Source organism: Macaca nemestrina, chromosome X (assembly GCF_043159975.1).
Source record: "Macaca nemestrina isolate mMacNem1 chromosome X, mMacNem.hap1, whole genome shotgun sequence".
Taxonomy (NCBI): domain Eukaryota; kingdom Metazoa; phylum Chordata; class Mammalia; order Primates; family Cercopithecidae; genus Macaca; species Macaca nemestrina.
The window spans coordinates 74,384,058-74,510,307 of record NC_092145.1 but is presented as its reverse complement, the minus strand read 5'-3'; the positions used below and the strand labels follow the sequence as shown (position 1 = coordinate 74,510,307).

At 36.5% G+C, this 126,250-nt stretch overlaps 1 protein-coding gene across 2 annotated transcripts; it reads left to right on the top strand.

Moving 5' to 3' along the window:
- Window positions 1-29,440: 29,440 nt before the first annotated feature.
- TENT5D (terminal nucleotidyltransferase 5D) lies at window positions 29,441-117,679 on the top strand. 2 transcript variants are annotated; one of them, XM_011712385.2, is made up of 4 exons: window positions 29,441-29,706; window positions 36,435-36,503; window positions 108,320-108,439; window positions 112,216-117,679. In XM_011712385.2, the coding sequence occupies exon 4, from the start codon at window positions 112,234-112,236 to the stop codon at window positions 113,401-113,403; it is 1,170 nt and encodes a 389-aa protein (XP_011710687.1). In that variant the 5' UTR covers window positions 29,441-29,706; window positions 36,435-36,503; window positions 108,320-108,439; window positions 112,216-112,233; the 3' UTR covers window positions 113,404-117,679. The 2 variants fall into 2 exon arrangements, with proteins under 2 accessions (XP_011710687.1, XP_011710677.1); XM_011712375.2 differs by lacking the exons at window positions 29,441-29,706; window positions 36,435-36,503 and adding an exon at window positions 92,941-93,062.
- Window positions 117,680-126,250: the final 8,571 nt, after the last annotated feature.

Sequence of the window (126,250 nt, the reverse complement as noted above, 5' to 3'; positions counted from 1 at the left end):
TTGGTTTAAAGGGCTGGCTTTTGAGTTGATTGTATCATTATTAGAAAACAAGAATGGCTTGCTTAATTTACCAAAGCTAAATAATAAATTAAGCTATCTTGTTCATCTCTCAGTTGCTTCATGGCTCTAATTCAATTCCTAAAGATTCTATGTATTTTATGACCTCTGAAAAAAGATAAATGACCTCTGAAAAAAGGTCAAATGTACTTTTTAAACCTTGTTTCTGTGTTTCTTTAGGACATTTACAAAAACGATGGAAGGTTCCTTTTTATTTATTTATTTTTTTAAAGTGTAAACACATGATACAATTTAAAGAGGTTAACTTTTGGATTGATAATATTGCTATTAGAAAACAAGAATGGGGCCGGGCGCGGTGGCTCAAGCCTGTAATCCCAGCACTTTGGGAGGCCGAGACGGGTGGATTACGAGGTCAGGAGATGGAGACCATCCTGGCTAACACGGTGAAACCCCGTCTCTACTAAAAAGACAAAAAAAAAAAAAAAAACTAGCCAGGCGAGGTGGTGGGCGCCTGTAGTCCCAGCTACTTGGGAGGCTGAGGCAGGAGAATGGCGTAAACCCGGGAGGCGGAGCTTGCAGTGAGCTGAGATCCGGCCACTGCACTCCAGCCTGGGTGACAGAGCGAGACTCCATCTCAAAAAAAAAAAAAAAAAAAGAAAAAGAAAACAAGAATGGTTTCTTAATTTACCAAAACTAAAGTTATCTTGTTCATTTCTCACTGGCTTCATGGCTTTAATTCAATGCCTTATTTATGGATAATGACAGGAATAAATTTACTGCCCTGAGTAGTTTCCAGGCTATAAATTCTAGATATACCTAGAATTGTAAATAAAATAAGTGCATATGTATACATTTCTGGGTAATTTTAATATAAAATATAGCTTAAATTTGTAAGATTTAACAATTTCAGCTTGGTGACTAAGTTATATGTCCTTATATATAAACACACATATATGTATATGTACACACACACACACGGTTTGCCAAGGTTTCTCAATTTGGGGCCAGATAATTCTCTGTGGGGCTGTCCTATAAATTCTAGGAAATTTAGCAGCATCCCTGGCCTTTATCCAGTAGATGTCAGAAGCACCTGCTCCTCTCAGTTGTAACAACCAATAACGTCTCCAAACATTGCCAAAAGTCACTTGGAGTGGGGGAGGGAAAATCCAACTCTGCTGAAAATCATCACTGATATAGATGAAATATCATTTTTCCTTTGTCTTCATTTTCTAAATTATCTCCCCAATATAATTGCTGTCTCTGTAGAAAAAGTCACTAAAGTTAAAAGCTGAATTATGATACTGACAGAGCAGGAGCACCAACATCTCAGACAAATACTGCCACTTTAAGTTCTAGCTCCCTTTCTAGCCTCATGCATTTCAAGGAAATCACTTCTAACTACAACCAGAAAGAGTAGACAGTAAAACACAGATAAGACAGCTTGGGCACAGAGGGAGGTCAGGGGAAAGTCTCTTCATAACTGCCAAACTTCACCCTCATACAATGGGCTCCAGTAAAACAGTGGCCCTTAATAAGCACATTTCTTTCCCTTCAGGTACACTAAGATAGGGAAGCTAAAAGCAGACTCAGTGGGGTATGCCTGCAGCTGAAAAAGGACATATAGGAACAGACACAAAATTCTCCCTCCCAGATAAACACAACAAAGAGACAAGAAGGAGTCCGAGCCTCTGACAAACTCTCCCACCCTAAATCCTTAAAAAAACTCTTTTAATGATCGCCATTCAAAGACTTGGAATCAACCCAAATGTCCATCAGTGACAGATTGGATTAAGAAAATGTGGCACATATACACCATGGAATACTATGCAGCCATCAAAAAGGATGAGTTTGTGTCCTTTGTAGGGACATGGATGCAGCTGGAAACCATCATTCTTAGCAAACTATCACAAGAACAGAAAACCAAACACCGCATGTTCTCACTCATAGGTGGGAACTGAACAATGAGATCACTTGGACTCAGGAAGGGGAACATCACACACCGGGGCCTATCATGGGGATGGGGGAGGGGGGAGGGATTGCATTGGGAGTTATACCTGATGTAAATGACGAGTTGATGGGTGCAGCACACCAACATGGCACAAGTATACATATGTAACAAACCTGCATGTTATGCACATGTACCCTACAACTTAAAGTATAATAATAAATAAATAAATAAATAAATAAATAAATAAATAAAAACTCTTAATCTCTAAGAGTTTAAGTTTAACCTAACTCAGCCAGAAGCCCCTCTTATGTTTGTTTTCTCTAAAATAAACCTGTCCTTGACTGTCAAGCCACCTTTCATGTTTCTTTCCTCTTTCTTTAATTCTTACATTTGGTGGCAAAACTCAGGATGGGTGTTGGGGGCAGAGGCTCTCTTGCAACCCAGGAAGCAGTGGGTAATGGCAGCTCATCCTGAGTTAACTCCTGGATCCTGAGGGTCTCTGGTCGCCCACCCCACCTTTACTCTCACTTCACTTTTTGAGCGATTTGCATGAGGAGGACAACTGACCTGAAGGGAACTGTGAGTCTCGGGCCTGGGCTACTCCCCAGTGGGCTCTCAAAACCCTCAGGTCTCAGGAATCCACCTCTGACCACACACAATGGGTATTTCACTCCCTAACCCTTGCTCCCTCTTCCTCCCTCTTCTTTCTCTCTCTTCCTTGTGTGGCTCCAGTCTGGGAGGCCCTTTGCCAATTCCAACCAGAATATCCAACATCAGACACTAATTCAGCAGACTGATAAGATCTGCCTTCTCCTAACTCTTTCCCAGTACTGGAGAAAGTCTGGCCTGCCATCCAGGTCCTCGGAGGACTAATGGGACTAAGCTAGAGGAAATCTTGGGGATGCCCACTTCCTTCTCAGCTTAACCATCCTCTTTCAGAAAGAGAATTCCAAGTCTCTGTCTTTTGTCTGGGGACATCTAGAACAAAACAGACACCCTCGGCTTCCTCTTACCAGTCCACATGGGTGCCAAACAATCCGCATTCCTACATCCTCCCCATGGGGCTGTTGTCTTCACAACCTCACCAAACTTGGCTTACAGGAGACCCTAAATCCAAAGCATTTAATTTTCTACTGCAACATGGCTTGGCCCCAATACAGACTAGATAATAACAGCTGATGGCCCAAAAACAGTAGCTTTAACTTTCAAATTCTCAGGCACCTTAACCACTTTATCATCAGAAACAGCAAATGACAAGAGGTTCCCCATATTCAGGCTTTCTTCTACCTTAAATCCTGCCTCTCCTCTTCTCCACCCCTTCAAGAACTATTCCAACCAGTCAAACCTCTTCTGCCATTCTCCCTCTATGGGAAGTGGCTATGGTAAAAGGTATTGCTTGGGTTCATGTCCCCTTCTCTATGTCTGATTTGTGGCAGATTGAACAGCTTCTGGGATCTTTCTATAAAAATCCCTCTCATTATTGTAGGGAATTCCTGCACATAACCCAATCCTTTAATTTAAGTTGGCATAACATTTTTGTAATTCCAACCTCTACTCTCACCCTTAATAAAAAAGAGTGCTGAGCTTAATTAAAATGCATATCCAAGCTGTAAGTATATTTAAAAGGCCTTTATGTTTTTCTCTTCATAAATCTTGTTTTCCTGAAAAACGTTTTTTTGTTTTTGTTTTTGTTTTTCCCAGTTGAAATTACTTTTCTCCACTCTGTCTTGCCAGTCTTGGTGCATGCATAAAAGACCCTAGAATAACTTCTGGTGGCCTGGGTCTCCTTGGGAAAACAGAAAAGGTACTACAAATCCCATTTTGGGAAAAATCTCTGTTTTCCTTATGGAACCCCTGGAATTAGAGGTGAATAAGTACCTCTCAAAATCTGCCTTTGTCTTCCAGCTATGCTTGTTTATTAGGCCCTGAAAATTGTTTTCCTAGCCCTGTTCTTAAAGGGCCTCACCCAGAGGCCAATAATCCAGTTAGGAAATTAGCAAATGTAAATCTCATAACTACTGGATCTTCTTCTGGTTGTCTGTGTGGCTATATACGTGTTATGTGTGCAATGTCTATTAAAAAGAGCTCTAATTAATTGATTGGGCTAAGAATAATAAGCAGCTAAATCAAATATTTTTAAGCAAAAAGTAAAAGCTGTGGTAACTTTCAGTTCATGTAACTTTAATATTTAAAAATAAAAACAGTCTTAGGAATTATTGGTAAAATACCAATGTCTTTAAGGTGTAAAAATGTGGTCTACATTATGCAAGTCAAATACTAGGTTTGCTAAATGTTTTAAGATTGTAAATTGCTTCTTTAGTCTTTAAAAACTGTCAACTTCCCTGCTTCACAATTGGTAAGGCCAGAAACATATGGAAGATGGAAGTAACCATGCCCCTAACTATGCTGGAAGAAGTCAAACTTCATCTGCATTTAGCATATAATTAAAAAAAAAAAAAACAGGTTTTACATTAAAGTTGAAAATTGCTAAAAGTTACCATTATAAGATGTAATTAAAACTACTGAACATGGATTTGCATACAAGGTATATAAAAACAGTAAAAAGTGTTTTTAGTTAAAAATTATAAGAAGGCATAAAAATGTACATTTTGCTTAAGAATAAAAACTTGTCTTAAAATTAAATAAAATGGATGGTTTAAGCAGATTGTAAAAACATTGTTAAAAATTAATCCTGCAAAGAAAACTGTGTAAACATATTAACTAAATTCAAAGGGGTATTATATGTTTTTATTTCTGTAAATTAAACACTAAAAGCACCACAAGGTTTTCTTAAAATGCTAATATACTCTTTAGCAAAACTTGTCAAGGGTTATAATGGGTATGTAAAAATCTTACAAACTGGTTAAAATTAAATAAAATTGTCTAGAAGTTTTCATTAAAATTAGGGTTAACATTAATAGCAAACTAATGTAAGGGTAAAATTTAACTTTCTCTCTTAAACAGAATTTTCATGTAATACAAAAGGTTAATAAATGAATTTTGCTTTTCCAAATTTTTAACTCATCATTTTGGCAAAACAAAACCAAACAAACAAACAGAAAACTTATGGTAATCTAAAATTATATTTTAATATCAAGCATTTTAAATTTTAAACATATTTAACGGGCTTTTCAAAATCAAACTTTAGTCTCAAAATTGTCTTTCCTAACCCCTGCAGCATCTGGGAAAAAAGGTAAACAGGATTATTTAACATGTTTAGGTACATAAAATTGCCAAAATAATGTCTAATAGGTAATATTTTAGGGGATAGTATTAACATTTGTTCCGAAACTGTATGGAATGTCTAAGGTTCTAGTGTCTAAATATGTGCTATTAATCACAATTACGGTTGTTATGTTGAGTTATTGTAAATCACAAAAATGACCAAATTTCTTTGTCAGTTGTGTTTCTAACTGTATCCAACCTGGACGTTTTGTTATTTACAGACAACTGTTATTTTGTTTTAATTCTCTTCTAAAGATGTTTTTAAATGAAGCTGTGGAACAAGTGCTCTCAAATTTGGGCTTCTCATAACAAAAAAATACACAGAACTCATGAAAAGTTAAAATGTCTATAAATCTCAAGCAAAACAAAAGTTAATAAAATGGACTAAACTAATAAAAAACAAAAACAAGTTTTACCTTTTGCTTGGAACACTGCTAATCTTTATTTTATTTTTCAGAGTCAAGAAAACTTATCTTAAGCTAGCTACAGCCTTTTACAACTAAGTATACTCCTGTAAACAGAATTTAAAGTGTGTTTCTCTCTGCTAGTTCCTCCAGAATTTGAAAACTAGTTACAAGTATTCTTAAACAATATATTTGTTTGCATCAGTGCAATAAGAATCTATTTTCTTTTGTGGCTGGGCGCAATGGCTCACACCTGTAATTCCAGCACATTGGGAGGCTGAGGCCAGCGGATCACGAGGTCAGGAGATCAAGACCATCCTGGCCAACATGGTGAAGCCCTGTCTCTACTAAAATACAGAAAATTAGCAGAGTGTAGTGGTGCATGCCTGTAGCCCCAGATGCTCGAGAGGCTGAGGCAGGGGAGTCGCTTGAGCTCATGAGGCCGAGGTTGCAGTGAGCCAAGATCTCACCACTGTACTCCAGCCTGGCAACAGAGCAAGACTCTGTCTAAAAAAATAGGTGGGGAGGGGTGCTGTGGGAATCTATTTTCTTTTGTAACAGAACACAATTGGAAAAACTGGTTATTTTACCAAGGCTTTGACTAGAATGGTGTGCTCTCCTTTAAGGAATCAAACTTGACTTACGGAGCCAATAAAGCCCTTGGAAAACTGGCCTCATATTTTGTGTACACAGTCCCTGTACAAACTTTCTGATCTTTGGTAAGTAAAGAATATCAATTTCTGACAGGCCAGGAACCCCAAGTTATCTTAAAACCTCAAGAGGAGAGTAATTCACCCAACTCACAGGTATTTCATGGTAAAAATCCATCGCTAGGCTTGGCTTTTAAAAGTCTTACCTCAAATACTTCTATACAACAAAGTTCCATCAAAGACGATTTAAAAGGCCTATGTAGCAAGTAATTAATTATTCTTGCTGCACTGTATACAAACATTAAGCCAAGTATAATAAAGCAAACCAGTCTTACCACGATTTGTATTTTAATAAAAATGTGAAACTGAAGACAGAAAAGTATGTTTCAAAAACTAGCACACCTGTTGTTAAATTCTAGTCTTGCCTAATGTTTTTCAGTTTTTATTATTTTCTACAGTTTAAATTATATCCATTACAGAAATCAACTCCTGGATACATCACACTCAAGTAAAAGCCTAAAGAGCTAAGAAAGCAACCCCTAACAGCCCAGAAAAATGCCCTAAATATCAATGTAAAATCAATAAGAAATCTTATGCTGAAAATCATAAAAGATAAGTAACTAAGTTAAAATTACTCATCTTACTCAATCTCAACCCTGCCTGACCAAATACTTTCATCGTTTCTACCTCTCCATTTAATCCAAATATTAAAACCTTTTTAATGGAAATGTACTATGCCACCCTTGTGGGAACTGCTTTACTTACTCTACTATTTGCAGTAGAACTATATACTGCAGCACTATCAGAGTGGAATATCCGACAGATAATCTAAATTCCCATAGCATTTTGGTTAATTATTATCCTCATAGAAGGACTAACAGTTACTAACAAAAAATAACACATGGGTCTTTCCAAACATATGCCTCTGCCTCTCATTGGGAAAGAAATGCTGCTTCTAACTCAACCAATGGGGCCTAATAAGAAACACTGCTGAAAAGCCTAGGACTGATGTTTTAACCCTGCCTAATTAACCATTTTCAATTTTTTTTTAACTGACAGAATCATGGCCATTTTGCAGACAACTACCCCAAAACATCTACATATGGTATTGCTCCTGCAGTCAATCTGAGACCAAGAAACTCTCTGCACCCCCATCAGCAGGAAGTAACCCAAAAGAGCATGTTGCCCCTCATACTTTTATAACTATAGGGTCTGGATGGAGCAGGAGCACCATCATCTCAGACAAACACCATCACTTTCAGTTCCAGCTCCCATTCTAGCCTCATGCATTTCAAGGAAATCACTTCTCTTCTAACTACAAGCAGCCAGAAAGGGCAGACAGTAAAACAGATAAGACAGCTCAGGCACAGAGGGAGGTGGGTGGAAAGTCTCTTGGGTGACTGCCAATCTTCACCCTCTTTCAAAAGAAACTTTCATGTTTCCTCTTTTTTAATTCTTACAATACCAATTATTTTTGATGAGTTAATATAGTTAACATATTCTTTTATGTTTTTTAAAGAATTGTTTCAGCTGTGATTAAACCTGAAATTTACTGTAAACTTCAAATACTGAGGACTGAGTACTGAATACCTCTTATAACCCACTCTTGTTTAATAATTAGGATTATGGTATAAAATACTGGTCAAAAAATAGATCTTTTACAACAGTGCATTCTGTTCCATAACGCTTTTTCCCCCCTTCATCCTTAAAAGACTTAGAGCTACTTCTAGAAATATAGAGGCCTAAAGATTTAGAAAAACACTTTGAAATACTGAATAAACTATAACAGAAGTCCAAAAGAAGGAAAATCCACTGGGACAGAACAAAACAGGAAGAAGGAACTATTAGTAAGCAAGCACTGAAGCTCCTGAAACTCCCACAGTGTTGGAACGGAGCTTTTTTAATAATGATAGAACCCTTGAAGGTTACAACATTAGCACAACGGTAGGTAGAAAAATATCCTATCAGCCAGCAAGGGATTATAAGATAAGAAGATTAACTTTCTACGGGCCTTGGGTGGGAGCTGCAGGTGAAACAAAGGCTCCCCTACAAATTTATAGCCATAGCAATGTCTTCATGTGGAGTTGGGGTTCAAATGTGTATGCCTAGAAGGGTCTGGGAAACCCCATCCTGAAATATTAAAGTACTTCTAAGTTGGAGGAACATCCTCAACCCAGGAATTTTAGGATTCTCTTAGATTTCAATGAATAGACAGATAAAACCAAAAATTAAATAAAGTTGAGGAGAAAAATAGCAAACTGTAATACAGATTGCATACAGATTGTAATACAAACTGTAATACAAAATACGTAAAGGTTATATTCAAGGAGATGATGCATGAGACTCTTTGCATAACTGATGAAAGTAACCTTTAATATTTTAATTCAGGAAGCACAAAAAATGCCAAGCAGAATAAAAATAAATCCACATTAGATATATTACAGTAAGCCTCTGACTACCAAAAACTATAACAACTTTAAAAAGAGTCACAGCGAAAGTTCAGATAATTTACAAAAGATCTAAAATTAGACTCCATTTCCAAAGGAAGTACAATTGATTAATGTTGTCTAAGGTAGTCATGTTCTAATAAATTGCTGAGAATACCAAATTAGCAAATACTGAACCACTGCTTCTAGGGAAAATACAGGATTGGGGTCCTATGACCTAGGTGGTTACATTTTCATCAACTGATCAATATATAACCTTATCCTAAGATGGCTGAATAGTAACAGCTCCAGTCTGCAGCACCCAGAGTGAATGATGCAGAAGACAGGTAATTTCTGCATTTCCAACTGAGGTACCTGGTTCATCTCATTGGGACTGGTTGGACAGTGGGTGCAGCCCACTGACGGCGGGCCAAAGCAGGGCAGGGCATTGCCTCACCCAGGAAGTGCAAGGGGTCACGGGATTTCCCTTTCCTAGCCAAGGGAAGCCATGACAGACTGCACCGGGAAAATCGGGACACTCCCACCTTAATACTGTGCTTTTCCAATGGTCTTAGCAAATGGCACACCAGGAGATTATATCCCATGCCTAGCTCAGCAAGTCCCACGGTCACAGAGCCTGCTCAGTGCTAGTGCAGCACTCCAAGATTGAACTGCGAGGCAGCAGCCTGGCTGAGGGAGGGGCGTCCACCATTGCTGAGGCTTGAGTAGGTAAACAAACTGGTTGGGAAGCTCACACTGGGTGGAGCCCACCACAGCTCAACAAGGCTTGCCTGCCTCTGTAGAGTCCACCTCTGAGGGCAGGGCATAGCTGAACAAAAGGCAGCAGAAACTTCTGCAGACTTAAGCGTCCCTGTCTGACAGCTCTGAAGAGAGCAGTGGTTGTCCGAGCACAGTGTTTGAGCTCTGAGAATGGACAGACTGCCCCCTCAAGTGGGTTCCTGACTCCCTAACTGGGAGACACCTCCCAGACACACTCCAATAGGGGCTGACTGACACCTCATACAGCCGGGTGCCCCTCTGAGACAAAGCTTCCAGAGGAAGGATCAGGCAGTAATATTTGCTATTCTGCAACCTCCGCTGATGATACCAAGGCAAATAGGGTCTGGAGTGGACCTCCAGAAAACTCAAACAGACCTGCATCCAAGGGTCCTGACTGTTAGAAAGAAAACGAACAAACAGAAAGGAATAGCATCAACATCAACAAAAAAGACATCCACACCAAAACTCCATTTGTAGGTCACTATCATCAAAGACCAAAGGTAGATAAAATCACAAAGATGGGGAGAAACCAGAGCAGAAAAGCTGAAAATTCTAAATACCAGAGTGCTTCCTCCCATTGCAGCTCCTTGACAGCAACGGAACAAAGCTGGATAGAGAATGACTTTGACAAGTTGACAGAAGTAGGCTTCAGAAGGTCGGTAATAACAAACTCCTCCGAGCTAAAGGAGGATGTTCAAACCCATCGCAAGGAAGCTAAAAACCTTGAAAAAAGATTAGACGAATGGCTAACTAGAATAAACAGTGTAGAGAAGACCTTAAATGACCTGATGGAGCTGAAAACCATGGCACAAGAACTACGTGACACATGCATAAGCTTCAATAGCCAATTCGATCAAGTGGAAGAAAGGATATCAGTGATTGAAGATCAAGTTAATGAAATAAAGCAAGAAGACAAGGTGTTGGCAGAAGGCCCCCCAAAATCTGGCCATAAACTGGCCCCAAAACTGGCCATAAACAAAATCTCTGCAGCACTGTAACACGTTCATAACGGCCCTAACACCCAAGCTAGAAGGTTGTAGGTTTATGGGAATGAGGGCAAGGAACACCTGGCCCGCCCAAGATGGAAAACCGCTTAAAGGCATTCTTAAGCCACAAACAATAGCATGAGTGATCTGTGCCTTAAGGACATGTTCCTGCTGCAGTTAACCAGCCCAACCTATTCCTTTAATTCGGCCCATTCCTTCATTTCCCGTAAGGGATAATTTTAGTTAATTTAATATCTGTAGAAACAATGCTAATGACTGGCTTGCTGTTAATAAATATGTGGGTAAATCTCAGTTTGGAGCCCTCAGCTCTGAAGGCTGTGAGACCTCTGATTCCCCACTTCACACCTATATATTCCTGTGTGTGTGTCTTTAATTCCTCTAGCACCGCTGGGTTAGGGTCTCCCCAACCGAGCTGGTCTTGGCAAGTGGCGTCCATCATGGGGGCTCAAATCCAGGCTGAAGGGTCGCCAGAGTGACAGTTGGAATGGAAAACCGGCTGGAGGACACCCGAGTACTCTTAAAGCAATCCCCATGGTGAGTAAGAAGGGGAGCTCAGAAGCATCAGGGTAACAATGGGACAGGTGTGTGGTCTGGTTCGTTTCACCTTGGAACTTTTTCACACTGATGATGAGGAGGAACGAGAGTACAGCGAAGTAACAGAAGAAGTTACAGAGCATGTTTATTTGCCAGCTAAAGCTAAAGCAGCAAAGGAAGGATAGGTTCATCCCTACCCTTCTGAGCCCCCTCATTATTGTTCTGAAGAAAAACACCCTCCAGATCTTTCTTTTCCAGAGGACACTGGGCGAAAAGTAGTTGCCCCAGTGATTGTTCGAGCAGCACCTCGAGTGACCGCTCTTAGTTTTATTCAGGCAGGAATTCAGCTAGCTAGACGAGAGGGTGATTTAGAGGCTTGGTAATTCCCTGTTAGAATACACCCCCAAGATCAACAGGGAAATATCATAGCTACATTTGAGCCTTTTCCTTTTAAATTCTGGAAAGCACATTTAGTTGATTATATCAAGGCCTGTGATAGTATCGGAGGTAATCTGCATAAAGCTACTTTGTTGGCACAGGCAATGGCAGGACTGAGAGTGGATAAAGGAAATACTCCATTTTCTGGAGCTTGTTTTAACTGTGGGAAGCATGGTCATACTAAATAAGAATGTAGAAAAAATCAGCAAGTCAGGCAGCCAGATAAGGAAAAAAAGGGAAACTGCTGAGCCTGAAATATGTCCAAAATGTAAAAAAGGAAAACATTGGGCTAATCAATGTCACTCTAAGTTTGATAAAGATGGGAACATGATTTTGGGAAATGCCATGAGGGGCCCGTCCCGGGCCCCATTCTAAGTCAGGGCATTTCCAGATCAGGCCATTCCCTCACCCCTATACAATGTCTGTCCCCTGCCACAGCCAGTAGTGCCGCAGTAGATTTATGCTGCATAAAAACTGTGAGCCTTCTGCCTGGGGAATCCCTGCAAAAGGTCCCAACAGGAGTCTGTGAACTCTTGCCAGCGGGTATGACAGGATTACTTTTAGGAAAGACTACTTTAAGTTTAAAAGGGGTACAAATACATATGGGAGTCACTGATTCAGATTACAATGGGGAAATTCAAATCATTATATCTACTTCTGTTCCCTGGAAAGCAGAGCCAGGGGAGCGTATAGCACAGCTCCAGACAGTGTTGTATGTGGGAATGGAAAAAAGTGAAATTAAATGAACAGGAGGATTTGGAAGCACAAATAAACAAGGCAAAGCAGCTTATTGGGTACATCAAATTACTGATAAACATTCCACCTATGAAATAACTATTCAGGGAAAGAAATTTAAAGGTTTGGTAGATACAGGAGTGGACATTTCAATCATTTCTCTATAGCGCTGGCCATCCACGTGGCCAATTCAACCTGCTCAATTTAACATAGTTGGAGTTGGTAAAGCCCCTGAAGTATATCAAAGTAGTTATATTTTGCATTGTGAAGGGCCCAATGGACAACCTGGGACTATTCAACCAATTATAACTTCTGTACCTATAAATTTATGGGAGAGAGATTTATTCCAACAATGGGGAACACAAGTTCTAATTCCAGAACAATTATATAGCCCTCAAAGTCAACATATGATGCATGAAATGGGGTATGTCCCTGGTATGGGACTAGAAAACAATTTTTTGCAAGGTTTAAAAAGTTCCTGCCAAAGATTAGGATATCATTTTTGATGGCAGCCATTGTTAAGCCTCCAGAACCTATACCTTTAAAATGGTTAACAGATAAGCCAATTTGGATACAATGGCCGCTAAGCAAAGAGAAAGTGGAGGCTTTAGAGAAATTAAGTTACTGAACATTTAGAAAATGGGCACTTAGCTCCAACATTTTCCCCTTGGAATTCTCCAGTTTTCGTAATTAAGAAAAAATCAGGTAAATGGAGAATGTTAACTGACTTAAGAGTCATTAATTCAGTTATACAACCTATGGGAGCATTACAGCCAGGATTGCCTTCTCCTGACTAATAATTCCAAAAAAATTGGCCTTTAATAGTCATAGATTTAAAAGACTGTTTCTTTACTATCCTTTTAGCTGAGCAAGACTGTAAACGGTTTGCATTTATAATTCCTGCAGTAAACAACCTGCAGCCTGCTAAGTGTTTTCATTGTTTCACAGATGGGTCTAGTAATGGTAAACCTTCTTATTCTGGATCAAAAGGTAAAGTTTTCCAGACGCCCTATACGTCAGCTCAAAAAGCAGAGCTTGTAGTGGTAATTAAGGTATTGACTGCTTTTGATATGCCGATTAATGTGATTTCTGATTCTTCATACATGGTTCATTCCACACAGTTAATTGAAAATGTTCAGTTACAATTTCATACAGATGAACAACTGATGACTTTATTTACCTAATTGCAAACAGCAGTTAGAAGTAGAAAGCACCCTTTTTTCATCACTCATATTAGGGTTCATACACATCTTCCAGGACCTTTGACTGAAGGGAATCAAATGGCTGATCGTCTGCTTGCTAATGCAATATCTAATGCTAGACACTTTCACAATTTAACCCATGTTAATGCCTCTGGTCTCAAACGCAGATACAGCATTACCTGGAAAGAAGCTAAAGCTATTATCCAGCAATGCCCAACTTACCAAATGGTACATTCCTCAACTTTTACAGGAGGAGTTAATCCTCGAGGATTGGAACCTAACTCTCTTTGGCAAATGTATGCCACACGTGTTCCCTCATTTGGGAGACTAGCTTATGTACACATATGTGTGGACACCTTTTCTCACTTTGTCTGGGCTACATGCTAAACAGGAGAGTCTTCTGCCTACATTAAACGTCATTTTTTGCAGTGTTTTGCAGTGATGGGCATTCCAGCTTCTATTACAACAGATAATGCCCCAGGCTATACTAGCCAAGCTCTAGCTACATTTTTCTCTATGTGGAATATTAAACACATTACTGGTATCCCATACAATTCTCAAGGACAAGCCATAGTGGAAAGAATGAATCTTTCGCTGAAACATCAATTGCAAAAGCAGAAAGGAAAAAATAGAGAATATGGAACACCGCAGATACAACTGAATCTAGCATTATTAACTTTAAATTTTTTGAGCCTTCCCAAAGGTCAGATGGTATCAGCAACTGAAGAGCATCTACAGAAACCAGCTGCAAAGACAGAAGCAGAACAACTGATTTGGTGGAGAACTCCAATAACAAAAAGTTGGGAAATAGGTAAAATAATAACTTGGGGTAGAGGTTATGCTTGTATTTATCCAGGCCAAAATCTACAGCCGATTTGGATACCATCAAGACACCTGAAACCTTATCATGAGCCAGATTCCGAGGAAGAGATCCAGGAGGATCCCAAGGACCCCCTGGTTGCATCCATGTCAAGACTGACACTGAGGAGGACCCCAACTGTCACAAGCAACATCCATCAAACACAGCCAACCACCTGGGGACAGATCAAGAAGCTGTCACAGATGGCGGGAGAAAACCTGAGGAAAGCGGGACAGCCAGTCACAATAAATAATTTAATGGTAGCTATGATAGCGGTTACCACCACTGCCATGAGTATTCCTTCAATAAGGGCTGACACAGAGAACAATTATACTTACTGGGTATATTTATCAATCTTGGCTGGCAATAACGCCTGGATGCAATCACTCTATGACACAGTTACACATGCTTTCTGATCTCAGTATTTAACATAATAAATCTGCTCCTATAATTGAGGGATACCACCCTCAAAAACCTTTTTGTAAACAGGATTGGACCCAGTTAGAAAAAATCATCATACTTGTTTCGGAAGATTACACTGCAGAACAGGCAGAGGTGCTGCACGATTCCTATGGAATCCTTATTGATTGATCCCCTAAGGAGATGTTTAGCTTGCTACGTTCAGCTGATCTGAACAAAATGGTCAGATGGTAGAAATGTTAAGAAGTACAACAAAATTTCCTATTATCTGGAACCATGGCAGTATAGTGGCACCTCAACCTCAAATGATATGGCCCGCTCTAGGAGCTTAACATAAGGATTTAAAATTAAAAGAACACATGTACCCTAGAACTTAAAGTATAATAATAATAAATAAATTTTAAAAAATAAAAAAATTTAAAAAAAATAATATCATATAAATTTAAAAAAAAAAATTAAAAGAACAAATATTTAAAGCATCCCAGACACACCTGACCTTAATGCCAGGAACTGGAGTGCCTGAAGGATTTGCAGACAAATTAGCAGCTAGTAACCCATTAAAATGGATAAAAACACTTGGAAGCTCTATGATTTAATGATGATTGTGCTTTTAATCTGTGTTGTTTCTCTTTGTATAGTGTGCAGATGTGGATCCTGACTCCTGTGAGAAGTAGCTCACCATGACAAAGCAACCTTTGCATTTATCGATTTGCAAATAAAAGAAGGAGGACATGTTGGGAGCAGGCCCCCCAAAATCTAGCCATAAACAAAATCTCTGCAGCACTGTAACATGTTCATAATGGCCCTAACACACAAGCTGGAAGGTTGTGAATATGGGACTATGTGAAAAGACCAAATCTATGTCTGATTGGTGTACCTGAAAGTGACGGGGAGAATGGAAAAAAGCTGGAAAACACTCATCAGGATATTATCCCAGAGAACTTCCCCAACCTAGCAAGGAAGGCCAACATCAAATTCAGGAAATACAGGGACCACCACAAAGATACTCTGCAAGAAGAGTAACCTCAAGACACATAATTGTCAGAACCAGCAAGGCTGAAATGAAGGAAAAAATGTTAAGGGCAGCCAGAAAGGTCAGGTTACCCACAGAGGGAAGCCCACCAGACTAACAGCGGATCTCTCTGCAGAAACTCTACAAATCAGAAGAGAGTGGGGGCCAATATTCAACATTCTTAAAGAAAAAAAATTTCAACCCAGAATTTCATATCCTGCCAAACTAAGATTAATAAGTGAAGAAGAAATAAAATCCTTTACAGAGAAGCAAATGCTGAGAGATTCTGCAACCACCAGGCCTGTCTTACAAGAGCTCCTGAAGGAAGCACTAAACATGAAAAAAAAAGAGTACCAGCCACTGCAAAAACATGCCAAACTGTAAAGACCGTCAATGCTAGGAAGAAACTGCATGAACTAACAGGCAAAATAACCAGCTAACATCATAATGATAGGATCAAATTCACACATAACAATATTAACCTTAAATGTAAATGGGCTAAATGCCCCAATTTAAAGACACGGACTGACAAATTGGATACAGAGTAAAGATCCATCAGTGTGCTGTATTCAGGAGGCCCATCTCACATGCAGAGACACACATAGGCTCTAAATAAAGGGATGGAGGAATATCTACCAAGCAAATGGAAAGCAAAATTTAAAAAAAGCAGAGGTTGCAATCCTGGTCTCTGATAAAACAGACTTTAAACCAACAAAAATCAAAAGAAGCAAAGAACAACACTATATAACGGTAAAGGGGTCAATTCAACAAGAAGAGCTAACTATCCTAAATATATATGTACCCAATACAGGAGCACCCAGATTCATAAAGCAAGTCCTTAGAGACCTACAAAGAGACTTGGACTCCCACATAATAACAATGGGAGACTTCAATACACCACTGTAAATATTAGACAAATCAACGAGACAGAAGGTTAACAAGGATATCCAGGACTTGAACTCAGCTCTGGACCAAGTGGACCTAATAGACATCTACAGAACTCTCCACTCCAAATCAACAGAAAATACATTCTTCTCAGCACATCACATTTATTCCAAAATTGACCATATAGTTGGAAGTAAAGCACTCCTCAGCAAATGTAAAAGAGCAGAAATCACAACAAATTGTCTCTTACAGCACAGTGCAATCAAATTAGAACTCAAGATTAAGAAACTTACTCAAAACTGCACAAGTACATGGAAACTGAACAACCTGCTCCTGAATCACAACTGAGTAAATAATGAAATGAAGGCAGAAATAGATGTTCTTTGAAACCAATGAGAACAAAGGTACAACATACCCGAATCTCTGGGACACATTTAAAGCAGTGTGTAGAGGGAAATTTATAGCACTAAATGCCCACCAGAGAAAGAAGGAAAAATCTAAAATCGACACCCTAACATCACAATTAAGAGAACTAGAGAAGCAAGAGCAAACAAATTCAAAAGCTAGCAGAAGACAAGAAATAACTAAGATCAGAGCAGAACTGAAGGAGGTAGAGACACAAAAAGGCCTTCAAAAAATCAATGAAGCCAGGAGCTGGTGTGTTGGAAAGATCAAAAAAATTGATAGACTGCTAGCAAGACTAATAAAGAAGATAAGAGAGAAGAATCAAATAGACGCAATAAAAAAATGATAAAGGGGATCTCACCACCGAACCCAAAGAAATACAAACTACCATCAGAGAATACTATAAACGCCTCTCTACAAATAAACTAGAAAATCTAGAATAAATTGATAAATTCCTGGACACATAAACCCTACCAAGACAAAACCAGGAAGACGCTGAATCCCTGAAAATATCAATAACAGGCTCCGAAATTGAGACAATAATTAATAGCCTACCAATCAAAAAAAGTCCAGGACCAGACGGATTCACAGCCAAATTCTACCAGAGGTACAGAGAGGAGCTGGCACTATTCCTTCTGAAACCATTCCAGTCAACAGAAAAAGAGGGAATCCTCCGGAACTCATTTTTTGAGACCAGCATCATCCCAATACCAAAGCCTGGCAGAGACACACAAAAAAAGAGAATTTTAGACCAATATGCTTGATAAATATCGATGTGAAAATCCTCAATAAAATACTGGCAAACCAAATTCAGCAGCACATCAAAAAGCTTATCCACCAAGATCAAGCTGGCTTCATCCCCGGGATGCAATGCTGGATCAGCATATGCAAATCAATAAACGTAATCCATCACACAAACAGAACCAAAGACAAAAACCACATGATTATCTCAATAGATGCAAAAAAGGCCTTTGACAAAATTCAACAGCCCTTCATGCTAAAAACTCTCAATAAACTAGGTATTGATGAAACATATCTCAAAATAATAAAAGCTATTTATGACAAACCCACAGCCAATATCATACTGAAGAGGCAAAAACTGGAAGCATTCCTTTTGAAAACTGGCACAAGACAGGTATGCCCTCTCTCACCACTCCTATTCAACACAGTGTTGGAAGTTCTGGCCAGGTCAATCAGGCAGGCGAAATAAATAAAGGGTATTCAATTAGGAAAAGGGGAAGTCAAATTGTCCCTGTTTGCAGATGACATGATTGTATATTTAGAAAACCCCATCATCTCAGCCCAAAATCTCCTTAAGCTACTAAGCAACCTCGGCAAAGTCTCAGGATACAAAATCAATGTGCAAAAATCATAAGCATTCCTGTACACCAATAACAGACAAACAGAGAGCCAAATAATGAGTGAACTCCATTCGCAATCGCTACAAAGAGAATAAAACACCTAGGAATCCAACTTACAAGGGATGTGAAGGACCTCTTCAAGGAGAACTACAAACCACCGCTCAATGAAATAAAAGAGGACACAAACAAATGGAAGAACATTCCATGCTCATGGATAGGAACAACCAATATTGTGAAAATGGCCATACTGCCCAAGGTAATTTACAGATTCCAGGGTATCCCCATCAAGCTACCAATGACTTTCTTCACAGAATCAGAAAAAACTACTTTAAAGTACATATGGAACCAAAAAAGAGCCCGCATTGCCAAGACAATCCTAAGTGAAAAGAACAAAGCTGGAGGCATCACGCTACCTGACTTCAAACTATACTACAAGGCTACAGTAACCAAAACAGCATGGTACTGGTACCAAAACAGAGATATTGACCAATGGAATGGAACAGAGGCCTCAGAAATAACACCGCACATCTATACCTATCTGATCTTTGACAAACCTGACAAAAATAAGAAATGGGGAAAGGATTCCCTATTCAATAAGTGGTGCTGTGAAACTGGCTAGCTATATATAGAAAGCTGAAACTGGATCCCTTTCTTACACCTTATACAAAAATTAATTCAAGATGGATTAAAGACTTAAATGTTAGACCTAAAACCATAAAAAAAAAAACCTAGGAGAAAACCTAGGCAATACCATTCAGAATATACACATAGGCAAGGACTTCATGATGAAAACACCAAAAGCAATGGCAACAAAAACTAAAAAGACAAATGGGATCTAATTAACTAAAGGGCTTCTGCACAGCAAAAGAAACTACCATCAGAGTGAACAGGCAACCTACAGAATGGGAGAATATTTTTGCAATCTACCCATCCGACAAAGGGCTAACATCCAGAATCTACAAAGAACTTAAACAAATTTACAAGAAAAAATCAAACAACCCCATCAAAAAGTGGGCAAAGGATATGAACAGACACTTCTCAAAACAAGACATTTATGCAGCCAACAGACACATGAAAAAATGCTCATTATCACTCGCCATCAGAGAAATGCAAATCAAAACCACAATGAGATACCATCTCATGCCCATTAGAACTGCGATCATTAAAAAGCAAGGAAACAACAGATGCTGGAGAGCATGTGGAGAAATAGGAACACTTTTACTCTGTTTTTGGAAGTGTAAACTAGTTCAACCACTGTGGAAGACAGTGTGGCGATTCCTCAAGGATCTAGAGCTAGAAATACCATTCGTCCCAGCAATCCCATTACTGGGTATATACCCAAAGGGTTATAAATTATGCTACTATAAAAATACATGCACACATATGTTTATTGTGGCACTATTCACAATAGCAAAGACTTGGAACCAACCCGAATGTCCATAAATGATAGACTGGATTAAGAAAATGTGGCACATATACACCATGGAATACTACACAACCATAAAAAAGGATGAGTTCATGTCCTTTGTAGGGACTTGGATGAAGCTGGAAACCATCATTCTGAGGAAACCATCGCAAGGACAGAAAACCAAACACCACATGTTCTCACTCATAGGTGGGAACTGAACAATGTGAACACTTGGACACAGGGCGGGGAACATCACACACTGGGGCCTGTTGTGGGGTGAGGGTATGGGGGAGGGATAATATTAGGAGAAATACCTAACGTACATGACAAATTAATGGGTGCAGCAAACCAACATGGCACATGTATACATATGTAACAAACCTGCAAGTTGTGCACATGTACCCTAGAACTTAAGAGTATAGTAAATTATATATATATAACCTTATCTTATATGGGTTTCTGTTATAACACACCTTATTTAGTATATATTGTTGATTCATTAGCATTGACTTCACAGGCAACAGCACTATGATTCATGCCTGAAAGAAGCTTCTCTAATGCATGGATTTTCTCCATAAGACATGTCACAACCTTACTGCCCTTAGGAACACTAGGAAGCAGTTCAGCAGTATGTTTGAGGACCATTTTAAACAATAAAATTACCAACAAAAAGCACAAAAATACAAAAACATGTGGCACTAAGTAGTAAGCAAAAAAGACACTTGTTTATAGTATGCGGACTGAAGAAAGAAGAAAGAGCATTAAATGGTTGTCCTACCTCATCTGGGAACACGCACATTGGGCAAACTCAATTTTTACTGCTCTGTTTATGTCCTGGAATAACCATGAAATTGCCCCAACTATTGATTTTTCAGGTTACCAATTTTAGAAGGCAGGAAAATTTGCAAATAGAGTCTTAGGATAATGAATATCAACTGTATTTCACAAGAAACAAAACTATGTTTGACGTAATGAAAAGTTTAGTGAGCATAGATATTAGTAACCACATGGGTAAATCCAGAGAAATACTGATTATACAAGATAATCATAATGTTTAACTTTGGAAATAAGAAGGCAGAACTAGTATACACAATGAAAATACAATACAGACAATGGAGTGACTGAAGTTCAATATTTTAAAATCTTTGTATTATTCAGAAAGAAAACATTTCTGATTAAACTGACATTAAATAAACTACCCATGTTGAAATGTCAAGGGTACTGCTGAAGAAGTAGTGTGTAATTTCCAAAACAGTAAAGGAAAAAATGGGGTGAACCACTTAATAAATTCAAAAAGCAGCAAAAGAGAAGTGAATCACAAAGAAAATAGGCCACACAGAAATCGCACAATAAAAGGACAGAAATATCCCCAAGATGTCAGGATAAACTAAGAAAATATTAACACAAATTACAATGATGTGCTTTAAACAGGACTTTAAGACATGAAGGCATAGAAAGGTTAGAGGTAAAAAGACAGAAAAAGTTATGACAGACAAATACTGTCCTAAAATAAGCAGCTATATCTTTATTAGTATTAATCAAAACAGACTACGTAAAAGCAGTAGTATAATTTTAAAGAGGGGTCACTATAAAATGATAAAAAGTATATTCACAAATTGATGAAATAATTATAGATTTCCATGTACTTCTAGCATAGCTTCAAGGTGTCTTTGTGTATACATATTTTAAATTGACAGAAATTAACAAATCTTGGGAGATACTAATAAAATTCTTTAACAAAACTACATAAGGAGATAGAAGTATGAAAGATCCTATTAAGAAGCAGACTTTCATAATCATATAGAGAATCATAGCTAGTTCTGCCCCAATAATTTGAGAATACACATCTTCCTCAAGTATATGAAAACTCATCATGCATTGGGCCATAAAGCAATTCTGAAATAAGAGATACCAGACAAATCTACTATCTAACCATTGTTCAATAATTTACTAATTGACATGTGAATTCTCTTCATGTTACAAAAAGAATGGATAAATTTTAGTATACTTCTACAATGAAAAACTATATAGAAGCGAAAATGAATATCATGAATGAATCCCAAATGTCATTTTGATTAAAAAAGAAAATAGCAATATAATTCTATACATAAAATTTGTAAATATCTAATATATAGCTATATCTTAGGATCATGTGGTAAAACATAAAGAAACACATGGAAATCATAAACATCAATGTTTAGATAGTGGTAGCTTTGGTGGGAGAAGGAAGGTGAGTTGGTAATATTTTATTTCTTAAGCCTAGTGGTAGGTAACTGTTTGTTTTATTTCTTGTGGTTTTTAGGGAGATAAAGATTAAAATTACATAATTTTTAAAAATCATTAAAATAAAAGGTTAGATTAAGAGCTTGCGGTCCTTGTTCCATGAGACTGTATCTTTATTTTAAAAAGGAGGGTTGTTTGAAAATTAAAAGAAAAAAAAGCTCATATTAAATATAAACAGATGTTCCTCAACTTACAATGAGGTTATGTTTGGATAAACCCATTGTAAGTTAAAAATATCCTAAGTTGAAAATCCATTTAGCACCTAACCCACTGAACATCGTAGCTTAGCCTAGCCTTCAAATGTGCTCAGAATACTTACATTAGCCTACAGTTGGGCAAAGATCATCTAACACAAAGCCAATTATATAAGAAAGCGCTGGATATCTCATGTAATTTCTTGAATACTGTAATTTAGAGAATACTTATTTAAATATACTGTACAATATTCAATAAATTACATAAGATATTCAACACTTATTATATAAAGAATGGTTGAAATAATGGTTGTATGGGTACTCAAAATATGGTGTCTACTAAATTGCATATCACTTTCACACTATGGTAAAGTCAAAAAATTCAAAGTAAATCGCTGCTAGAATATGGACAACACCATCAGGAATGTCTAACAATATTATTACTGAACATGTTTGTGCTTGACATGAATTTAATATAAACTAGCAGCTTTTCAGGAATCTGTTTTCACATCTTCTTTTCCTAAACTTTAAGTATACTCTGTTAGAAACACAAATTTGAAGTTTATACAATGTCAGTAGCTACTTACTCTGAAATTCCTTTTATTTCACATATAACATTATATACTTTTATGTACTTTACTATAACTCCGTTTACATACCTAATTCTTCAACTAGACTATTGGTATCCAGGGAATAAGCATGAGTCCTAACCATGATTGTATCATTAGCCTAGTATAATGCTTAACAGAAGTGAAGTATTTGATATCTTTAAGTAAAGTAATAGTAGAAAAGTGTTTTTGCAGTGTTATATGAATTGTGAAGAAAAAAGCACAACTGATGTTGGGGAAGAGGACTCAGTTATACATTTAAATTTACGAACAAATTTATACCAAAAGAATGCTGTTTATTTGTGTTACATACTAGGATTCCACATACAATTTCATTCAGAATAAAAGGGCTCTGCTGCTGAAAGTTAGAAAACTAATGTCATAGATGTTCTGCAACATTTTTACTTCATGAACTGATATAATTAAAAGTACAAATATATCAGCACCAAAAATGTAGAAAGGAGTGTCTCAGAAGAAAGGGTAGCTCTTAAAACTGAGTACATTTAGCTTTGCAAAATAGATTACCCTTTTTAATTTTTCCCATTTTGACTTGATCATGAAACCTCATCACAGGCCAACATATTGCACAGTATTTCAAATTTGGTTCATAACTCAATTCAGTAGCTACACTGATGCTATTATTTTCCACATCAGCAATCTATTTTCTCCACTTCAATATAGAGAATACTCACTTACTGTAGTATACATAGAGGATAGTTATTTGAATAGCAGACACTTAAATTTAAGGGAATCTCATATCCTGGCTTTAGAAACTACCCCATAGTTAGAAGCAGCATTTAGACCTAGAGCTGTTTTCATTTCTAGCTTACCACAAAAGATTCATCATCAGAAAAATGCTGGTGTCATAAGCTAACTGGGCTACATATACACATATGAATGCATTTGGCAGTGGTGCTTCGGGCATCCTTTGTTGCAAAATGAATTCCTCTAACTCAAAAGTAATTTTCCCCATGACTCAATGGATTATTATTCCTATTGCTGCCACTGTTGCCAACATTAATGCTTTAATACCTTACTTAACCAATATTCTCAAGTACTATGGCATTTCACATAAAGACATTTTAAGCTGTGGTTCAGGTTCAATTTTAAATGCCTAAACTTCTCTTTTTAAAACCTTAAAATACCTTAAAAATGATTTATGCATCCTTTGAGTAATATACAACATGGTACACATTTTCCTAATCACTCAGAATCCATCTGATAATTGTTAATAACTGTTATTTTATGTAATTGATAGTTTTCTTTTTCCTTCTTTGATGTCAGGTTGTCAATTGTCACTTCTACTGTTTGTATACCTATGTCTTGTAGCCCTCTCTCTCTCTCTCTCTCTCTCTCTCTCTCTCTCTCTCTCTGTTGTTAATATGAAGGTCTAAGAAATAATTAAAGATGGTAGATTTTGGAAAAAAATAAGTCAGCAAGTTCTGATTTATAATGACAGGTGGGCCAGAGAGCTCACATAGCTAGAGACAGAACTAGGGCAGTAACTCAGTCCTCTCGTTCACAGTCACTATCTTTTCAATACCTGATCTAGGTAGTAGGATTCTTAACTGGAGGTATCTTACTTCCTTGGGTTAGATTTATCCAGCTCCTGTGAGGTTTAGCACATACCATTATGCTTGCATTTCAGTTAATATAAACAATAACCCTGACTCTGAGAAACTGATTTCAAAGGTCTCCACTAATGGCATCAGGTTTCTTTCCTTGTCCCAAAATCCATGCAAAAGCAAAAAACTACCTCACTTGGACTTTGAGATTGATAAATAAGGAAATCAATAAATAGCTGAACATTTAGATTTCAAATTTTCAAAAAGTATTAATTCCCTTCCTTCCAATTTTAGAAAATCAAAATTTTAAATATTACCTTTTAAATGGGAATATCTATGAAACAGACTTGTCTTCAAGAGAATCAAGGCTAGCCTTTCCCATAAAGTGATTGTGTAGATTCGTATCTTTTTCAAACTCCTTTTAAAGCAAAATCCCAAGTACAATATCAATATATAGAAAAAGTAGCTCTGCATAACCCATAGGACTCCATCAAACATAACTTAATTGTGCTGTACGTTCTAGAGACACTGCAGAAAATGAAGAGACTTCAGAGCCCAGCCTAGGTCCTTTACTCTATGCTTACAAGCGCTGTGGCTTTCATAGCTTTAATTTCCCCTTCCATAAAATGGAGATAATATCATTTGTCTCCCAGTGCTGCTTTGAGGATCACAGATAATGTATACAAAATCCTCAACACAAAATTTGGCATATAGTAGTTGTTCAATAAATGAGAGTTATTGTAATTACCTCCTCGTGACTTTGCTAAGTCACCTACATTAATTGGGTAATAACAAAAAGTCTGAATGTTTCTTTAAAACATTAATATAATTTATTTTATTTGTAGTTACACTGTTGACAGAGAAAGTATGGAAATCAGCTATGTCTTAGATTATTGCTTTGAAATCTAAATAAGAATCATTAGGGTTCAACATATTTATTGTACATATAGAAGGAAGCCTTGCTTTTAGAATTGAATGCAATTAGTTTCCTGAATAAAAATTGTGATACTCAGTTTACCATAGAAATTCATAGTAGAAATATGGCCCCCTGCCTCTCTGAAATGGATGGAGAAACACCAAGTGAAAATAAGTTATCTAAACACAGCATGGCAGAAGCTATTTTATTCCAAGTGTCAAAAGCAGGATTATGCAATCTCCTGGGTATACAGAAGTTAGATAAAAATCAGGTAAGAGAAAGGAAATAAAAATGTTTCACTAGCAGCTGCCCTAAAATAAGGCAGCGGTACCAATAATATAGATTGTTTATTCATGTATTTGACAACAAGTGGCATTTTGCATCCAACTTTCCTCCTTTTCAGCTCACAGCATCTTAAGCATTCTTTGTATATTTAGGGGAAGTAGAGTTTGGAATCAGAGAATAACAGGAGGATTATCAGAATTGAAAGGAACTTTACAGATAATTTGTCAGCCCCCTCATTTTGCTGATGTGAAAACTGAAGTCCAGAGATGAATAACCGAGAAAAAAATTGCTGAATACCGGAACATCGAGGAATTCAAGTCCAGCTCAACTCTTATTTTCCTCTTTGCATTTTAACTTTCATAGGGAATTGCTCAGAATTGGCCCTCAAATGGAGTCAAATGATGAACCATAAACAATCGTTATATTTAATACTTATTATAAAACACATTAGGCCATAAATTATAGGGCTACTGTCAAGTATATTTTAAAAGCAAAATTGAAATATTAATATCTCAGTCAAAATACAATACATTTGTCAGCATTATCAAAGCCTGCTTTTTTTTTATTAGTTCTGCTTTAGGATTTAGAGTGATTCAGAAGGTTCAAAATGGATAACACATCTTTAAGGTAGCTGGCAATCTGCCTGTAACACAGTCTCAGCTGTCTGGGTGACTACAGAAGGAGACAATACCAACCTAGAACATCCATCTCTCTACTTTCAGAATATCTACAGTACTTATTACCTACTTTGTTGGTTCTTAACTTTTCTCAGGTTAGAATCTCTTAGAGAAAGATGACAGCTGTAGACAGTCTTCTCAAGAAAATGCATATGCTACCATATAAACTTTTGCACACAATTTCAAAGAGTTCAGCAAGTCCACAATGGGATCAAGAACTGCTGTTCTACAATGAGAACATATACGCACAAGGAGGTGAACATCACACACCGGGGCCTGTCGGGGCGTGGGGGGCAAGAGAAGGGATAGCATTAGGAGAAATACCTAATGCAGATGACAGGTTGATGGGTGCAGCAAACCACCATAGCACATGTATACCCTATGTAACAAACCTGCACGTTCTGCATGTTATCACAGAATTTAAAGGATAATTTTATTTTAATTGCTGTTCTAACATTCATCTCAGTTAATATGTGCTTCCTTGTATTGTTATTTATTCCCACCCATGTGTGTCCTGGCTTCACTAGATCAAAAGCTGCTCAAAGTTGAAGATGTATCTTATAACCCTCTATATATCCATAGCGTAGGGGCATTGTTTAGCGATTCAAATATATGCTAATAACTAAATTTTAATAGAAGGTCACTTATTTTGTGTCCACTACGGGCCCAGCGCCATTCACGGAAATGAAGATACAAAGATTATAAATATAAAAGCCATCTTTCGAGAACTCACAGTCTAATGAGAGAGATAAATATATGATTATAATGGCAGGCTTAGGGAGGCTATGGATGGTAAAACATGGGGAAAAGAGGACAGGATAGAAACTGGTGGGCACTGAGACTCTCAAAGTCCTAGTTTTGGAGGGGATGGTAGTTTAGAAGATTAGGAAGATGGAAAACCTCCTGTAAATGAAGCACGCTTGAGCTAAGTACAAGAACAAAATGAGTTATGAGTTACCCAGAAGAGAGGTAAAACTGTAGAGAAGCAGAAAGAGAGAAAGCAAGCGAGACAGAGTGATCGCGTGTGTGTCAGAGAGACAGCGCTTGGACCAGAAAAGTATCCCTTATTTTTTTACTATTGTTTCATCCCTATAGTTAATCTAACCCTAGTCCCTAAATACCTTGTGTAAATATTGCTCCAAAGACAGAAGTCAAAATGATCATGCTAATCGAATTGTGTCAGCACAGTCTTCTTATACACTATAACAAAGGAATTTTTGCATTTATAAAGGTGACAAGTGTTACTCAAGATTCAGCTCGACTTATTTATGGAAGGCAGCTCTGAGTCCATATGTCATTCTCCTGTTCTATACTCCAAGAAAAAGGTCTGGACTGAACATATTCCACATAAATGAACCAAGAGACTTAATCACAGCCAGATGGTATGAGTCAAGTTAAACCTCCTTCTTTTTTTTTATGGTAGACTGAAGGGAAGTTAATCGTTCACTTTTGTTGGGTATTAAATTATTGATAACAGTACCATTAACTTTGATTACAGTCAGGCATTCCTTTCAGTTAAAGGAAATTGGTCAGTATAATAGTTACCTTGTTATCAGAAATTATGTAAGATAGATTTAGACCAAAAATAACTTGATTGGAATAGGAAACAAAAACACGTTTAGAGCTATTACCTCAAATACTTCTAAAGGTTCTAGGAAAAGGGATAATGATTTGTAATTTATTTCCTCATACTTAAAAGCATATTCAAAACTTTACAATGTAATAAGCACTTCCATTTCATCTTCACAACAGCTTTATAAGGTTGGCAGGTCAGTTATGCATTACAGATAGTAAGCTTTGCAGGAGAGGCTATATGACTTGTCTTAACTCACAGGCTTAAGAGAAACTGGGATTAGAAATTGATTTGACTCATATTCCAGTGCTCTTCCCTTTATTATGCTGATACAACTACACTTCCTTTATTATCCTTTAAACTATAGTGATAAGTAGGCCTTTTAGTCATCTACTATGTTGATGAAATGCCCTATCAGTGCCCCTCCTCAAGGGTTCATATTTTATTCTCGGCCAGTCCAGCATATGATATAATGTTAACAATATTCTCAGTATGGTTTACGTAATTCTTTCACCAAATGTCTTTCTATATTTTATGCTTACCAACGAATGAAGCCAAAAGAGCTTTAACATGAGCTATCAAACAACTACTATTACTCGCATTTTTTTATTTTGCCAAGTTTCATTCATTGGGAGTATACCAAGCTATTCTATTTTCCACAATACCAACTCCTTGAAGAAGAGGAATTACAGCAACATTTCGATTGAGAAAAACAATTTCATCCTTCAATTCAGGGCTTTACACAGCTTGGTTCTAAACTCCAACCTCATTTCTTAAGTGGGAACACAGGTGCAACTGATGAATTTTATAGCTTTAGGGAACTATATGAGTTTCCTCATGTGTTAAATATTATTATTAAGCAAGAAATCATCTTAGTTTGGAGGCTTGGTGTTAAGCACTTTACCTCCTTACTGGTCACCTCCATCCAGTAAAAGAAGTGAAGTTCAACAAAAGCTATCTGCCCTCGTACTGCAATCAAAACCCACACCTACACCCTAAACCTCTGGCAAACTGTCGCCTTGCCTCTGTTCTCGCACAGTTTCCCAACAATTTAAAAGAGGACGAATTCACTAAAGGACAGGTGACATAAGCTCTCAGAGTGGGAGGGCTCGCGCTCTAAATCTCAAACCAGTGCGGCGACTCCCCTGACCATTCCCTAAAGCAGTCCCATCTCCCCTGATTCTAGGATGGCAGCGAGTCCCAAGAAAAAAAAAAAAGGAAAACTAAAACCAAGCTGCTGGAGCCCACCAATCGGTGTCAGCGTTCTCACCCCTCCCCAGCTAGACCAAAAAGGTCACTACCAGGCACTTCCCAGGGTCCCAACCTCTGCCCTCCTCTCCTTTCCCTATGCCCTAAGAGCAGCTTTACAAACAGGAAAGGATACTCCCCATATTCGACATGGTCCTACGACTTTTCTCGGGAAGCTAGTGCCCGGGCAGCGGCACGAGTAGGCTGGGAGGGCGCCCGGAGTCCTGCGCTAGTCCTGAACAGCCGGCACGCGCAGCTACTAGGTTTGCAATCCCATTTCCTGTTTCTGCTCCTGGCCCGAGGGGGCGGGGCCAGGTGCCTCCGAGGGGCGGGGCTGGTGCAACTCCAAAATGGCTGCCGCAGGGAGCGGCGGTTAGGACGGGTTCCAGTCGCTTGGGGGCGTTGGGGGGCTCGAGGGCAAGAGGTTACGCGCCCCAGCTCCGACCTTGGGTCCTTCGCCTGCACCCAGTCTAACCTGGCACCTAAAGGTTTCGTCACCCAACCAACCTTCTAGTTCTTTCTTTTATCCTACTCCAAAGTCTTCTTAACCTTCCGCCCCACCTCTTTCCTCAGATTTCACTCTATCCTTGGCCCCCCACCATTGTCTCAGAGTTTAAGCCTTAACGGATGAAGGAAAAAGGTATAGGGCTTTTAACGTATTTTTCAAAAAATTGTAATCGTATAAAATAAGGGCCTAAGGGATAGTGCGGCTGGTAAATTTGAGTTGTGAAGTTCACTTACGGCGTTAAAAGGGTTCATGATTCTTAAAGTTTTAGGCTAGACTTAACAGGTAAAGTTTATGTGAAATATATATTCGCACTTTTTTTTCCCAATAGATATGTAAGATACGAAAATTACTACAAAGTCTGTAATGTGCAAGGAGGTTAAGTGAAATACTAGATAGTAGTTGGCGTTTTATATGTGACATGAAAATGTTCCAAAGTTATTAGACACTGGATTTATGGAAAGGATGGGCATCCTGGGAATTGTCGATTCATTTCAATTCAAAACCCTTGGAAATTCCAAGGAAGAACTGAGATTTTGCTTTGGGGAAAAAAAACTATTATATTCTCTTACTAAGGAATTTAACAAATTGGACGAAATTTTTTCCCGTCTTTAGTATTTCAGTATATAGGGGAAATAAGCATCTCATTGGATAAGCTTGTTTTTATCTTTGTTTCCTTTTGAACCAAACATGGATCTAAAAACTACGTGTTTTACTCTGTAGTGTTAATGTAATTGGTGGTAGGCTTCAGGCTGTTACCCTAACTACAAACCTTCCATGCTGGAAAAACAAACCTTTTAAAATACAAGGTTTTAGGAAAGTACAACCTGGAAACCACTTCGGTAGGTGAAACTGTATAAAGATTGCTTTGTTTTTGATGTCCCTATATATTTGAGAATACTTACTTTACAGAAACAGATAAAACTTAGCAGATTTCATCAATTTAATCAATTTCTATACTAAACAATTTTGTATTTCACCATTGGAGAACTTATTTTGGTATAAAGATAAAAAACATTTAAAAAAAAGATTTTCCCTGGACACTTAGTGTTTTTTAACACAACTATTTAAAAAAAATCCATATATAGACCACAACAATCCACTAAAGCTAAAGCATTTTCAAGTTTCATATAGAGTTACTAGACTTATATGTAGGTAAGCTATAAGAATAAGCCTTTTTAAAGAAGTGTTTTGAAAATGTTTTATGGAATTTCTTAAGGAAAAGATCTTTAGGATAGGATCAGTTTTTTAGTAAAATTAAAATCTGAAGATATTTGTTGTTAGAGTATTTGTTGTTAATGTCCGCCTTAAGTAAAAAATGAATAGTAGCCTGTGCTAACCACTTAGAAAATTAAGAAGTGGTTTTTGTTTTTGTGAGTTCTGAACTAAATTTGACTCCAAAAATTTCCCTCTTGTTTTTTCTTAGATATCTGATTTCTTAAAACGAGGTTTATATTTTTCTTAAAACTTAGGCACAGGAATAGCATGATTTATTTAAAGTACATGTGTATTCAGTTGTAACTGCTGTTGTTAAAAGCAACAAACAAATCTGTTAAAATAAAACTTTTTATTATAGAGAAAATATTAAAAGGAAAGAATATATAAAATTTTAGTTGTATATTAAATATTGAATACCTATAAAATAGTTATAAAATGTGTGTACAAAATAAAAGCAATATAACAAATATAAACTTGTGAACTATCACCCAATTTAAGCAAAAGGATATTATACCCTTTAAATTCCCTTGTGTACTCCTTTCTAATTGCATTTCTTTTCTTCATTTTTTTAGAGGCAGCTGCTGTCTTGAATTTATGTATAAATTTTCTGTTTTATGGTTTTACTATAGTATTTGCGTCTCTAACCCACATATCCTTTAGTGCTGCCTATTTTTGAACTTTGTATAAATGAAATGAGACTGCTTTTCTTCTTCTGTGATTTTTGTAACTCATAATGTTCCTCCACCAGGTTATTGTACATAGGTATGGCTTGCTTATTCATTTTCACCATTCTAGAGTTTTCCACCGTATGAATATATTGTAATTTATCTGTTCTGGTGATGGACATTTGGGTCATTCCCATTAAATATGTTAGGATGAAATCTGGATATGCTTATTTTATCATAGTAATGATTAAGGTTAACTTTTAAGAATCCAAATGTTATCTCTAAAAATATATAATTTTCCCTTTTTTTTTTTTTTGGAATTGGAGTCTCGCTCTGTCTCCCAGGCTGGAGTGCAGTGCGATCTCGGCTCACTGCAACTTCTGCTTCCTGGGTTCAAGCGATTCTCCTGCCTCAGCCTCCTGAGTAGCTGGGACTACAGGCACAGGCCGCCACATCCGGCTAATGTTTTGGTATTTTAGTAGAGACCGGGTTTCACCGTGTTTCCCAGGCTGGTCTCAAACTCCTGAGCTCAGGCAATCCACCCGCCTCAGCCTCCCAAAGTGCTAGGATTACAGGCGTGATAATTTACCTCTTTCACTGTAGAGAGAATTATTCATTCTTTATTATATTTATTCAGATTTTTTGTTTTGGATTATCTTATATCTTAGCTTTGTTTCTTCCTGTCTACCAGATTTAGCAATACCTTCTACACTGTTTCACCTAAATAGGCAGCTACCTTTTTCTCCTTTCACCCTTAGAACAGGGCTACAATAATGGAGACAATAGGTGTAGGATCTTCCAAATTGTTCTTTTGGGACCTAATTAACTGTACTTATGAAAGCTTAACTAAAGTAACATCAGTCACATATTGATAAATCAGATATGGTGGATAGTTAGAAGGTTGTGAATTTGACTGGGATAATTGAGATGTAAAGAACCAATACAGTATCTTAACTCAGCAGCTATTGAGCATGTTAATATTTGACATGAGCAAAACTAATGTGGAAAATTATAATTCCTCAGTAAATTGAGTAATTTTTTATGATTAATTATGCTTAATTCTCTAAATGTTTTGAACCCAGTGTGTTACAGAGAACAAACTTTAAGTTAAAAACATTTATGAAACAATTCCAGTTAAGATTCTAAGCCACTTAATTTTTAATATTATGATTGTTTTGTGTTAAACACATTTTTTGTCATCTTCTAACAAGTGATTTTAAGATGATCAGAAAATTAAATGGTACTTGACAAACTCCCATTGAAGTAAAAAGAGTTCACTAGAAATGAAGAGAGCGTAGTATCATATAATATTTCTCAAATTTTGATGTCCTTGTTAAAAATGCAGATGACTAGACCTCACTTCTGTAGATTCTGATGGAGTAAATTGGCAGTGAGATCCAGGAGTCTGTGTTTTGCCTCTGTTTGTGTAATGGAAATATAGAATTATACAAATCATTTCTTGCATAAAATAGCTTAACTGGGATAAAACTTAATAGTTTACAGAATGTCTCACATACATCATTTCATTTGATACCTAAAGTAATCTGAGGTAATCTGGCCAGGCATTATCCTTTGTTTTTAACCAATTAGAAAAACAACAAAAAATCCTAAAACAAACACAGCAACATCAACAAAAACAGAAGCTCATAGAGATTATTTGGTTTGCCTAGGTGTTCAACCTAGGTCTTCTTGATTCCCAATGCAGTACTTTTGAATGTGTGTAGCAGATAGGCAAAGCAGAATCTCAAATAAGACCACTTCTGTTGCTTGCTTTCTATAGCTCAGGTGCCCATTTAGTATAAGAGTAAAATGAGGAATTATTCTAACTGACTGGCAGTCTTTCTAGTTTGTATATGAAGAAATAGACTCAGTTTCCTAAAAATTTGAGAGAGGTTGAAACTGAGGGTGTTTCCTACTTATAAGAGAAAAACTGTTTTTTCCCCCTGGGCAGGCAGAGTACACTTTGCTGGTTTCTTTTTTTTTTTTTTTTTTTTTTTTTGAGACGGAGTCTCACGCTGTTGCCCAGACTGGAGTGCAGTGGCGCGATCTCGGCTCACTGCAAGCTCCGCCTCCCGGGTTCCCGCCATTCTCCTGCCTCAGCCTCCTGAGTAGCTGGGACTACAGGCGCCCGCCACCGCGCCCGTCTAATTTTTTGTATTTTTAGTAGAGACGGGGTTTCGCTGTGGTCTCCATCTCCTGACCTTGTGATCCGCCCGCCTCGGCCTCCCAAAGTGCTGGGATTACAGGCTTGAGCCACCGCGCCCGGCCAACTTTGCTGGTTTCATAGTTCTGGCGTTTTAGGTTTAATTTGAACATTAGCCTAGCCTAGAACTCTTCAAGTGACAGGTAAAAGAGAGTAGAGCTATAGAAGAGGTAAAGCACTATTAGCAGAGGCAAATAGATGATATCATAGGGAACAGAAGCTTAAAGACAAGAGAAGTGGGTTTGAGTGGTTGTCACAGGTGACCTGAAAAACTATCCAATTCATAATTTGGAAGTGACAGATAAACATAAGAAGACAAGATAAGATGCTGAATGTAGGATTTAAGTGAATAGAATAAAATGCAAAAAAAGTCTTGGAAAATTAGAAAAAATAAATCTGCATGTTTACCATTTCTCAAAGTGCTAATATTTGATCTTTATTTTAATAATAAATGTCACATTTGGTGATTATAATATATAGTTATCAGAAATATATATGTGTGTGTGTATATATATATATAGAGAGAGAGAGTTATCAAAAAGATTGTTTCTCTAAAAATCTTTGATTTTAACAGATTAGCCAAGACTTACAATTTCTCTTTGACAGGAAACCTTTTCAAAACTTGAATAATAATAACAAAGTTTTATTATTACTAGAGTTGATTGATTATTAATAGATGATATGGTAGGAAATAATAAAACATTTGCTATTGTTACAGATACTTTAGGGATAATTCCACATTAGGTTTGAGAATTGTAGGATTCGAAAATTCTTTAATGTAAGCATAGTGCTCAGAAAACTCATTTTTAATAAACATTTTCCTTATCTCTATGATTTTACTATCCAAGAGCTGTTTGAAAAAAAAACTCTTAAGGGAAGAAAAAGCAAAAAGGAGAGACTTATCAGAAGGGCAGGTGAGGGCAAGGTTAAAAACAAAACAAAACAAAAAAAGCTCTCTTAAAGGACTATACTGCTCTGCACTCCCGTATCCCATTTTACTTACCATAGAACCTACATATTTAATTCTAGATATGGCTTTTATTTACTGTTACTTTCTTACTACTCTTCATTCTAGATTGATTCTGGAGTCTCTAGTCCAAAATCTGTCAAAGTCATGGTTTTTATTACTTTACCTGGTAATTGGTTAGAGCAGAGTGTAGCATGCTTTGTAAATTTCTTAATTTCTCTCTGTTTTATTACCCACATTGTATGATTTTTGAGTATTTTTTCTAAAATTTGCAATAGTATGTACCAAAATTCTCACCTCTAGATCATAGTTTCTCAAACACAACTATAGACATGTTGGGCTGGACAATGTTTTAAGGAGACTGTCCTGTGCAGTGTAATACTTAGCAGCATCTCTGACCTCTACTCCCCAAATGCCAATAGCACCTTCTTTCCCAAGTTTTGACAGCCAAAAATGTCTCCAGACATTGCCAAATATCCTTTGAAGGACAGGATCACCCCCAGTTAACCATTTATCTAGCTATAGAATTCTCTAATGCTGCCTTTACATTAAACCAACAGATAAATGACGACAATAGCAACAGAAATATCTTTCAGCCCACTCTTTTTCAGGATTAGCCACAGCAAAAGCACAACAACAACATCATTCCTAGCTTTTGAACCAGTTTTCTAAAGTTAGTAAACTATGAATCCAAGACTTTGAAGTCGTTGTAAAAATTTTCACTTTGGAGGCAGTGGAAAGAACAGGGCATTTGGAATCATTCATTTGTGACTGTGCACATTTGCAAAAATTCTCTGAGGTATTTATCAGAAGTGGGATTACTGAGACACAGGGTAGAAATAGTTATTTTACTGTAAATAAAAGAAATACTATTTTGTATGTTGAAAGATTTTATATATTGCAAATGGTGATTCAGAAAGGAGTTAAATTAGCATGCATCTTATGGAAGAGCTGGCTTTTATTTCGGATTTGTGCCTTAAAAGTCAGATGTGACTGTTTATTTCAAAAACAGTTCAATGAAATATTGATTGCCTACTGTGTGCACAGCATTGCTCATCTGACATATCAGAAACAGAATACTGAGCTGGATAGACTATGGGTCTGATCCAAAATGGCTTTTATTATGTTCTTGTTCATTCAAAAGGAAATATTATTTACAGGACAAGATCAGTGTATAAGGCAAAAGTCCATAAAGCATAAGTATATCAGGTTAAATTCCTATCTGATTTTCATAGCTAGCTCTGATCTAGGTTGGTAATATGCTTTTATCCTCTCTGAACCTCAGAATTGTAAAAACCCATTGTTTGTCAGTTGTAGCTGAGGTATACTGAAAATAATTCTTTTCTTAAAATGTGTATTGGGTAAGGCATGCGAAGATATATAGAGAAAAATACATATCATTTAACCTACCATGTAACTAGAATAAAAGAGACATTCAATTAAAAGATAAATTCCAAATAATAATTTATTTTAAAAAGGAACTATAAGAAGCCAATCTCATGGGTACCCTTGGCCTTAGATGACAGCAACTTACTCAAATGATACTTAACAGACTTTTCATAGAACTTTTCATTAAGATGTTCACTTTCACTACATGTCTCAAATTCCATATTTGGCCCAAAAACCATACAATTTTGTTTCATAAATGATTGTGTGTCTAAGCTGCCTGAAAACAAAACAGTGAGAGTCTATGGTAACTGAGTTCAACTGACCCATTTCTAAGTCAGGTCCTAGACTGAAGCTTAATCAGAATGAGGCAATGATCCAGACTATACAGAAATTAATAACTTTCTATTTCTTTTTTATTCAGATTAATTATTTGTGAAAAGAAATTATCCAATACTTCTCATCTATCTAACTGGAATTTCTCTAGCTGGAGGTAAGATAAAAAGGTTAGAGAGAAATAAATGTATAAATTGGAGGAATAATGAGGGATTATTTAACTTGTCAAAGACCAAACATCAGATTAGTGTGAATTAACCCTTTCATTTTTTATTTCAGCTTTTAGACAACCCATAATTCAAGATGTATTTATGAACAGGGTAGAAAAGAGTATCTCGAAAATTCTCTTTGACAATTAAATTAATAAATAATGTATGATTTCAATAAGCAGTTCAAATTTGAACAGAGAGAAAATATTATGTACATGTATTTGGCAAGCATATTCTCTATTACATTATTTCTGCTTTTGTCTTTCTTTTGTTTAAACCACTAGCATTTTTTCTGTTAGTTTCTCCTTTCTTATTAGTCTACTTTTAATTATTATTGTTATTATTATTATTTTTGCAAATTGCCATATTAATCCTCATTACAACTCTCTGGATACTTTTAAGTCAACTTTATAAAGGAAACTCTAGTTCAACCTATTTTCTATACTTTACACCCAGAATAGGATCTACAGGAATTCATAGAATGCAGTACAATTAAGATGAAGATTTAGTTAATAGTCATATTATACAAATGCAGCTCATACCAGGTGCAGGAGTGCATTAATGCTCAGATATCATGTTTCTTGATATTTGCTGGAAGCCTATTAACTTCTGACAAGGTGCCATCTAGAAATTTGGTACTGAACATTCAGAGTAGTGCAATCACTGTGGCATCCCCTAGTAAACAACTTTGATTAAAACATAAATTGTTATTATATTTTAATATGTGTGCCTTATTTCTTTAGTTTATAACTTTCCCAGTTCATTTTATTTAATTTATTTATTTATTTATTTATTTATTTAATTTTATATTTTATTTATTTATTTTTTTTGAGATGAAGTTTCACTCTTGTCACCCTGACTGGAGTGCAATGGCACGATCTTGGCTCACCGCAACCTCCACCTGCTGAGTTTAAGCCATTCTCCTGCCTCAGCCCCCCGAGTAGCTGGGATTACAGGCATGCGCCTCCACGCCCGATTGATTTTTTTGTATTTTTAGTAGAGACGGGTAGAGACCATGTTGGTCAGGCTGGTCTCAAACTCCCAACCTCAGGTGATCCACTTGCCTCAGCCTCCCAAAGTGCTGAGATTACAGGCATGAGCCACTGCACCCGGCCCATTTTATTTCTTATATGACTTTGGACACCTGGAACCAAAAGAACTCCTTGCAAATAGTTTAAACTTTGTATACTTTTAATGGTTTATTTTTTTAATTAGTCGCCTTTTATTTTAGGTTCAGGGGGTACATGTGCAGATTTGTTACATGGGTAACAGATTTGTTACATGCAAGTTGCTAGGGTTTGGTATACAAATTATTTTGTTACCTGGTAGAGTGAACAACATAGTACCCAATAGGCACTTTTCTGAATCTCACCCTCCTTCCATCCTCCACCCTCAAGTAGGCCCTGATGTCTGTTTTTCCCCTCCGAATCAATGGGTACTCAAGGTTTAGCTCCCACTTCTGAATGAGAACATGTGATATTTGGTTTTCTTTTCCTGAACTAATTCCCTTAGGATAATGGCCTCAAGATGCATCTATGTTGCTGCAAAGGACATGATTTTGTTCCTTCTTATGGCTGTGTAACATTCCATGGTGTGTATGTACCACATTTTCTTTATCTAGTCCACCATTGATGGGTACCTGAGTTGATTCCATCTCTTTGCTATTGTGAATAGTGTTGTAGTGAACATATGAGTGCATGTGTCATTTTGGTAGAACAACTTATATTTCTTTGGGTATATACCCAGTAATGAGATTCCTGGGTCAAATGGTAGTTCTGTTTTAAATTAAAGTTTTTTGAGAAATCTCTAAACTGCTTTCCACAGTGGCTGAACTAATTTGCATTCCCACCAGCAGTATATAAGCATTGCCTTTTCTCTGCAAACTCACCAACATCTGTTATGGTTTGTTTTTTTAATAATAGCCATACTGACTGATGTGCAATGGCATATCTTATGGTTTTGATTTGCATTTCTCTGATGATTAATGAAGATGAGTATTTTTTTTTTCATTTTTGGTTTTGTTGATTTTTCTTTTTTTTCTTTTTTTTTATTTATTTTTTATTATTATTATACACTAAGTTCTAGGGTGCTGCTATAAAGACACATGCACACATATGTTTATTGAAGATGAGCATTTTTTATGTTTGTTGACCATGTATGTGTCTTCTTTTTTCCTGATAACACTTTAGTTGAATTGTCACAAGGTTATTGAACTTCAATAACTTTGATATTCATAGATCATAGCAGAACTGGTAGTGCTAGTAACATTCCATGTAGCACTCTTCTAGGTTAAGCACACATTTCACAAAGAAATTTCAATAAACAATTTCCTAAATAATATTAAGAATGGAAATGTTGTGTTCTCAATTAAATATTGTTACCTGTTTGCTTAAGAGACCCCTTCCCAAGCAAAAGATTAATTTATATACTTTGAAGCCAGTGAACTCTAATTTTAACCCAAGTTAGTTTCCAGTGCTTTCATTCATAGCACAAACTCACTCAATGTCAGTACCTCTTATATTTGCTCTTATACATAGAAGATCTAGGTCTTTACCTGTAAGGATAGAAAGATTAAAGAACACTCACTTTTAAAAACAGAATTACTCTCAATAATGTGTATTTATAATGAGTGCTAGTACTCAAATAGTGACAGTTTAAGAAACTAGCTCCTTCTTCAAAGAATGGTCAGAAAAGTTGGAACATTTTTTATTATCACTTCCCCTTACACCTAGTTCTTTGTCATATGTCTAGCTTTTCTTGCTTTGTGAACCCTATATCCCTATATCATCAGAGATTCTAGAGATTCCTTCCAGTTTCGCTTGAGAGTCCCTCTGTAAAATGCCAGACCATTTCCCCTTTGTCCTCACCTCTTCATCTTGACTTCCTTAGAACTTAATTCCTAAGGGGATCTTGAAAGATCTACCAAACATTGTAGTAGGTCTTCTAACTGGAACATTCCTTTTGGAGTGCAGACTATTTGACCTGAGACATATTTCTTCATCACCTGGGGTCACAATCCAGGTGTATATTGGAGGTGAGGAGTTACGACATAATGATGAGGAGTCTACCTAGCATATCATCACTGTGATAAAGTGGGAAAGGTGCTCCCAGGGATTACCCTATTAGCATCCCTGCCTTACTTGTCCCACTTTAATTTTCCAAACATATGAGTGATTGTTAATAGAAGGATTCCCTTTTTCCTGCATACTCTCTAGAGCAGTAAAAACTAGGATATCCATTTATCATTTTGTCTTCAAGCCCTCTCTGTAGCAAATCTTGGCTCTCTCTTTAGCCAACTTAGCTTCTCCTCTTTTCTTTCTATTGCCAGAGTTGCCTCATCAGAGCATACAATGGTAATCTTCAGGGTTTCCATAAAGGTCCCTTTTGTCCTTGCTGTAATTCTCTTGTCACTCTGGCTTTTGCCATGACCAAACTCTGAAGAAAGACCATTTTGTCCTAATCCGGTGTCTTCCTTGCCTTTTTATGTCCTCTCTCCCTAATTATTGAGGAGTAACTCTTACATTTTTCATTCCTATTCTTGTCTATTTAATAACCCTGTGTATAGATCTGTTATAGTCATATTCTTCGTTGACTGACCCTGGCAATCACTGAACAGTTATAACCCTTCAAGAATTGTCATTTAAATGGAATCATACAGCGTGTAATGTTATGTGACTGGCTTCTTTAACTCAGCATAATGCCTTTGGGATTCATCTATAAGTTGTTCACTGTATAAAAAAATGTATTCCTTTTTATTGCTGAGTAGTATCCCATTATATGAATGTACCAAGTTTGTTTGTCCATACACCTGCAGAAAGATATTTCAGTTATTCCCAAATATCTTTGGGATATTTACAAATATAACTGCTGTGTACATTGGCATACCAACAGCCAGGTATGGGATTGCTGGGTCATGTGATAAGTATGCTTAACTTTATAAGAAACTTCAAAACTGTTTTCTGGAGTTGTAGTACCATCTTGCATTCTTACCAGTACTATACAAGAGTTCTAGTTGCCACATGCCTTCACCAGCACTGAGTATTGTCATTATCTTTTATTTTAGCTATTCTTATAGGTGTGTGCTTGTATCTCATCACATTTTTCATTTGCATTTATCTAAAGGCTCATGATAGTGCACAGCTTTAATGTGCTTACTTGTCATATTTATATCATCTTTAGTCAAGTGTCTGTTGATTATTTTGTTTACTTTTTTGTTTTTTACTTTAAGTTCTGGGATACATGTGCTGAATATACGGGTTTGTTACATAGGTATACATGTGCCATGGTGGTTTGCTGCACCTATCAACTCGTCATCTAGATTTTCAGCCCTGCATGCATTAGGTATTTGTCCTAATGCTCTCCCTCCCCTTTCCCCCCAGCCCTCGAGAGGCCCTAGTGTGTGATGTTCCCTTCCCTATGTCCATGTGTTCTCATTGTTCAGCTCCCTCTTATGAGTGAGAACATGCGGTGTTTGGTTTTCTGTTCCAGTGTTAGTTTGCGAGGATGATGGTTTCCAGCTTCATCCATGTCCCTGCAAAGGAAATAAACTCATTCTTTTTTATGGCTGCATAATATTCCATAGTGTATATGGACCACATTTTCTTTATCCAGTATATCATTGGTGGGCATTTGGGTTAGTTGCAAGTCTTTTATATTGTAAATATTGCTGCAATAAACATATGTGTGCGTGTTTCTTTATAGTAGAATGATTTATAATCCTATGGGTATATACCCAGTAATGGGATTGCTGGGTCAAATGGTATTCCTGGTTCTAGATCCTTGAGGAATTGCCACACTGTCTTCCACAGTGGTTAAACTAATTTACACTACCACCAACAGCGTAAAAGCATTCCTATTTCTCCGCATCCTCTCCAGCATCTGTTGTTTCCAGATTTTTTAATGATCGCCATTCTAAATGGTGTGAGATGCTATCTCGTTGTGGTTTTGATTTGCATTTCTCTAATGACCAGTGATGATTAGCTTTTTTTCATATGTTTGTTAGCCACATAAATGTCTTCTTTTGAGAAGTATCTGTTCATATCCTTTTCCTACTTTTTGATGGAGTTGTTTGGTTTTTTTCTTGTAAATTTGTTTAAGTTCCTTGTAGATTCTAGATATTAAACCTTTGTCAGATGGATAGATTGCAAAACTTCTCTCCCATTCTGTAGGTTGCCTGTTCACTCTGATGATAATTTCTTTTGCTGAGCAGAAGCTCTTTAGTTTAATTAGATCCCATTTGTCAATTTTGGCTTTTGTTGCAATTGCTTTAGGTGTTTTCGTCATGAAGTCTTTGCCCATGCCTATGTCCTGAATGGTATCTCCTCGGTTTTCTTCTATGGTTTTCATAGTTTCACGTTTTACATTTAAGCCTTTAATACATCTTGAGTTAATATTTGTATAAGGTGTAAGGATGGGGTCCGGTTTCTGTTTCCTGCATGTGGCTAGCCAGTTTTCCCAGCACCATTTATTAAATAGGGAATCCTTTCCCCATTGCTTAGTTTTTCTCAGATTTGTTGAAGATAACATGGTTGTAGATGTGTGGTGTTTTTTCTGAGGCCTCTGTTCTATTCCATTGGTCTATATATCTGTTTTGGCACCAGTATCATCCTGTTTTGGTTACTGTAGCCTTGTATAGTTGGAAGTCAGGTAGCGTGATGCCTCTAGCTTTGCTCTTTTTGCTTAAGATGGTCTTGGCTCCTTTTTGGTTCCACATGAAATTTAAAGTATTTTTTTCTAATTATTTGAAGAAAGTCAGTGGTAGCTTGATGGAGATACCCTTAAATCTATAAATTACTTTGGACAGTATGGTCATTTTCACGATATTGAGTCTTCCTATCCACGAGCATGGAATGTTTTTTAAATTTGTTTGTGTCCTCTCTTATTTCCTTGAGCAATGGTATGTAGCTCTCCTTGAAGAGGCCCTTCACATCCCTTCAAGTTGTATTTCTAGGTATTTTATTATCTTGGTAGCAATTGTGAATGGGAGTTCACTCATAATTTGGCTCTCTGCTTGTCTATTATTGGTGTATAGGAATGCTTGTGATTTTTGCACATTGATTTTATCCTGAGACTTTGCTGCAGTTGTTTATCAGCTTAAGGAGATTTTGGGCTGAGATGGTGGGGTTTCCTAAATATACAATCATGTCATCTGCAAACCGAGACAATTTGACTTCCCCTCTTCCTATTTGAATACCCTTTATTTCTTTCTCTTGCGTGATTGCTCTGGCCAGAACTTCCAACATTATGTTGAATAGGAGTGGTAAGAGAGGGCGTCCTTGTCTTGTGCCGTTTTTCAAAGGGAATGCTTCTAGCTTTTGCCCATTCAGTATGATATTGGCTATGGGTTCGTTATAAATAGCGCTTATTATTTTGAGATGTGTTCCATCAATACCAAGTTTACTGAGAGTCTTTAACATGAAGGGGTGTTGAATTTTATTGAAGTCCTTTTCTGCATCTTTTTTTTTTTTTTTTTTTTTTTGAGACGGAGTCTCGCTCTGTCGCCCAGGCTGGAGTGCAGTGGCGCGATCTCGGCTCACTGCAAGCTCCGCCTCCCAGGTTCCCGCCATTCTCCTGGCTCAGCCTCCCGAGTAGCTGGGACTACAGGCGCCCGCAACCGCGCCCGGCTAATTTTTTGTATTTTTAGTAGAGACGGGGTTTCACCGTGGTCTCGATCTCCTGACCTTGTGATCCTCCCGCCTTGGCCTTCCAAAGTGCTGGGATTACAGGCTTGAGCCACCGCGCCCGGCATCTTTTCTGCATCTACTGAGATAATCGTGTGGTTTTTGTCATTGGTTCTGTGTATGTGTTGGATTACACTTATTGATTTATGTATGTTGAATCAGCCTTGAATCCCAGGGATGAAGCCATCTTGATTGTGGTGGATAACCTTTTTGATGTGCTGCTGGATTTGGTTTGCCAATATTTTATTGAGGATTTTCACATCTATGTTCATCAACGATATTGTCCTGAATTTTTGTTGTTGTTTTTGTGTCTTTACCAGGTTTTGGAATCAGGATGATGCTGGCCTCATAAAATGAGTTAACGGGGAGTTCCTCTTTTTCTATTGTTTGGAATAGGTTTAGAAGGAATGTACCAGCTCCTCTTTGTACCTCTGGTAGAATTTGGCTGTTATTCTATCTGATCCTGGGCTGTTATGTTGTTGTTGTTGTTGTTGTTGTTGTTGTTGTTGTTATTAAGCTATTAATTACTTCCTCAATTACAGAACTGGTTATTGGTCTATTCAGGGATTCTACTTCTTCCTGGTTTAGTCTTGGGATGGTGTATGTGTTCAAGAATGTATCCGTTGGTTCTAGATTTTCTAGTTTATTTGCATAGAGGTGTTTATAGTATTCTCTGATGATAGTTTGTATTTCTGTGGGATCAGTGGTGTATCCCCTTTATAATTTTTGTGTGTGTGTGTTTGATTTGTCTGTCTTTTCTTCTTTATTAGTCTTGTTAGTGGTCTATTTTGTTAATCTTTTTTTTAAAAAGAAGCTCCTAGATTCATTGATTTTTTGAAGGGTTTTTCCTGTCTCTATCTCCTTCAGTTCTGCTCTGATCTTAGCTATTTCTTGTCTTCTGCTAGCTTTTAAATTTGTTTGCTCTTGCTTATCTAGTTCTTTTAATTGTGATGTTAGGGTATCGATTTTAGATCTTTCCTACTTTCTGATGTGGGCATTTAGTACTTTAAATTTCCCTCTAACCACTGCTTTACCTGTGTTCCAGAGATTCTGATACATTTTCTCTTTGTTCTCCTTGTTTTCAAAGAACTTCATTATTTTTGCCTTAATTTCATTATTTACCCTATAGTCATTCAGGAGCAGGTTGTTCAGTTTTCATGTAGTTGTGCAGTTTTGAGTGAGTTTCTTAATCCTGAGTTCTAATTTGATTGCACTGTGGTCTGAGAGGCTGTTTATTATGATTTCCATTATTTTGCATTTGCTGAGGAGTGTTTTACTTCCAATTATGTGGACGATTTTAGAATAAGTGCTATGTGGTTCTGAGAAGAATGTATATTCTGTTGATTTAGAGTGGAGAGTTCTGTTGATGTGTACTAGGTCTGCTTGGTCCAGAGGTGAGTTCAAGTCCTGAATATCCTTGTTAATTTTCTGTCTTGTTGATCTGTCTGATATTGACAGTGGGGTGTTAAAGTCTCCCACTATAATTGTGTGGGAGTCTAAGTCTCTTTGTAGTTCCCTAAGAACTTGTTTTATAAATCTGGTTGCTCATGTATTGGGTGCATATTTATTTAGGTTAGTTAGCTCTTCTTGTTACATCGATCCCTTTACCATTTCATAATGCCCTTCTTTGTCTTTTTTATCTTTGTTGGTTTGAAGTCTGTTTTATCACAAGCTAGTGTTGCCACCCCTGCTTTTTTTTTTTTTTTTTTTTTTTTTTTTTGCTTTCCATTTGCTTGATAAATATTCCCCTATCCCCTTATTTTGAGCCTATCTGTGTCTTTGCACATGAGATGGGTCTCCTGAATATAGCACATCGATGGGTCTTGTCTCTTTATCCGATTTGGCACTTTGTGTCTTTTAATTGGGGCATTTAGTCCATTTACATTTAAGGTTAATATTGTTATTTGTGAATTTGATCTTGTCATCATGATGCTAACTGATTATTTTGCACACTATTTGATGCAGTTTCTTCATAGTGTCATTGGTCTTTATATTTTAGCATGTTTTTGCAGTTGCTGATACCGGTTTTTCCTTTCCATATTTAGTGCTTCCTTCAGGAGCTCTTGTATGTCAAGCCTGGTGGTAACAAAATCCCTCAGCATTTGCTGTCTGTAAATGATTTTATTTCTCCTTCACTTATGAAACTTAGTGTGGCTGGATATGAAATTCTGGGTTGAAAATTCTTTAATAATGTTGAATATTGACCTCCATTCTCTTCTGGCTTGTAGGATTTCTTTTCAATGTTTTTTTCTCTAATCTTGTCTTCACTCCTCATTTCAGTAAGTTGATCTTCAGTCTCTGATATTCTTTCTTCTGCTTGATTGATTTGGCTGTTGATACTTGTGTATGCTTCACGAAGTTCTTGTGCTGTTTTTCAGCTCCATCGGGTCATTTATGTTCTTCTCTAAACTGGTTATTCTAGTTAGCAGTCCTGTCATCTTCGTCAAGGTTCTTAGCTTCCTTGCATTCAGTTAGAGCATGCTCCTTTAGCTCAAAGAGGTTTGTTATTACCCAACTTCTGAAGCCTACTTCTGTCAACTCATCAAACTCATTCTCTGTCCAGTTTTGTGCCCTTGCTGGAGAGGAGTTGCGATCATTTGGAGGAGAGGAGGCATTCTGGTTTTTGGAATTTTCAGTGTTTTTCGCTGGTTTTTTCGCATGTTCGTGGATTTGTCTACCTTTGATCTTTGAGGTTGATGACCTTGGATGGGGTTTCTGTGTGGGGGTTCTTTTTGTTAATGTTGATGTTATTGCTTTCTGTTTGTTAGTTTTTCTTCTGATAGGCCTCTCTTCTGCAGCTCTGCTGCAGTTTGCTGGAGGTCCACTCTAGACCCTATTTGCTTGGGTATCACTAGTGGAGGCTGCAGAACAGCAAAGACTGTGGCCTGTTCCTTTCTCTGGAAGCTTCGTCCCAGAGGGGCGCCAGCCTGATACCAGCCAGAGCTCTCCTGTATGAGGTATCTATCAACCCTTGTTGGGAGGTATTCTCCCAGTCAGGAGGCACAGAGGTCAGGGACCCACTTGAGGAGGCAGTCCGCCCCTTAGCAGAGCTCGAGCACTGTGATGGTAGAATCCTCCTTCTCAGGATCTGCTGCTCTCTTCAGAGCTGGCAGGCAGGAATGTTTAAGTCCGCTGAAGTTACGCCCACAGCCCCCACTTCCTCCAAGTGCTCTGTCCCAGTGAGATGGGAGTTTTATCTATAAGCCACTGACAGGCTGCTGCCTTTCTTTCAGAGATGGCCTGCCCAGTGAAGAGGAATCTAGAGAGGCAGTCTGGCCACAGCCGCTTTGCGGCACTTTGTTGAGTTATCCCCAGTGTGAACTTCCAGGCCTTTTTAGCGCTGTCGGGGAAAACCACCTACTCAAGCCTCACTAATGGTGGATGCCCCTCCCCCCTGCAAGCTGCGTTGTTCCAGGTGGACTTCAGACTGCTGTGCTGGCAGCAAGAATTTCACGCCAGTGGTTCTTAGCTTGCTGGGCTCTTTGGGAGTGGGACCTGTTGAACGAGACCACTTGGCTCCCTGACTTGAGCCCCCTTTCCAGGGGAATGAATGGTTCTGTCTCTCTGGTGTTCCAGGTGCCGCTGCGGTGCGAAGAAAAAACAAAACAAAACAAAACAAAAACTCCTGCAGCTAGCTTGGTGTCTGCCTGAACAGCTGCCCAGTTTTGTCCTTGAAACCCAGGGTTCTGATGGTAGAGGCACACAAAGGAATCTCCTGGTCTGTGGACTGGAAAAACCATGGGAAAAGCATAGTATCTGGGCCAGGTAGCACAGTCTCTCACAGATTTCCTTGGCTGGGGGAGGGAGGCCCCCAACTCTTTGCACTTCCTGGGTAAGTCAACACCCCACCCTTCTTCCGCTGACCTTCCGTGGGCTGCACCCACTGCCTAACCAGTCCCAATGAGATGAACAGGCTACCTCAGTTGGAAATGCAGAAATCACCTGCCTTCTGCATTGGTCTCCCTGGAAGCTGCAGACTGGAGCTGTTCCTGTTTGGCCATCTTGCCAGCAGCCCTTGTTTGCTTTTTAATTGGTTTGTCTTATTCTTAAGTTTTGAGATTTCTTTGCATAATCTGGCTATAAGTTCTTTGTAGGGTATGTGACTTGCAAATATTATCTCCCAGTTTATGGCTTGTTCTTTCATTATCTTATTTTTTAACTTTTATTTTACTTTCAGGGATGCATATGCAGGTTTGTTCAATAGATAAATTGTGTTTCATGGGAGTTTGGTTTACATATTATTTTGTCACGCAGGCAATAAGCATAGTACCCTATAGGTAATTTTGTTTTGTTTTGTTTTGTTTTGTTTTTAATTGTCGCCCTCCTCCTATCCTCCGCCTTCATCTAGGCTCTGGTGTCTATTGTGCCCTTCTTTGTGTCTATGTGTACTCAATGTTTAGCTCCCACTTATAAGCGAGAGCATGTGGTGTTTGCTTTTCTTTTTCCGTGTTACCTTACTTAGGATACTTACCTCCAGCTCCATCCATGTTGCTGCAAAGGAGATGATCTCATTCTTTTTATGGCTGCATAGTATTCCATGGTGTGTGTGTACCCCAATTTTTAATCCAGACTACCATTAAAGGTCATTGAGTTTGATTCCATGTCTTTGCTATTGTGAATAGTGCTAAAATGAACATATGCATGCATGTATCTTTATGGTAGAGCAATGTATATTCCTTTGGGTATACACCCAACACTGGAATTGCTGGGTTGAATGGTAGATCTGTTTTAAATTCTTAGAGACATTGCCAAACTGCCTTTCACAGTGGCTGAACTAATTTACATTCCCACCTGGAGTGTACAAGCATTCCCTTGTTTCCACAGCTTTGGCAGAATGTGTTATTATTATTATTATTATTATCATTTTTACTTTTGAACAATTACCATTCTGTCTGATATGAAATGGTATCTCATTGTGGCTTTGATTTGCATTTTCCTTATGATTAGTGATGTTGAGCATTTTTTCATATGCTTGTTGGCCACATGTATGTCTTCTTTACAAAAATGTCTGTGACCTGTCAGTTTTTCCTACCTGCCTTCAAGAATTTTTCTTTTGTATTGACTTTGGAGAATCTAATGACTGTGTGTCTTGGGGACAGTTGTCTTGTATGGTATCTCACAGGGATTCTCTGAATTTGCATGTTGATCTTTCTAGCGAGGTTGAAGAAATTTTTGTGGACAATATCCTCAGATATGTTTTCCAAGTTGTTTGCTCTCTCTCCATGTCTTTCAGGACTGCCAGTGAATCATAGGTTTGGTTTCTTTACCCTATATTTCTTGGGGATTTTGTTCAGTTTCCTACCTTTTAAAATTTTTGTCTACCTGTATTGATTCACAGGAGGGGTCTTCAAGCTGTGAAATTCTTTCCTCAGCTCAATCTATTCTGTTATTAATGGTTCCAATGCTTTCTGAAATTCCTGTAGTGATTTTTTTTTTTCTTTTCCAGAAGATCAGTTTGGTTCTTTCTTAAAATGGCAATGTTATATTTCAATTCTTGGACTGTTTTACTGTATTTTTTGGATTGGGTTTCAACCTTCTGTATGTCATTGAGCTTCCTTGTTATCCAGATTCTGAATTCTATGCCTGTCATTTCATCCATTTCAGTCTGGTTAAGAACCACTGCTGAGAAGCTACTGCATTCGTTTGGAGGAAGGAAAATACTCTGACTTTTAGAGTGGACAGAGTTATTGCGCTGTTTTTGTTTTTGTTTCTGTTTCTGTTTTTGTTTGTTGTTGTTTTTAATCATCCATGTGGGCTGATGTTCTTTTGATATTTGAAGTTGCTGTCTTTTCGATTGGGGCCTTTTACTTTTATTCCTTGATGCCCTTGAGGGTTTGATTGTGACATGAGTTGCATTTAGTCAATTAGCTTTGTTTCTGGATGCTTTCAGGGGACCAGTGCTCAGCTCAGCACACCTGGGCCATTTGTTCTAACCCCGAGGGCTTTGACCAGAACCACAGCTTTGTTCTCTGGCCCCTTGAAGCTAAGCACCTGCTACACTAGAGTGGCAGAGGTGTTTTTAGTCAGCCGGCAACAACACTCCAAAAGGGGCTGCTGGCGAATTCCACTGGCAGGGTAGTAGCTAGTCATGGGTGAGTGAGCTCTAGTGGGGTTCCGCCTGCAAAACCACTTCAGTGGGTAGTTGGGCTTTGCTGGCAAAAGAGCTGTAATGGTGACTGCTGGCAAGCACTTTGGGCAACTGAGGCTGTTTTGCAAGTGGGTGTGGCCAGGCAGAGGCTCTGGGAGAGACCAGTAGACCACAGGGGTGCTGAGATTAGACTAGACTGACCCTGTCCCACGGCCAAGACAGCCCTGCTCTGTCCGGGTCCAGTAGCTAACAAAAGATAAAGCCACCTAAAGAAATATGGCAAGCCTTGAGAGATGGGTGCCTATGGCCATGCTCCACTGCAGCTGTTCCTGGGGCAAACCTTCTGGGCTCTGCACAGGCTGGAATTATGTCTCTGCCAACTCTCCAGGCAGTTTTCTCTGCCAGCTCAAATGTCTATGGGGGTTGTTGGGTCTCCTACAGCTAGGGATCCTGGAGGTTTGTGACCAGAGTGAGCCATTCTATTCCCTTGTCATTCACCTCTTTTCTAGAGCTGCTGGGGGCCAGGAATGATTCCTGTTGCTCCACAACCTTGTGTAGGGTTCCCAGCTTCCTCCCTTTTCAACCTGGGGTCTGCAACCTCTTTCTGTCTACTTTCAGTGCATTCTTTCCAAAGATCTGTTAGGAGTGGGCCAGTCTACTTGATGCCATGGTCTCTCTCGGTAGGAGAAGCTCTTCCCAGCTGGACTAGTTGACCATCTTGGCTCTTGTTTATTTCCCAACTTCTAGGGTGTCCCGGTATCCTATCTGTGGAACTCCCAGTACCTGCAGTTCATGGGGTCACAGAGGCCGAGGCAGAGCCACCTGGTGAGTGCCAAAGCCAAGAGGATGCAGCCATGGAGATGATACCCCATCTAGGAAGGCAGTCCCACTTTAAATATTTTAAGGTTTTATTATTACTTTTTGTATTAGAGCTATTCCTTTTATTCAGAAATAGAGCTGTCTTCATATTCAGTTACATATCTGTAATTCGGAGAGATATGTAAATGTTTGAGGGGTAAGAAATTTGGAACAGATAAATGGCTTAGAAGAGAAACTCCTAGTTTATTTACAACAGACAAAAATGTCTGTTAAAATCATCTTTCTCCTTAAGTGAATATATCTAAAGTTGAGAATAGCCTATTCAATATAAATAACAGAGTCTTTTGGCTACTTTTGATATCAGTAACAGCATGAATCAACTTCAAACAAAATGACCAGTGTAAAATAGTCTCTTATGGGCTGTAGGTGTCTTTGGGCAAATAATGAGAAAAACTGATCAACTTTGGTGATAGTAAAATTGTTCCTGATTTTATGACTCTGATATCTTTATGAGTGGTATAATTACAAGTTAGTTGACTGATCTTATAATTTTACAGTTATTAAATATATATCAGTTAGAACACCCTTATTGTTAGATTACTTTTTAAGAGAAATGTATTATCCTAAAACAAAAGATTCTTATTGTGAATATCTTGAAAAGAACTTACAATACCAATATAGTTAAGTATTAAAGGAAGCAAGTTCTGTTTTATTATTTTTTAATTGTATATTAAGTATTTTAGTATAGAAATATAGAAAGAAGTTTTAAAATACTCTCTCCAAAATGGAGTAAAAATGAACTATAGTGAAGCTTGTAATCACAGAAAAATTGTGATCAGACACTTCACAAAGAATACACATATCGTATTATAACCAATAGTTTACCTTTTGCATGAAGCTGTCTATGGTTTTATTCATTTTTTATTTTTTGGAAATATTCTTTGGAGAATAGTTTCTTATATAATATCTTTGTACAAATGCCATAATAGTCAGGCGATATCTTTGTTAAATCTAACCAGTCAATTAGTACACATTTTTGGATATCTTCTATTATTTCACAGCTCAATATAAGAAAGAAATGTAAGACGTGAATTCTGTCCTCAAGGAAGTTACAATTCAGTTGTAGAAACCAAACTGGCGTATATTAAACACATAGAGAACATTGTGTTAACTTTGCAGCACTGGCTCTAAGTTTAAGAAAATAGTGTTGACTAGAAGGTTTAAGGTTTCATGAAAGAGATCAGACTTAGAAGATTTGGATAGGCCAAGGGATGAAGGAAAGTATTGCCAGATAGGTAGAACAACTAGATAAAATACACAGAAGTAAAGATTAATACCTGTTTCCAACACTTCTCAAAAGAAAACATTTATGCGGCCAGCAAACATATGAAAAAAAGCTCATCATCACTGGTCATTAGAGAAATGCAAATCAAAACCACAATGAGTTACCATCTCATGCCAGTTACAATGGCAATCATTAAAAAGTCAGGAAACAACAGATGCTGGAGAGGGTGTGGAGAAATAGGAATGCTTTTACACTGTTGGTGGGAGTATAAATTACTTCAACCATTGTGGAAGACAGTGTGCTGATTCCTCAGGGATCTGGAACCAAAAATACAATTTGACCCAGCAATCCCATTACTAGGTATATACCCAAAGAATTGTAAATCATTCTACTATAAAGACACATGCACACATATGTTTATTGCAGCACTGTTTACAATAGCAAAGACTTGGAACCAACCCAAATGTCCATCAATGATAGACTGAATAAAGAAAATGTGGCTACACAGCAACCCAAATGTCCATCAATGATAGAGTGGATAAAGAAAATGTGGCTGCACACGTATGTTTATTGCGGCACTATTCACAATAGCAAAGACTTGGAATCAACCCAAATGTCCATCAGTGACAGACTGGATTAAGAAAATGTGGCACATATACACCATGGAATACTATGCAGCCATAAAAAAGGATGAGTTCGTGTCCTTAGTAGGGACATGGATGCCTCTGAAAACCACCATTCCCAGCAAACTATCGCAAGAACGGAAAACCAAACACTGCATATTCTCACTCATAGGTGGGAATTGAACAATGAGATCACTTGGACACAGGAAGGGTAACATCACACTCTGGGGCCTATTGTGGGGAGGGGAGAGGGATAGCATTAGGAGATATATCTAATGTAAATGACGAGTTAATGGGTGCAGCACACCAACATGGCACATGTATACATTTGTAACAAACCTGCACGTTGTGCACATGTACCCTAGAACTGAAAGTATAAAAAAAAAAAGAAGAAAATGTGGCACATATACACCATGAAATACAATGCAACCATAAAAAAGGATGAATTCATCATGGATGAAGCTAGAAACCATAATTCTCAGCACACTAACACAACAACAGAAAACCAAACACCGCATGTTCTCACTCGTAAGTGGGAGTTGTACAATGAGAACACATGGACACAGGGAGAGGAACATCACACACCAGGACCTGTCAGGGAGTAGGGGGCTAGGGGAGGGATAGCATTTGGAGAAATACCTAATGTAGATGGCAGGTTGATGGGTGAAGCAAACCACCATGGCACATGTATACCTATGTAACAAACCTGCACATTCTGCACATGTATTCCAGAACTTAAAGTATATTTTTAAAAATTAATACCTGTTTCCCACTCTAGAGATATGGCTGTGTTGGTTGAGTCAGGAACTCTATGTTAAATCCTAACTGGGAGATTATAGAATTCTGGTTTTTATATAATTAAATGAGGTATTTTTTGTTTATTTTATAGCATATGTTCACTAGCAAAACCACTATAAATCAAATAAGCATATTAAAGATAATCTTAATCAACTTTCTCCTAAGTAGTAAATCCATATTAAAGATCGCAGTTGGTTCAGGGCTATGTGATATTAAGAGTTTTATACGTTTCTGAATCAGATGAGTGAGATTGAGAAATCAGTTTATAGCTTTTCCTATACTACCTAATTACAACATCATCTTTCCCCATTGCACTTAATATAATACAAAAGTAATGATGCCACAATAAGATCTCATTAGAACTAACTTAATGGCCAGAGAACTAGGCAATTTATAATTTGTGAATAAAATTTAGGTTGTTGATATTGAAAACCATGTTCTTTTTTCTCCTTTGAAGAAATTTTAAATAACTACCATTTTTTTTTAATGAGATGTTTACAGTTTTAATAGAGGAATAACATAGAACCCAATTTAGGCATTTCAACCAAAATAAGTGACATTTTGGTTCAAGTATAAATTGGTTAATATTTTGATAGTTTGAGTCATTTATTTTAGAAATTGTTAGTGCTAGCCCTATTCAAATTGGCTAAATGTTATTTAAGTCAGAATTTTGGAATAAAATAATTTTGCATTTAGTCTAAACTAGAACTATGAAATAGTTTTCATTAAATTATGATAATTATTTTTCTTAAAGTTTTTGGTCTTAAGAAGTTACTAGGAGGGTTGCAGATTATTGTTGGCTACACGTGATATGAGAGAATGTGGTTTATGATAGTCTGTGTTCAGAGAGGTTACAGAACAGTAGCTCAGATTCTCTGGATATTTGGGATAAAGGCACATATATTGGAAGAACCAAGGAAACTCTTTACTGATAACTGTACATATTGAAGTAAACTTGAAAAGTATTAAAAATATAGTTCCAAGTCAAGCAAATTAGTTTTATTCTCAGTATAGTTGGCCTTAAGGTTTTTTAGATGAGAATCTTAAAAAGCTGGATATGGTAACTCTTAAAGATCTAGTTTAGCACTTCCATTTTGCAGAGAAGCAAACTGAGGTTCATAGTGGTCAGGTGACTTGCCAAGTGCCATATACAATATTAGAGTCAATCTTAGCATCAAGATCTCCTTCCTTCCAATCTAGTCTTTGTTTTTACTGTATTTCCTATGTGATTTAAAGTTTGTTGTTTAAAAGGTACTAACCCAAATATACTTCATCACTGTCCTCTCATACACCTCAGTATTCATGATTCTTATGTTATCCTGTTTTGATATTCCCAAAGGAGATAACACAATATGGCCAGCAACATTTCAGCATGCATTAGTTTATCAGTAGTTTAAAATTTCAAAATCTAGAGAAGATGGGGCTCGGGTAAGTTTTGATACAGAAAGAGAAAAGGAAAGGTCTAGAAAATGTTATGACCAGAGGTTCAAGGAGACTTAACCCCATATTTCCCCTAGGAGCAATGATTCAGTATTTGCTAATTCAGTGTTTATGGTGACTTTATAAAACATAATTACTGCAAATAATGAGAATCAACTGTACATATATTCTTACTGTGTTTTTAGTGCTTCCTAGTCTGATAGGAAATGTCTTTTTTTGGTATGTTTTTATCATTTCTTTCACTCCAGTTAATGATGTATAGCTGCTCTCAAACTTAAGTACATATGTGGAATTATCTCTCTTCATTTTGTATTTTATTTATCATGTTGAAATTTTTTGATGATAACTTTAGTATATCTTTATTTTGTAATTAAATACAAATTATCTCAAAAAACCTCAGTTTATAGTGTTATAAGTAACCTGAGTTGCATCAGATGCTTTTAATATTGCAGTGCCACCTAATATAGATACAATCCTTGGACATGTGTCTACAGCATTGCTAACATGTACTTAGCACTATTTTTTAAATGTCATTATTTATTCATTTAAATTTCAACTTTTATTTTAGATTCAGGTGCTGCATGTGCAGGTTGGTTACATTGGTATATTGCATGATGCTAAGGTTTGGGGTATGTGATGCTGAGGTTTGGGGTATGTGACGCTGAGGTAGTGAGCATAGGACCCAATAGGTAGTTTTTTATCCCTTTCTCCTCTTTCTCCATTCCCCCTTTTTTGGAGTCCTCAGTGTCTATTGTTCCCATCTTTGTATCCATATGTACCAGGTGTTTAGCTCCCACTTAAATGTGAGAATATGTGCTATTCGGTTTTCTGTTCCTGCATTAATTCACATAGGATAATGGCCTCCAGCTGCATCCATGTTGCTACAAAAAACATGATTTTATCTTTTTTTTTTTTTTTTTTTTTTTTGAGACGGAGTCTCGCTCTGTTGACTAGGCTGGAGTGCAGTGGTACCATCTCAGCTCACTGGAAGCTCCACTTCCCGGGTTCACGCCATTCTCCTGCCTCAGCCTCACGAGTAGCTGGGACTACAGGTGCATGCCACCACACCCGGCTAATTTTTTATACTTTTAATGGAGACGGGGTTTTACCAGGATGGTCTCGATCTCCTGACCTCGTGATCCGCCCGCCTTGGCCTCGCAAAGTGCTGGGATTACAGGCATGAGCCACCACACCTGGCCAATTTTATCATTTTTTATGACTTTATAGTATTTCATCTCAGCCCAATTTTTAAGGTAAATACTTTAGTTCTCTTCTACTCCCTGTGTAGTAGCTGACTGCCAGCATCTTGGAGTTTTGCCCTTTTCCTTGCTATATCTCCTGTGTGTCCATTTTTTCCACCTAATTAGTTCCCTGTCAACTGATCCAATTTTTCCTAAAATCCTTACCCTAAAGACTTAGCATAATAATACAGCTCACTGTGGTCCAAGAGCCTCTTCCTTCTAATGGGACTCTATTCCATTTAATCCAGAAATTTCCATTGCTCTTGTTAAAGATTGTGAGATAAAACCAGAAATCAGCCAAATGCGTTAGACAATTCTTAGATATAATTAATCAGTGTCAATACCTTCACCTATTATTTTCATTGTCAGAAAAAAAAGTGTTTCTAGGTTAAGGTAAATATAAAAGCATAAACAAGACTGAATAAAAATCTCAAACCTGTTTAAGATAAATTAACGTGGAAAATTTGTATATTGCTCTACGAATAAATCTAGTCATACAGTAAAATTTTTGTTTTGTCTAAGCTGTTATTAGTTTAATAAAAGCCATGTAATTATAATGAAGAATTGGGGAGGTGTTAAAAGGTACTTAAAATGTCTTTAAGATTCTCATTCAATATTTATTTTAACCAGCTATTACACTGCTTTTCTGTGTCTTTGGCAAGCTTAGAATAGGGTCTTTGTTAACTGAATATTTTAAAATACCATGACATTTTGATATATAATTATTGAATTGATAATAAACCAATTACTGCATTTCCTAATGTATAGCATTAACTTAGAACACATTGAATATAAAAACCAAAGTTTCCTGTTAAATTAACTTTCTTAATGCAAGATGTGGCATAGAAGTCATTTTATGAGTATATCCAGGTTAGAGGATATTTTGACCAATGTTAAAATTTTACTGTTAGTCCTGTAAACTTTACAAAGTTAATGTTTTGTTCTAAACCCTACTACTAACAGTGACTTTAAAAAGTGCATACTTTTATGTTTTTTATACAAAACTATTTAATGGCTTTATTTAATATTTTATTTGATTATATAATCCAGTGTTCATTAATTGCAATGTGCCATAAAGTTAGAAACACTGTTCTTTGTAAAATCATTTCCTGTCTTAGTTTCCATAACATACTGTTCTTATTTTTCTCCTGACTCTGCCCATGTCTTCTCAGTCTCCTTTGTTGCCTTCTCCTGTATCTGTTCTCTAAAGTTGTAGTTCATAAAGCATTTGTCCTGCTTCCTCTTCTGTCTCTATGTTTTCTTCCTAGATTGGTTCTTCTATTTCCATAATATTTTTGACAAGTAAAAATTGTATTTATTTAAGATATACGGTGTGATGTTTTGATACATGTAGACATTGTGAAATGTTTAACCACAATCAAGCTAATTAACATATCCATTACCTGACATAATTACCTTTGTGCATGTGTGATGAGAACACTTGAGATCTACTGTCTTAGCAAATTTCAAGTAAACAATACAGTATTATTAACTGTAGTCACCATCCTGTACATTATTAGGTCTCTAGAACTTACTCATCTTATAGCTGAAAACTTGTGCCATTTGACTATTTTCATAACTTTTAGCAGCATCTGTATACAAATTACTCCCAAATTTAGATCTCCAAAACCCTGAACTCTAGCCTCAAAAAACCCACTGCCTATTTTACAAGCTGATGTCTCTCAGGCATCTCAAATTTAGCATGTCTATAAATGAATTAATGACTCCCCCTACTTCAGGACAGGTGCATACACACCCATACACACACACTTTTTGTTACTCTATTTACTCCACGTGCAGTAAATTACACCGGTATTTGCCCACTTTGTCAAACCAGAAGGTAGAGATTAATTCTTTACTCCTCTTTCTCACATTTCACATTTGATCCATCATTAGTTCATATGGACTCTACCTCAAAAAAATTTCTGGATCTGTTAATGTATCTCTATTTAAAATGAAATGGTACTGAAAACTACTCACTGGGTTTCTCAAAATTTATATATCTTATATATAGATATATAAACAAGAGTTTTAATACAGTTAGGATAGGGAAGGTAAGATTGCATAGGGTTAAAAGTGAGTGAAAGGACTCTTTTGAAGAGGAGGATGAAAGATCAGGGGTCACTTTTCTTTGTTTTTATTAATATTTTGTTTGAATATGTAACTTTGAAGTCTTGACTTAAAATATATGTCTATATATTACATATAGATATATAAAATATATTACTATATATTAGTGAGAAGTTTCCTCTTTATTTGTATTTCTCACTGGCTGATCTACCCTACCCACAATTAGGTAACTTTTTACTTTAAAAACATTATTCTAGAGTTTCTGTTTGCAAATATAAATATATAGTGATATTTTATCTCCAAGAGAGGTTTTTTCTTTTTTTTCATATGGGAAATCCTGCATTAAAAATCCATAGCAAGGTCCTCCCTCATTTGTTGATGCCACTTTTCTTTGTCAGGATGGAGAGCATAAAGTAAGTCCTTGGTACCTTCCTTCAGCCTAGCTTCACCTATGTAGAACAGAAATATCTCAAAGTTTCTTTCTGGTATGGAAATACCACTCCAGAGTCTCTAGTAATGACAAGGGTTGTTTTTCTTCTTTACGTATTCCTTTGGCCATTTTCATGGGAAATTGGGAGTTATGGAACTTAGATGCTGGTATTCAAATTTTGGTGTTACCAACACATTGTAGATTATACTTAAAATTTTGTGAGATCAGGAAAAAAATGGTCAGGAATTATATTTCCAAGTTTTCAAAGTACTTTTTAAAAAATTTTTAATGATATAGTTAGTAGTGTTCCAAATGTTAAGAAGCCTATTGTTTATGGAAAATTGCCTGATACAGAGTAAGTATTCTGCTTATTTTCTATGTAAGAAACATCAGAATCATCCACTGCATATGTTTTCATGGCTTGGTGTTTACTTTTTAAATGCGTGAAACATAAAATTTATGAAATTTTATATATTTAGAGCCGTCTAAAACTAAAGCTCACAGAAATATAGGAGTCCATAAAGAGTAGTTTTAGGCCGAGCTCAGTGGCTTATGCCTGTAATCCCAGCACTTTGGGAGGCCAAGGCAGGTGGATCACTTGAGGTCAGGAGTTCGAGACCAGCCTGGCTGACGTGGAGAAACCCCATCTCTACTAAAAATACAAAAAATATACAGGCACAGTGGCAGACGCCTGCAATCCCAGCTACTCGGGAGACTGAGGCAGGAGAATCACTTGAACCCAAGAGACAGAGGTTACAGTGAGCCGAGATCATGCCACTGCACTCCAGCCTGGGGGATAGAGCAAGACTCTGCCTCAAATAAATAAATAAATAAATGACTTAAAAGAGATTAAATGAGACAATATACTTAAAGTATTTAGCAAACTACAAGGCAGACAATGTTCAGTGAAAGGTAGGAGTCATTATTTTATTAAAAGCAGCAGTAATAGAATAATTGTAATAGTAATAGTAGTTGTTCTTGTCACCATATTTTATTGTGTCATAGCAAATGTGGACTCTCTCCCAGGAGACTTTTAACTAACTGATTAATTCAAAGGTCTCACTTGTACTGTTCATTAGTATTTCATGGTATGTTAAGAAAAGTTGAAAGTATTGACAGTGTCATTTCTTATAATATTAAATAGATTGCTCTAGTGGTGAGCTTGAGAGAGAGAGAAAGAAAGAAGACAGGGATTGTGTGTGTGTGTGTGTGTGTGTGTGTGTCTTCCATACAGACTTATTCCACAAATGTATTATGAAGTCTTAATTATACAAGTTATTTAATGAAGTAAACATTCTTATTGAGAAAATAGTAAGATGTCTTATTTACCTAGTACTTTGGGTTTAATGTAGATCTTAATATCATTTACTCTATGAAGTACCTTTAGAATTTTACCTTTTTATTGCCATGCACTTAAAGTAGTAATACTTTCCCAAACAAGTAAAAACAAGTTTTTGCCTATTGCTTATCATTTTACTTGTTAAAGAAATTTTGCAGTTATCCCTTTCTCACAGAAAACACAAGTGCTAAATGTTTTTGAAGTAGCATAACAGATAAGCAGTTTTTAAAAGAAAAAGTCATGTATTGTATTCTGCTTGATTTTTAGAAAAGGGATAAGAGAATGAATGCTTTATTAAATACTCACTACACATTTTCTGACTTAATCATCAATAGCCATATGAAGTATATTATTGTTTTCCACATTTAATTGATGAGAAAACTAAAGTAACAAAGATTAAGTAATTTATTCATAATAACATAGTTTATGAATTACAGATATTCAGATTAAAGGGCAGGTATGTTAGGACTCCAAGAATATCATATTTTCTACTATACAATTCTGCTTTAAATCTTTATTGAAGAATCTATAATGTTCAAGGTACCATGCTGGGTACACTTACATAATATCTTAATTTTCATAACAACCATGTGAGCATTTTTGGATGTGTCTGTTGGCCACATAAATGTCTTCTTTTGAGAAGTGTCTGTCCATATCCTTTGCCCACTTTTTGATGGAATTGTTTGTTTTTTTTCTTGCAAATTTGTTTGAGTTCTTTGTAAATTCTGGATATTAGCCCTTTGTGAGGTGAGTAGATTGCAAAAATTTTCTCCCATTGTGTAGGTTGCCTGTTCACTCTGATGGTAGTTTCTTTTCCTGTGCAGAAGCTCTTTAGTTTAATTAGATCCCATTTGTCAATTTTGGCTTTTGTTGCCATTGCTTTTGGTGTTTCAGACATGAAGTCCTTGCCCATACCTATGTCCTGAATGGTATTGCCTAGGTTTTCTTCTAGGATTTTTATGGTTTTAGGTCTAACATTTAAGTCTCTAATCCATCTTGAATTAATTTTTGTATAAGGAAGGGATCCAATTTCAGCTTTCTACATATGGCTAGCCAGTTTTCCCAGCGCCATTTATTAAGTAGGGAATCCTTTCCCCATTTCTTGTTTCTCTCAGGTTTGTCAAAGATCAGATGGTTGTAGATTTGTGGTATTACTTCTGAGTGCTCTGTTCTGTTCCATTGGTCTATATCTCTGTTTTGGTACCAGTACCATGCTGTTTTGGTTACTGTAGCCTTGTAGTATAGTTTGAAGTCAGGTAGCGTGATACCTCCAGCTTTGCTCTTTTGGCTTAGGATTGTCTTGGCAATGTGGGGTCTTTTTTGGTTCCATATGAACTTTAAAGTAGTGTTTTCCAATTCTGTGAAGAAAGTTATTGGTAGATTAATGGGGATGGCATTGAATCTATAAATTACCTTGGGCAGTATGACCATTTTCACGATACTGATTCATGAGCATGGAATGTTCTTCCATTTGTTTGTGTCCTCTTTTATTTCGTTGAGCAGTGGTTTCTAGTTCTTGAAGAGGTCCTTCACATCCCTTGTAAGTTGGATTCCTAGGAATTTCATTCTCTTTGAAGCAATTGTGAATGGAAGTTCATTCATGATTTGGCTCTCTGTTTGTCTGTTATCGATGTATAGGAAAGCTTGTGATTTTTGCACATTGATTTTGTATCCTGAGACTTTGCTCAAGTTGCTTATCAGCTTAAGGAGATTTGGAGCTGAGACAATGGGGTTTTCTAAATATACAATCATGTCACCTGCGAAGAGGGACAATTTGACTTCCTCTTTTCCTAACTGAATACTCTTTATTTCTTTCTCTTGCCTGATTGCCCTGGCCAGCACCTCCAACACTATGTTGAATAGGAGTGGTGAGAGAGGGCATCCCTGTCTTGAGCCGGTTTTCAAAGGGGACGCTTCCAGATTTTGCCCATTCAGTATGATATTGGCTGTGGGTTTGTCATAAATAGCTCTTATTATTTTGAGATACGTTACATCAATACCAAATTTATTGAAAGTTTTTAGCATGAAGGGCTGTTGAATTTTGTCAAAGCCTTTTCTGCATCTATTGAGATAATCATGTGGTTTTTGTCTTTGGTTCTGTGTATACGCTGGATTACGTTTACTGATTTGCGTATGAACCAGCCTTGTGTCCCAGGGATGAAGCCCGCTTGATCATGCTGGATAAGCTTTTTGATGTGCTGTTGGATTTGGTTTGTCAGTATTTTATTGAGGATTTTTGCATCGATGTTCATCAGGGATATTAGTCTAAAATTCTCTTTGTTTGTTGTGTCTCTGTCAGGCTTTGGTTTCTGGATGATGTTGGCCTCATAAAATGAGTTAGGGAGGATACCCTTTTTTTCTATTGATTGAAGTAGTTTCAGGAGGAATGGTACCAGCTCCTCGTACCTCTGGTAGAATTCGGCTGTCAATCTATCTGGTCCTGGACTTTTTTTGGTTGGTAGGCTATTAATTATTGCCTCAATTTCAGAGCCTGTTATTGGTCTATTCAGGGATTCAACTTCCTCCTGGTTTGGTCTTGGGAGAGTGTATGTGTCCAGGAATTTCTCCATTTCTTATAGGTTTTCTATTTTATTTGCGTAGAGGTGTTTATAGTATTCTCTGATGGTAGCTTGTATTTCTGTGGGGTTGGTAGTAATATCCCCTTTATCATTTTTTATTGCATCTGTTTGATTCTTCTCTCTCTTCTTCTTTACTAGTCTGGCTAGTGGTCTATCAATTTTGTTGATCTTTTCAAAAAAACATCTCCTGGATTCATTGATTTTTTGAAGGGTTTTTGTGTCTCTATCTCCTTCAGTTCTGCTCTGATCTTAGTTATGTCTTGCCTTCTGCTAGCTTTTGAATGTGTTTGCTCTTGCTTCTCTAGTTCTTTTAATTGTGATGTTAGAGTGTCAATTTTAGATCTTTCCAGCTTTCTCTTGTGGGCATTTAGTGCTATAAATTTCCCTCTACACACTGCTTTAAATGTGTCCCAGAGATTCGGGTATGTTGTACCTTTGTTCTCATTGGTTTCAAGGAACATCTTTATTTCTGCCTTCATTTCATTTTGTACCCAGTAGTCATTCAGGAGCAGCTTGTTCAGTTTCCATGTAGTTGAGTGGTTTTGAGTGAGTTTCTTAATCCTGAGTTCTAGTTTGATTGCACTGTGGTGTGAGAGACAGTTTGTTATAATTTCTGTTCTTGTACATTTGCTGAGGAGTTCTTTACTTCCAACTATGTGGTCAGTTTTGGAATAAGTATGATGTGATGCTGAGATGAATGTATATTCTGTTGATTTGGGGTGGAGAGTTCTGTAGATGTCTGTTAGGTCTGCTTGGTGCAGAGCTGAGTTCAAGTCCTGGATATCTTTGTTAACCTTCTGTCTCGTTGATCTGTCGATTATTGACAGTGGAGTGTTAAAGTCTCCCATTATTATTGTATGGGAGTGTAAGTCTCTTTGTAGGTCTCTAAGAACTAGCTTTGTGAATCTGGGTGCTCCTGTATTGGGTGCATATATATTTATGATAGTTAGCTCTTCTTGTTGAATTGATCCCTCTACCGTTATGTAATGGCCTTCTTTGTCTCTTTTGATCTTTGTTGGTTTAAAGTCTGTTTTATCAGAGATTAGGATTGCAACCCCTGCCTTTTTTTGTTTTCCATTTGCTTGGTAGATCTTCCTCCATCCCTTTATTTTGAGCCTATGTGTGTCTCTCACGTGAGATAGGTCTCCTGAATACAGCACACTGATGGGTCTTGACTCTTTATCCAGTTTGCCAGTCTGTGTCTTTTTTTGGGGGGCATTTAGCCCATTTACATTTAAGGTTAATATTGTTATGTATGCATCCGATCCTGTCATTATGATGTTAGCTGGTTATTTTGCTTGTTAGTTGATGCAGTTTCTTCCTAGCTTCGATGGTCTTTACATTTTGGCATGTTTTTGCAGTGGCTGGTACCGGTTGTTCCTTTCCATGTTTAGTGCTTCCTTCAGGGTCTCTTGTCAGGCAGGCCTGGTGGTGACAGAATCTCTCAGCATTTGCTTGTGTGTAAAGGATTTTATTTCTCCTTCACTTATGAAACTTAGTTTTGCTGATATGAATTCTGTGTTGAAAATTCTTTTCTTTAAGAATGTTGAATATTGGCCCCCAGTCTCTTCTGGCTTGTCAAGTTTCTGCCGAGAGATCCGCTGTTACTCTGATGGGCTTCTCTTTGTCAGTAACCTGACCTTTCTCTCTGGCTGCCCTTAACATTTTTTCCTTCATTTCAACTTTGGTGAATCTGACAATTATGTGTCTTGGAGTTGCTTTTCTCGAGGAATATCTTTGTGGTGTTCTCTGCACTTCCTGAATTTGAATGTTGGCCGGCCTTGCTAGGTTGGGGAAGTTCTTTTGGGTAATATCCTGCAGAGTGTTTTCCAACTTGGTTCCATTCTCCCTGTCACTTTCAGGTACACCAGTCAGATGTAGATGTGGTCTTTGCACACAGCCTCATATTTCTTGGAGACTTTGTTTGTCTCTTTTTACTCTTTTATTCTCTAAATTTCTCTTCTCGCTTCATTTCATTCATTTGCTCTTCAATCACTGATACCCTTTCTTCCAGTTGATCAAATCGGTTATTGAAGCTTGTGCATTTGTCATGTAGTTCTTGTGCCATGGTTTTCAGCTCTATCAAGTAATTTAAGGACTTCTCTACATTGGTTATTCTAGTTAGGCATTTGTCTAATCTTTTTTCAAGGTTTTTAGGTTCTTTGCAATGGGCTCAAACTTCCTCCTTTAGCTCGGAGAAGTTTGATCGTCTGAAGCCTTCTTCTATCAACTTGTCAATGTCATTCTCTGTCCAGCTTTGTTCTGTTGCTGGCGAGGAGCTGTGTTCCTTGGGAGGGAGAGAGGTGCTCTGATTTTTAGAATTTTCAGCTTTTCTGCTCTGTTTTTTCCCCATCTTTGAGGTTTTGTCTACCTTTGGTCTTTGATGATGGTGACGTACAGATGGGGTTTTGCTGTGGATGTGATTTCTGTTTGTTAGTTTTCCTTCTAACAGTCAGGACCCTCAGCTGCAGGTCTGTTGGAGTTTGCTGGATGTCCTCTCCAGACCCTGTTTGCCTGGGCATCGGCACCAGAGGCTGCAGAAGAGTGAATATTGCTGAACAGCAAATATTGCTGCCTGATCATTCCTCTGGAAGCTTCATCTCAGAGGCGTACCCGGCCGTGTAAGGTATCAGTCTGCCCCTACTGGGGGATGCTTCCCAGTTAGGCTACTCGGGGGTCAGGGACGCACTTGAGCAGGCAGTCTGTCCATTCTCAGATCTCAAACTCCGTGCTGGGAGAATCTCTACTGTCTTCAAAGCTGTCAGACAGGGACATTTAAATCTGCAGAGGTTTCTCCTGCCTTTTGTTTGGCTATGCCCTGTCCCCAGAGGTAGAGTTTACAGAGGCAGGCAGGCAGGCCTCCTTGAGCTGTGGTGGGCTCCACTCAGTTCGAGCTTCCCTGCCCCTTTGTTTACCTACTCAAGCCTCAGCAGTGGGGGGCGCCCCTCCCCCAGCCTCGCTGCTGCCTTGCTGTTAGATCTCAGACTGCTGTGCTAGCAATGAGGGAGGCTCTGTGGGCGTGGGACCCTCTGAGCCAGGCATGGGACCCTCCGAGCCAGGTGTGAGATATAATCTCCTGGTGTGCCGTTTGCTAAGACCCTTGGAAAAGCGCAGTATTAGGGTGGGAGTGACCCGATTTTCCAGGTGCTGTGTGTCACGGTTTCCCTTGGCTAGGAAAGGATATTCCCTTACCCCTTGTGCTTCCCGGGAAAGGTGATGCTTCGTTCTGCTTTGGCTCTCGCTCAGTGGGCTGCACCCACTGTCCTGCACCCACTGTCTGACATGCCCCAGTGAGATGAACCCAGTACCTCAGTTGGAAATGCAGAAATCACCCGTCTTCTGTGTAGCTCACGCTGGGAGCTGTAGCCTGGAGCTGTTCCTGTTCAGCCATCTTCTCATGTGATTATTATGTGTTGCATTCCTGTACCAAAATATCTCATGTATTCTATAAATATATACATTTACTGTGTACCCATAAAATAAAAATAATTTTAAAATTACCCAGAAGAAACAATTCTGAAACTAGTTGAAGAAAAACTTATCCGCAGGATCCATTCTCTGTACATATTCCCTGGTTTGAGTTAGCAAACTCTGGAATTATATTTCCTAGAACAGTGAGGTCCTCCTTGACTTTCACTCAGCCTGGAGTTCCATCTTTTCTCAAACCCCAGTAATTCATGCATTTAAGACTTGGCTCAGGTGTCAATCATAGGAACCTTTTCTTGGCCATTCCCCACTGCCTTCTTGTATACTATTCTCTGCACTGACAGGTTACATTTCTACTTTTTGGGTTATTGTTTTCAACTCTATTGAACTTTTTGAAGGCAGAGACTCTATTCATCTTTTATCTTGTTGGTCTCTCATAGTGCCTGGCACCTAGTAGGTGTTTGAGAATTATTTATTGCAGTCAATTGATTTAAATTTTTTTTATATCTTTGCCAAAGCTGTACACATTTGAGCAGTGATTATCTTCCACCAACTGATCTGAGTCATTACAAGAGGTTGACATGTTTTTATTGGCAACAAGAATTGACCGTAGCTTAAATAAAATGCCTTATACAAATGTATATATTTTTAAAACACAATTACTTAGAACTGTTACTGAATTAGTATTATTGTTATATAGATGTTCAGTCAGTGACGCTGAAGATGACAACTGTCAGGTGGGGTTGTGTGAATCTTTTTGGTGTTTAAAATAGCTCCTCATACTCAGAAAGCTTGGGGACCTTGTAAATCAGGAACTTGCTGCTTATATCAACTTTTTTTTCTTTAAAACACCAGTTACTATCACTTGTGAATGGCAAAAGTTCAACATTATGTCTATGCTATTTCAATAAGTATTTCTTCAGGTCTTATTTTTTTGCCAGGTCTTTCCCTAGATACTGTCAAGAAAACCCAGAAATATAAAGTATCTCTGGACTTGCCCTTGTGTATACACATTGTGGTGATTTTTGCTGCAGTTATCCAATGATATCAGGTACAAGTGTCTTGAGGGCTTGGATTATTCAATTAGTGTCTGTTTTCTTTGTATGGTATTTCACTTGTGTTAGACAAATTTTAATCAAGAAACTTGAAGTTTTTCATGGACATGAACATTATTAATTCTATATCATGACTTAAAGGAAAGAGATGTTTCATAGCACATGCAAATGTTCTCAAATAGGAATTCAAAATAAAAATCCAAACATAAGGAGAATCATATTTAGATTGTACTTAGATTTTCATCTTTGTCCTGAAGAAACATTCCATTCTGAATGCGTAAAATAAAGGAAATTTTGTAAAATACAACTACGAAAGATCAAGACAGAAAAAATGCCAGATCCCTAACATTTGAAATGAGTTAGCTAGCATTTAGAAGAAAACTTTATATGTCAATTGGTAAGTTCCAAAGAAAACAGGTCAAAATACTTTTTATCCCCAACAGCTTATATTATGGTTACCTAGAGTACAGTTGACCCTTTAACAACATGGTTTGAATTGCTCTTGTTCACTTCTATATTTTTAAAAAAACAAATGTAGTTAGATCCTCCATACTTACAGGTTCCCAATCTACAGCCACATACAGATGGAAAATACAGTATTAGTGAGATGTGAAACCGTAGATACGTAAGTCCCATTTGTCTTATATGCAGATTTGGCAGGGCTGCCTGTAGGACATGAGTATTATGGATTTTGATATCTGTAGGTGTTGAGGGGGTGGTGTCCTTGAATCAATCCCCAAAGGATACCAAGGGATGACTGTAGTTTCTTCATAAGCATTTATTTATTTTTTATTTTTATTTTTTAGAGAGAATCTCTTGCTGTCTCTCAGCCTGGAGTGAGTGACAAGATCAGACCATAGCTCACTATAGCCTCAAACTCCTGGGCTCAAAGGATCCTTCCACCTCATTCTCCTGAGTAGCTGGGGTGACAGGCACGTGCCACCATACCCAACTATGTTTTTTTTAATTTCTTAAAATTCGTTTTTGGTAGAGATAGAGTCTCACTGTGTAACCATGCTGGCCTCGAACTACTGGCCTCAAGTATTCTTCCTGTCTTGGCCTCCAAAGTGATGGGATTACTTGTATGAGCCACCATGCCTGGCCCATAAATCTTGCTAATTATAGGAGGCAAATAAAAAAACAGCCAAATTGTTTGCATTCAACTCTGATGTGATATGCTACAATTAAACCTTGAGTGGATGATGAAATTATATACTTTTTTGACTTAAAGTACTTTTCTGATTATAAAATACATGTTAATTGTTGAAAATACAGAAAAAGTCTTTAAAAATCACCACGAGATACACAATTTATATTTTTCCCAATAGTTTTCTACTCATGTGTATCTGTATAGCATATGTTTCACAATTTGGATTATATTATATGCAGTTTTGCATACAGTTTTAACATATTGAATGTTTTTCAATACTATTAAGTAATATTTTAAAATGACTTTAAATGGCTGCTTAATAGTCTCTTATCTAAAATGTGTCTGACTTTTCTTTTACTAGAGGCTTAAGTTTCAGTAAATATCTTTGTGCATAAATCTTTGTTTATATTTATTTTTTAATTCCTAGTTTAAGCAAATATGCTATCTCATTGTATTTTTTTAGTATATTTACAGAATTAATAGACATTGGCAATAGAAGATAAATAAGATATGTTGTTACTTCTGGGACTTGAGGGTCTAATGAAGGAGACAGACTTGTAAACAAATGATATGGCAATACAATATGAAGTTTTAACAATACAATATGAAAAACTATGTATATGTCAATGTGCTAAGGAAATCAGAGGAGGAAACAACTATAACTCTGTATGAAACGATATAATTCTTTGATTTCACTTGCTCATGTAAAATTTCACAAAACTTAGTTATTCAGCAGTAATAAGGAGAATAATTTCTTGAGTATTTGGGAAATTATCATGAGAACCATTCCAAATGGAAGTGTATAATGATTCCATTTTATTGAGCTTCTTCTCATCTCCTAAGAGAGACTTTCTCAGAGTATGATCCCTAGACTGGCAGTGTCAGCATTACCTGGGAACTTGGAAGTACTATTTTGAGAGAAATCTTTTTTTTTTTTTTTTTTTTTTTCTGAGCAGTAGGTCTTTACAGTGGGCTTAAAATATCCTCTAAACTATGCTGTAGAGATATAGGCTATCATCCAGGCTTTGTTTTTCTATTTATAGGGCATAGAAAGAGTACATTTATCATAACTAGTAAGAGTTCTAGGATTTTCAGGATGGTAAAAGAGCATTGGCTTCAACTCAAAGTCACCAGCTGCATTATCCCCTAACAATGGGGAGTCAGCCTGTCCTTTGAAGCTGTGAAGCTAGGCACTGACTTCTCTTCTACAGCTATACAACTCATAGATTGCATCTTCTTCCAATAGAAGGCTTTTTCATCTACACTGAAAATATTTTGTTTAATGTAGCCACCTTCATCATTTATCTTAGATCTTCCTGTAGCTTCTCCTTCAGCACTTGTTTCACTTTGCATGTTTATGTTTTGGAGATAGCTTCTTTCCTTAAACCTCATGAACCAAACCCTGCTAGCTTCAAACATTTCTTGTGTAGCATTCTCGCTGCTCTCAGCCTTCATAGAATTGGAAAGAGTTGGGGCCTTGCTTTGGATTAGGCTTTCATTCAAGGGAATGTTGTGGCTCCTTTGAACTTCTATCCAGACCACTAAAACTTTCTCCATATCAACAATAAGGCTCTTACGATTTCTTATCACTGCATTCACATTTCTCATCAATGCTGTGTTCACTGGAGTATCACTTTTAATGTCCTTTAATAGCTTTTTATTTGCATTCACAAATTGGCTATTTGGGGCAAGAGGCTTAGTTTACAGGAGTTGGATCATCACAATTCCAAAAGACTCAATCCTGAATGCCATGATACCAAATGTTGATCAAAATCCTGAAAGAGCAAATTCCCTGAAGTTTAAATTACTAAAGTCTTCAATTTCTAACATCTAAAATTCCAAAAATCCCAATCTGAAGATAGTTGCATTATGTTAGGCAGAACTCTAACCTTTTAGTTGTCTTTATGTGTAAATTAAGTATGGTTTAAGGAGATGGTGTAAGGATGTCAAGTTGACAAGGGGTGGACTTGTAGATTTAATTTTAGCTGTCAACTTGACTGGATTCAGGAATACCTAGAAACCTGGTAAAGCGATTTGTTATACTATGTATTTCATCTTCACATTATTTTCAATACTATAGGTATAAATTGGGTAGAGACTTTAGAGAATTTTAATTCATTTTGTGCATTTATTTTTGCAAATTTAACTTTACAAAAGCACATTATCATGATATTGGCTGTGTGTAAGCGTTGTGTGTGCATGTAAAAACATTGAAACTTCTTCAGTAAATGAAGAGAAGTCTTTTTTGTATATCTGTATTTGTGAAAGATAAAATTTCTAGAGCTCTCGTCTTGTTGGATGATTGCATATGTAATGTTGAACCATCATGGATTTTGATTGATCTCATAAAAAGGATTAGGTTGGGCCAGGTGCAGTGGCTCACGCCTGTAATCCCAGCACTTTGGAAGGCTGAGGCGTGCAGATCACTTGAGGTCAGGAGTTCGAGAACAGCCTGACCAACATGGTGAAACTCCGTCGGTGCTAAAAATACAAAAACTAGCCAAGCGTGGTAGCACGCACCTGTAATCCCAGCTACTCAGGAGGCTGAGGCAAGAGAATCGCTTGAACCCGGGAGGTGGAGGTTGCAGTGAGCCGAGATCATGCCACTGCACTCCAGCCTGGGCAACAGAGTGAGACTCCATCTCAAAAAAAAAAAAAAAAAAAAAGGATTAGGTTGCTTGTTACTATATTTCATATTACCAAAGTTCCAAAGCTAGGTGCACATAATTATCAACCATAGTGATATGTATTTATGCATTTCCCTTTTTGCCTATATCTTAATGAATACCATTTGTCTGCTCTTAACTGTTATACCTACACGACTGTCGCTAGTATTGCAAAAATATGTGTGTTACTATTACCTATTTCATTGTGTAAAATGGCCTCTGAAGTATCCTGTCATGTGTATATGTTTCTCAAATAAGTTCCCCCTTTAAAATGTAAATAGACATTTTTAAAAGTAATTTTTAAAATTATTTTTTTCAGAATTACGTTTCCAGGATTTTGATCATTCAGGATTGTGATGTTCTAGACTTTATAATTTAGGGATTTTGATTTCTCAGAATTTCAATATTTGGGATCTTGGCATTCAGGATCCTGTCTTTTTGGAATATGATCTGCTTCTAATTTTCAACCCGTTGTAGCTTTTGAAATGCCTTATTCACTAAGCTTAATTATTTTTAGCTTGTGATTTAAGGTGAGAGACATGTGACTCTTCCTTTTGCTTGACCATTTAGAGACCACTGTAGGGTTATTAATTAACCTAATTTCCATTGTTCTTTTAGCCATGAGGCTGGACTTAGATTTGAATTTGGAATGAACTCCGGAGAAACTTCTTATAATAGATAAAGAAAATGAGGCACAGGAAGGTTAAATAATTTGACCAAAGCTATATATCTATTCCTCTTGGTTAATCCTTTTCTCCCATATATATTTAGTCACATTACCAAGTGCAATTGATTCTAAAGCTATAATGCTTGGCATCTCCCCATTTTTCTGTTTTCTCTGCTGTTATCATGCTCCTGGGCTTTTGTCTGTTACCCATCTAATATATTTTATGTACATTTTTTAGATTAATCTTCACAAAAGCATTTTTTAAACTTTTAAGTTCAGGGGTACATGTGCAGGTTTGTTATGTAGGTAAACTCATATGTCATTGGGTTTGTTTTACAGATTACTTTGTCACCCAGGTATTAAGCCTAGTACTGATTAGTTATTTTCCTGTTGCTCTCCCTCCTTCCACCCCCCACCCTCTGAAAGTCCTCATTGTGTGTTGTTTCCCCTATGTGTCCATGTGTTCTCATCATTTAGCTCCCACTTACAAGTGAGAACATGTAGTATTTGGTTTTCTGTTCCCGCATTAGTTTGCTAAGGTTAATGACCTCCAATTCCAACCATGTCCCTGCAAAGGACATGATCTCATGTGTTTTTCAGCTGTGTAGTATTCCATGGTGTGTATACACCACATTTTCTTTATCCAGTCTACCATTGATGGGCAGGCATTTAGGTTGATTCCATGTATTTTCTATTGTGAATAGTGCTGCAGTGAACACACGTGTGCATGATAGAAGATTTATATTCCTTTGGATATATACCCAGTAATGGGATTACTGTTGCTGGGTCAAGTGGTAGTTGTGTTCTTAAGTTTTTGAGGACTCACCACACTGTTTTCAACAATTGTTGAACTAATTTCCTCTCCCACCAGCAGTATACAAGTATTCCTTTTTCTCCATAACCTTGCCAACACCTGTGTGGTGATTTTTTTTTTTTTGACTTTTTAATAATAGCCATTCTGACTGTTGTGAGATGGTATCTTATTGTGGTTTTGATTTACCTTTCTGTCATGATCAGTAATGTTGATAGTTTCTTTTGACATGCAAAAGTTTAATTAGATCTCATTTGTCAATTTTTGCTTTTGTTGCAGTTAAAAGCATCATTTTTAATAGTTCACTATCATACTCAGAAATTTTCAGTCTCCCTGTGACCTACTAGATGAAACCTAGCATATAGATATAGAGGTTGAGTATCCCTTATCCAAAATACTTAGGACCAGATGGGTTTCGGATTTCAGATTGTTTTGGACTTTGGAATATTTGCATTTTACTGGTTAAGCATCCTAAATCTGAAAATAAGAAATGCTCTATTGAGCATTTTTGGGTGGTGTCATGTCAGCTTTCAGAAAGTTTTGGATTCGGGAGCTTTTCAACTTTCAGATTTTTGGATTTTGGATGATCAACCTGTGTTTTCAACTTGATCTCCTACAACTATTCTATTGTCTATATAAACCTGTCTGATTTTTTCATTGCCTCCCACATGCATGCTTTGTGTATTCCATTTCTGTTCTTTCATTGCTATTGTCTTGCATTCTGTTTCCACTTCTAGTTTAAATTTTTTTCTTTTCTGGAATATTCACTTTATCCCTGTTATCCATTTATCAGAATTCTGCCTATCTTTCAAAATAAAACTTGTTTCATACTTAGAAACCTTTTCTGATCATACTCATTCTCTCTGTTCTCTTAGCTGTTATACTCATTTTCTGTGCAGTTAATTGTGTATTGTATGTACTGCTTGTGTATGCACTGCTTGTGTTGCTAGTTGACTTCTCAGGTGTATATATCTTATTTTCCTAGCTTGCTTGTAAATTAGTAGGCAAGGACAGTGCCTAATTTTTTTGTGGTTCCTAAAGTGTCTTATTGCAGTAGGTGCTCAATAAGCATGTGGTTTGCAATATTGCAGGCATGATAACTTTATATGTTTTGCTGCATTGATAAAGTCCTCATTGTTTACAGGTTTCTAATTGTATTTTGTACAATTTGTCCATGTATATTTTCAGTCAGTTTAATTCAGGTGACCTTTCATCCATTTGCTTTTTTTCTCTTTATTTTATACCTCCTTTATGTACTCATTTCTGGACAAGAAACTTCTCCACGGAAAGCACTGTTTCTATGATGTTAATGCAACTCATGTTAATTTTTAGTGAAACCTTACATGATAATTATTTCATAGTATCTCTTAACAAAAATCAGAAACCTTTAATGACAAATAATTTGAAAACTCAAATATCTAGCGTGCAGAGTTCTGATAAATTTTGTAGAGTGCTGTTGTTATTTTTATTCTCTTAAGATTTTAGCTTTGTATTTATTGATGTTCTGGCGAAATGGAATACCTGATTGTAATAAGTAAGGCCATAAGTACTATGTGCCATATGATGTTTTGTTTTTATTTGATTGAAATATATTTTTATGTGTCTAGATAGTAAATTGAATAACAAGTTTTCTGAAATGTTCACACTGTTGGACTACATAAGAAGTTTCAGAGTTTTGTTTATTTTTCTTTGAGGAGTATATGATAGATCTCTAAGACAGTTTGGTATATTTCACTACTTGTAGTAATTAACGTTTACGGCCCAATTGTTTTTACCATTTGATTTTAATTTTCCTCTGTTTAAAAAACAAGAAGTAAATACTGAATTTTAAATCTTATTTTTTTTCTTTTTTGTTATTCTTCCTTTATAAAATCAATAAAGTACTGAAAAGTTTATGTACCTTTACAGTATTGCTGTTTTCTATCATAATTAGGTAACAGCATATATATCAAAAATGTATCTGTTAGATGGCTATAGTCAGATAATTATGTCTTTTATTTAAACACTGATGGCTAAAATTCACCTTTTCCTTTGGCATGTTACTTTCCTTTATGTATTGTAGTAAATTTTCACATCCTCTCCTAATTTCTCGTGTCTAGGCCATCTTTGCTCAAACATTCTTTTTGAATTTAACAGAATGTGCAATAAGCATATGTGTTTTAAAAAAACTATTTTAAAATTGGCTAAATATTATCATGTTATTGGGTCTCTATTGTTCATGTGCTGATTATTTTGTGCATAAAATCCTTGCTAGATTTTAGCTTTCCCCATGTAGGTTTTTCTTGCTGAGTACCAATGTATGTATATTCAAGGAATTAAAATTTAATCTTATTATATTCTCTAATCAGAAATCCCATAGAAAAGTGAATTTTCTGTCACAGGTCTGTAATGTATTTTAAGGTCAAACATAGCAGTTTGGGGTATTATCCATTGTTTTGAATTATTTGTATCTTTTCGCTTCCATTTTAGCACTCATAATAAATATTTAACACTTTACTTCCTAGATTATGATACATAGTTAATTACAATAGGAAATTCAAGACATGTTAAGAATATAGTGAGCGCCTGAATCAGGGAGAGGACACTATCAGTAGGGATAATGACTATTATAGGGGGCTACTGGGGTCAGTCTGCTTATTTCCCCAATTTTTTTTTTTTCACGTTTAGTCTTTATGGTCAACAGACACTCCAAGTGAAAGTGATCCTTACAGATAATAATCTTAAAGGGAAGGATTATTACAACTTCCTATCAAATAATTGGCGATGACTTTAATTCATATACTTACCCAAACTTAACTTTTATATTAATTGATTATAATGTTGCTAGATTAGTGATAATCATTAATCATTATGCAAATGGTTCTGTTTTTAAATTGTACTTTAAGTTCTAGGGAACAAGTGCACAACGTGCAGGTTTGTTACATATGTATACCTGTGCCATGGTGGTTTGCTGCACCCATTAACTCATCATTTACATTAGGTATTTCTCCTAATGCTATCCCTCCCCCAACCCCCCAACCCACGACAGGCCCCAGTGTGTGATGTTCCCCACCCTCTGTCCAAGTGTTCTCATTGTTCAGTTCCCACCTATGAGTGAGAACATGTGGTGTTTGGTTTTCTATCCTTGCAATAGTTTCCTCAGAATGATGGTTTCTAGCTTCATCTATGTCCCTACAAAGGACATGAACTCATCCTTTTTATGGCTGCATAGTATTCCATGGTGTATATGTGCCACGTTTCCTTTATCCAGTCTATCATTGATGGACATTTGGGTTGGTTCCAAGGCTTTGCTATTGTGAATAGTGCCGCAATAAACATACATGTGCATGTGTCTTTATAGTAGCATGATTTATAATCCTTTGGGTATATACCCAGTAATGGGATCATTGGGTCAAATGGTATTTCTAGTTTTAGATCCTTGAGGAATCACCACACTGTCTTCCACAATGGTTGAACTAGTTTACACTCCCAACAACAGTGTAAAAACATTCCTATTTCTCCACATCCTCTCCAGCACCTGTGGTTTCCTGGCTTTTTTAATGATCGCCATTCTAACTGGTGTGAAATGGTATCTCATTGTAGTTTTGATTTACATTTCTCTGATGGCTAGTGATGATGAGCATTTTTTCATGTGACTGTTGACTGTATAAATGTCTTCTTTTGAAAAGTGTCTGTTCATATCCTTTGCCCACTTTTTGATGGGGTTGTTTGATTTTGTCTTGTAAATTCGTGTAAGTTCTTTGTAGATTATGGATGTTAGCCGTTTGTCAGATGGGTAGATTGCAAAAATGTTCTCCCATTCTATAGGTTGCCTCTTTACTCTGATGGCAGTTTCTTTTGCTGTACAGAAGCTCTTTAGTTTCGTTAGATCCCATTTGTCAATTTTGGCTTTTGTTGACATTGCTTTTGGTATTTTAGACATGAAGTCCTTGTCCATGCCTATGTCCTGAATGGTATTGCCTAGGTTTTCTTCTAGGGTTTTTATGGGTTTAGGTCCAACATTTAAGTCTTTAATCCATCGTGAATTAACTTTTGAATTTCATTTCCTTAATGATTAGTGATGTTGAGCAGTTTTGGTTTTTTGGTTTTTTTTTTTTTTTGGTTTTTTTTTTTTCATGTATTCATTGGCCATTTGTATGTTTTCTTTTGAGAAATGTCTATTCAGGTCCTTTGCTTTTTTCAAAAGCAAAATGAAGGTAGCATGATGCCTCCACCTTTGTTTTTTTTGCTTAGAATTGTCTTGGCAATGCAGGTTCCTCAAAAAACTAAAGATAGGATTACCACATGATCCAGCAATCCCACTTCTAGGCATTTACATGAAATATTTCAGATCAATATGTTGTAGAAATGTCTGCATTGTAATGTTCATTGCAGCACTATTCACAATAACCAAGACGTGGAAATAACTTAAGTGTTCATTCCATCAATTGAGTGGGTAAAAATATGGTATATATAAATAATGGAATATTATTCAGCCTTGAAATGGAAGATATTCTGTCATTTGCAAAAACATGGATAGAATTGCAGAATATTATGCTAAGTTGTAATAAGCCAAACACACACACACACACACACACACACACAAAAAAAAAAACAAATACTGCATGGTTTCACTTATACAGGGACTCTAGAATAATGGAGCTCATAAAAGCAGGGAGTAAAATGGTGGTTATCAGAGGCTGGGAGGTGATGGGAATAAGGAAATGATAGTCAAAGGTTACATTATATATTCTGGATATTAATCCCCTCAGATGAGTAGCTTGCAAATATTTTCTACTATTCTGTACATTGTCTTTCCACTCTGTTATATGGAACATTTCCTTTGCTGTGCAGAAGTTTTTGGTTTGATATAATCCTGTTTGTCTGTATTTGCTTTTGTTACCTGCATCTTAGGGTCTTTATTTATATAATCTTTTCCCAGACCCATGTTTTGAAATATTTCACCTGTGTTTTCTTTCAGTCGTTTTATCATTTCAGGCCTTACATTTATGTTTTTGTTCTATTTCGAGTTGATTTTTATGTAGGGTAAGGAGTGGTAGCCTAGTTTCTTCCTCGTGTATGTGGATATCTAGTTTTCCCAGTACCATTTATTGAAGAGATTGTCCTTTCACCAATTAATTTTCTTGGTACCTTTGTCAAAGATCAATTGGCTGAAGACATGTAGATTAATTTCTGGATTTTCTATTCTGTTCCATAGATCTGTGTGTCTTTTTTTTTAATGCCAGTGCCTTGCTGTTTTGGTTACTACAGCTTTGTGGTACATTTTGGGGTCAGAAACAAAATACTAAAATTTCTATGGAACCACAAAAGACCCTGAATAGCCAAAGAAAACCTGACCAAAAATAACAAAGTTGCATGTATCGTACTACCAGACCTTACTCATTTTTAAATTAGATTGTTTTCATTCTGTAGTGTTAAGTTCCTTATATATTTTGGACAATAATCCCTTCCCATATGTATGGTTTGCAGATATTTTTTCCCAATCTCTAGGTTGTCTCTTCATTTTGTTAATGTGTCCTTTGTTGTGCAGAATCTTTTTATTTTGATGAAATCTCACTTGTCTATTTTTGCTTTTGTTACCTGAGTTTTGGGGATCAAATGTGAAAGATCATTACCCAGAACAGTGTCATGTAGTTTTCTCCGCTGTGTTTTTCTACTCATTGTCTTATAGTTTCAAGTCTCATATTTAAGTCTTTAATTCATTTTGAATTAATTTTTATATATTGTGTATAATGAGAGTCCAATTTAATTCTTTTGCATGTGGATACTGGTTTTCCCAACACTACTTATTGGAGAGGCTATCCTTTTTGCATTTTATAGTCTTGGCATCCTTTTAGAAAATAAATTGACTATAGATATGTGAATTTATTTCAAGGCTTTTTTTTCTTTCCCATTCATTGATGTGTCTATGTTTGTGCTAGTGCCATGCTATTTTAATTACTATCACTTTGTAGTGGGTTTTGGACATAATCCCAGCAGACACAATCTGAATGCCATAACCCTGAATGTTGAAAACCTGAAAAATCAAAATCCTGAAAATATAATTCAGTAAAAAAGAATGTTAAAACTATTCAAAAGACACGTATTAACATTTTTAAAGGGGAATTATTGGAGAAGCAAAAATACAACAGAACACTGCATAGGCCATTTTACACAATAAAATTGCAATTCAGTGATTCTCTGCTTTCACAGCACCAATAATGATTAGCTTTTAAACTTTTTTTTTTTTCACCATTAAGTAGCCTTATACACTTATTACAGCCTTTTTGTGAGGAAACAATTTCACAGATCTCTTCCATTGTGTTATAGGGAATACAGTAAGAAGAAATTATATTTGACTTCCCAAACACCAAATCTGTATTAGTCAGGGCTCTCCAGAGAGACAGAAGCAATAAGATATGCATATAGATATTTGGGAGGGAATATATTAGGGGAATTGGCTCAGATGATTAAGGTGGCCAAGGTATCCCATGACAGGCCTTCTGCAAGCTGGACATCCTGGGATGCAGGTAATATGACTCAGTCCAAGTCTGAAGGCTCCAGAACCAGGGAAGCTAGCTGCTGGTGTAACTCTCAGTCCAGAGCCAAAAACCTCAGGACCCAGAGGGATATTACTGTTAAGTCCTGTACTCCAAAGGCCAGTGAAGCTGGAGTTCTGATGTCCAAGGCAGCAGAAGAAAAGTCTCAGCTATCAAAGAGAGACCAATTTGCCTTCTGAATGTGTTCTTTATGGGTCTCTGGCCTATTGAATTGTGCCCACCAACACTGAGGACAGATCTTCACTAAGGACAGACTCACGTCCTAATTTCCTATGGAAACACCCTCATGGGTACACCCAAAATAACGCTTTACTGGGTTTCCAGGGATTTCTTAATCCAGTCAAGTTTACACCTAAAATGAAGCCCACAAATTCATCTCTTGTCAACTTGGCATCCACACACATCTCCTTCAACAATACTTAATTTCCAAATAATGACAGTAACCGGGTTATAGTTCTGCCTAACACGATGCAGTGAATATGATGCGAATACCCTATAGGAGACTGAAAACGCACTAATCTGTTCTCCCGAATTTGACTTTCAGGATTTCAGCATTCAGAATTTTAATGTTTTGTGATTGTGATTTTCTGGATTTGATGTTAGAGATTTTTAGACTCTAGGGATTTAGACTTTAGGGATTATCATTTTTCATGGTTTCAGTTCAGGATTTCGACATTCGGGATTATGGCATTCGGAATTGTGTCTTTCAGAATTATGATAGGCACCTTGTAGTATAGTTTGAAATCAAGTAGTATGATGTCTCCATCTTTGTTCCTTTTGCTCACGATTGCCTTGGCTATTTGGGTTTTATGTTTTGGTGCTCCATATTAATTTTTGGATTATTTTTTCTATATGTTTGAAAAGTGACATTGGAATTTTTATAGTGATTGCATTGAATCTGTAGATCACTTTGAATAGTATGGACATTATAACAATATTATGTTTTTAAATCCACGAATGTAGGCTATCTTTCCATTTATTTATGTCTTCTTCAGTCTCTTTTGATAACACTTTATAGTTTTCATTATAAAAGTCTTTCACATTTTTGGTTAAATTTATTTTTAACTATATATATTTTTGTAGCTATCATAAACAGGATTATTCTTGATATCTTTTTTGGAAAGTATGTTGTTAATGTAGAGAAATGCTACCAATTTTTGCATATTAACTTTGCATTCTGTAACTTTACTGAATTCATTTATCAGTTTTAACAGATTTCTGCTAAGGTGTTTAGGGTATTCTATATATAAGATCGTGTCATCAGCAAACAGCAAAAGTTTCACCTCTTTTCCTGTTTAGATGCCTTTTATTTCTTTCTTTTGCCTTGTTGTTCTGGCAAGGATGTGCACTACTATGTTGAATAGATGTGGTAAAGTAGGTTTCCTTATCTTGTTCATTATCTTAAAGAAAAAGGTTCTACTTTTTTACCTTTAAGTATAATGTTAGTAGTGGGCCTATTATTTGTGACTTTTTTGTGTTGAAGTACATTCTTCCTATACCTACTTTTTTAGTGTGTTTACTATAAAAGGATGGTGAATTTTGTCATTTTTTTCTGCATTTAATGAGATGATCATATGGTTTATGTCTTTCATTCTGTTAATGTGATATCTCACATTTATTAATGTGTGAATGTTGAACTATCTTTGCATCTAGGGATAAATCCACTTGATCATGGTGAATGATCCTTCTAATATGTTGTTGAATTTAGCTTGCTCGTATTTTGTTGAGGATTTTTAAACTATGTTAATCAAGAATACTGGCCTGTAGGTTTCTTTTCTGGTGACATTCTTGGTCTGGCTTTGGTATCAGGATAATTCTGGCCTCATATAACGAGTTTGGAAGTATTCTCTCTGAAATGTTTTGATAAAGTTTGTGGAGAATTGGTATTAGCTCTTCTTTAAATGTTTAGTAAAATTCAACAGTGAAACCATCAGCACTTGGGCTTTTCTTTGATGAGAGACTTTCTGTTACTGATTCAGTCTTCTCACTTGTTATTGATCTGTTAAGATTTTCTATATTTTTCAGGATTCAATCTTGGTAGGGGTTGTACGTGTCTAGAAATTTATCTGTTTTTTTCCTAGGTTATCTAATTTTTGGCATATAATTGTTGATAGTAGTCTGCTAGGATCCATTGTATTTCTGTGGTGTCAGTTGTAATGTCTCTTATTTTATTTCTGATTTTATTTATTTGAGTTCCTTCTCTTTTGTTCTTGGTTAGACTAGTTAAGGGTTTGCCAATTTTGTTTGTCTTTTCAATAAACTAACTCAGTTTTGTAGATTTCTTGTACTGTTTTTCTAGTTGTGGTTCCATTTATTTCTTCTCTGATATTATTTTTTCCTTCTGCTAACTTTGGTCTTAGTTTGTTATTTTTTCTATTTCATTAACAGCACATTAACTTGTTTATCTGCAGTCTTCTTTTTTGTTATAAGTATTTATTGCTAAAGACTTTCCTTTTAGAACTGCTTTTGCTGCAGCCCATAAATTTGGTATATTGTATTTCCGTTTCCATTTGTCTCCAGAAATATTTAAGTCTCCCTTTTCTTAATTGGCCCATTGTTTTTTTCAGGAGTGTATTTACTATAAAAGGATGGTGAATTTTGTCATTTTTTTCTGCATTTAATGAGATGATCATATGATTTATGTCTTTCATTCTGTTAGACATGTTTAATTTTCATGTATTTGTGAATTTTATATAATTTCTCCTGTTACTCATTTTTGGTCTCATACTATTGTGGCTGGAAAAGTTACTTGATATAATATCAGTGTTCTTAAACTTTCTAAGACTTGCCTCATAGGCTAACATGATCCATTCTGTAGAATGTTGTGTGTGTACTTAAGAAAATGTGTATTCTGTTGCCATTAGATAGAATGTTCAGTATATGGCTGTTAGGTCCATTTGGCCTAAAGTATTTTCGCATACATGTTTGCTTATTAATTTTATGTCTGGATGATCTTTCCATTATTGAAAGTGGGGTGCTGAAGCCCCCTACTATTATTGCATTGCAATCTATCTCTCCCTATGGTGTAAAATTATTTATTTTTAATGTCCATATGATGCATGCACAGTGAGAGCAAAGTGCTCCAGAGAGTGGTTCTTCAAATGTTGGTGCTGGTAGGATTAAAGGTAATTTGTTTCGCTCATATTTGTATTTTTTACTGTTGCTCAAATATTTTCAAGTGAACATGTATCAATGATATTAAAATACACTCATAAACAAATGCATTTCAAGTAAAAATTAAAAATAGTCTGATTTTTTCTTAAGGTTTAAAAAATTGAATCTTACACAAAAATTAGCCCAATGACAAGGTAAAATACCCTTAAGACATTGTTATTTACCTGATAACATGCTATTATTTTCTCTTCTTAAACCAGCATTTTCTCGCAGTTTTTACAAAATGATATCTGATGGTTTTAGAGACCTTGGCATCTTTTACTAGCAATACATCTCATCGAATCTGAGTATATATCAGTGTTTTCTAATAACACTGGGTTTCTCAACCTCAGCACTGTTGACATTTAGGCTAGATAATTCTTTCTTGTGGCAAGCTTCCCTGTGCTTTATAAGATGTTTAGAGTATCCCTAGCTTCTATCCACTAGATGGCCAGTAGCAGTCCTCTTGCCCCTAGTGGTGCCAACCACAAATGCCTCCAGACATTGCCAGATATCTGCTTGGGTGGAATTTGTAGATTACTTTGGGCGGTTTGACCCTTGTAACAATTGTGAGCCCCAAATATCTGAGACATGTCTCAGTCAATTTAGAAAGTTTATTTTGCCAAGGTTAAGAACACACCCCTGAGGAAGTCCTGAGACATGTACCCAAGGTGGTCAGGAGTACAGTTTGCTTTTATACATTTTAGCAAGACATGAGACATCAATCAATATATGTGTGATGTACATTGGTTTGGTCCGGTAAGGTGGGACAACTTGAAGTAGGGGCTTGCAGGTTAGAAATAGATAAGAGACAAAAAGACTGCATTCGTTTGAGTTCTTGACCAGCCTTCCACTGAATACACAATTTAGTCTGGTTCAGTTAATCTGCATTTAATAACATTTATAAAAAGTTTAAAACCATATCATCAGAATAGGATCACGGGTCATTGTAAAATAAGTCATTCATTTAGCCAAAGTGATAACTCAGAGATTTCAAAAAAAAGACACCTTTATTCTTTGAGAGAGGAGACTTAATTTCTGAAACAATATGACTTAATAAAGATAGCACAAGACCAGTTAAATCTGTCTCTCAAAATCTTGTAAACAATCTATAAAATTTTAAGAATCTTGACCATAAGATATAATTTCCATAAACTTGCTTGTAACCTTTATAATTTTGTATTAAGGAGTGTGTTAATGCTCCGAGAAAACCTTGTTTATCTGACACAGGGGCCCACATACTGGTTTTGTATCAGTGTGCCTTTGATATTAATGGTTAATTTCTATAGAAACTGAACTAATATTATCTCTTAAAATCAGCCCTTACAATCTCATGCACTCACCTCTTCCACAATACTTTCTGGGCCTTAAGGAGTAAATAAAACAATAAAAAACAGTTAAAAAAAAAAAAAAAAAAAAACAATAAAAACTATTGTTTTAATTTCTAGCCCTGTGTTTCACAAATGCAGTTTATTTTTACTGGCATCTTCTACCAGGCCTGAAGATGTGGCTTTAATTGCTGTCAGTGTTTAAAATTTAGCAGGACCTGGTGTCCTTTTTAGACACAGGAGTCAAAGCCCTGTAACTCAATGGCACAAGGACTTTTAAAGCACATAAGAAAGTTACATGGATGTAATAACCTTAATTTAAAGAATTTTTATAATCTCGAGTTTTTTTTCTAAGCAAACTAAAACTTAATAATACTGAAATAGGAATTATTTCAATAAAACATAAATCTGTTAGGCCAGGAAAAGGCAAAAGAAAAGACCTTCTGTGGTACACAGAATATTATGTTGGAAGGAAACACTTCCTTTAGACCTTTAAGAAAACATCTTTAGCATCAGGCCACAAGAAACAGAACCCGAGGGGGAAGAAAATTATATGAACTGAAAATGAGTTGCAGGAGAGCGTTATTATTTTGCACCCTTTAAAAGAGGAGAGAAAACTGAAAACAGTGAGACACAATAAAAGTTGAACTTCGAGTTTATAAAGAATTAAAATCTCTTATAATTTATTAAGAGTAAATCAATCCGTTAAGAAAATTTCAGTGTTCTAACCAAGTCTTTAGTGTATAAGTGGTTTTCTTAACGTCAAAACCCAATCTCTAGAAAGACTATTATAATTTCTCTTTAATTATAGACAAATTGATACAAATCATTTACTACATGCTTGAACTTCCTGTTTTATCCTAGACATTCCTCTTTCTTAACCAGTCATTTTATTCTGGGACAAAAATTTACTGTACAAGATTTTTTCTCATATAAAATTATTTTTCTTTTAACCTTTCTTGCCAAAAATTCCTCTTTATGTTTATAACTTTCTTTACATTGTTCTTGTTTACTGATTACATTTACATCATTTTTAAAATAACTTTTAAATAACTTTTGAATTAGACAAAAAGTGTTTTTTAATAAGAGCACGTTTATTTTTTTCAGAAAAAAATGTTTTCTTGTAATAAAAAAATTGGAAATGATCCAGACATTTAATAACTATCTATTATTTAGCTTAATATGACTTTAGATTTTAAATTATATGACAAGATTATCCACAAGCATTTATTCCATTACATTCACCTAATTAATTATTTATTTACTTTGAGAGTCTATGGCTTTTCGAGGCACACAGTGCAAACTGCCAGGGGATCTACCATTCTGGGATCTGGAGGATGGTGGCCATCTTCTCACAGCTCCACTAGGCAGTGCCCTAGTAAGGACTCTGTGTGGGTGCTCCAACCCCACATTTCCCTTCCACACTGCCCTAACAGAGGGGCCCCAGCCCTGCAGCAAACTTTTGCCTGGGCATCCAGGCATTTCCGTACATATTCTAAAATCTAGGCAGAGGTTCCCAAACCTCAATTCTTGACTTCTGTGCACCTGCAGGCTCAATGCCACATGGAAGCTGCCAAGGATTGGGGCTTCCACCTTCTGGAGTCACAGCTCGAGCTGTATGTTGGCCCCTTTCAGCCATAGTTGGAGTGGCTGGGACACAGGACACCAAGTCCCTAAGCTGCACACAGCAGGAGGACCCTGGACCTGGCCCACGAAACCACATTTTCCTCCTGGGCCCCGGGGCCTGTGACAGGAGAGGCTGCCATGAAGGTCTCTGACATGGCCTGGAGACATTTTCCCCATGGTCTTGGGGATTAACATTAGGCTCCTTGCTACTTATGCAAATTTCTGCAGCTGGCTTGAATTTCTCTTCAAAAAATTTGTTTTTCTTTTCCACTGCATTGTCAAGCTGCATGTTTTCTGAACTTTTTGCTCTGTTTTCCTTTTAAAATGGAATGCTTTTAACAGCACACAAGTCACCTTTTGAATGCTTTGCTGCTTAGCAATTTCTTCTGCCAGATACGCTAAATCATCTCTCTCAAGTTCAAAGTTCCACAAATCTCTGGGGCAGGGGCAAAATGCTGCCAGTCACTTTGCTAAAACATAATAAGAATCACCTTTGCTCTAGTTCCTAACAAGTTCCTCATCTCCGTCTGAGACCACCTCAGCCTAGACCTTATTGTTCATGTCACTATCAGCATTTTTGTCATAATTAATTATCATTTTTTAATAGTTTACCCAGATTACTTATGAAAACTATGATAGTTATTTAAAGTTTAAAGTTTTCTTGTTAAACATTTTTATAACATATGGATTCCAGGTTTTCCTAAGTAAGAACATTATGATTAGATAAATGTGAGTTTTTTGTTTTGATGTTATTTGTTTTGTTTGTTTGTTTGCCAATAAGTCAAGATTTAGTTGTTTTCATTAACCAACCAATATTAAATGCCTTATTTATTACATTTTATGTAAACAAAGATAATTCTTTTGAGCCGCATTTACGGATTTGTAACCCTCATACCAAATTTTGACATCTAGCAGACATAAATAATGTATGTTGACAATTTTGAAGCCATTTCTAATTCTTTTTCACCAAATTTTAGAAACCAGATTATTTATTAAAGATTTAGTTAAGCCATGTGAACTTGAAAAAGCATTTGTCTTAAAGTCTGTATTTTTCTGGTTAAGTATTTGATTTAAGCACCTTTTTAAAAAGCCGATTAGAGCACTTTTATGCATTTTTAATAGTGAAACATCATATACTTGATGCATAAATACATAGACGTATTCGACATGTAGTTAGGAGCAGACCTTATAGATTCATAAGACATGGTTTTGAAATGTGAGGAGATGAGATTTGGAGAGGCCAGGGGCGAAATAATATGGTTTGGTTTTGTCCCCACCCAAATCTCAACTTGAATTGTGTCTCCCAGAATTCCTATATGTTGGGGCAGGGACCCAATGAGAGGTAATTGAATCATGGGGGCTGGTCTTTCCCATGCTATTCTTGTGATCGTGAATAAGTCTTCCAAGATCCGATGGGTTTATCAGGGTTTTCTGCTTGTGCTTCTTCCTCATTTTTCTCTTGCCTCCACCACATCAGAAGTGCTTTTCACCCCCATCATGATTCTGAGACCTCCTCAGCCATGTGAAACTGTAAGGCCAATTAAACCTCATTTTGTTCCCAGTTTCAGGTATGTCTTTGTCAGCAGCATGAAAATGAAGTAATACACACATAATATGGAGCTTTCCTTTGGATTCAAATCAGATAGAGTTGGTCAAACCCAATGGGAAAAAGATCAAAACAACAACAAAAACAGAAACAAGCAAACAACAAAAAAATAGTTAAGCAACGCAAACAATTGCACACTTTATGTGATTACTGAGCACTCCAGTGGTAAGGAGAAATGAAGACCAGCTGGTTCTTAATCTTAACTTTAGTGAAAACAAAATCCCAATTTAGGTATTTACCTAGGGATGGGTCTGAAGCTGTTCTCTGTCATCCTAGAAATAGGAAAAAGCTCAAACTCTCCTTCCCTTTTGGAAGCAGACTCAAACTCCAGGAAGGAGTTACCTGCCTTCCATCATGAAAGCAGGAAGACTTGCCTTTGTTGTTGGAAGCAAGTAAAACATCAAAAACAAGGAGTTGTACAGTGAAATAAACTTTAGATCTTGACTAAAGCTTGGGAGGTCAGGGATTCTCTGGAGGGGGAGCTTCCAGGCCTCAGAAAATTGTCCTATTGGTTTGAACCATAAAGATAGCTCAAGCTGGTACCTATAGGAGATTTGTCAAAGATCAGGGGCACCTCCACTCAGAATCCCTTCATGGCCACCAGAATGTGAACCCCAAATACCTGCCACAGGTCTCAGTCAATTTAGGTTTATTTTGCCAAGGTTAAGGACCTGCCCACAACAGCCTCAGGAAGCCCTGAGACATCTGCCCAAGGTGGTCAGGGGTACAATTTGTTTTTATACACTTTATGGAGACATAAGACAGGTCTTACAGTCAGTATGTGTAAGACTTACATTGGTTCAGTCTTGTAAGGTGGGACAACTCAAAGTAGGTATTTCCAAATTAGAAGTAGGTAAGAGACAAAAGGTTGCATTACTGTGAGTCCTTGATCAGCCTTCTCCTGAATACATAATTTAATCTGGCTCAGTGAATCTGCATTTTTACATAAGGAATAGGGGAGAGGAAGCAATGAGATATGGATTTGTCTCAAGTGAGCCTCAGAGGGATGACTTTGAATAGTATAGGAAGCAGGTTTGCCTTAAGCTGTTCCCAGCTTGACTTTTCCCTTTAACTTAGTGATTTGGGGGTCCCAAGATTTATTTTCCTTTCTCACAATATTGATTTTTCCTATATATAAGCATGAAATGCTTTTCCTTTTTTTGTATTATCTGTGATATTTTTATCAGTGTTTTGTAATTCTCATTGTAGCAATCTTTTACCTCCCTGCTTAGATGTATTCCCAGGTATTTTATCCCTTTTGTGGCTATTTTGAATGGTATTGCATTCTTCATTTGGCTCTCAGCTTAGATGTTGTTGGTGTAGAGAAATTCTACTGATTTTCATACATTAGTTTTGTATCCTGATTTGACGAAGTTGTTTATCAGATAAAGGATCTTTTGGGCAGAGCCTATAGGGTTTTCTAGGTATAGAATATTATAATCTACAATCAGTGATAGTTTGACTTCCTGTCTTCCTATTTGGATACCCTGTATTTATTTTTTTGTTTGTTTGGTTGTTTTACCTGATTTTTCTAGCTAGGACTGCCAGTACTATGTTGAATAGGAGTCTTGAGAATGGGCATACCTGTCTTGTTATGGTTTTCAAGGGAAATGCTTCCAGCTTTTGCCCATTAAGTATGATGTTTCGCTTTGGGTTTGACATATATGGCTGTTACTATTTTGAGATATGTTCCTTCAATACCTAGTTTATTAAGATTTTTTAACATAAATGGATGTTAAATTTTATCAAAAGGCTTTTCTGCATCTATTGAGATGATCATGTTGTTGTTGTTTTTAGTTCTGTTTATGTGAACATTTAATGATTTGCATATGTTGAACCAACCTTACATCCCAAGGATAAAGCCTACTTGATCATGATGGATTCGCTTTGTAATGTGTTGCTTGATACGGTTTGCTGATGTTTTCATGAGGATTTTTGCATCCATGTTTATTAAGGATATTGGCCTGAAGTTTTCTTTTTTGTTTTGACTCTGCCATTTTGTGGTTATCAAGATGTTGCTGGCCTCATAGAATGAGTCAGGGAAGAGTACCTCCTTCTCAGTTTTTGGGACTGGTTTCAATAGGAATGGCACCAGCTCTTCCTTATACATTTGATAAAATTCAGTGTGAATCTGTCTGGTCTTGGTACTTTCTGATTTTTAGGCTTTTTATTACTGATTTGATTTTAGAACTCATTATTGGTTTGTTCAGGGATTGAGTTTATTCCTGATTCAATCTTGGTTGGTTGTATGTTTACAGGAATTTATCCACTTATTCTAGGTTTTCTAGTTTGTGTGCATAGAGGTACTCAGGTTTTGTTTTTTTACTTTTGGGTCAGTGGTAATGTCCCTGTAGTCATTTCTGATTTTGTTTATTTGGATATTCTCTCTTTTTTCTTTACTAATCTAGGTAGTTGTCTTTTTTATTATTATTATACTTTAAGTTCTAGGATACATGTGCACAACGTGCAGGTTTGTTACATATGTATACATGTGACATGTTGGTATGCTGCACCCATTAACTCGTCATTTACATTACGTATATCTCCTAATGCTATCCCTCCCCCCTCCCCCCTCCCTCCTCACCACAATAGGCCCCAGTGTGTGATGTTCCCCTTCATGTGTCCAAGTGATCTCATTGGTCAATTCCCACCTATGAGTGAGAACATGCAGTGTTTGGTTTTCTGTTCTTGCGATAGTTTGCTGAGAATGATGGTTCCCAGCTGCATCCATGTCCCTACAAAGGACATGAACTCATCCTTTTTTATGGCTGCATAGTATTCCATTCTGTATATTTATTCTTTCAAAGAACCAACTCCTGCCTTCATTGATATTTTGAATGGTGTTTTTTGTTTTTGTTTTTTTTCATCTGAATTTCCTTCAGTTCAGCTGTGATTATGGTATTATCTTCTGCTGATTTGGAGGCTTATTTGCTCTTATTTTTCCTCTGTAATGTTAGTTTGTTAATTTGAGATCTTGCTAATGTTTTGATGTCATCATTTAGTGCTATAAACTTCCCTTTTAACACTGCTTTAGCTGTGTCCCAGGGATTCTGGTATGTTGTCCCTTTTTCTTATTAATTTCAAAGAATGTCTTGATTTCTGCCTTAATTTCCTTGTTGACCCCAAAGTCATCCAGGCACAGGTTGTTGAATTTCATGTAACTGTATGGTTTTGAACAATTTTCTTAGCATTGATGTCTGTTTGGGGTGGGGAAGTGGGGCTGTGGTCTGAACATGTGGTTGGTATGATTTTTTTTCTTTCTTTCTTTCTGGAATTTGCTGAGGATTGTTTTTTGGCTGATTGTGTGGTCAGTTTTAAAGTATGTGCCATGTGCAGCTGTGAATTTATATCCTCTTGTTTTTCAGAGGAGAGTTCTGTAGATGTCTATTAGGTCAATTTGGTCAGGTGTTGAATTCAGGTCCTGAATACCTTTGTTAGTTTTCTGCCTCAGTGATTTTTCTTATACTGTGAGTGGGGGGTTAAAGTCTCCTGCTATTATTGTGTGGTCATCTAAGTATCTTTATAGGTTTTTAAGAACTTGTCTTATGAATCTGGGTGCTCCTGTGTTGGGTGCATATATATTTAGAATAGTTAGGTCTTCTTGTTGAATTGAACCCTTTACCACTGTATCATTTCCTGATTTCTCCTTTTTGACTTTTGTTGCTTTAAAATCTGTTCTGTCTGTAATTAGTATAGCAATCCCTGCTTTTTTTCTATTTTCCATTTGTATGAAAGATTTTTCTTCATCCCTTTTCTTTGAGTCTGGGTGTCATTATATGTGAAATCGGTCTCTTGAGGACAGCATACCATTGGATCTTGTTTCTTTATCCAACTTTCCAATTTGTACCTTGTAATTGAGGCATTTAAACCTTTATGTTCAAGGTGAGTATTGATATGTGCAGATTTCATTCTGTCATCATGTTATAAGCTACTCATTATGCAGATTTGTTTTTGTGGTTGCTTTATTGTATCAGTCATCTGTGTGCTTAAGTATGTATTTGTGGTGGCTGGTAATAGTTTGTTGTTGTTGTAGTTGTTGTTGTTTTTCCACTTTTAGCCCTATCTTCAGGACCTCTTATAAGGCAGGTGTGGTGGTAATAAATTCCTTTAGCATTAGCTTTTCTGAAAAGAATCTTATTTTTCCTTTGCTTATGAAGCTTAGTTTGACTGGCTAGGAAATTCTTACTTTGAATTTCTTTACTTTAAGTATGCTGAATACAAGCCCCTAATGTCTTTTGGCTTTTAGGGTTTCTGCGGAAAGGTCTATTATCAGCCTAATGGAATTCCCTTTGTAGGTGACCTGCTCCATTTTCTCTAGCTTCCTTTAACATTTTTTCTTTCATTTCAACCTTGGAAAATCTGATGACTTTGTGTCTTGGGTATGGTCATCATGTATATTATCTTGCACGGATTCTCTGCATTTCCTGAATTTAGATGTTAGTCTTCTTAGTGAGGTTGGGAAATGTTCACGAACAATATCCTGAAATAGGTTTTCCAAGTTGTTTGCTTTCAGCGGTGCCAATCAGATGTAGTCTTGGTCGCTTTATGTAATCCTATATTTCTTGGAGGTTTTATTCATTCTTCTTTAATCTTTTTTAAATTTTTTTTCTGACTGAGTTATTTCAGAGAACCAGTCTTTGAGCTCTGAGAGTATTTCCGCATTTTTGCCCTAAAATGCCACAATTCACTCAGTAACATAAAAATCATTCTTACTTGAAAAGGGATCTTTAATGATTTTTTTTTTTTTAAGTCAGATTCACGCTCTGTTGCCCAGGCTGGAGTGCAATGGGGCAGTCATGGCTCACTGCAGCCTCAAACTCCTGAGCTCAAGCGATAATCCTACCTCAGCCTCCCAAATAGATAGGATTACTGGTGCATGCCACCATGCCCAACTAATATTTTTAATTTTTTTTTCAAAGACAGGGTCTCGCTATGTTGCCCACACTGGTCTCAGACTCCTGGCCTCAACAGATCCTCTTGCCTCAGCCTCCCAAAACTCTGGTTGATTTAAAAAGTATATATATCCAAAATGAGTCAAAAGAGAATGACACTATTGGTCAAATTGGGAATTACGGCCTTTGGAATGAATGGGGATGAAACCAGAATATTTGGATTGCTAAACAGCTATTTAGCAGTAGTTGTCTTTTGACTTCTGTTTCGTCTTTTTCTTCTCCCAAAACTCCTTCTTCCCATCTTCTTTCTCACTGATACTTATACTATCTTTGTTATTATATTGTTTTGACTTTTTATCTTGGTAAAAGACATATTTTTAAATCTTTATAAAAAGATAATTGAGAATTTGACCTATATCTGATATATGTATTTTATTTTAAACATGTAGTACTTTACAGAATTCATTATTGCTGATTAATGAAACTGCCTTATGACATTTTCAGATTTCTTTCCAATACCCCTTGGTTGTATATTAAATGGCACCCTACAAAATATCTGATTGCTTATTCTACTTAAAACCCCTCCTCCAACCCCTGCCTAGCTCTTTGTACATCATGTCCATTTTATCTGTTACTCTTTTCATTAATTTCTTTGCATAATTTATTTTTTTTCAACAGAATCATAGACCCTTCCACTATACTTTGCATTCTTTTGAATGAGAATTGAGTTAATTAAAGCACTTAATACCTGACACATTATAAGCATCATATAATTTTTAGTTATTGTTGCCATTTAATTATGTTTAAAAATTCTACACTCAAAAGTGTAAAATTAAAAATGTATATTCAGTATTATATATAATGTAATGTAATTTTCATGTTTTTAAGAAACTGTACACATATATTTTTCTTTAAAATTAAACTCCAATGTAACATTCTTTATATACAAGGATTATAGTTTTAAATGTTACTAAAATTATGTATTTATTTGTCATATATTATAATGCCAGGAAAACATTGAGCAGGTATCTTGTTTTACCTTTGGCCCCTCCAAAATGTATTTAGTCTTTTCTATGTTTTACTGGAAAATGCTATAAATTATCTATCATAAAAATATCACATGGATCACTGACTTAGCCAAATAATTTTTTCCTATATCTACCTACTTGCCTATCTTTGTAATTTTGATATTCTTATTAAAACAGTTATGTGATAGTTTCTATAAATTGGACATACTCTAACAAAACATTATGTTGGGAAGAACTCTTGTCTTTTAAATGTTCTTTTTGGAAATTAGTTATTGGCACTCAAAACAATAATACTTATCAACCATAATACTTTTTTAACTGTTTCTTTTTGAGACAAAGCCTTGCTCTGTTTCTCAGGCTGGAGTGCAGTGGCGTGATCATGGCTTACTTCAGCCTTGACCTTCTGGGCTCAAACAATCTTCCTACCTCAGCCTCTTGAGTAGCTGGGACAACAGATATGCATCCCCACACCGAGCTAATTGCTTTTTAAATTTTTTATAGAGTCAGAGTCTCTCTATATTGCCCAGGCTGGTCTTGAACTCCTGGGCTCAAAGTAATCTTCCAGCCTCAGCCTTCCAAATTGCTTGGGATTACAGGCATGAGCCCCCATGACTAGCCTCTTTTTAATTGTTTAAGGATTTAAAAAAAAAAAAGTACGTTCCCTTGGGGGTAAGAATTAAATAGAAAATATTTCCCCAAATTCTGTATTTCAGAAATTGCAACTTAATTTTGAAGTCACATGTAGGCAGTTACAATACTTACAAAACAAAAACGTTTGCCTATCTATGCGAATCTACATGGTTTAACTGGTTATTTTCACTATTTTTTTTCTCCTTCCTCCCTCTTCACTATTTTTAACTTAAGTTCAAGTATCTTGAGGAACTTGTTTTTAATCTTTAATATATCCAATATAACATTGTCCTTTTTGAGATTTGGGACTCAGAATTGCCCCATTTAAATTTTTTTTTGAAAATTCCCCCATCTATAAGAGCATTAATGATGCGATAATAATATTCCTTGTCTCTTGGCAACAGTAACCCTGGTATTGCAGCAAGTGAGGTATAGAGAATGTGGGGAGATCAGGTGATGCAGAACTCTGGAAAAGGACGTTAGTCTTCAAAGTAGGACTGTTTGTTAAATTCGGCAAAGTCTGCTATCAGAAGACACGGTGAGAAATCTTGTAGAAAGGGAGTTTTTCTTTTAGTTTTAACTCTGAGCACACATCAAAATTGATGTTCATATTTTGTCCAGAAACTTACTTGATTCAACTAAAATATCTTTGAAAATTATCTCTTTCATTAATAACTGTGCCTAAAATCATGGCTGTGGTAAAATTGAACTCAGTTAATATGTTTAAAAGGGCATCAATAATTGTTTTAATATTTTATTTTCTGAACTAGCTCAAGAGTAAGAGATAAAAGACATAATATAACTGATATATTGATATAGTATTAAGAATTACTGTGTTTTTTTGGAACTCCAGAGTAAGAGAGTTACAAAACTCCCTACATCCTACATTAATTGACACATTGACATCTCAATAAATAGCCTGATGGTGGATTATTTTCAAAATTTAATATGTTTCTGAAGTGAAGTATTTAAAGTAAAAGACTACACCTAATTCTTTTTTAGATATCAAATGTTTTTAATTACTACAGTAATTAGTTCCAGTTATTATCAGGTAACCAAGCATGTTTACATATCTGTGTATTTTTTTATATAGTCCTGAACTTCCTTTTCAGATTATTTTTTTTCCTTTAAAGCACTCATGACTTATCTCATTTGTATAGTTTTTGTTTGTTTGTTTGTTTGTTTGTTTAGATGGAGTCTTGCTCTGTTGCCAGGCTGGAGTGCAGTGGCATGATCTTGGCTCATTGCAATCTCTGCCTCCCAGGTTCAAGCGATTCTCCTGCCTCGGCCTCCCGAGTAACTGGGACTATAGGCATGCACCACCATGCCTGGCTAATATTTTTGTATTTTAGTAGAGACGGGGTTTCACCATGTTGGTCAGGATGGCCTTTATCTCCTGACCTCATTACAGGCATGAGCCACTGCACCTGACCTCACTTGTATAGCTTTTAAGCACTTTAAGAGTGAAGTTACCTTATTTTCCTCTAGTAGAACAATTTAATGCAAGTAAAGTTTAGAAAAATAATCAAATTAATCATAAACTTAGTGGATTTTATTAAGCCAATTGTATTGTAAAATATCAAAGACTGCATTTTGAAATTGTTTCTTTAAAGAATGTCATTATCATTCACGCTTTTTCTCCTATGAAAATTAACTGCAGATGCGAGAGGAAACATGAGGACTTAAATTTTATCTGTAGCCAAACCAAGAGCAGAAGGTGTTGAAATGAGGGAGGGGACTTCCCCATGATAAGGAGAATTAACAAAAAAACTGAGTAGAAAAAAAATGCCACTTCTTTCAGCAAAACTGCCTTCTGAGCATGAACTTAAATTTGTATTTGTGTTGGAAATACTTGAAGAAATGTGAGGAGAAGGAGGAGTTATTTGTGTGTTGGGGAATGGGAGAAAAAGTGGAGGTTACAGAGTGGGAAGTTGGAAATTCATTATTTATAAGAAAAAAGGGAAAGGCATTATTTATAAGAAAAAAATGGAAAATAGTTTTTGGTGTAGGAAAGGAGAAAGGTTGTATTATCCCACAGGAGAAAGTTCAGCAATGAAGGAGAATGGAAGGTAATAAGAGATCACCCCACCTGGGGTAGGTAGAATCCATATGATTTACTTCTTTCTTTATTTCTCTCCCTTTAAAAAATGCATTTCATGGCTGGACGCGGTGGCTCATGCCTGTAATCCCAGCACTTTGGGGGGCCAAGGTGGGTGGATCACGAGGTCAGGAGTTCAAGACCATCCTGGTCAACATGGTGAAACCCCGTCTCTACCAAGAATACAAAAATTAGCTAGGCATGGCAGTGCATGCCTGTAATCTCAGCTACTCAGGAGACTGAGGCAGGAGAATCGCTTGAACCTGGTAGGCAGACATTGCAGTGAGCTGAGATCGCGCCACTGCACTCCAGCCTGGTGACAGAGCTAGACTCCATCTCAAAAAAAAAAAAAAATGCATTTCATTTTATCTTTCTTTAATGGCCCCTTCTTTTGCTTGCTTACTAGCAGGCTCCCTCCTGAGCCTCATGCTAGCACCACACCCCTGTAGTTTCTCCTTGATGGGATGGGTTTGAGGAGAGCAGCAATTGGTGAGGTAAGTTTTAATGTCTGAGAGGGTGTGGTGAGTAGACAGAGAGCTGTGAACAGAATTTTTTTTTTTAAAAAAAAAGCTTTTTCTAGAAACATTGCAGTGAGTTGCTACTTTCCTCCTTCCTCAGACAGTGTTCAAGAGGGATGTGAAAGTTGTATATGGTGTTGGCTATAATTCTGGAGTCCCCTTCAGTGTTGACAGGGTTATCCACAGAGGGGTTAGTGATTTGGAATGATGTGGAAAAAGCTTATGAGGTTACTAGGTTTACTGTGAGTGTCATGGTGAGTTGCACAGCATCCAGTGCAGAGAGAATGGCATTTTGGTCTCACTAGGTGGCTTTAGCTCCCAGCTTGCTTGAAAGCCCATTGTACTCTAGAGTATTATCAGCCAGTCCCTTCAAAAGGGGCTGGAGATTTCTCTGGCCAGCTTGCTTCTCTGAAATTGGTGGCAGTTTGGAGAGGCAGCAACTCTGCGTCATGTACATCAGAAGCAAGAGAAGCTCACTTGGTGGCTGTTGAATTCACATAGCTATAAATCTCTACCAGCTACAGCCACTGGAAGGGGTAGAGGAACAGTAGCAAGGGGAGGTAGTGCTACAGTTGTAGTTTTCCCAATGCAGCAAAATATGTAACAGTATTTTGTTGTTTGAGATAGTATCCAGAGTTTTTTTGTTTTATATTTAAGAGAATTAAGGAGCGTGGACACAAGGGTGAGTTTCAAGTGAAAGTTTAATAAAAAAGAGAAGAAAGCTTTCTGCAGCAGAGAGTGGGGCCCAAATGGGTTCCCCACTGTGAGGCTGGGGTTCGGGGTTTTTATGGACTGGTAAGGGAAGGAATGTGCATAGTTTGCAGGCTGTTTTGGAGAAAGTGTGATTTAGCTTGGTCTGGGACCAATCAGCAGCTGAAGTGATGATTTATAGGGGCTACCTAGCTTGGTCCAGGACCTAGTAGAAGCTGAAGTGAAAGCTTGGCCAAAGATCTTGGCCCTGGGATGAATTAGAAGCTGAAGCAATGATTTATAGAGGCCAAGATTATGGTTTAAAGCATGTTTAGAAAAGGGAAAAAAAAGTGCCCACCAGAACCTACTGGAACACCCCATGTATATGCCCACAAAAGGAGAAGAGATTATTTCCTGGAAGCCTGCTGCTGCTTATACAAAGGACAAAGACATTTCTATGCAGAGTCTTGTTCTCTTATTACAGTGGCTGCAGGCATGTCTTAGGCACAAAGAACAAAGGTGTTTCTATGTTGGATCTTGTTTCTTTATCTGAGTGGGCCAGAGGTTTGTACAAGTTTTCTTATCTGTGCCTGCAGCCTGATATTTCAGGCTGTTTCTCTGATTTCAGGAGTTTTACCAAGAACCCACCCTAACTGCCTACCGTTTCTCTCTTATTCTCCCCATCAGGAGTGGAGACCCTAACTGCTGTTAGGGAGATTAGGCGCTGATTTTTTTAGCTACTTTTTGCTGGAGAGGGGTGTTGTGTGGGGAACAGCAACTAGGGTTTCTTTTGTGGCTGGCTTAAGGGTCCTTGGAAGAAAGGCATGTTTATGCATGGTTCCTTTTGCATTGCCATTTGTAGCTTGATAGCCTTTAGATGAGAAGAAACAATGTGGTTTATTAGAGTACATGTATTACAATGAAACAAGGGTGGAGGTAAAGACGGCTTAAAAATTCCAAGGCTAAGTGATGGCTAGTTATGACTGTTAAGATTTGGATTCAAGGGGCTGGGCTTCGGTTAGCTTTCTTGGTTTTACTTTTTAAACAAAGAAACTTGTGACTTATAGGCACTTTATTTACTTTTATTACCTGGCAGGACTTGTGGGATAATTCTCCAGAACTAGAATATTGTTTTTGATTTCTACATTACCCATTCCCTTTTGTTTCCTTTGAGCAGTAGCTGGAGATTGCTGGTCGATTTACAGGAATAGGGTTAGTTTAAAATGTAGGTAGGCAAAAACTTGAAAACAACTACTGAGACTAGAAATTAATGACAGCTGTATAAGTTTTGAAACAATTTTTTTCTCCAGTCCTCATTTTTGTTAAAAACAAATTATGATAAGACTGTGTTGTTTGTAAAATTGACTTCAGTCTCATACTTGGACTGATTATTTCATAAACTGCAGCAAGAATAATTACCTTTACATAGACCTTTTAGATGGGCTTTGATGGAACTTTGTTTTACAAGGAATCTTAGATAGGACTTTTTAAAGCTGAGCCCAGCCATGGGTTTGCACCCTTAAATGCCTATGAGTTGGGTAAACTCCTTTTTTCCTGAGATTTCAAGAGCATGGTGTTCTGGGCCTGTTAGAAAGTGACTTTTTTACTCACCACAGATTAGGAACCCTGTACAGGGACTGTGTAGACAAAATATGAGGCCAATTTTTCCAAGGGGCTTTTATTGGCTTTTCAAGTTAAGCTGGACTTCTTACAGGGAAACACATTCTTTTAGTTAAACCCTTGGCAAAACACCAGTTTTTAAATTGTTCTGTTGCAAAAGAAAATGCATTCTTATTGCACTGATGCAAACAATATATTGTTAGAAGTTAAGAATGCTTACAACTAGTGTCTGAATTTTAGAGGAACCAGGCAGAGAGAAACAAGCATGTTTTACATTTTGTTTACAGAAGTATACCTTACTTAATTGTTAAAGGCTGTATCTAGTTTAAAATAAGTTTTATTGACTGAAAAACAAAACAAGGATTAGCAATATCTTGAGCAAAAGTTAAAAAGATTATTTTAGCTTTTTATTAGTTCAGTCCATTCAGTTAACTCTTGTTCTGCTTGATATTTATAAACATTTCAGCTTTTTATTAATCCTGTATGCTTTTCCATTATTAGAAACCTGCATTTGAGAGCACCTGTTAAAGTTTTACAGCTGAGTATAAACCTTTTATGAAGAGGATTAAAGCAGACAATTGTCTTAAATGACAAAATGATCAGGGTGTTTACAATTAGAAACACGATTGTCAAAGAAATTTGGTTATTTTTGTGGTTTACAACAGTTTAAGATAATTTCAATTATAATTGATAGCATATATTTAAACATTAGAACCTTAGACATCCCATATGGTTTTATAACATATGTTAATAATATTTACTGAAGGCTGGGTGTGGTGGCTCATGCCTGTAATCCCAGTACTTTGGGAAGCTGAGGTGGGTAGATCTTGAGGTCAGGAGTCTGAGAACAGCCTGGCCAATATGATGAAACCCCATCTCTACTAAAAATACAAAAATTAGCTCGGTGTGGTGGCGGGCACCTGTAATTCCAGCTACTCAGGAGGCTGAGGCAGGAGAATTGCTTGAATCCGGGAGGTGGAGGTTGCAGTGAACCGAGATTGCGCCACTGCACTCCAGCCTTGGCAACAGAGTGAGACTATTTCTCAAAATAAATTAATTAATTAATAATAATAATATTTACTGAAATATAACCTGAAGAAGATTAAACATTACTTTGGCAATTCCATGTATTTAAACATGTTAAATAATTCTGTTTACCTGTTTTCTGGACATTCCAGAGACCCTCTGTAGCATCCGAAAGCTAGATGTCAGGAAAGACAATTGATTTTGGGAAGCCTGTTAAATATGTTATTGATCTAAAACACTTGATGTTATGAATGGAGTTTTAGATTACCATAAGTTATTTGTTTTTCTAAAATGATGACTTAAAAATTTGAAAACTCAAAAACCTTTTATTAGCCTTTAGTATTACATGAAAATCCTGTTCAAGAGAAAGAACCAAATTTTACCCTTGCATTAGTTAACTATTAATGTTAACCCCAATTTTAATGAAACCTTATGGACAATTATATTTAATTTTAACCAGTTTGATCATGATGTGAGACTTTTACAAACATTTTATAACCCTTTACACATTTTGCTGAAAAGAGTACCTTGTTGTGCTTTTATTTTAATGCTGAACTTAAAGAAAAATATATGTAATAGTCTTTTGAATTTAGTTAATATGTGTGTACAGAGTTTTCATGGTAAGATTAATTCATACAGTTTTTTTCCATAGTTTGCTTAAATCTTCTGCTTTATTTGAGAAAATTCTTTATCCCTAGGCAAAATGTACATTTCCATGCCTTCTTACAATTTTTTTAGTAAAAACACATTTTACTTTTTTCACACACTTTGCATGTAAATCCATTTGCAGTAGTTGATATGGTTTGGCTTTGTCCCCACCCAAATTTCAACTTTAATTGTATCTCCAAGAATTCCCACATGTTGTGAGAGTGACCCAGGGAGAGAGAACTGAATCCTGGGGATTGGTCTTTCCTGTGCTATTCTCATGATAGTGAATGAGTCTCACGAGATCTGATGGGTTTATCAGGGCTTTCCACTTTTGCTTCTCCCTCATTTTCTCTTGCTGCCACCATATAAGAAGTGCCTTTCACCTTCCACCATGATCCTCAGGCCTCCCTAGCCAAGTGGAACTGTAAGTCCAATTAAACCTCTTTTTTTTTCTCAGTCTCAGGTATGCCTTTATCAGAAGCATGAAAACAGACTAATACAGTAGACTTAATTACATGTTATAATGGTAACTCTTAGCAATTTTTAACTTTAATGTAAAACTTGGTAAGTTGTTTTAATTATATAGTAGGTGCAGATAAAGTTTGACTTTTTTCAGCATTATTAGGGGCATGGTTACTTTCGTATGTCCCCAGACCTTACCCATTGTGAAACAGGCAAGTTGAACAGTTTTTAAACGCCAAAGAAGCAGTTTAAAACCTTAAAATATTTAGCAAAACTAGTATGTGACTTGCATAATTTAGACTACCTATTTATATTTTGAAGATATTTGCATTTTACCAGTAATCTTTAAGGCTGTTTTTAGTTTTTAAAGATTAAAGTCATATGAACTGAAAGGTACCAGAGCTTTTATTTTTCCCTTTAAAAAATATTTGATCCAAGTGCTTATCCTTTTTCTTTTTTTTTTTTTTTATTATTATACTTTAAGTTCTAGGGTACATGTGCATAACGTGCAGGTTTGTTACATAGTATACTTGTGCCATGTTGGTGTGCTGCACCCATCAACTTGTCAGCACCCATCAACTCATCATTTACATCAGGTATAACTCCCAGTGCAATCCCTCCCCCCCCCCCCGCTCCCCGTGATAGGCCCCGGTGTGTGATGTTCCTTTTTCAAGTTAATTAAATAGAGCTCTTTTTAAATAGACATTACATGCGCAACACATGTATAACTACACAGCCAGGCAGAAGAAAATCCAGCAGCTTAGGGTGGAACCATTTAAGAATAGGGCTCAGAAAGTATGTAGTTTCTGCGGCCTGATAAACAGGTATACCTGGAAGGTGAAAACAGATTTTGAGAGGTATTTATTTGCCTCTAATTTCAGGGGTTTAATGAGGAAAACAGATATTTTTCCCAAGATGGGATTTGTGGTGACTTTTCTGTTTTCTCAAGGAGTCCTGGGTTACCAGAAGTTATCCTAGGGCCTTTTATGCATGCACCAAGAGTGGCAATACAGAGTGGAGAAAAATAAATCAGTTGACTGAGAAAAAGCTTTTTCCAGAAAAACAACATTTATGAAGAGGAAAAAACATAAAGGCCTTTAAAAATATACCTATAACTTAGATATCCACTTTTAATTAAGCTGAGAACTTTTTAAGAAAATTATTTTTATTAAAACTACAGAGAATATAAACAGTGATTTTTATTATTTCTTTTATCGGTTTATACCACTATCTGTTCACAGTAATGTTTAGGTTTTCTAGTTTTCTCTGGAAGAAAGTGACTGCATTCAGACAAGGAGGGGGTTTTAGGTTGACTGCAGATCACTCTAGCAGCAAAGCTTGATATTTGAGGAGGTAATTGTCTGTTAGCCAGAGACTTTCCCTAGAGGACAGCAGTCCTGCTATATTGTGTGGGGTATAAACAGTTAAGTTATTCCCCATGGTTAACCTGTTGGCTTCTGGCACCTGCAAAACCACCACTGCAACTTCTTAGAGGCAGGCTGGCTATCCTTTAGCCATTAAGTTAAATTCCTTGCTTAGATAGCCCACCGATTGTTGAGCTGCATCTTGAGCCTTAGTTAAAATTTCCAGGGTTATCACCTTCCTTTCTGATACATAGAGATTAAATGCCTTCCCTATGGGAAGACTGAAGAAGGCTGCTGCTTTCAAGCAAGGCTTGCTTTAACTGGTTAAAAGCTTTTGAGTTTTATATTCTTAAGTTAAGGAGTGAGTTTTATCTGCTCGAGTTTCTTTCATGAGGTGGTATATGAGCTATTCCACTGTACCCAGGTACCCACAGTCTGCAAAATTCATTAATGCCTAAGAATCCTCTTTAACTGTTAAAGGAAATGGGCTTAATCCTTTTCTCACCTGGTGCTCTCATCCCTTTTGATAAGGCTGACCCACGTACTTTATTGAAGTCTGACAGAGCTGAGCTTTAGATTTTGAGGCCCTATATTCCCTTTTAGCTAAGAAATTATGAAGAGCTTTTAGTGCAAAGCCCTTCACGATTGTGCAATAGGAGGAAGGGAGGCCTGGATTAGGGAGGAGAACAGAAAGACCAGCTTCGGTGTTTAGAAGGAAGTTTACCTTCCTCCCTTTTACCTCCAGAATTACCCAGGGTCCCTGGGTCATAATGGCAGTCTGAGTTGATGGAGCCAGGGTGTTGAGCCTCAGGACCCATTAGTCCTACTGGATCATTTGTGAGACAGGCCCTGGACCTGGTGACTTGCACCTCTGGGGACAGTCTGCCTTCTAGTGGTCCCTACCACAAGCTGGACAGAGTTGAGGTAGCCTTTTTATTGCCTGGGCACTCCCTTTTGAAGTGTTCTGGTTTGCCATACTGATAGCAATTAGCAGGTGCACCAGGGGACTCTGGATTTTTTGTTGTTGTTGTTTGTTTTTTGAGACAGAATCTTGCTCTGTTGCCCAGGCTGAAATGCAGTGGCACACTGAAACCTCCACGTCCTGAGTTCAAGCAGTTCTCCTGTCTCAGCCTCCCAAGTAGCTGGGATTACAGGTCCCCACCACCACACCCAGCTAATTTTTGTATTTTTTTTTTTTCACCATGTTGGTCAGACTGGTCTCGAACTCCTGACCTCAAGTGATCTTCCCGCCTCGGCCTCCCAAAATGCTGGGATTACAGGCATGAGCCACTGCACCTAGCCAGGACTCTGGATTTTATAGACCTGTGAAGTGGCCACTACTGCTTCTGTTCTTTTCTTGTGTTTCCCCTCTTTTTCCTGGGCCTCCTCCTGGTTTCTGTTGTAAAAGACCGAGGAGGCTGCCTTCAGGAGGTTTTTATAAGGTACTCTTTGGTCCCATAGCCTGCTTTTGTAGTTTCCTTTTGATATCAGGGGCTTCCTGGGTAATAAATTTGTCTTTTAAGATTATCTGTCCCTCAATTGAATTATGAGATAGGGAGGTGTGTTTCACTAAAGTTTCTCTCAGCCATCTGGTTTTTTATTTAACAAAGACAGTTTACAGTAATTAAGATGTTTGGTTCTGGTTCTCTGCATTCTATTGGGAATGAGGATCCTGCCTTTTTTTTTTTTTTTTTCCTTCTTCACCGTCTTTTCCCTTTTGACTGGATTTCTCTGTTGACTGGTTATAGGAGACATGGTGTTTGTCTCTGAATCTCTCTGCTGCCTGTAGGGCTGCCTGTTTTTTGGCAGCCATTAGGGTTTGGCTAGGAGTAACAAAACATTTCCCCATGCAAGATTAAACACTTGGGTTAGATTTTGGAAGGCCTTTATATACTTATTGGGGTCATTAGAAAACTTGCCTAGGACCCCCTTTGTTTGTTTAAGGTTCTGCAATGAGAAGGGAACTTGAACCCCAATAGTACCATGTCCATTGGTCATTTCCTGCAGAAACAGCAGCGAAATTGGGGGTTTCTTGGGTGTTACAGCCAGAGGAGCTGATGATATGACTGCTGGGGGCCCTGGATAAGGGGGAAAGGTAGGGCATTTAAAAGTTGCATTTGAGAGTTACCCAGGGGTTTGTTTTTCTGACTTTGGGGAGTTAATTTTTTGTAGGCTTGGCTGATATGACTGCCAAGAGGGCAGGATTAATTTTACAGTGCTTACAAAGATCTGGGTTATCTTGCAAGGCAAAGAAAGCTTGTATGTAGGGAACCTCAGACCATTTGCCCTACGGTCTGCAGAAAAGATTTAGTCGTTGGATAGTGTTGAAATTAACACTTCCCTGAGGAGGCCAGGCCTTCTCTCCCTCCTGCAGTTGGTAAGACGGCCACGTGCTTGTACAATAGAATATATGCCGTTTTTGTTTCTTTAAAGTCCTAGGGTCAAAGGAGTTTCCTAGAGTCCTAGGGTCAAAGGAGTTTTAGAATGCACTCAAGAGGAGTACAGACTGCAGATGGTTTGTTACCCAACTAGAAAAGAGGAGGGGGGAAGGTGTCTCCTTTCTCTTTTCTGAGTGACCCAGAGTGACCCTAGCCCTCCATCTTGCTGGTTTCCTAGACCCACTTGGCCCATGAGGCTCCCAAGGTACCCTAGTGGCCTGAGAGAGATTATGTAGTAGTTGGATTTGGGCAAGACTCTTTAACGGAGGGATTGTTTTAATACTAGCTCTGGTTTCCCTTCCTATGGCCCCAGTGAAACATTAGAATTCCAGAGAATGGCACCAATTGACTTCCAAACATAAAATCCCATTTTTGTTTAAATGCCAGTGTAGTTATATGCACAGCATGTGCCTTAAAAGAACACAAAGACTGAATGGCTATTTTGCCTTTGATGGGGGCAGCATCAAGGCTGGAATCTGTCTTACCAGGATGGCTTCCTCCTGGCTATTGAAAGTGGAGTTTTTCTGACTACAAATAGGGTACAGGGCCTGATGACTGATAGAGGGATGTAAGAGAGAGAAAAATTGGGGAACTAGAAATTTGGGGCAAAGAGCTGACAAGGCTCCCTAAGGAGAAAAATTCCATCCCACTAGATGGTGCTGTAAGGTCTGAATTGTTAGATAAAAACTTTGACAAAAGTTAGAGAATTTTAGGGCTTGATAGGCTGTCTTAAAGTATGTCTCCCAGCAGAAGAAAATTAACTTGTGTATTAGTCCGTTTTCATGCTGCTGATAAAGACATACCTGAGACTGGACAGTTTACAAAAGAAAGAGATTTAATTGGACTTACAGTTCCACATGTCTGGGTATGCCTGACCATCATGTTGGAAGGCAAAGAGGAGCAAGTCACGTCTTACATGGATGGCAGCAGGCAAAGAGAGAGAACTTGTGCAGGGAAACACTCTTTTTAAAACCATCAGATCTCATGAGACTCACTATCATGAGGACAGCACAGGAAAGACTTCCCCCATGAATCAATTACCTCCCACCATGTCCCTCCCACAACCCATGGGAATTCAAGATGAAGTCTGAGTGGAGACATAGCCAAACCATATCAACTTGTTTCATAGAAAAGTATTTTAGTTCTGCTGGGCAGTGCTGGCTTCTCACATGGGAAAAGGAACAGCTTAAATGAAGTGGGGGGATAGTTGCTTGGGGAGAAATAGCTTCCTGTTTAACTCCATTGAGTGCTATTGTTGGGAGATAAATAGGTTTTCAGATTCAGGTCTCGGAATCCCCCATTTTAAGGAAACCACAGAGACAATAATTTGTTGAATTACATTCCTAAGGCTCCAGCTGACTTTGCCCAATAAGACTATATCCCCAGGTTGCAGAAACATCTACAACATTGCATACAAAGCAGGGATAGGAAACATGATAGTTGCAAAAAGAAAGAAGGAAAATGTGATAGAAAAAGCCTGGAAGTCCCTGTGCCAATTCCCTAATGGACTGTTGGTGACAGGAGTTAGTCCAAGGGCTTCCAGGTAACACTGAAGTGTAGCCTCAGCCAGATGCCTTCAGTTGCCCCGAGGACCTCCTTCTGGCCTCACATGACATTAGGTCCTTTGTGAAAGGAAACTGGATTGGAACAGAGTCAACATTTTCAACATGTGAGGGCAAAGGGAGATTTAAAAAGTTCTCTCCAGCAAGCCTTTCCCCTGAGTCTTAAGGCTGGCAGCCACACTATTCATTTTTAACTGGCTGAAAGGGACCCACTGTTTTTGTTTGCTCTTGAGAGAAAAAATACTTAGGATAAGAAGCCTTGGAAATGAAAGTAAAGAGTTAATGGTCTGCTCTTATCCTTTAGCTGAATCCCTTTCTTCCCAGCCAATGCAGTAAAATATGTTGTATTTTTGCCAGTGCACCAAAATACGTAGCAGTACTTCATTGTCTGAGATAGTACCTGGAGTTCTTTGTCTCATGTCCAAGAGAATTAAGGAGCGCAGAAACAAGGGTGAGATTGGAGCGAAAGTTTAATAAGTGAAAGAAGAAAGCTCTCTGCAGCAGAGAGTGGTGCCAGAATTGGTTGCCCACCATGAGGTTGGGGTCCAGGGTTTTTATGGACTGGGAAGGGAAGGAATATGCTTAATCTGTAGGCTTGCTTAGAGAAAGTGTGATTTAGTTTGGCCTGGGACCAATCAGGAGCTGAAGTGATGATTCATAGGGGCTACTTAGCTTAGCCTGGACCTATCAGGAGCTGAAGTGAAAGCTTGGCCCTGGGACCAATCAGGAGCTGAAGTGATGATTCATAGGGGCTACTTAGCTTAGCCTGGACCTATCAGGAGCTGAAGTGAAAGCTTGGCCCTGGGACCAATCAGGAGCTGAAGTGATGATTCATAGAGACTGGGCTCACAGTCCAAAGCTTGTCCAGAAAAGGAAATGAAAGTGACCACCAGAACCCACCAGAACACACCATGTATATGCCCACAAAAGGAGAAGAGACTATTTCCTTGAAGCCTGCTGGTTATACAAAGGACAAAAGCTTTTCTATGCTGAGCCTTGTTCCCTTGTTAAAGTGGCTGTGGGCATATCTTAGGCACAAAGAATAAAGGCATTTCTATGTTGGGCCTTGTTCGTTTATCTGAGTGGTCCAGAGGTTTGTGCAAGTTTTCTTATCTGTGCCTGCAGCCTGATTTTTCAGGCTGTTTCTCTGCTTAAAGGAGTTTTACCAAGGACCCACCCTAACTGCCTAACTTTTCTCTCTTGCTGCCACACTACAGGGGAATGGTGCTAAACTTGGAAGAAACCAGGCAATCATTTACTTATAACAGTGTACACTTTTATCCTTAGAAGCAATAGATAACAGCCATAGCAATACAAACAAGTGAACACAGCAAGAATTGTATTTATCTGGGTTAGGGCAGAGTGAGAAGAATGTGGTAAGATTTCTCTGGGATTAGGGGCAGAAGTTTAGCCTGGGGAAAGCTTCTGCGCACCAAGCTCTTAAATTGAGAACTGTTCCTTTTTGGGACCTGTATGCTATTTTCTCTTCATGTTTATAGATGCCTAGCATGTTTATTTTAATTATTCCAATGAATCTTTCACCTAAGCCTCTTAAGTCAAGGATCTTGTAGTATGGTTCCACCTACATGTAAGAATTTCAAGAAGTTATTTCTCTATACATCAAATGACAGGAAACTTGGAATTTGTGTAAATCTCTGTCAGTAAGAACACTTTGACTCTTAAAATGGGAAATGGAGGCCAGGCATGGTGGCTCATGCCTCTAATCACAGTACTTTGGGAGGCTGAGGCAGATGGATCACTTGAGGTCAGGAGTTTGAGATCAGCCTGGCCAACATGGTGAAACCCCATCTTTACTAAAAATAAAAAAGCTAGCCAGGCATGATGGCAGGCACCTGTAATCCCAGCTACCCAGGAGGCTGAGGCAGGAGAATCTCTTGAACCTAGGAGGTGGAGGTTACAGTGAGCCGAGATCGCGCCACTGCACTCCAGCCTGGGCAATGGAGTAAGACTCTGTCTCAAAAAACAAAACAAACAAACAAACAAAAGAAGGGAAATGGAGCTAAGCATAGTATTTTAAAAGAGATGATCATAAAGTTAAAAAGAAATGACAGAGCAGGATATAAATAGCACTAACATGGAAAGTATATGCCTGCCTTCTCATAGGTCTGAATAGAAACTAAAATCTTTAACACTCCCATCATCTTTTGGTACAAGATAAATTGAAGCTCTCCTCCTCCTAGCATGGGTCAACCCTGAAAAACATTGCCTACATACATCTCCGAGCATTACCCCATATATAGTAGTTAAAAGTGTGTGAAATAACTTCATTTTAAATATAATTAAAGACATTTTTAATTAAGAATTAAAAATAAACATCTCTTTTTCAAGCTTCACAATTATCTGAGGTACGTTTGTGAGTGGCTATGAATTTTGGAAATGAACACATTCGTTAGTAGAGTCCTGGACAAGTGAATTTTTGCAAGTATTGTTTTGGTATATGAACCTTATTGCAACTAAAATAAGTTTGTGAATTGACCCAAATTGGAGTTGTTTTAGCATTATCTATAGTAATGTGAGTCACTTTTTGGAATGAAATTTGAAAATTTCATGTTTAATACTTCTTTATACTGGTGAAATATAATACATTCTGACCAAAATCTTGTTGTTTGTCTATAGGTAGGTATATATGGATATATAACTTGAAAGTTTCTAAAGTACAAGAATTCATTTTTGTATACAATCATTTATTATAGGTAAGAGAACTAATTAGATTTAGGACCACAATACGTACAAGCTTTAGAAAGACTTTCTACTAGCCTTAATGTCCAGCTCACAAAACAATATTGCACTGTTAAAATGTTTTCAAAAGTTTATGGTTTAAAAGCGCATTCACTTTGATTAGAATTTTCTGTATTATTTAATGTAATGTTTTAAATTTAGTAGAAATAGCCAAAATATGAGGGACTAGGCACTGCTATTGAGACTACTTTTCCTTTACCATTTCTTCTCAGTTTTCTTTAGTGTAGCAGTTCTTAATGTGTCATTCCCTGACCAGCATCATCAGCATCATCTTGGAAGTTATTAGAAATGCAGATATTCTGGCCCCACATCTGACCTGCTAAATTAGAAACTCTAGAGGTGGGACCCAGAAATCTGTGTATTTACACACAGATAAAATGATTGCTCTAAAATAGTGGTTGTCAAATTTTAACATGCCTAATGCAAGTTAAAATTTGACAACCACTATTTTAGAGCAATCATTTTATCATTTCTTCTGTGTGTATGTATGTGTGTGTGTATGCATGTATGTATGTATATATATAATTTGCAGGACTTGGCTGTGGGACATCATTATATTTTTTGTATATAATATCTATTAACTTTATTTTTGCTTGTATTATCTTGCAGTTTTTCTGATTGGTTTATGACTTTATTCAGTGATAATACGAAAATTCCTATCTTCACTGAAGGATCTGAATAATCATTTTAACTCAACTATATTGCATTCTTGAAAGTAATCCTTTCAATGTAAGTATGACATCTTTTCTCATTCTCTTTGAAAATATAGTTCTAAGATTAATATAGACAGGTAAAGAGTGGCTAACTTCCTATTTTTCCCATGGTCAGAGGGAACATAGGGTTGTAATAGGGAGAACAATTACATTTTATTTGTTATACAAATATCCATTCACAGTCTTTTGTGATATCTTGGCAAATTGCTTGCTTTGCTTTGCATTCCCAGATGAATTAAACCAGTTGAATAATGGAAACCACAATGTATTGATTTGGGCATTTACTATAGTCAGATACATTACAGGCATACTAATAGGTTAGGCTAGATGGGAAAAATGTTAGCTTAAAGGATAAGTAAATTGGGAGAAGACAGGGAGCCAAAAGAAGTTTTAAATATTCTGCAATGTGAACTGCTGATCTCCACATTTTGAAAACGATAATTAGAAATTTCATGTTTTGTGCTTCTGTTGAGGTTTATGTGGAAAGTTATTGAAGAGTTTCTACCTTGAATTTGGAATTTTAACTCATGAAAATGTAGCTTTATAATTCATACTCAGTAAACACACTTTCAGTAACTAAGAGTTGGATTGTATTCAAGACAGTATTATAAGCAATGTGGGTGGCTTTGTTGCAGTTTTTCCACCTTTACCATGACATTCATCCAAAGTTTCTATTTAGCCATACTTTTGATTTAGAAAATTCAAATTAAGTTTCCCAACAAGTTTTCTAATGTGCTGTTTTTGATACATGGGTGATTGACTCTACTATATGTGATTAAATATGGAGCCATAATCTACACATTAAGATAAGTCCTATTACTTTAATGCCATATTTGAAATTTGTACTAATAACACATTGATATTGTACATTATGTGAAAATGAACAGTAGCTGTGCCAAACGGAGCATAACATTATTGTCAAATCTTGATTATTCATGTTAATAGAGGTCAGCCTTGTTGGAGGCATGTATAGATTCCAGATCAGTACAAATCACTTATATTTACTCCATTGTGACATGTATTTTATTATATTTTGTGCTTATATATGTCTATATGTATATGTATGTTTGAGTGTATATGTATCACAAATTTTTATCATAATTATACTTTTTTCTAGGGCTAATTTAAAAAATTTATAATTTTCATTTTCTTATATAACAGTAAAGGTAGTTAGTGATATGGTAACTCAGAATTTGTCAGTTAGTAATGATATGTCAATAAAATAGACTTGATTTTAAAAACAAGCTTTCATATTTATGGTTAGAGAAAAGTTAAAAAAAACTAACTGATTATTAAAGCCTTGATTTAGACAGTTGAAAAATGTGTTGCTCATGCAAGGACACCATTTCTCCACATCCTAGCAAGTTGTCTTCACTGTTTCTGTAATTATTAAGAAATGCTAGACCTTAACTATTTTATATGTGTGCTTCTAAAGCTTGTAGATAATTGAAAAGACTAGAACGTTTGGAAATCACTAGCATAGATAACTAAGTGGCTATTGGAAAGTTGCACACTGATGGACAGTTTTTCTACACCACTTTCCTGGTGTAAAGTGAGGTTGAATTTTGGGCCACTTTCTTATCTTTGCAAGATCTTACTGTGATTCTGTTTGGGAAACAAAATCCTATCTTCTCCCTTCTCTGGTATCTAGGAACAGATCCAAGATGTTAAGTAGGGCTTCGTATTTCTTGGTTTGAAGGATATCTTTTGATCAAGGAATTCTGCATTTTGGCAATGATTTATTTTAGTTATGTCTCTGAATGGTTTTATTTGTATATAAAGGTCCTGTCAACTTTTGTTTGGGAAAGAATTTGGTAATTTCAGTAATGTCAATATAGCAACATAAATGTTTTCCTTTATTTTCAGATCATAGATGATTTACATGAAGACTGTAGGCCTAGGATTAGAATATTGAATTTTTTAAAATTTTTACTGACATTGAAAATGGAAATTTGCCATTAAGGAAAGGAAAATGTATATTTGCAAAACAAATTTGCACATGAAGAAGGAATTTTAGAACTTTTGCTGTATGATCAATTAAAATCTTATAGTTTATATGTGATATTTTAAAAATGTGTATTAGGTAAATTGTTTTTCTTCCTAAAACCTTTACATGAAGCCATCCAGTATTATGAACTATTTTTTTCTAGATTGAGAATTTGAGTATAACAAACTGTTAGCTTGTAATAATTCAGTGATAATTTCAGGAGAAGGGATTAGAAAATAAGATTACCAGTTCTCATTGCATGTTGTATCACTTCATGTAGCATCTTGCTCTTTCCAGTGTCCTAAAGATGCTATATAGATCATTTCATTGGATAGATAAGTTATCAAATTCTGAAAGCCTGATATGTAGTCAGTTTGATCCATCCGTCTTTAAGGATTGATTTGGATATTCACGTGGCTGATAAAACTGTATAGACAGTCATTAAAGTGGCTTAAAACAAGCATCCTATTTCATGGGTCATTTCATCATATAATAAAAATAAATATTCAGTCTGTAGTTCGTATTTCTAAGGATTTCATACAGAGAAACAGAATAGGTTTAATTTTTCCTTCTCACTAACACAGATATGCTGTTGCTTAATTGGCCTTTTGCAAAATGCATGTACTATCAAACTAGTCCATGTAGATGTCAAATAAGATGATTCCGTTTGCTGTAGTTCTACTAGGGAAGTATATAATACTAAATTTCAAATATTTATATTCTGTTTTGATAGCTCCTTAGATAGGTGAAATATGAATACTTTCTACACAAATCTGTCTTAAGCTTCATATTGTTTTTTATTTCTGGAAGTCAGGAACAAATGCCTAACCCCAAAACTATATCCGTGCTGAATGTTACTTGCTTTCCTAGATTTATTTGTTTAGACAGCTTATTAATGTACTTGAAGATCCATGTAATCACTGTGATTGTACATAATTACATGATTATATCTACTTGCATTTATAGTGTTACTATACATTATAAAATGTTAACTTCCTAAAATTCCCTAAACTATAAAATTATCTGAGCATATTATATTGCAAATCTACAGTGAACATTTTTTAAAGCTTAGGAATCTTATGGGTTTATATATTCTTATTCTCATTTCAGGTACAAATTTAGTAATCTCATCTGTTTTTCATTTTAAATTGACATTCCTTCAACTAACATTTTTTAAAGGGCTACTGGGCACATAGAAGAGGTGTTAAATTTGGTACTTTCCTTATTAAGGAATTAAAGGAGCTCATACTCTAACAGAAAACTTCAGTAATATTCTTTAAAGTAAGAGTAGTTATATGTATGAAACTGAAAAGTATATGAGAGAGTGATCTGATGCTTATGGGATTGAAGATTATGTATATTGTTTGTAAACACTATGCTATTGAGTCCATTGGTTCTAACACAGAGACATGTTATCTGATCTCACTTTAAAATCATGATAATTAATCTCAATGATACATCATGGTTATCCCATGAACAAAATTTATATCTCCAAAGAAATACCATCATCATAGGATTTACATGAAGAAAGATTGAAAAAGGCCACCATTTTGTATCAACAGTCACTCCAGCAAATTCCTGAGAAATCTGTTTGCATTCATCAATGTATCTAACATCTTTGACATAATAATTGTGGCTTTTATTTCACTTTTATATTTAAATATGATTAAATATATTGGTAGTTTCCTTCCTAGTATTATCATGATTTATGTTGAGGGTAAGTCTATTTTTAACTTTTTTATATGCTTTAGCATTGATTTTAAGGTGCTAACATATTTCTTCCCAATATTTTGCTTGCTGTCTAGTGATCTACTGACTTCACAATGTCTGAAATCAGATTCACCAATCTCACTTGGGATCAAGTTATAACACTGGATCAAGTGTTAGATGAAGTAATTCCAATTCATGGAAAGGGGAATTTCCCCACAATGGAGGTAAAACCAAAAGACATCATTCATGTTGTGAAAGATCAACTCATAGGGCAAGGAATTATTGTTAAAGATGCCAGATTGAATGGTTCCATAGCAAGTTACATACTTGCAAGCCATAATGGAATCAGCTATAAGGATCTGGACATTATTTTTGGTGTTGAGCTTCCAAGTAACGAAGAATTTCAGGTTGTTAAGGATGCAGTTCTAGGTTGTCTACTTGACTTTTTACCAAAAGGTGTAAAGAAGGAAAAGATCTCCCCAGATATCATGAAAGAGGCTTACGTACAGAAATTCGTCAAGGTTTGCAATGGGCATGATTGTTGGAGTCTTATCTCCCTTTCAAATAACACTGGAAAGAATTTAGAACTAAAATTTGTGAGTTCACTCAGACGGCAGTTTGAATTTAGTGTAGATTCCTTTCAAATTGTTTTGGATCCCATGTTAGACTTCTACAGTGACAAAAATGCCAAGCTAACCAAAGAGTCCTATCCTGTTGTGGTAGCTGAAAGCATGTATGGAGACTTCCAGGAAGCAATGACGCATTTGCAACACAAGCTGATATCTACCAGGAAACCTGAAGAGATTAGAGGTGGTGGCCTTCTGAAGTACTGCAACTTGCTGGTTCATGGCTTCAAACCAGCCTGTATGTCAGAAATCAAAAACCTAGAACGTTACATGTGCTCTAGATTCTTTATTGATTTTCCTCATATAGAAGAACAACAAAAGAAAATTGAATCATACCTCCACAACCATTTCATAGGTGAAGGAATGACCAAGTATGACTACCTTATGACCTTGCGTGGAGTTGTGAATGAAAGCACCGTTTGTCTCATGAGTCATGAAAGAAGACAGATTCTCCACCTGATCACCATGATGGCTTTGAAAGTACTTGGAGAACTGAATATTCTACCTAATACAGAAAAGGTAACTTGCTTTTATCAGCCTGCTCCGTACTTTGTGGCTGAGGCAGGGTACCCTACTTATGTAACATCTGAGCCACCCCCCATTATCTTCCAGCCATACTACCCACTGCACTTTCATGGGTCAAATGGTATGGGTTAAAAAATACACATGCAACAATAGAAACTTTGCTTTAATTAAACACCACTTAAAAGCAAGTTTCCAAATATAAAATTCAAGATCTATTCTTATTTTTGTAAAGTTACCAATTATTTTCAATTACAGTTGATGGAATAGCAGTTACCAATAATTTTTTATCAATTAAGCCATCATATTAAATATAATATCTATAAACCAACCACTTTAAATGTTTTTCAAATGTTGACTAGCTATAATAACTTTCAAATGTTGTATTCCTCTTGAAATGATTTTCAAATCTTTTGACTACTTGTGACTTTCAAATTTACTGTGACAAGCATATCAGAGATGCCTGCATCTTTGACTAAAATATAAAAGGACAGATTCGTGTTTTAAAATTACGATGTACAGTGACGTACCAAATTTTTTATATTCAGTCAGTTCCTTTGTTACATTTAGTTATTTTTTCTATTGAATAATATCATCAATACATTTTCAGTACTTAACAGAAATGCCTAATTTCAAAAGCAACAGATTCAGAAGACATTAAAACCCTGGACTTTTCAAGCAATTTTTGACAATTAAATTGGGTCGGATACAAAAATCCTTCTATAGTTTAAAGGAATGCTGGAAAAAAATGGTTCTGGAAAGCCCTGGACATTAGTAATTTGTCATCTACATAATAAAACATTTAGTTAATTTGTGGATTTGAATAACAATACCATGCAGCTGTGCAACTACTACTGAGATCAGATACCGGGTTTTTTGCCCCTCAAAATAAGTTACAACAAATGAAAATGACCAGCTCTGAATGTGAAAGCTTTCTATCATCATTTACTACTACAAAGAGACTGTAAATGGCAAACAGGAAAAAACAGGCAGAGGTTTATAGCCATAGCATTTACCATTTTGTGGCCTATTTGAAAAACATCTTTTATGTTGAGAAACATTCCATTTCAGTAAGTTAATATATTTTCATTGTAACTAAATGAAACAGGTTTTTCATTTTGCCTTTACCAAAGATCATTTTCTAACATGCCACTCAAGTGCCTCCTTGTGTGAATTTTTGCATAACACTATAATTTATTCAACAACTGTGTATATTTACAATATATCTAAATATATACTTACTACATCAAGTATGCTGCTAGAAAAATCTACCAGTGGGATTAAAAATGTATTTTCTTCCCATAATGAAAATAATCTATGACCAATATTATCTGAAGTGTCAGAAGGGGAGCTGTCTTGAATTAATATGGATCAGGCCATTGGAAAACTTCAATATTTCCACTTGGTTATGATTTTTTCTGAGTTTCCATTTCAGTTTTTATTGACCATCACATGTTTTTTATCACAACGTGACCTGACAGTTGTATCCTGATAATTTGCCAGTTATAGACTGTGCTTAACCTGTCTTCACTGTACTACAATATTGGACAGAAGTACACCAAATATGGCATTTTCAAATAACCAATATTTTTGAGATGTGTTATACCACAGCACGAGTGGCCATCAGTATATTTTTAAAGAATTATATATCACAGAACCCTGAAGCTTTAAAACACTATGGACTTACCACTTTCTTGACAAATAAATAATTTATAAATACAATAAAATATTTAGAAATGAAAGGACTATTATTGTGATCTCATGGGTATGGGTTCAATATTTTCCAGAGTAGCATTTGATACTGAGTAGCAGAATTCTGAAGCTATTTGGAAATATCTCATACCCCATGTGCTCCCATAACTTTCTTTGATCCCATTGAGAATTTAAACTCCTTCTTTCCTAAAAAGCGAAATATTTATGGTATTCTCCTGAAGCTTTAAGTCCTGATGGAAGAATGGCCTGAAAGCTAGATACATTCTCCTAACATTTTAAGCATGTATTTCCCTTGTGAAAGGAAAGCTCTCAGAACTGCTATCTATGACTTTCTCAAGAGAACGAATTTAAACTTCTTGAATGGGGATGGTATCACTGAAGAAAAAGCTGTAGCTTTATTTTTCATGGCTTTCTTTCTATAGATACCATTACCAAGCTAGTACTTTGCTCCCAACTAACCAGAAAAATACCAGTTTTCAATAGTGTATGAATATCTCTCCAGGATTAGGCTAGTTCCCTTGAGAAGGAGTATTATTTCATTCTCCTCATTAGGGTAGTAAATGGAAAAGTTTTTCTATAAATTAATGAATGCTAGCTGCTTTGCCAAAAGGAGTTAATAGAAGTTAGTTTTCAAAAACCCTACTCTAAAGCATGTGATATCCCATTACCAGAGAGAAACAGTATTATCTTTGCCTGTTTAATATGTAGTCATTTTATTTTGTACAAATGCAATACTGAGTCTTGGTTTAGGACGTTTTTCTTTTTCAGGAACCTAACTAAAACCAAAAAAGAAAGCAATTTTTAATATAATTCTAACATTCATATCTGTGAGACAAATTTTGTCAGCTGCAGGTACATATTTTTTAAACCAGAATATTCTTGTATTTCAAAAATATCCACACATTATCAAAGCTCTACAAGTAGGGTATTTATAACTTTTAAAATTTTATATATTCTAATAGTGACTCATGCCCAGTTTAGTTGAACAAAATTGAAAGAGAAGGATTAACTAGTTGATTTAATTTAGAGAAAACCCAGCTAAATTCAGGACAAAAATATCAGAGCTAGAACTGTCAACTTCCCCTCAAAACTGGGAAAGCCTTCTGTGCCCAAATTCCATCTTCTTACATCAGCAAAGATCTATTAAAACACATTCAAGTTAAAGAGTTTAAACTTTGTCTTTAAAGTCACAGGTTATGCATTGATAAAAAGATGAAAAATGCCTCAGATACAATTAAAAATCCTTTTTATTCAGTGCATCTATTACCTGGAAGTAGTCGTTCAACTTTAAAAATATGGGAAGTTAAAGTATATAATTGAGAACATTGTTGAAGTTTTAAAGTTTCCAATACTTTTCAAAATTCCATTGATTTAAGAGTGCATCTGTCTCACTCATTGAAGATTTTCAAAAATATAATTTACATTGTAAATTAACATTAAAACAGGATTGAGAGATATGTAGAACTACCATTGAGTAAATATTTTCATGAAGGCCATTTTGATAAGGTATCAAGCCCAACATTTTAACCTAATCTGGGATTTATTTCCTTTGCCATTTGTAAAATAAAATGCATTTAATGTTTTGTTTTTAGTTGTGCTCTCCATTTGGTGGTTATATTCTGTAAGTTATAATGTTAAAATTTATGTAATAAGCATTTGGAAATTGTGTTGCTGAGCCACTGCTCCATTTAATGAATATTTCTTCAGCTCATATAACTGAAAGTAGCAAACCTGTTGGGATTTCAGTGTTTTACTCTTAAGTGCTTCATTAAGGAAATAGTTTTTCTTGAATTTTACAAGTTTTAGCAAACAACGTAGTATTTAGAATATATGCTATTTGGAAGCCAATTTAGTATGTAACTCGTGATCTTTGAGCGTAACACATAATTTCTTTTGCTTTTTTATGGGGGATGTAAGGTGATTTTTTTCAAAATTTTCATGTTTAAGGCAGTACTACATGGATGTATTTGTTTGAAACAACAACAAAAGCACACTTTTTGTCTATATATAATTCTTGAAAGAGCAGAAGATAGACAATAGATGAGCAGCTGAATTTTATGTGCGTGTGTTTTTTATGACCCTTCAAATAAACCAAGCCTCCCTGTCCTAGAAAAATAGTATCATATAGATATACATTTTAGTAGCTCAGAGCAAAATAGCCCCTGTAAATGCATAAAATGACCTTTCTAAGAAAGAAATGTCTTCAGAGGGCCCTCTTTTAAAATATTTTTCTTCTTAATTTCCAAATTAAAATTGATGAGTCAAATAACCCAACCCAAGTAATATCATGGTAATTTTTTTTTGACAATTCACATGTTACATATTTTAGATGGTAGAATTTGAACCACTCTTTAAAATGCTAATAAGCAGTTCACCTTATGTTATGAATAGACATGGTTCAGTCATACATGGTCCTTTGGCTCAACTAAGAACCCAGAAACATGGGATTGAATTATTGTTTCAGTATTTATATAACTCCAATATCAGTGGGGGAGGTTGGTCTTCATGAAAATGACAGTAGAAATAGTATGAGTGTTCACACTAATATTCTATTCAGTAATTCCACTTTTATTATAGGAGGATAACATAAATAAAACTTGTCTATATAACAGGTGACTTTAATCCCAAAAGGAAAAATAATGCAGGCATTGTCATATTTTTAACTTGTAAAATCAGAGTTAAAAAGGACATTCTTCTATTATGTGTAGTAGTAACTTCCAATATTTTTAAAATAAAAATTGATATTAGATAGCCATTACATTTATGTATTTGTTTTAAAAGTTATTACAAATGTTCACTTCTCCTCAGTAAAATTAAAGATTCAACACAAACATATGTTTGCAGATATTTGAACAAACAGAATTGTAAATAATTTTCTCTAAGCTTCACATGTAACCTTTTTGAACACAAAATACTTCTACATAAATTATTTTCTTTATGGTTTTGAGAGTTTTATAAGGTAGTTTTGGACATTGGGAATTAAATGCCTTCAAAAACCAATGGTTATTAAGGCAGTGAACTTCAAATAATTATTGTCTTATCGCAAGATTTGCTATCAGGTAAAATGCATTTAATAATGTCAGCAAGTAAAAAGTGTAAATTTTAACAGTTTTAAGGTTAAAAATAGACTTCCTTTAAAAGCACCTAAATACATATTTCAAGTGAAAGGCATTGTATTCTTCTAGATAAATAATATATGTACCAAAACAGAAACCATGCCAGGAAAGTTATCCGATTTCGAAATGTAGAGGACTATATTCAATATGCTGTGAATAGATTTCTATGAAATTCAGCAACTATTTACTAAGTTAGGGAAAGCACCTCTATAGAAGAGATATATAAATTCTGGTAATCCTGACAGTTTCCAAAAAGGGAGCATGTATTCCATTTTCCTGAGGACCAAGTTTTTAATTCCTCCAGTTTTGCTTCCTCATTTTCTTCATTTAGTGAAATGATAAGAGTGCTCACAATGATAAGATGCAAAAAAATGACATCTGGGGGCGATTTGTTACTATTTATATTACTGAAAGACAAAATGATACTATGCCAAGTTTAATTACTAGTGAGGGAGAGTCTGGAAATGTCATGATTGTTAGTCAGGTAGAATTGTGTTTGTGGATGGTCCCATTCTAGAAGAGAAAGCTTCCATGTGTGCATTATAGAGAGTCCAATTTTAGGAGTTCTAATATTTCAAGATTTCCCTTAACTACATACACTAACAACACTTTAATTCAGAAGCCATGATTCTAGAGGTAAAAATTCACTTCTCAGTTCTTGCAGAACCCAGGAATTCTAGGCAGCTAAATGTGAAGAAATTACTTAATTGGCTTACTGTATCATTTAAAGCTCAGACTGGTATAAATTATAAAATACCTTTCTTTAGTAAGAAGTAGTTAAAATTATTTTAAGCATCATTACATGATACTGTGTAATTCCTGGGAATTTTTAAAAGATAAGTCGCATTTCAGTTTAGATTTGAATATATAAAAATTATAATTAAAAACATTTAAACTTTTAAGAAATGAAAACCACATGACAACTTAGATTTCATACATAAATTATGTCAAATCATACAAACTTACACATTTTAAATTCCTACAGATTTTAAATTCCTATAGACTAAATAGTGCATTACGATGTAAAACTTTTCCTAGATGATTCACTTTCATAAATTATAATGCAATATCTATTTACTGAATAAAGTTCAGTATATTCTATGTATTTTATTCAAAAAGCTTAAATATTTTTTAATAAAGATTGGAAATAACCCAATGGATTATCTGCATTTTCCAGATCTCAACTCATTGTAATTGGATGATACTGTTATATGAATATGTTTTCAATTTGCTTTTAAGTTCTTTGACACAGTTTAGTTGTTTGATTTATAGATGGCTGACACTAAACTATAAGTTGACATAGCAAACTCTGACTTGATCTTTAAATAAAAAGTTCCAGTATTTTTAAAACAAATCCCGTATATCTCTGGAAACCCCTTTCACTTTACATCCATACACTGCCACTAGACTAAATTGAAAAGTAACATTCTCTTTGGCAGCTCTTGGCTAATTGTTTAATCTCACGTAGTCTCTGTTTAGATTGAGTGAAATCAGTGTTAGTAACTTTTCCATCTAGTTTGAAAGTAATAAGCAACTACAACATTTTTTTAGGAAATTTTTATTGTGGATATGTTTAAACATGCACAAAATTACAGAATGAGCCGCCTTCTGTACCCATGCCTCAGCTCAGGTTGTTGATATTTGCCAGTTCTGTTTTACTTATCCCAGCTCTTACACACACGCTCATTTGCATGCTTTTTTCCCCTCTGAAGTATTTTAAAGTAAATTTCAGACATTATGTAATTTCACTGTAAATTTATCAGCCATGTATCTCCAACTGATAAAGTTTAAAAGAAAAATAAGCACTTTACCATTATCACACCAAAGAAAATTATGAATACCGTTATATCACCTTATACCTCAATCATTGTTCAGATTTCCCCAAAAGGTCTCAGGAATGTAATTTCACCATTGAGTTTGTACAAATCAAGATCCAGCAAGGGCCACACATTGCCTTCGGTTTATGTGTCTCTCAAGCTTCTTTCAATCTTGTCAGTAGTTTTGTTGCCCTGCTTCCGCTATTTCTGTTGTGCCATTTGTTTTGGGAGGAGACCGACCGTCTGCTCTGTAGAGCTCCCCCGTTCTGAATATTTTTGCATCCTCTTGGTGTGCCGTAATACAACATTTTTAAAAATTCTTCTGGGCATAGAGTTAATGTCTCAACCTACAAAACAGAAAATTAAAAAGAATTAAGACACTTATCCAGATAATTCACATCAGTGACATGTCACTGTGTAATAAACAATGAAACAAATACCTAAGTTATTTATGATCCAAATCATTGAATAACTGTGTTTTCCCATATGAAGCAGACCAAAAATAACTACTACATATGGCACAAGTCCTACAATACTATTTCACGATGTGTAAAACAATTCATCTGATAAAGAATAAAGTGAGAAGAAGGTCTGACTTCAAATCTAAACCCACAAATTGGGTCCATAGGTATATATCTTAAAGTTGTGTCTGAAGTTTCAGTTCATTCTAATTCAATTGTTTAGCATTAAAGAAAATGTTAGTGAAAGGAATTATAGTCACTGAGTGGGAAATGAAACAAACATCTAAATGTATTTACCCCGAACCTAGAGAAATTGCTGAGATGATTTCCTACACTATTAAGAAGAAGTACAGTTTAAGTAATTCAACTTTTTAGGAAAATTGTGAATATAAATATAGATTTATAAAAATTTTGGATACCTTTTTAGCCTTCTAGTTTATATCACCAGTTCTAGTTTTTTAGTGCAAAAATATGTAAGTGTCCTGAAAAACGTACTGTGTTTCTGTAAATGAAAATTTTGAGCAGTATTTCACTAGTGGGGCATCTTAAGAGATGACTGAAATTTCCAATGGTGAGTTAAATGTCAATCTTTGCTTTCATGTTGACTGTATGTTTGCTAAATCAGAATGGTTTCTTACCATGTTGTTATTCATTACATAGTTCTGAGATGTGTAGCTACTATTTTGGAAAATGTATTTTACTGTTAACAAAATAAGTATTGTTATAAGAGCAGTATGAGGTCTTTTTGGTGAAAATTATTTTTAAATAGATTATAATAACTGTAATAAGTGTAACTGTACTCTTTATTATTTATCTAATAGTTTTTATACCTGTTTTGTCTTGTGCTTTTGTACACTATAAGAAAAAACACTGTAGAAACTCTGTTATTAGATAAAAATGATTTTTAAAATAAAATAACCGCGAAACATACAGCAATGCGCCACCTCCAAAATGGGTAAATGCCTATTATTTCAAACATCACCAAATTGCCCACAGTGTCTTCAGAATAGTACGTACAAAGAAAATTTACCCTGGAATTTTCACAGAATCCCCAGTGATTTCATTAGTAGTTGTAAACATGGAGCATGCGAAGAGACTGATCTTCAGTATATTATGGCTCTATATAATTTACTTTCACCATGTACCAAAAAATAACACCATCCACGTAGCTTAAGATAATTATCATATTCTTATAGATTTCTAATGCCCAGGTAGATTCTAAAAAAGACCCAAACTCCTTTAGTTCACCTCATGTGAACAACCCTTGCCTTTAAAAAAAAAAAAAAACACACACATTTTTTCAAAACTCAGTGACGATTATCTCTGAAGAAATGATCTTCTTCACCTATAGCTTCATCATACAAATGATTTGTATTCATTCATTTCCCAAACATCATTTGATTTTACCTTGGTAAAGTTAACTTATTCTCCCTCTCAAATAATTGTTACCTACAATATGTTGGATAAAAACATAATTGGTGATGAAATAAATAACATCATTAAGGGAAATCTGTCAAAATGTTATTACTTAGCATCGACTCCACCACCTACACACATTAGTATCACACATTTAGCACAGCCAGATAGTGTATCCAGTCAGGTCTGTATGTGCTGAGCACATATCCAAGCAGTTATCATAAGTGATCACTCTAGTGAAAACATAGATTTGAATAGAGGCTTTATTAGAAGAATAAAGTACTATGGAAAAAGAAATTGTGAAGATAGCACAACGTTCAATATAGCTTTCTTGAAATTTAAACAGCTTCAGCAATAGCCTAGCAACTCTACAGAAGATTATCATATGTGAAATATGGAGCAATGTGTCTTTTTTTTTAAAAAAAAAGTTCTGGGATACATGTGCAGAACGTGCAGGTTTGTTACATGGGTATACGTGTGCCATGGTGGTTTGCTGCACCTATCAACCTGTCATCTAGGTTTTAAGCCCTGCATGCATTAGGTATTTGTCCTAATGCTCTCCCTCAGCTTGCCCCCTTCCCCCTGCCAGGCTCCGGTCTTTAGTGTAAATACTCTTACACTGAAAATGGTGCATTTTCTCTACATAATGTAAATTACCAGATGACTGAGGCTTGAAGTGAAAGATATGATTATAATAGAAAGCCCAAATGATCCACCAACACTATCAAGATGGTTTATCCTTTAATAGGCAAGGATAAGTTGTGCCTTGTCTGGCACTTCAAACTTTACCAGAAAGTACAGATACTGTCCACATTTACATAAAAATAGCCAACTTTAAATTTAGTAATAAATTGTGGAAAATAACAAATGTAAGCCAAAAATATTCCTGTGTTTGTCCAATGATGTTTTGTTTGTAACATGCCAATGAAATCATGGGTAGTATTTTTTAACCACCGTTTACTTATGTAGTATATTTTATCAAGTACTGTAACATAATTTTGTTATTGAGCATTAGTAGATAAGAGATTTGTTTACTTTGAAAACTATGACAATGATCCCACTAAGTTACTTGTATATTACCTAATTTCTGATTGGACTAGGTGATTGCTGCACTTTTCCCTTCCTGCACATATTTCCAATGTCAAAACAAAGTAGAGGCACATTATTCCTATAATTATATTCTTTTTTCTGCCCGAAGTGGATATGGTCTCCATTAGAATTATCTAAAATTATCTACTTGCACCATGTCTTCAAAGGCACACTTTTTTAAAAAATGTGAACAATCGGCCAGGCGCGTTGCCTCACACCTGTAATCCCAGCCCTTTGGGAGGCCGAGACGGGCGGATCACGAGGTCAGGAGATCGAGACCATACTGGCTAACACGGTGAAACCCCGTCTCTACTAAAAAAATTACAAAAATTAGCTGGATGTGGTGGCGGGCGCCTGTAGTCCCAACCACTCGGGAGGCTGAGGCAGAAGAATGGCGTGAACCCGGGAAGCGGAGCTTGCAGTGAGCCGAGATCCCGCCACTGCACTCCAGCCTGGGGGACAGAGCGAGACTTTGTCTCAAAACAAAATAAATAATAAATAAAAGTGAACAATCTTTACACATATTTAAAAATAAAATTTTGTTTAAAGACATAAAAGATGAAGAGAAGCATACTATTCTCCATCATTCCTCATATTAAGTTCTATTACATAAAATGTTGCCCCCCTCAGTTGCTGCTATATTCCTCTCTTTATCCTGTGTTATTACAGAATTTTAATTTCTAAACTCAACAGTTAGTTGCCATGCAAAGAATTACAACATTAAAATAACAAGATTAAAACAACACATTGAGTCATCTTTAGAGTATGCATATACATAGGAAATGAATCCCACAATTTCTCAACACTGTAGTAGAGAGAGACTCTTTTCCCCCACATCCACATGCAAGCATTCATGGGTGTGGCAAGTACTTAATATACATGCAATGAAGGAAAATAACATTCCCAGTTTCAAAGGGAAACTGAAAAAAATTGATAATCAAGAAAATTGTCAGGTTATAGCTAAAATATTTAGTAAAACTGTTCAGTTTTCTAGGCACATAAGATGGTAATAAGACAAGGACTTGAATTTGAATTGAGAGGAATTTTCAACTAACATTATAGAAAAGTTTCAGAAAATGAGTCTTCTGAGAGTAGTGTCCTAGGAAGATAATTATCATATTCTTATAGGTTTCTAACGCCTGGGTAGATTCTAAAAAAGACTCAAACTCCTTTAGTTCACCTATGTGAACAATTTTTGCCTATGAAAAAAAAAATGCTTTTTTTCAAAACTCATTCAGTGACCACTACCTCTGAAGAAGTGATTTTCTTCACCCACTCCAATGCCTAAATGAAGTAACTTTGAACAGCCCCAGTAGGGAAACCCTTAGGGAAATTGCTAAGTGTGGCATTGTTTACACTTTTCCAAGGACTCAGGCTCCCTGTGCATTGACTGTGCATCCTAGCACCACTACCACTTCGACCCCATCATTTTATTCAGCTCATACATGTGTATATCCTAATGTGATTCTCTTCCAGGGGCTGTACTGAGTAAATCCCTCCATGAAAATATTAACAGTGAATTCTGCTAATGGCTTTCTTTTCTTAGATCATGTGAAATATCCAGAGTGAAGTCAGTAAAACTGGTAAAGACTTCCAAAAAAATTTTTTATGAAAAGAACAAATGGAAAAAATGTTAGAATTAATATTTTCAAAACCTTGAAAATTATCCTGCCTTGCAACAACACAGAGAGAATATGGCTGAATTTCAGTTAGAACAGCAAGCTTTGTGGCATTTTCAGAGCAGCTGTAGGTTCACAGCAAAATCGAGCACAAAGTACAGATATACATGTATGTTCTCACATGTCCCTTTTCCCTCACACATCCAGCCTCCCCTGCTATCAACATACCACACCAGAGTGGTATATTTGTTAAAATCAATGAGCCTACACTGACACAGCATTGCCCCAAATCCAAAGATTATATTAGGGTTAACACTAGGTGTCGTACATTCTATGGGTTTTAACAAATGTATAATTACATGTATCCATCATTAAAATATTACGCAGCTTCAGTGCCCTGAACTAACCCGTGTGTTCTGCCTCTTCATCCCTACCTGTCCCCTAACCCCTGGCAACCACTGATCTTACTGTAACCATAGTTTTGCCTTCCAGAATTTCATATAGTTGAAATAATACAGAATGTAGTCTCTTCAGATTAGTTTATTTCACTAATAATCATGTATTTATGTTTTCTTCATGTCTTTTCATGATCATGTAGCTCCTTTTAAGTAAAGAATAATATGTCTAGATGTACCACAGTTTATTTATCCATTCACTTACTGAAGGGCCTATTGGTTGCTTCCAAGTTTGGGCAGCTATGAGTAAAGCTGCTATAAACATCTGTGTGCATGTTATGATGTAGCCATAAATTTTCACCTCATTTGAGTAAATACTAAGGAGAATGATTCCTGGGTCTTATTATAAGAATATTTTTAAATTTTTAAGAAACTGCCAAACTGTCTTCCAAAGTGGCTGTACCATTTTGCATTCCCATTAACAATAAATGAGAGTTCCTGTTGCTACACATCCTCACCTGAAATTGAAGTATTTGGATTTTTGACATCCTAATAAGTGTGTAGTGATATTTTGTTATTGTATTAATTTACAGCCCAGGGACAAAGGAAACACCCAGCAGAAAACATTTACTTATCTTTAAGCCTACCACTCACACTGCATGTATGGGTCACCCTCATCATTGCTTGTGTCAAGCAAGTGGAAGGCAATTCAGTTCCAGTTTGAAGCATTCATCTTCCTATGCAAAGCTGCCACATGGATAATTCAGACTTGGTATTTTTCCTGAAAGCCACCTGCCACATATTTTCATGAGGTAACAATGATCATACGCTTCCAGACCACTTCCTCACTATGCCCCATTCAGGACGGATACTCACAGTGCTCATTCCTCATGGGACTCAACGGTTTTCCTTGTTTGACTCCTGAGTCCCCTTGATCAGGCAAAAATAACTCAAGCATTTCCATTGCTGGATTTTTGTGGGAGCATGAGGGACTATGCAACAAGTAAGGCTTCTTCACTCTGAAAATCACTGAGCCCACTTCAGTGTGGTACTGGGACTAACCAGTCTAATTATTGTGCATTGATTTTTCCCTATTTCTTGGGTTTTTTAATTTTCTACACATTTTCTTAAATGGCAGGTATTTTACCCCACCCTCAAGAAAATAAAATTTTTTAAAAATACTATACATTGGGAAAGACAAATAGAGCAACACTTCTACAAGTAAAAATAGGCTTGAGGAGCATGACAGTGTAAATGCTTACACAACCAGTCGCACTGAGTATTCTCAAGAGCGAAATATTATCAACAATTTGTTTTGCCTTTTTTAATCCTTAGAAATTAAATGCAATTTTTAAC

Bases quoted from the DNA above. Each gene is read 5' to 3' on its own strand.
- TENT5D (XM_011712385.2), top strand. From the start codon at position 112,234: ATGTCTGAAATCAGATTCACCAATCTCACTTGGGATCAAGTTATAACA.